Source organism: Oncorhynchus mykiss, chromosome 6 (genome assembly GCF_057628025.1).
Source record: "Oncorhynchus mykiss isolate SJ-2025 chromosome 6, ASM5762802v1, whole genome shotgun sequence".
Lineage (NCBI taxonomy): Eukaryota > Metazoa > Chordata > Actinopteri > Salmoniformes > Salmonidae > Oncorhynchus > Oncorhynchus mykiss.
In genome coordinates this window covers 26,137,753-26,281,931 of record NC_143027.1, presented here as the reverse complement: position 1 = coordinate 26,281,931, position 144,179 = coordinate 26,137,753, and the positions used below count along the sequence as shown (strand labels likewise).

At 41.0% G+C, this 144,179-nt stretch overlaps 1 protein-coding gene and 1 long non-coding RNA gene across 7 annotated transcripts; one reads left to right on the top strand and one right to left on the bottom strand.

The window, feature by feature from the left end:
* Positions 1-27,566: 27,566 nt before the first annotated feature.
* pbx3b (pre-B-cell leukemia homeobox 3b) lies at positions 27,567-116,014 on the top strand. Of its 6 annotated transcripts, XM_021605862.3 has the most exons (11): positions 27,744-28,904; positions 29,628-29,701; positions 91,712-91,953; positions 96,987-97,177; positions 98,493-98,628; positions 99,574-99,603; positions 105,706-105,871; positions 106,476-106,553; positions 106,995-107,107; positions 108,582-108,671; positions 113,857-116,014. In XM_021605862.3, the coding sequence occupies exons 1-11, from the start codon at positions 28,711-28,713 to the stop codon at positions 113,947-113,949; spliced, it is 1,407 nt and encodes a 468-aa protein (XP_021461537.2). In that variant the 5' UTR covers positions 27,744-28,710; the 3' UTR covers positions 113,950-116,014. The 6 variants fall into 6 exon arrangements, with proteins under 6 accessions (XP_021461539.2, XP_021461537.2, XP_021461544.1 ...); XM_021605864.3 differs by lacking the exon at positions 99,574-99,603 and having other exon boundaries at positions 27,567-28,904; XM_021605869.3 differs by lacking the exon at positions 106,995-107,107.
* On the bottom strand, positions 92,186-92,865 carry LOC149982821 (uncharacterized). Its single transcript, XR_016496941.1, has 2 exons — positions 92,727-92,865; positions 92,186-92,358 (listed from the first exon to the last, which is right to left on the bottom strand). It is a non-coding gene; the product is annotated as an uncharacterized LOC149982821 (long non-coding RNA).
* Positions 116,015-144,179: the final 28,165 nt, after the last annotated feature.

Genomic DNA, 144,179 nt, shown 5'->3' with positions numbered 1-144,179 from the left:
TAAAAATAGAGGTCATGGTAAGGTATTCTTCATTTTGCTGAGTCCTACAGAAATGGGCCCACTTGGGATGTTGCTATATAGGACATACGCTGCTAAAACACTGGCGTACAACCCAGTGATTACTACTTGATCCGTCCTCAGTTGAAGGATCATGCTTGTGGCAATCAACTTCCCTGAAGCTTACAGTGCTCAACCCTAGGCTTAAAAGGTAATGGCCTAAAATATAGATAGAGAGGAGACAGATGTTTACGTAGTGAGCCGGCATTAAGACAACAATGTGCCCCCCTCCACTGCAGAGGAGCCCGATTAGTAACGTTGGGAGGAACGAGGGTGAAATAAGAGGGCCTCTGGCTGTGTCTGCGAATAGATCATTAGCACACCTCTTTAGCTTCCCCGTGTGACGCTTTATTGCTCTCCTCTCCTGTCAGAGAATCATTAGGCCTGATCATTAGTGACATTGGCACATGCACATCACTCAAAGCGGTGCAATATTGGCAGATGAACTGCCCCTGGACCACAAATCTGAAGGAATGTTCACGTGGCATCACAATGACAGAGGAGTGACGCTGCCTGCCTCAGACCAGACGGACAGACAGACTGTAGCTCTTATTTGACATGGTTGGGGTGTGCTGCTCCCCTCACTCAGCCAAAGGACATGTGGATTTATATTTTCTCAGAGTTTAGGTTTAATTAAATGTAAAGTAGGGAGATACATCTATGGAGAAACCGTTCATCACATTGTGTAGTTAACACCTAGGCAAATTGTTTGTTCTATGACCAGGAAGTGTAAGACAATATTGCTGCCCTACTGTACAGTCAGATCAAGCAGGTGAACTGTAGAACTTTGACCTCAATTGTGAGGCCAATGACTTGTGGTTGTTTCCATATGTACCTCAAAACGGAATACAGAATTAAATCATTATGCATGCCATATTAAGTAAAATCAAGTACAAATGAATTAAAATTGAAAATTATTAACCAAAATACATAGAATTCCTTTAGCTATCTTGCATTACATATATTGTTGGAGTTTTGAGTATTATCTGTAAATATATTTTCATTCTTTAGTGACTGGGAACAATTGTTGCCCCTTTTCTGTGATCCATAAACAATGATAATTCAATTGTCTCATGTGACTGGAACACCAAATAATGCAATTTTATCAATTACATTTTGTCTTAATTGTTGACTTCACTTAGCAGAAGTACCAACACAGCAGAGCACCATGCCATTTTTCAATTAAAAGGTCCAGATGTTTTTGGAGGCTTCAGTAGACACAGGCAGTTATGAGAAATGCGGTATCTGCATTGTAATAATCACTACAACATCAGCTCCAGGCTGCATTTACATACTCATGTTTTATTCCAGCCCTTTTTCTAATGTACCGTTTAATTATACTGAGCGCAACACAATGCCAGACTCCCATAGCCCAAAATGTATTCTTTTACAGTTGTGTGGAGAGGCTACAATCAAGTCTGCTACTGAATCCACATGACAACATACACTACCACATACATTCGATACTGTATGCATATACATGTATCCTATACAGTACATCATATATACCATGCATGACATTTACATGTCTCCTATACAGTACATCATATATACTATGCATGACATATACATGTATCCTATACAGTATTTCACATATACTATGCATGACTATTGTAATAGTGGCAGACAACTATGTGTTTTGCAACTAGCTACTACCTGATATTATAGTGGCAACACATGTTAAGTTAAAAGGAGACTGCCGTTCTGAGTGCACAATGAATACATGGAAAAAACATTTGTCATACAAATAAGCAGACATCTATCATGTAAAGGTCACAAGTTCCGTTACGATGAGAAGGTGAGGAGTGAATACCCCTGTGCAAAGCAAACAACCGGAACCAATTCAGTGTGCATTCTATTTCCCCCTCTGAAACAGCCAAGCATGAAAGGACCACTCCAATTCAGATGGAGGGTCTGTGAGAGGTATATAGAGATACAGTGTGGCACGCGTTGAGGTCTAATCCAAACACACTCCTCTACAGAAGGCAATCAAATCTGGCGTTCATGTGTAAAGACACTTATCTGCTTGGGGAGTATTTCAACATCATATTTTCCAAGGGAAGTAAGTATCAGTACTGACAGCAGTTTGCCACTGTGAATCATTCAGAGCATCTCAATAGGAATGCCACCTAGGAAAGAAGAAATAACAGTGACATTTTCTCAGAGGTCAATCCTGCAATCACAAAGACAACTAACATATTTGCTTCTTAGTATTTCATTTATCCATTTATTGAAGTCACGGTGGATGAGATCATAGGGAGATAATGATACAGATTTTAATCAGAAAATCTCATTTCGCTAACATGCTTTACCCTACTTTTCATGTTTGCTGCAGGCATGTTTTTGTCATTTGTTTGAAAACAATTTTGCTCTATCATCGCCACGCAGGTAATATATGGCACATTATACTGCTCGAAGGAAGGGAGACTTAATGCGTTTCTAAATTCAAAAACAAATAGCTCACTTTTGATATTGTTGTTCAGATGGTGAATTTTTCTGTTAGTTCATGCCATGCACCCCACACTTACCTGTATAGTCAACTTCCATAAACAGCACATCATTCATTCTCTACTGTCATTGGTCGCTTTCAGTGTAGCATGACAAAAATCCTGCTGAAGAGAGAGACTGATGTTGACAAAAGAGCTGTAACATGTTCCTGCAAGTGTGGACTTACTTTCCCAACCTCCAGTGAAATGAGTTACTGTTTTAGAGAGGGGTGATAATCACATTTTCCCACTCTTACTTTATATCTTTAGTTCATTGTCATGGCTAATGGAAACTCCCCCACAGACTGTCACTCCTTCCGTAAATTAGTGAACAAGTCCTCTTCCAAAACAATGACTAATACTGCACTTAATCTTGGAAACGCTCAACTTCCATGAAAAATCTTAGAGAAGCGGCTGGAATGACACTGATGCATCGGAGTATTGTCTGCCATTGCATTCATCATGTTCCTGACTTAATTAATCTTGATAGGCTAGATACTAAATTACTTTAGCTCACACATTGTTCATCAAAAGCGCTGAACAAATTGTTTATTGTACATTTCTGGTACCTATGGTAATTATGGATGTGTGATAAGACATGTTACATAAAAATTAGCTGACAGTTGAGATTCACTAGTAGTTTTAAATGTTACACAGACACAGCAGAGACAAGTGCTATGCATTGTAGTTGGAAGTCTACAACTCGTCGTTTCACTGACCAGTACCTCGGTAGACGCATCACAGTAATGATAACATTAATAACATGAATTACCTTTCTCTCCACATACTCCCTGATTGTAGACATCCCCCATGTGTCGTCTCCATATTCACATGCTTTATTTCAACTCTTAATTGTCAGGTGGTAGATGATTGTTCACTAAAAGGCAACCAATCAGTTTATCATGTTAATACACTTCTTCATTGAAACAACGAACAAACACTTAATCAGAATATAAATTGTGGTAACACTTTATTTCACAGTCCTGTTTCAGCTAATATTTTCCCGCTATTTATTAAGGAAGTTTGTGGTAACTATGGGTAACTTACCTGATACCAAATGGTAGGTAATGGTGCTTGTTAGAATTAATAGAGAAACAAGGGAGTAAGTATAGGTCATTACTAAATTATTACATTTCTGAATACCAGGTAAATAACAGACTGTAAAATAGAGCCTAGCGGAAACTTCATGAGGTATATGCAAATTAAGTCTCTCAATTACTTCCCTGAAAAAGCCCATGCAGAGAAAAACACCCCTGAGATGTACACATCTTTAGCTCTGACATAAGGAAACAGACATGCATAGCTCATGTTATTTATCTCCCAAATGAACTCATTTTTCATGACTAATTCATATATGTCGAGGGGACTCCTGGGCACACACTGGTTGAAATTACGTTGAACCAACGTGGAATAGACGTTGAATTGACGTCTTTTCCCAGTGGGGAAGAGGAACATTGAAGGAGGAAAGCATTGTTTGCAAATTGCATAGTCATTCATTTAGATGTATAATCGTATTCTGTAACTTATAGAGAAATAAAAAGTGATGTTCTTAGAACAGAGCACACAGTCATCACTAATAGGTAGACCGAAGCCTTTGTATTGTTTCGCTAATGCTGACACACCAAACGGATTGACAGTGCCTAAAAAATATTGGGAAGTTTGCCAACCTTTCCAGGCGCTACATCTTAAAATACATCATCATGTCACATCTTTAATGTAACATCATCTATTAGGCACACAGCAAACTAAGAAGAATATTTTAAATTATTGTTTTTTATGGCTTTGTGTTGGTGATTAATTCAATAAAAAAGGTGTTTCACAAATCATCCCTTTAATTAGTGGCGGTGCTACCTCTATCTGAGGCTGGTATGCGCGGGGGGGGGGGGGCCAGATCTCCAGCAGGCGTAGGGGAGCTGGAGGGGGGGGGGGGGGGGTCCTTCACCAGCTCTAGGCAGCCTGAGCTGCACACCCAGGTGCTGGTGTCAGCTGGAATCCAGCTGCTCACACAGATTAATTTAATTATTTTGTTATTTCTGTCCTCTCCTTATTTTCCTTAAGTCTTTGTCTACTTTCTGTCAGTCTTTCTTTTGCTCTCTCTTTCTGTCTATTGTTTGTCTACTTCGATACTTTCCCTGGGTCTTCAAAACACCTGTATCAAAATCACTGTAATGTATGGATAGTTATGGAATATTGTGCATGTTGTAGAACTGTAGTAATTACGGTGCCATAACTAGAGGTCGACCGATTATGATTTTTCAGTGCCGATACCGATACCGATTATTGGAGGACCAAAAAAATCGATACCGATTAATCGGACGATTATTTTTTTATTTTTTTGTAATAATGACAATTACAACAATACTGAATGAACACTTATTTTAACTTAATATAATACATCAATAAAATCAATTTAGCCTCAAATAAATAATGAAACATGTTCAATTTGGTTTAAATAATGCAAAAACAAAATGTTGGAGGGGAAAGTAAAAGTGCCATGTAAGAAAGCTAACGTTTCAGTTCCTTGTTCAGAACATGAGAACATATGATTGAAAGCTGGTGGTTCCTTTTAACATGAGTCTTCAATATTCCCAGGTAAGAAGTTTTAGATTGTAGTTATTATAGGAATTATAGGACTATTTCTCTCTATACCATTTGTATTTCATTAACCTTTGATTATTGGATGTTCTTATAGGCACTTTAGTACTGCCAGTGTAACAGTATAGCTTCCGTCCCTCTCCTCGCTCCTCCCTGGTCTCAAACCAGGAACACAACGACAACAGCCACCCTCGAAGCCGCGTTACCCATGCAGAGCAAGGGGAACAACCACAGGCTCAGAGCCAGTGACGTTTGAAACGCTATTAGCGCGCACTAACTAGCTAGCCATTTCACTTCGGTTACACCAGCCTCATCTCGGGAGTTGATATACTTGAAGTCATAAACAGTGCAATGCTTAACGCACAACGAAGAGCTGCTGGCAAAACGCACGAAAGTGCTGTTTGAATGAATGTTTACACGCCTGCTTCTGCCTACCACCGCTCAGTCAGATACTTAGATACTTGTATGCTTGTATGCTCAGTCAGATTATATGCAACGCAGGACACGCTAGATAATATCTAGTAATATCATCAACCATGTTAACTAGTGATTATGATTGAATGATTGTTTTTATAAGATAAGTTTAATGCTAGCTAGCAACTTACCTAGGTTTACTGCATTTGCGTAACAGGCAGTCTCCTTGTGGAGTGCACAAGGACTAGTTAACTGTAAGCTTGCAAGATTGGATCCCCCGAGCTGACAAGGTGAAAATCTGTCATTCTGCCCCTAAAGGAGGCAGTTAACCCACCGTTCCTAGGCCGCCATGGAAAATAAGAATGTGTCCCTAACTGACTTGCCTAGTTAAATAAAGATTAAATAAAGGTGTAAAAAAAAAAAAAAAAAATCTGGTGTCCAAAAATACAGATTTCCGATTGGTATGAAAACTTGAAATCGGCCCTAATTAATCGGCCATTCCGATTAATCGGTCGACCTCTAGTTATAACACAGGTATAGATCAACTGAATGTAAAGTGTAACCAAACAGTCAGCATGTCAATGCATACAGTATGTATTGTCTTTATCATAATGTATTTAAAGTGTGTATCCCTATACCTTTATACATGTTACATTTGCTAAGTATGCAGTAATACAACAATACTGTACAATGCTATACAAAATGTAAATGTTTTCATTGTTCAATCCAGATTTGAATAAATAGTTTATAGAATTAACCATGCACATTGACTGTATAGATTTCCTGTAGAATAAATCATAGCAGCAAATGACAGCCAAGATCTAATTCACCTTCCTTAAACCTTAATGGGAAACCCTTTGACGCACTTGCTTAATCCACTTCTCTTTATCTGGAAAATATTCAGAAAAATGAAAGAGATTCATTTTATAATGATACCATTTACATATGTACTGTATTGTGACAGTCCATGTAACTACTGAAAGAGATTTTTGTTAAACTACTAGCTCTAGGTCATGTGAGTTGTGTTATCAGTCCTCGGCCATTTCCATGTAGATTCATCCTCAATCACGGTTAATGTTAACTTCATGTACACATAAGAGGGCTGATAAAGAATCATTAGTCTCCTTAATGAAATCATGGGTTCTATCCCTCCATCCTTTTCTATTGAAAACTGCTCTTCGCTTCAAAGTTGTTCTGCTTTATTAAAGCTCATTACCATTTCACTTTTAATAAACGCTCTTTAGAGTCATTACCTGCAGTAGAGTTAAAGGCTCAGCTATTAAAAGGTTACTTTAGTGTGAATAATGGCCTCCTGATATACTCAAGTTAATTACTATTGGAAACGGGTACTATTCTAATTTAATGCTGAAAGCCTAGTGAAGGATATGCCAGAGTAACAAAATTGTAAAAAAAAAAGTATTCATGGTCAACAGACCTATGCTATCTCTTTTCACAAGGATAATGTCCTCCTCTAACACTAAAGAAACTAATCCTGAAGGAATTCAGTTACCCCCCCCCCCCCCCCAATATAAAAAATGGGAAACGAGGAACATTATTTTTAAAGAAAGAATGGAATTGAGTCTCAGATGTTCTGTCTGAATCAGTCGAAGCCTACTTCATAAACGACACTCCCCATAAACGAGAAAGAGAAAAAATGGTACAAATGTCCCTCATTCTTTTACTTCCTATCTATAAAAACCTCAAAGTCAATTATGTAGATATAATTTAAATTCAATAGCATTCATCATTATATCCTTTCTGAAGAAGATTATTTAAAGCTATGAATGAGTGCCGTCAGCCTGTTCAACAAAGTCGTGGGCAACTTTAAATAGTAATGGTCAAATTGGGCAGCAGGTAGCCTAGCGGTGAGAGCGTTGGGCTAGTAACCAAAAGGTTTCTGGTTTGAATACCGGAGGTAAAAAAATCTGTTAATGTGCCCTTGAGCAAGGCACTTAAGCCTAATTTGCTTCAGGGGCGCCATACTACTATGGCTGACCCTGTAAAACAACACATTTCACTAAACCTATCTGGTGCATGTGACAATTAAATGTATTTTTATTGATTTTCTACAGAGCTTCAATAATTCCTAGTACAATAATTCCTAGTTCCAGTACAGTTACGACCTGTGCCCCAGGTCTCTATACCACATATGCAGCACATGCATTAGTATGTGGAGCACTGATATTACAGGGGGCACCCATCAAACTGTTATCAGCCTGCTTGATTCAACTCTCCAAAGTACAGTGCCTTGCGAAAGTATTCGGCCCCCTTGAACTTTGCAACCTTTTGCCACATTTCAGGCTTCAAACATAAAGATATAAAACTGTATTTTTTGTGAAGAATCAACAACAAGTGGGACACAATCATGAAGTGGAACGACATTTATTGGATGTTTCAAACTTTTTTAACAAATCAAAAACTGAAAAATTGGACGTGCAAAATTATTCAGCCCCCTTAAGTTAATACTTTGTAGCGCCACCTTTTGCTGCGATTACAGCTGTAAGTCGCTTGGGGTATGTCTCTATCAGTTTTGCACATCGAGAGACTGAAATTTTTTCCCATTCCTCCTTGCAAAACAGCTCGAGCTCAGTGAGGTTGGATGGAGAGCATTTGTGAACAGCAGTTTTCAGTTCTTTCCACAGATTCTCGATTGGATTCAGGTCTGGACTTTGACTTGGCCATTCTAACACCTGGATATGTTTATTTTTGAACCATTCCATTGTAGATTTTGCTTTATGTTTTGGATCATTGTCTTGTTGGAAGACAAATCTCCGTCCCAGTCTCAGGTCTTTTGTAGACTCCATCAGGTTTTCTTCCAGAATGGTCCTGTATTTGGCTCCATCCATCTTCCCATCAATTTTAACCATCTTCCCTGTCCCTGCTGAAGAAAAGCAGGCCCAAACCATGATGATGCCACCACCATGTTTGACAGTGGGGATGGTGTGTTCAACTGTGTTGCTTTTACGCCAAACATAACGTTTTGCATTGTTGCCAAAAAGTTCAATTTTGGTTTCATCTGACCAGAGCACCTTCTTCCACATGTTTGGTGTGTCTCCCAGGTGGCTTGTGGCAAACTTTAAACAACACTTTTTATGGATATCTTTAAGAAATGGCTTTCTTCTTGCCACTCTTCCATAAAGGCCAGATTTGTGCAATATACGACTGATTGTTGTCCTATGGACAGAGTCTCCCACCTCAGCTGTAGATCTCTGCAGTTCATCCAGAGTGATCATGGGCCTCTTGGCTGCATCTCTGATCAGTCTTCTCCTTGTATGAGCTGAAAGTTTAGAGGGACGGCCAGGTCTTGGTAGATTTGCAGTGGTCTGATACTCCTTCCATTTCAATATTATCGCTTGCACAGTGCTCCTTGGGATGTTTAAAGCTTGGGAAATCTTTTTGTATCCAAATCCGGCTTTAAACTTCTTCACAACAGTATCTCTTGTTCCTTGTTCTTCATGATGCTCTCTGCGCTTTTAACGGACCTCTGAGACTATCACAGTGCAGGTGCATTTATATGGAGACTGGATTACACACAGGTGGATTGTATTTATCATCATTAGTCATTTAGGTCAACATTGGATCATTCAGAGATCCTCACTGAACTTCTGGAGAGAGTTTGCTGCACTGAAAGTAAAGGGGCTGAATAATTTTGCACGCCCAATTTTTCAGTTTTTGATTTGTTAAAAAAGTTTGAAATATCCAATAAATGTCGTTCCACTTCATGATTGTGTCCCACTTGTTGTTGATTCTTCACAAAAAAATACAGTTTTATATCTTTATGTTTGAAGCCTGAAATGTGGCAAAAGGTCGCAAAGTTCAAGGGGGCCGAATACTTTCGCAAGGCACTGTATTTATCTGGTCAATATGTCAGTGTATTATGTCTGTTTGTAACAGTGAAAATGTGAACGTATTATAAATTGTATTTTTATTTTCAAGGACTCTTGGAAGATTAGTCCAAATGATGACTAAAAAGAGATAATAATAATAACTTATTATTATTATTATTTTCTTAATAAAATAAAATAAATCCAATGACCATTACTGTAATCACCATACTACTGTATTATCCTTCTGTTGAACTCTATGTTATCTTCTTCTCACAGACTTTAAGAGCACTTAAAGCTGGCCTCTTCATCTCCGGCACTATTTCAAGAGGTAAAAGCCTAATTCCAAGAATGACTGTATAAAAGGCCAGCACAAGGGCTTTTACATCACATTGGTATTCAAGGTTTGCTTGACAACAAATCAAATGTTCGTGTTTTTTAACAAGAAGCTGCAGAACACTTTACATGTTCTTATGGAATGTGTTATGGATTACTTTGACTTTAGGGACAGAGAGGCTAAAAACACCCACTAGAACCGATGGTAAAACCAGCAAGTGATATACAGTAGTGGTGGCTAAGAGTCACTTCCTGGTTTTACTGAGGAGTGGGTTTGACAGGAAGGGGAGAAGCCATTTAAGGAATTTGATTAAGCTGGCCCAGGGTGCCTGGGTTTGGCGGAACCGGGCTGCGTTCCGGGTGTGAGCCAGGCGCCCCGTTCTGGCTGACGTTGAATTTGGCTTAAAACAAAAGTGACGTTAAGCACGTGGAGTAATGCGTAGGATTCTATGTTTTTATATCCAAAAATGATTGCTTTGATAAAACCTAGTTTGAAAATGTGAACACATACAGTGCCTTGCGAAAGTATTCGGCCCCCTTGAACTTTGCGACCTTTTGCCACATTTCAGGCTTCAAACATAAAGATATAAAACTGTATTTTTTTGTGAAGAATCAACAACAAGTGGGACACAATCATGAAGTGGAACGACATTTATTGGATATTTCAAACTTTTTTAACAAATCAAAAACTGAAAAATTGGGCGTGCAAAATTATTCAGCCCCTTTACTTTCAGTGCAGCAAACTCTCTCCAGAAGTTCAGTGAGGATCTCTGAATGATCCAATGTTGACCTAAATGACTAATGATGATAAATACAATCCACCTGTGTGTAATCCAGTCTCCATATCAATGCACCTGCACTGTGATAGTCTCAGAGGTCCGTCAAAAGCGCAGAGAGCATCATGAAGAACAAGGAACACACCAGGCAGGTCCGAGATACTGTTGTGAAGAAGTTAAAGCCGGATTTGGATACAAAAAGATTTCCCAAGCTTTAAACATCCCAAGGAGCACTGTGCAAGCGATAATATTGAAATGGAAGGAGTATCAGACCACTGCAAATCTACCAAGACCTGGCCGTCCCTCTAAACTTTCAGTTCATACAAGGAGAAGACTGAACAGAGATGCAGCCAAGAGGCCCATGATCACTCTGGATGAACTGCAGAGATCTACAGCTGAGGTGGGAGACTCTGTCCATAGGACAACAATCAGTCGTATATTGCACAAATCTGGCCTTTATGGAAGAGTGGCAAGAAGAAAGACATTTCTTAAAGATATCCATAAAAAGTGTAGTTTAAAGTTTGCCACAAGCCACCTGGGAGACACACCAAACATGTGGAAGAAGGTGCTCTGGTCAGATGAAACCAAAATTGAACTTTTTGGCAACAATGCAAAACGTTATGTTTGGCGTAAAAGCAACACAGCTCATCACCCTGAACACACCATCCCCACTGTCAAACATGGTGGTGGCAGCATCATGGTTTGGGCCTGCTTTTCTTCAGCAGGGACAGGGAAGATGGTTAAAATTGATGGGAAGATGGATGGAGCCAAATACAGGACCATTCTGGAAGAAAACCTGATGGAGTCTACAAAAGACCTGAGACTGGGACGGAGATTTGTCTTCCAACAAGACAATGATCCAAAACATAAAGCAAAATCTACAATGGAATGGTTCAAAAATAAACATATCCAGGTGTTAGAATGGCCAAGTCAAAGTCCAGACCTGAATCCAATCGAGAATCTGTGGAAAGAACTGAAAACTGCTGTTCACAAATGCTCTCCATCCAACCTCACTGAGCTCGAGCTGTTTTGCAAGACATACCCCAAGCGACTTACAGCTGTAATCGCAGCAAAAGGTGGCGCTACAAAGTATTAACTTAAGGGGGCTGAATAATTTTGCACGCCCAATTTTTCAGTTTTTGATTTGTTAAAAAAGTTTGAAATATCCAATAAATGTCGTTCCACTTCATGATTGTGTCCCACTTGTTGTTGATTCTTCACAAAAAAATACAGTTTTATATCTTTATGTTTGAAGCCTGAAATGTGGCAAAAGGTCGCAAAGTTCAAGGGGCGAATACTTTCGCAAGGCACTGTATTTTACGGAAAGAGATGTATGCATCATGCTGCCTTGTTGACAAAATGACAGAGCGGTTCAGATTACTGTTCGATTTGAGCAGGGCGTGCCTCCCTCGCCGGCTTTGCCCGGGCCAGTTTATTCGAATCCCCTCATTTTCACTGCCATATTGTGGTCAGAAATGTTTGGTAACTAGGAAACTGTTCGTAGTTTAAGAGCCTAGTTTTCTCACTCTAGTGAGAACTTACTCAGTCTTGTAAGAGATATTAAAACCAGGTCTGCCCAGAGTTGCCACAGGCCAGATCAGCAAATAGATGCCTAACTCGCTCCATTGTGAAGGAAGAACACCAATGTCTGCAACTTCCAACCACACCACCACATCTTATCCCTAGTCCAACTTTACTCCCTCCACCCCTCCGTTTCCTCCAGATACTGACAGCTGGGCTTAGTTACAGCATTTAAAGATGCTCTCACTGGCAGACCACAAAGCTTTCAAATAATCAATTTTCTCTCAATCACATAATACAGGAAGAAAAATAATAATAGCATGATGATATCACCACCTAACAAATTACACATATTCCATAAGCTAAAGGGAAAATTACCTTAATGTTCAAGATATAGTGAAAAGAATCAATCTAAACTTCCATTTTTATTTGTCTACTTAAAAAATGTACTGTAATTGCCTTATTAATTAATCTAGGCAGAATGCACTATGTGAACTTTTTTTCTAGCAATCTGTTTCGCTCGCTCTCAAGGTTGTGTGACTTTAACTCTACGCCTAAGTAAGACTTATGGGTGTCATTATGAACCCTTTCATAAATCCCCTGGCCCTTTTTGCTGGACACTAATAAGTACAGGTCAGGAGATCATGTGATCACTTTTTCACACAAGATTGCATTAAAACAAAGTCAACGATTAACCAGGTGACAGAGCATGCAGGAGGAATAGGGAGAGGCAAGTTGAAAATGTAGTCATGATGAAAATCTGAATTAATTTTGCCAACAGTAGACAGGTCGTTGATGTTTTGGATAAATCGTGTGATCATTGCCAGTCTCCATGATAGACAGATTATTTGCTGAACAATGTGTCTTTGAAGCCCACAGGTCAGCCACTGTCAGCCGAGCAGATACTGCACATTATATATGAAAGAATGGGCAACCGACTTCCATCAAAGACATGATGAAGAGACGTTATGCAGACATTTTTCTTGATCAAGAAAATGCAACCGCTATTGAGCAATGGCATTGTTTTACAATAAATTCTTTCATTTTTTCAAACAAACTATTGCATGGGCTGAATGGCTTTAGAGTAGCACTACTATTGTTCACGTTTCACATTAATGAGTAGCCAACAGAGAAACCAGTCACAATGATGATACTAACAGACATGCTCAACAAAGGAGTTTGAAGTATAGAAACAACAGAAAGCATTTTCAATTGTTTGATTCTGTTGATGAGAACAAAAAATAAGGGGATTGCTGTTAACATGTATGATACTGTAAGTGTACCTGAATGCACAGACACCTCATTCAGACAAGCTGTTTCTTTTTCAGTCACTGTTACCTTTCTATCGCCTGCCTTTCTGCTTTTTATGTCTTTGAGCTTTTAGACGAGGACACAAAAGAAAGACTTGAAACCAAACGTGACTATCACACAGTGCTGTCCAACATTAATCAACTATTTTTCATCAATTGTGAAATATAAAGTGTGCTTTTGTGGCATCTGTGGCATTTCTCATGAAAGATGACTGGTGATATGGGTCAAATGAAGTGAATCTGTCTACTGCTTAACAGTGCCAGTCCAGCGAGAGAAACAGTCTTACAATAACAACCAAATCCAAATCCAAGACCTAGAGTATACAGTATAGTAAAAGTCCTGAAGAATACATTAGAAGTGATGATTCGGCACATAGCATAATAAAGACATCAGGGAAAAATAGGTCATCTAATTTGTCTTTATACGCTGAAGTATTAAAAAAAGACAAATTACTATTAACAAAAATACAGTTTTCTTGTATTCCTCTGTTCTTCTGAACCTATTTTTTTGAAAAAAATGAAATATGAAAAATATGATTACAAAATTTTGCCAATCCGGCCAAGAAGATCTGTAAAGAGCACCACAGTATGGGTCATAATAACCATAAAACCTAGCGTTCAAATAAGGAAATGGTTCCAATCGTTTTTCCATCATTTTTCCCACAGGGGATTTTAGAAACACTTAAAATAAGGGCTGTGTTTTGTGTAGGCTTACCCTGGCGTGACGTTTTGATAACTGTGTAAATCTCATGTATTCACCCCCCAAAACTAAAATGCTAATTAACTGCTAATGTGGCTATCATTAAGAACTACAAATGCCATGATGATCTGGACGAGACTGCCGAATCAAAGCAAAGGTAAGAATGTATACTATCTAATGTAAGCAAAATGTTGTAATTAATAAATTGCCTACATTTCTTTAAATTGACAATTCTGTGAACTGTCTTGTGCAAGTTTTAAGTTGACACAATACCTGTTAGCAAAGGTGTCAGCTAGAGATGACGTGCAGGAGTTGCAGGGATTTGTAGTCTTGCATGATATCTACTTTGAGGTTAATTAGCATTTTGGAATCTGAGAGTAAATAGAGCCGAATATATTGATAAAAGTCACCTTGTCCGAGGGAGATTAACATGCTTATCCAAACGTCAAGCCAGGGTAAGCCTACACGAGACACAGACCTTATTTTAAGTGTTTCTAATATTCCCTATGGGAAAAGTTAATGGTAGAAAAATGATTGGAACCATTTCCCTGTTTGACCGCTAGGTTTTATGGGTATTATGACACCTCCACTTTGGGGCTTTATGTCCACTGGACAGGAAAGTTGTCTCTATCCCACCCAAACAAGTGCTTGCATTACACTGATGAATGGAGCACCCTGCCAGATTACTTGATTTGATAAGCAGTACAAATCATCGGTAACATAATACATCACAAATTGAAATTTATGGTACAATTTATCAAATGACCATCGCAGTGGGCTGAGTTATGGTGTCATATCTGGCATGATGTCAATACTCAAGTAGAGTTGAGGGCAGCCTGGCTACAGTGATTTAGACACACTGTGCTATGACCTTTGCACAATGTTTAATTCATGTAGCAGGAAAAAAAATGCTGTAGCATTTTAAATCAAATCAAATCGTATTTGTCAAACATCCCGAATACAACAGGTGTAGGTAGACCTTACAGTGAAATGCTTACTTACAAACCCTAACCAGCAATGCAATTACTTTTTTTTGTACTAAAATAAATACCTAAAAAAAATAAGAATAAGAAATAAAAGTAACAAATAATTAAAGAGCAGCAGTAAAATAACAATAGCAAGGCTATATACAGGGGGTACCAGTAACAGAGTAAATGTGCGGGGGCAGCGGTTAGTTGAGGTAATATGTACATGTAGGTAGAGTTATTAAAATGACAATGCATAGATAATAACAAAGAGCCGCAGCAGCGTAAAAGAGGCAGTGATACCACCAGTCAGGATGCTCTCAATGGTGCACCTGTTGATTCTTTTGAGGATCTCAGGGCCCATGCCAAATCTTTTCAGTCTCCTGAGGAGGAATAGATTTTGTTGTGCCCTCTTTATGACTGTGTTGGTGTGCTTGGACCAGTTTGTTGGTGATGTGGACACCAAGGAACTTGAAGCTCTCAACCTGTTCCAGTACAGCCCCGTTGATGAGAATGGGGGCATGCTCGGTCCTCCTTTTTCTGTAGTCCACAATCATCTCCTTTGTCTTGATCACGTTGTGGGAGAGATTGTTGTCCTTGCTTCACATCACATGTTGTTACCTACCCTTACCACCTGGGGGCGACTCGTCAGGAAGTCAGGGATCCAGTTGCGGAGGGAGGTGTTTAGTCCCAGGGTCCTTAGCTTAGTGATGAGCTTTGAGGGCAGTATGGTGTTGAATGCTGAGCTGTAGTCAATGAATAGCATTCTCACATAGGTGTTCCTTTTGTCCAGGTGGGAAAGGGTAGTGTGGAGTGCAATAGAGATTGCATCATCTGTGGATCTGTTTGGGCGGTACGCAAATTGGAGTGGGTCTAGGGTTTCTGGGATAATGGGATAATGGTGTTGATGTGAGCCATGACCAGCCTTTCAAAGCACTTCATGGCTATAGACGTGAGTGCTACTGGTCGGTAGTCATTTAGGCAGGTTACCTTAGTGTTCTTGGGCACAGGGACTATGGTGGTCTGCTTGAAACATGTTGGTATTACAGACTCAGACAGGGAGAGGTTGAAAATGTCAGTGAAGACACTTGCCAGTTGGTCAGTGCATGCTCGGAGTACACGCCCTGGTAATCCGTCTGGCCCTGCATCCTTGTGAATGTTGACCTGTTTAAAGGTCTTACTCACATCAGCTGCGGAGAGCGTGATCACACTTTTGACATGAATTGTGGGTGTATCATTCAGGTAACACAATTGCATTATTTCTCATAGTCCAAAAAATCCAAATGTTCTAATCTTTTAGATATCTGTCTGATGATATTTGAATAAGATGATGGATATTCAAAGTTTACGTTCCAAGCTGTTAACAGAGTATATTGAATAATACACTGTTATTTTTTTTCTTTATTTAACTAGGCAAGTCAGTTAAGAACAAATTCTTATTTTCAGTGACGGCCTAGGAACAGTAGGTTAACTGCCTGTTCAGGGGCAGAACGACAGACTTACCAGCTCGGGAGTTTTGAACTTACAGCCTTCCTGTTGCTAGTCCAACACGCTAACCACTAGGCTACCTAGGCTACCACTAGGCTAACCACTAGGCCACCCTGCCGCCCCAGAATGTTTCACATAATTATAGGCTACAGCACATCACTGACAAGGCAAACAACTTTTATTCTTGATGGGAAGATACTTTACTCCAAATCAAAAATGTATCATATCACCCTAACACACATACCAAACAATTAAAACAACTGAATAACTAGAAATCACGCCCTTCTCACGATTATCATTATTGCTAGTTAGCATCCTCACAGCTTCTTCCATGATAAATACACAACAATGATCTCACAAAACTTGCTTCTGAATCATATCTGGCATATTGATTACTCATTGATTTATAATGCATTGTTTGATGGGAAAATACTGTCATGTTAGGATAATTCTATGCATAATTACTTCATCAACAATGCAGTGCAATTTCCTCCAATATTTCATGATCGGTTTTACGATGCCAGACATTTTTTATTTGCTCTCCAGTGCAGCCTTGAAATAAAGGCCTGAGTCCAATGTAGTCATAAGATAATCAAGGAAACTGCAGTAAACAGTCAGCGAATGGCAATTAAAGGGAAAGACCTTAAAATGGTTCCTCAAGTCAAACCTTGATCCTGTATTGGACGGGAAATATTGCCTGTGTCCATCCCACCACTGGCCAGTCTTAAAGCTTACTGCGACGACTACATGGACTCCTCACTCTCAGGGTTTATGGTCTGTGTAATAATTTTAAGCAAAGAAACCAGTGCATTCAGTGGAGACGGCGTAACAGCTGGAGTCTAGGGAGGACAAGTAGAGTATGATTGATCATTGGGAGCAGTATAGCTGTGTACCTCTCACCTTCCCCTCGTGCTTATTGCCTGGTTCTGATCTCTCACATCTGTCTTGACTTCCAAAAGAAACAGTCCCCCAGGATACCTCTCACAGTTACATTCCTAACTCTGTTTTTTATGGGTGAGAGGAACTTTGGGGTTGGAGACAAGACATTCAAACCATAGTTTTGTGACTTCCAGTATTTTAAATTGTACATGTTGTTGTATTGTTTAGCGTTAGTTTTAGGGTTACAGTAGGTTAAGGTAAGGATTAGGGTCAGGTTCAGGGTTAGGGTTAGGGTTAGCGATATGGTAACCGGTTCGCAAGAGTTTGCCCAAAAACGGGAAACATCAAATTGTACCTCAAGCTGAATGTTCAAATTCTCAAGCTTCATTTTGTATTGACTACAATTCTCCTTTTTGCTTCAATTGTAAAACCTGTCATAAAACCCAGCAACCATGTCAAATCACAAAAACCATTCCGCCCTCATCTTATTATTTAAAAATTATAGTGGTTGCCAATATACAGTAGAGGAGTCTTCGGAGGAGCGGTGTAAACAGCCATGGTCTACAAAGCAGGAATGACCAAAGATAAAGAAATGAGGGGTGAAATGCACATGCTCGAACCCAAATCTATTGGGTAGTTACTCATTTCTAATGACCCATTAAATCAGGACACATCTTGAGACCTCTTTTTCAAACAGACTGCAAACTAGATGGTGTTTAGAAAAGGGTCTGCAAATTCCCTCTCAAAAATTACTGCTGTCTTATGAACATGTCGTATAAATGTCGGTATGCTAATTGTGCATTTATAACATTCTTAATGGTTTGTTAATTTACCTCCTACACTAAGATTGCACTTGAAATGAGTTAATGACTACAGTTGGAGTTAACAACAGACAATGGCAGATGCAGTATTTTAAACATGTTTATCTATCTTTGCAAAGAGCATACATGGACTTGTAGATAATCAACATTAAAGTAGGCACCATGGAATATTTTCTTTGCAGTTTAACCCTTTACATGAATAAGACCATTTCATAGATTCATTTTGGATTTCAATACACAATCCCATATTAATGTTTAATTTCATAAAAATGTACAGGTAACTGCCAAAATAAAGGAAACATCAACATAAAGTGTCCAGAACTGCATGGCCAGGCACGACTCCAACACCATCATTAAGTTTGCAGACAACACAACAGTGGTAGGCCTGATCACCGACAACGACGAGACAGCATATAGGGAGGAGGTCAGAAACCTGGACGGGTGGTGCCAGAATAAGAACCTATCCCTCAACGTAACCAAGACTAAGGAGATGATTGTGGACTACCTGAAAAGGAGGACCTAGGACGCCCACATTCTCATCGACGGGGCTGTAGTGGAGCAGGTTGAGAGCTTCAAGTTCCTTGGTGTCCACATCAACAACAAATTAGAATGGTCCAAACACACCAAGACAGTTGTGAAGAGGGCACACCAAAGCCTATTCCCCCTCAGGAAACTAAAAAGATTTGGCATGGATCCTGAGATCCTCAAAAGGTTCTACAGCTGCAACATCGAGAGCATCCTGACTGGTTGCATCACTGCCTGGTACGGCAATTGCTCGGCCTCTGACAGCAAGGCACTACAGAGGGTAGTGCGTACGGCCCAGTACATAAGTGGGGTTAAGCTGCCTGCCATCCAGGACCTCTACACCAGGCGGTGTCAGAGGGAGGCCCTAAAAATGGTCAAAGACCCCAGCCACCCCAGTCATAGACTGTTCTCTCTACTACCACATGGCAAGCGGTACCGGAGTGCTACGTCCTGTAGCACAAACTAAAAAAAAAGTTCTGGGAAACTGTAAAGTCCATGGAGAATAAGAACACCTCCTCCCAGCTGCCCACTGCACTGAGGCTAGGAAACACTGTCACCACATACAAATCCACTATAATTGAGAATTTCAATAAGCATTTCTACGGCTGGCCATGCTTTCCACCTGGCTATCTCTACCCCGATCAACATTCCTGCACCCCCCACAGCAACTCGCCCAAGCCTCCCCATTTCTCCTTCACCCAAATCCAGATAGCTGATGTTCTGAAAGAGATGCAAAATCTGGACACCTGCAAATCAGCCGGACTGGACAATCTGGACCCTCTCTTTCTAAAATGATCTGCCGAAATTGTTGCAACCTCTATTACTAAGCTGTTCAACCTCTCCTTCGTATCGTCTGAGATTCCAAAAGATTGGAAAGCTGCCGCGGTCATCCCCCTCTTCAAAGGGGGAGACACTCTAGACCCAGTCTGCTATAGACCTATTTCTATCCTACCCTGCCTTTCTAAGGTTTTCGATAGCCAAGTTAACTAACAGATTACCGACCATTTTGAATCCCACTGTACCTTCTCCGCTATGAAATCTGGTTTCAGAGCTGGTCATGGGTGCACCTCAGCCACGCTCAAGGTCCTAAACGATATCATAACCGCCATCGATAAGAGACATTACTGTGCAGCCGTATTCACCGACCTGGCCAAGGCTTTTGACTCTGTCAATTACTGAATTCTTATCGGCAGAATCAAAAGCCTTGTTTTCTTAAATGATTGCCTCGCCTGTTTCACCAACTACTCTGATAGAGTTCAGTTTGTCAAATCTGAGGGCCTGTTGTCCGGACCTCTGGCAGTCTCTTTGGGGGTGCCACAGGGTTCAATTCTTGGGCCGACTCTCTTCTCTGTATACATCAATGATGCCGCTCTTGCTGCTGGTGATTCTCTGATCCACCTCTACGCAGACGACACCATTCTGTATACCTCTAGCCCTTCTTTGGACACTGTGTTAACTAACCTCCAGACGAGCTTCAATGCCATGCAACTCTACTTCCGTGGCCTCCAACTGCTCTTAAATGCAAGTAAAACTAAATGCATGCTATTCAACCGATCGCTGCCCGCACCTCCTCACCCGTCCAGCATCACTACTCTGGACGGTTCTGACTTGGAATATGTGGACAACTACAAATGCTTAGGTGTCTGGTTAGACTGTAAACTCTCCTTCCAGACTCACATTAAGCATCTCCAATCCAAAATTAAATCTAGAATTGGCTTCCTATTTCGCAACAAAGCATCCTTTACTCATGCTGCCAAACATACCCTCGTAAAACTGACCATCCTACCGATCCTCGACTTTGGCGATGACATTTACAAAATAGCCTACAACACTCTACTCAAAAAATTGGATGCAGTCTATCACAGTGCCATCCGTTTTGTCACCAAATCCCCATATACTACCCACCACTGCGACCTGTATACTCTCGTTGGCTGGCCCTCACTTCATACTCTCCTCCAAACCCACTGGCTCCAGGTCATCTACAAGTTTATCTCAGTTCACTGGTCACCATAGCAGCACCCACCTGTAGCACTCGCTCCAGCAGGTATATCTCTCTGGTCACCCCCAATTCTTCCTTTGGACGCCTTTCTTTCCAGTTCTCTGCTGCCAATGACTGGAACGAACTGCAAAAATCACTGAAGCTGGAGACTCATATCTCCCTCACTAGCTTTAAGAACCAGCTGTCAGAGCAGCTCACAGATCACTGCACCTGAACATAGCCCATCTGTAAATATCCCATCCAACTACCTCATCCCCATACTGTGTTTATTTATTTATCTTGCTCCTTTGCACCCCAGTATACCTACTTGCACATTCATCTTCTGCACATCTACCATTTTTCAAACAAGAAATAAGACAAATAAACGGAAAACTTGAGCGTGCATAACTGTTCACCCCCCCAAAGTCAATACTTTGTAGAGCCACCTTATTCATCAATTACAGCTGCAAGTCGCTTTGGGTATGTCTCTATAAACTTGGCACATCTAGCCAGTGGGATTTTTGCCCATTCTTCAATGCAAAACTGCTCCTGCTCCTTCAAGTTCTTTAAGTCATACCACAGATTCTCAATTGGATTGAGATCTGGGATTTGACTAGGCCATTACAAGACATTTAAATGTTTCCCCTTAAACCACTCGAGTGTTGCTTTAGCAGTGTGCTTAGGGTCATTTTCCTGCTGGAAGGTGAACCTCCATCCCAGTCTCAAATCTCTGGAAGACTGAAACAGGTTTCCCTCAAGAATTTCCCTGTATTTAGCGCCGTCCATCATTTCTTCAATTCTGTACAGTTTCCCAGTCCCTGCCGATGAAAAACATGATGATGTTCTCGGGGTGATGGGAAGTGTTGGGTTTGCGCAAGACATAGCATTTTCCTTGATGGCTAAAAAGCTACATTTTATTCTCATCTGACCAGAGTACCTTCTTCCATATGTTTGGGGAGTCTCCCTCATGCCTTTTGGTGAACACCAAACGTGTTTGTTTATTTTTTTCTTTATGCAATGGCTTTTTTTCTGACCACTCTTCTGTAAAGCCCAGCTCTGTGGCGTGTACAGCTTAAGTGGTCCTATGGACAGATACTCCAATCTCCGCTGTGGAGCTTTGCAGCTCCTTCAGGGTTTTCTTTGTTCTCTTTGTTGCCTCTCTGATTAATACCCTCCTTGCCTGGTCCATGAGTTTTGGTGGGCGGCCCTCTCTTGGCAGGTTTGTTGTGGTGCCATATTCTTTCTGTTTTTTAATAATGGATTTGATGGTGCTCTGTGGGATGTTCAAAGTTTTGCATATTTTTTTTATAACCCAACCCTGATCTGTACTTCTCCACAACTTTGTCCCCAACCTGGTTGGAGAGCTCCTTGGTCTTCATAGTGCCGCTTGCTTGGTGGTGCCTCTTGCTTAGTGGTGTTGCAGACTCCGGGGCCTTTCAGAACAGGTGTATATACAGAGATCATGCGAGAGATCATTTGACACTTAGATTTCACACCGCTGGACTTTATTTAACCAATTGTGTGACTTCTGAAAGTTGCATTGGTTGCATCGGATCTTATTTAGGGGCTTCATAGCAATGTGGGTGAACACATATATGCACACACCACTTTTTTAAATTTTTTAAATTTTTTGTGTTATTTTTTACATTTCACTTCATTTCATGAAATCAAATAAAAAATACATTTAAATTACAGGTTGTAATGCAACAAAATAGGAAAAACACCAAGGGGGATGAATACTTTTGCAAGGCACTGTAGTGTGTTTACACAGACAGTGGTGCAACAGCGCCTCTTCAGCCACCCGAGCCACGGCCTCTAGAAAGCGGAGACAGTACAGGTGCATCAAAGCTGGGACCAAGAGACTGATAAACAGCTTCTATCTCCAGGCCATCAGACTGTTAAACAGTCACCACTAGCCAGGCTCCACCCAGTACACTGCCCTGAACTTTAGCTAATGTTACTAGCAGGCTACAACCCTGTACTTATAGACTGCTGCCCTATGTACATAGAATCATTGAACACTGGTCACTTTAATAATGTTTACATACTTCTTTGCCCACTTTATTTGTTTACTGAACAAAAGTATCAACACAACATGTAAAGTGTTGGTCCCATTGTTCATGAGCAGAAATTAAAGATCCCAGAAATGTTCTTCTACAATTTTGTGCACAAATTTGTTTACATCCCTGTTAATTAGCATTTCTCATTTGCCGAGCAGTATTTCTGTTTGTAATAAAGACCCTTTGTGGGGAAAAACTTATTCTGATTGGCTGGGCTTAGCTCTCCAGTGGGATAAGTACCATAAAAATAAATGAACAACGTACACAAACCAAAGAAAATACTGTTCGTAATTTCTCTGGTCATTTGGTCATTTACTCAAATCTCCCTCAGCAAGGGGATCACAGAGCCACCACTCAGACCAGGATCCACCTCACAGTCTCCTTACGACCATCGGTAAAAGAGGTGGCCACATCACCACTAGTTCTAGTTCCTTTTGAATCTAAAAAGATTGAGTCATAATAACAAATTATGCATTGTTAATTCCTATCATTTTGACATATTAAGCACAAACATTTGAATATTCAATTAATTTGGAAATGTTGTTTAATTCATTAGTTTTGTGTTCAACAAGATTTACAGAATTGTCATGTTTTTAAAAAAACTCTTTAGTATTCCCTGACCCCTTGCAGACACCAGGCTTCTAAAATCATACACCCATAACATCCTCGCTTAAACGTTATCCTCCCATCACAACAAAGCAAGCCATTATATCAGTGCATGCTAATCTCCTAATTAACAAGCTAATTAGGCAATTACAGCTTTGCAGAAGGATGCCTAAATGAAATATGTCAACACAGTCACTGCTTTCTATGGCACCTGTGGGTCTTTTCAGATGTCACATTGAAAAGCATAATATACATTTGAACAGATGAAGCATAATATCAATTTGAACAGATGACGAAGTGTTGTATATGCACACTCATGTGTAGTTCAAACAGACTAGCATTCTCTGTGTAAAAGTCCTCATTTCATTACTAGTGATGAGTTCATTTGGCTCAGTAACTGAAAGTCCTTAAACATTTTTTACCACACATCCTTTCCAACTATACCATGCCCATTCCCAACAAAATCCACAGAAAGTAAATCATAGATCATCAGAATATTTCATTCTGCAATGTGATGGGTAGATTTCTTGCCCTGGACTCAAGTGGTGTAGCTGTAACAGCAATCATTTATTTCAAATGTTAATATGTTCTTTATAGAAGTGGGGCTTATTTCAATGAATCCAGATCAACCAAAAGCAGGTATACAGTATAATGAACTTTCAGTTATGACTAACTCCTCTTTAAACCAACTGAGGTGGAATTACAAATGCATTAAAAGGTGCTTTTTTGTATCCCTCAGAAGCAGTGGTTTCCTACTGCAGATGATTAGGGAAGTTAATAGAAGAAGAAGAAATGATTCATTTTAGATTAGTAATATGGTTTCAGAATTGAATTCATAGTTTTATGACAATAATGCGCTCCTGGTTATGTAAACTGTGCGGTGAACGTACAATGCTACTGTGCCGTTTTGCAGGGGGCTGTCATAGTACGGAAATGAATTATGTTGACATATGGCTGAGAACAATGGTGAAAAGTCATGCTATGCAATGCAATGAAGAATCATGCACTGCAACAGAGGAGAGGAGCTCGAGCTGTACCTTTGAGCCCTCCTTGACAGGTATGCAGTCTGACTTGACAGCTCAGTATTTCAATGATAAATGCAGTAGTCCTGGGACTCCCTATTCACTAAACTCAAGAGTGTGTTGAGCTGATACTTCAAGGTCAAGTGAATAAGAAAGAGCGGAACCACACAGTTCGCTAAAAAAGAGAATCTCATTGGCTTTTTGACTTAGTAGAAGCTGCTTGCCGTGATCTCAACCCTCAGACTTTTTAGGCTCTTGACTGAGTCTAGAACCAAATCTCTCTTAAATGTATTTCATGAATTCTTTCAAAAGAGAAATGTAAAAAAATATATATGTACCTGCACGGTGTTCAATGAAGTGATGCAGAAATAGTTGGTGTTCCATTCTGATAACACTAAACTACTTTTATCCATGTCTAATGATGGTCGTTTGATCCAAGAACATTTTGTAACTTATCTTAAGAGTTTTGAATGCACTGGGAATGCTCTTGAGTCAAAAGGTGTGCCCTTCAGTTGTCATTAAAGAGTCTGTCAGTTTAGTTACTGTTTTACCTCAAAACAGTAAATCAGTAAATCAATTTCTTAACTAATGAAACCATGCAATATTGTCTTTTAGGCTAACAGGGATTTTGGCATGGATGCCTTTCTGTCTAATGAGGTCATTTCTGGTGAATATCTGTCCATTTATGGGACCCCTTTTGGCTCAAGAGCACCTCCAGAGGCAAAATTTCTGTATGGCCTCTAATTCAGTCTTACAATTAATTAAGATAATATAACATGTTATGTGATGGTTCGTATGGTGCCACCAGGACAGAGTTTGTGTGAACTTCACTATCACCAACATGTTGAGCACTCTGTCTAGTTTACACCAAGGTAGGGTGTGGTCCTTTGTAGTTCAGAATGGGGCTTGTAACGCCAGGGTAGTGGGTTCGATTCCCGGGACCACCCATACGTAAAATCTATGCATACATAAGTCGCTTTGGATAAAAGTGTCAGCTAATGGCATACAGTGCATTGGTCAAATATTCTGACCCCTTGACTTTTGTTACATTACAGCCTTATTCTAAAATGGATGAGATTGTTTTTTCCCCTCATCAATCTACACTCAATACCCCATAATGACAAAGCTAAAACAGGTTTTTATAAATGTTTGCAAATGTATAAAAAATGAAATACTGAAATGTCACATTTACTGTATTGGTATTGTTTTTTTTATTAGGATCCCCATTAGCTGTTGCAAAAGCAGCAGCTACTCTTCCTGGGGTCCACACAAAACATGAAACATAATACAGAATGACATAATACAGAACATCAATAGACAAGAACAGCTCAAGGACAGAACTACATACATTTTTTAAAAAGGCGCACGTAGCCTACATATCAATGCATACACACAAACTATCTAGGTCAAATAGGGGAGAGGCGTTGTGTCGTGAGGTGTTGCTTTATCTGTTTTTTGAAACCAGGTTTGCTATTTATTTGAGCAATATGAGATGGAAGGAAGTTCTATGCAATAAGGGCTCTATATAATACTGTATGCTTTCTTGAATTTGTTCTGGATTTGTGGACTGTGAAAAGACCCCTGGTGGCACGTCTGGAGGGATAAGTGTGTGTGTCAGAGCTGTGTGTAAGTTGACTCTGCAAACAATTTGGGATTTGAGACATTAAAGTTTCTTATAAAAAGAAGTGATGCAGTTAGTCTCTCCTCAACTCTTAGCCAAGAGAGACTGGCATGCATAGTATTTATATCAGCCCTCTGATGACCCTTTACTCAGTGCTTTGTTGAAACACCTTTGGTAGCGATTACAGCCTCAAGTCTTCTTGGTTATGACTCTACAAGCTTGGCACACCTGTATTTGGGGAGTTTCTCCCATTCTTCTCTGCAGATCCCCTCTGTCAAGTTGGATGGGGAGCGTAGCTGCAGAGCTATTTTCAGGTCTCTCCAGAGAACGTTTGATTGGGTTCAAGTTCGGGCTCTGGCTGGTCCACTCAAGGACATTCAACGCCTTGTCCCAAAGCCACTCCTGCGTTGTCTTGGCTTTGTGCTTAGGGTCGGTGTCCTGTTGGAAGGTGAACCTTCGTCCCAGCGCTCTGGAACAGGTTTTCATCAAAGATCACTCTGTACTTTGCTCTGTTCATCTTTCCCTCGATCCTGGCTAGTCTCCCAGTCCCTACTGCTGAAAAACATCCCCACACCATGATTCTGCCACCACAATGCTTCACCGTAGGGATGGTGACAGGTTTCCTCCAGACCTGACGCTTGGCATTCAGGCCAAAGAGTTCCATCTTGGTTTCATCAGACCAGAGAATCTTGAACATAGGCCACTGTGTTATTGGGGACTTTCAATGCTGCAGACATTTTTTGGTACCCTTCCTCAGATCTGTGCCTCGACACAATCTTGTCTCGGAGCTCTACGAAAAATTCCTTTGACCTCATGGCTTGGTTTTTGCTCTGACCTGCACTGTCAACTGTGGGACCTTATATAGACAGGTGTGTGCCTTTCCAAATCATGTCCAATCAATTGATTTTACCGCAGGTAGACTCCAATAAAGTTGATCAATGGAAATAGTACGCGCCTGAGCTCAATTTGGAGTCTCATAGCAAAGGGTCTGAATACTTATTTTTTTATACATTTGCAAAAATTTCTAAAAACCTGTTTTCACTTTGTCGTTATGGGGTATTGTGTGCAGATTGATGAGGAAAGAAATTATGTATTCCATTTAAGAATTAGGCTGTAACGTAACAAACTGTGGAAAAGGTCAAGGGGTCTGAATATTTTCCATATGAACTGTATATTATATACTCATCCCACACTTGCTATTCTGGGGTGTTTACATGATTTCAACGAAACAGTCTTATATGAATGGTGTGTAGGTATATGACGCTTAAATGTTGTAGCCATGCATCCAGCTCAACAACTTGTCTGCTGCCATAGCAACTGCAGGGGAGCGCTGAGCAGTGCTGCCTGCCTGTGCAATGCATGTCACCCATAGCAACGACCAATCAGAAGTTTCTATCCTTTTGTTCAAGCACAGTGAAGATAGAGGATATGATGGGTGGGCTTTCAGGACCATGCATCTGCCAGCAATAGGAGACTCTGGTCGTCAGTCGCATTCTAACACAACATTGATTGGTCGAAGTGGTTTATTTCAAATATTATAAACATTTTTACTGCTTGCCTACCCTATGAGCCTCGGCTTGGTAGAGATGACCATACCATAGCCCTGAAAAGGAAAAAGTCTGTGCAATTCATTATCAGTTCTGTATTAAACTATATAAAGATCTGATAAGGCCTATGCATTTAATGGAATTACAGTATTTTGGTGCACGTGCACTTGTGAGGCATACGACAAGTGGAACTACACCGTTATTTCGTCATTATAATCACCATCTCAAGCAATGCACTAGAATTTTAGCTTTCGGGGTTCCAGAGAAGTGACAAGAATATAGACCCCTCCTCTGATGGGCGGAGCGTGCATTTGTATTTCGATGTTGTCTTTTTTTTCTCCAGCTCTTGTTCTGACACGTTTGCACTGAGTGAGTGGCATTGGCACACTTTCAATCGCTCACTACCTCTGCCATCAAACAACATAAAGCACACAGAGGCAGAGGCTCGCGCTCATAAATTTCAGCAGGCAGATATTTTTGCGCATCGCTTTACAGCTTGTAGCCTAATTAATTTCTCGCTGTTCTTTTTTTCTATAATTTTTCCACTAATGCAAAACATTTAAAAAAATAATTGCAATAAATTTACAGGTAGCAGGTAGGCCTACTAATTTACTGCCTAAGTGTTCTATTTTTTATATTTTCATTCACATATTTATTGTTAATTTTCACTGGATATTTTGTTTCCTGCTGACAATAATGGGGATTTGAACATTTTCAAGAGGAATTGTACGAGGAAACATAATCAAAAGAAGACGACTAATAAATGACAGATCAGCAAGGAGCAATCATACACAACTCGTCAACTCAAAAGAGAAAGACGAATTGGCAAGAGGACTCCTGCAGGATACGAGGGACAGCGGCTGTCATTTTGACAAATAAGTTTGAACAATTATAGCTTATGTATTTTCGGACAAAAACATTTATAGATACTCACACTTCGGACCGTGCATAAAGAAGGAAGATTGCAAGAAAGTGATTACTTGGACACGCGATATTGATACCATTACTGGTACTCAGCTAACGTTAGCCCATTTATTTTTTCTTATAGGCTACGCGTAAACGCAATATCACCAATATACAGCTCTCTAACGCAACACATGTTGTAGTTGTTTTTTTGTATGTGAGTTTTTCAAGCCAAGTTTCCATTTGTGTGGCTTCGTGATTCTGTTTCGGCTGACTATGGACGAACAAGCCCGGATCATGCAGGCTCTCGGCGGTGTCAGCTTGGCTGGCCACTCGATACAAGGAGGCATGGCACTGCCGCCTCCACATGGACACGATGGGATAGATGATGGGAGAAAACAAGATATCGGTGACATTCTGCATCAAATAATGACCATTACTGACCAAAGTCTGGACGAGGCGCAAGCAAAGTTGGTTCATTTATATGTTTTCTTTACAAAACACTTTACGCACCATTACTCACTATAGCTAATTACCATTAACATCCATGTAATAAAAGGCTGGCTATAAAATGCTGATCCATATGGAAATCCCATGGTCAAAGTTATTTGCAGGGGCACATGTAGATTAAAAAGGTAACACCTGTCATCCAGTAATTGTAATAGTTTTGAAACTTGCTTCTGGCTGGGGGGAGGCAAAACAAACTTGTATGTGCAAAGTGCAGGCTTTACATTGCATTTACATATAATGTTGCGAATTGGTAGGTTGGGGCTCCTGTAAACATTGATGCGTATTTGTAAAGTACTGTTTTACAGTAACTCCTGATATTTAAAAATAACGTTGGCCATGTCCAAATTTAATTCCATGTTAAGTTATTTACCAATAACAACAATTTTGAATGTAGGCCTACACTCTTAGTTTCAATTATGCATTTTCTACTAATAAACTTTTTTTTAAACAAACTTTGAAGTCTTACAAAATAGCATTTCAACAAACAATGCATCCATCGTCATTCCTGTTGACAAATCACTGTTTATGCTACAACTTTGCGATGCATGTCAACATGTGCAAAATGAGCAAGATCTCGAAGTTATTGTAAAGAACAAAGACACATTATTATCTCAAAAGTTTTAACAACTGAGGTGTTATAGTGACTATATTTCAATGTTGGTTCTTGTCTCAAACTGAAACAGGAAACATGGACTGAACTGCCACAGAATGAAACCTGCACTCTTCAGCGTCCTCTGCGAGATCAAAGAGAAAACAGGTAAGACTTCACATTAATTCAAGTGGAAGATGTAACAACAGGAGGACTGTATCAATAGGCAACATTGCTGAGCCCCAACGCATTTGCACACCGCCATCTTTACTCTCCCCGTTCGCAGCTTTATCCGAAGTTATCAAGCGGGAGACAGAATCAGCTCCCGTCCGTTATGACATTTTAAATGGGAAAATTCAGGTTATGGTTAACGTTACAGCCTTTGAGAAGCATCTGCAGATCTCCGCAAAAAGGTATCGGTGCTCTCATGTAGAAATTGATATAGGGTTGTTGTCCGATGGTTACATAGGGATGGAATGGACAATGAGGTGCGTAACATTATTCTATATTTTATTATAAATAAAGGAAATTCACTTGCTTTGGTTTTATTAGGCTACACCACACCATGTACATTATATGAGCCGTTTCAGTGCCATGCATCTCGTTTTTTATTAAAATGGAAAGTATAGCCAACTGTGATGGTAATTATTAATCCTATATTTAGTCAGTTAGATTGTAATCTCGTGCTTAATGAGGTTTGCTGTCCAAAGGATGGATCACTATTGGCATTATTGGCACGAGTCTAACCATTGTTGCCTTCTGTAACGCACATAAAGCATTCAGACGATCAATAGAGCCAGCCGTGTCTAACGTGACAAGCTAAGTGCAATGATACTGTGGAAAGTATATATAAGAGCATTGTGTAGCCTAATAGAAAACATAATATTCAAATATCTGCCCAGCATGTGGGGACACAGATTTTAGAACCAGTCTCTTGCCCACATTAATTTCCTAATACAAATGGGTAGCCTACGAAGGAGTAACTGTATGAGGGTTAATATATTGTTAGAAAATAAGACATGATTTAAGATTGGTATATTATTTTAAACAGGAAATTGGTTTGGTCGTCCTTAGTAGCATTCTACAAGGTGATGAGTTAAACTCAAAAAGTTAAATAGGCTTCCCCCAAACAACACTATTGTGTGTGTGTGTACAGGCTGTATGAGTGAGTTTGTGCATGCCAGTCTGCGAGCGCATGAGTGAACAATTGTGGGCCCATGCTACTTTAAGATAACCCTTTTCAAATTCTAACCATGATAAATCCACAAGCTACTAAGGTTAGCATACTAATTGTGCAACCTGTCTTATGAATCGTTCTTGTGCGTCGCAATGCCATGCAATCCTGACATCACAGCAAATCAAACACCATACATCGATAGAACACTATTTTATTATAATGCACATTTTCACTTCTGTTTTTTTGCCCAACGTCTTTCTAGTGGGCCTGAGGGTTTTGCCGAAAGGAGATTGCTCATAAGAAGACACGAACCACATGCTACAGTCAGTGATGTGACGGTGTGCAACTTGAATACGCTTTTGTTAGGGTAGGTAGCCTAGACCAGTCGTTGCAAGGCCAGACGCATATCATATGGTCCTAATAAATATAATATCACTTTTGGATATGACAACAAATACTATGATTTTACGCCCACGCTATTGGAGAAGGTGTTTTTTTGTGGATAGGATACTTCTGAAAATGTTGATGAGCCAAAAGGAGGTTAGTGCTAGTCAACTTCTCACATATGAACCTATTACAAAGATGTGTTTGTACCGCAATGCAATATACAAAATTAACATTTTCACTATTGTAAGTGTCTATATTTGTAATATTTAATTGAACCTTTATTTAACTATGCAAGTAAGTTAAGAACACATTCTTATTTACAATGACGGCCTATATGAAAACATATTAAAAATATTGCTGTTGAGTCATTGCTAAAGGGTGTGTGGCTGATTTTCTGGGGGATACTTTATACAGTGTAAAAGGCAGAGGCTCTTTATTTTTATCCACAATATTTACTCAATATTTGTTGTTCCAAGTCACTCACACATAGATACCATAGACTGTATGATCCTGTGTCTGGTTCCACATACAGAGAGACAGGGAGAGCGCTCAGTATCTGGATCTTATCCTTGTCCCAGTTCTTCTGTAGTTGACATCACAGGGGCCAACAGAGACATTTATATTGCCCTTTAAATATTTGACATGACTTGAAGTGTAGGTAGGCCATCAGTAAAATGTCACAGGAACACAATACTTTATTTTATGCATTTAACATTTAAATAATTTCAAGTTATTGAAATGTTTTATTCTATATCAAGCTGTTGCAGAAGCATTATAAGCTGTCCACTTTACTCTCGCTAGTGAATAGTGATCTTCGATACCAATGGTGAATCATATTATGTCAAGTTCCAGTCGTTTATGACTACAAAAGACAGTATTACAACAGTGGTGCAAGCCTTTGGCATTTTCCCCTACATGTTGGTCAAGGCCACGTTTGGTATTTTGATAAGACAGTTGTAAAATGCCGGTAAACTCTTAAACTCAGTTGAAAGTTGCCTATCATACAGAAATCCCTTAAATGACATTCATTTGCTACTGCTTTTAAATAGTGACGAGGTGTCAGATTCATGGCCTCTGTGTGGCTTGTAAGCAGAAGTGACTTGGGTGAGATCATAAAACTTAATGAACTTCTCGGCCACAGGAGGTGTCTGCAGGGGCAGGAGAAGGGCCCTCGTGGCTGCCTAGCCTACTTGAGGTATTCTTTATGCCTGTCGAGAAGAAAGTGGGAAAGTGAGAGAGTGATTGTGTATGAGGGGGAACATGATCACTGGATGTTTTAGCTCTATGTAACGATGTGTGAGCAACTGTGAGTATACTGTATGTTTTATACTGTATGAGTGTGCATCATAGATTAATCCATGCATTAGTATCAACACACACGATATGCATGTATCCCTACACGCTTTCAGATCTAAACCCCACCTGTAGGACTTATCTCTGTGGGCACATGTTGGATTACTTTTGACATTTTTACATTTTATATGACATTAAATATCTAATTAATTATGCATGAGAAATAGAGTCTCTAAGTATGCTAATTATTTAAATGAGCTTGTTTACTATTCCAGTTGTTGTAATCTTCTTTAATCCCTTTGATGGTCTTTGTTTCAATGTCATTTTCCACAAGAACTAAACCAGTAAATAATATACTGTACTTCTGTGCTACTTTGTTTGAGCACTCAATTTGGAAAAGCCTGTGTGTAGCAATGCTTCTGGTTGTACATTTTCTCTATCCCAGTCCCTCTGATCAGTATGTGTTTTGTGTGCTGTGTGAAGTATGGGGTAGCTGTAAAGTCTTTGTTTTTACTATTGAGAATTTAAATCCAGTTTTAGTTTGGAATTGAGATGTGTGTGTGTGTGTGTGTGTTTGGACATATGGACATTATTGATCTCATTTTAATCAGATAATCCAGTGCTTTAGTTAGTTATACTGTATGAATAGATACATAATATCATTGTATCAGTAGTTTCATAATACAATTAAATGCAATTAGTACAATGTACATGTAAGGAGAGAGAAATCTTTGAAAATATAAAATGCTTATTATTATTCTTGGATCACATTGTACCAGCTGTAAATAGAAACAGGCTAAATCAAACCTGAAGTGTTTGTATTGTAGCCATGTAAACAATGACAGCAAACATACTTGGATTTACAACTGTTTGAAGAGGTAATTGATGATGTGTGTGTCTGTCTGTGTGTGTATGTGCATATATCTCTGTGTGTGAGAGAGTGTGTCTGTGTGCGTGTGTGTGTATCTGTGTGAGTGTGTGTGTGGTTATTCTGCGGTTTGGAGTCACATCCTTCCCCCTCTTAGCCATTGACAGAGCTCAGCTGGTCTGGTGGCCTTCTTAACCAAACTGTTTTTCTCTCCCACTGTGGGTCATTCACATGCCCCCGTGGCATCATATAGAGGGATTGTTTGCTCCTTTCATGTCTGTTCACTGGCACATAATCTCAATGTCATTTAGCCACCCAATGATCCCATCCGGGGAAAACCATATCCAACCATGAATTTGACAGAAGTGCAGCAAACAAATATGGCTGTAACTACTTAATGTTTACAGGATATGCTTCAATACTGTGCAGAACATTCATTTTTTTTACATTCACATGTATGTTAGAAGTAAGAAGGCCATTTTAACTCACCTAGAATCTCAGAAACTCACTAGGGAACTTGGGGCGGGGGGGGGGTGGGGGGGGTGCTCAGTAGCCCGTGTTGTGTGGTTGGGAAAGAAAGTACGATGCACTTGACTGGTGAACAGACTATTTGTAGTGTTCAGAGGAATTTTGGCACTCTTCTTACTCTTATTGTAGACCCAGAGCAGATTTCCTCATCGCTAATGCCCTAGAAATATTAATTCACTTTGATATGCTAATTAGGGGGCATTATGCAAGAAATTAGATTAAGTGGCAGCATGAAGTCATTTGCCTGTCAGTAAATTGAGTGTTTTTAGCAGGAGGGGTTTGTTTTTTCACTTTCTCTTGTTTTTGCATTTCAATGAGCTGAATGTGAGATATTGCTGAAACTGTTACAATTCTTTACCTTTTTATTGTCCATTGTTTATTTTCTCTCTCACTCATCATGTTTGATACCAGCAATCTGCAAATGATGACACGTGTTTGTTCTTCGACACATTCCTTTTGTCCACACCTCTTCTGAATTGTGCCCAGCATGTCAGAGGTAGATAAAGAAAAGTAAACTCTAAAAAGATACATTTGCAGATTTTTTTTTTTACTGTAGCTTGAGAAAGATACAGTGCATTGGGCATGAGATCTCAGTGCTAATCAGATGGGTTTTGCAGTAGTTTCTCTGTGCTGGGTTTGTTTTCTCTCCTCTCCTCTCTCTCTTGCCCTGGAAGCGAGGCTCGCATCAGCAGCGGGAGCAGCAAGAATAACAAAGGTGAAAGATTACCTCCATATGGTATTTCTGACCAGGAAAAGGAAAGGTTCTGCAAAAGCACTCCTCTTTGATGTGAGGTTTAATCAATAGAAAGAGATTACAGAAAACTATTACAGGCTAAATCACAGCGCGCCACAGAGGCTTAGTCCTCTCCACAGCTCTCTCAGCTGCACTGCACTCCTCCTGGCTGTGTATTGACTTGCTGTTTTCCTGACCTTTGACTCATCAAGTTCAGAAATGGGAGGTCTGGTCTGGAGAGGTAGGAGATTGCAGGAGGCTCAGGCTGATAAATGCCCAGATCCAGTGTGTAGAGCAGTGGATTAGAAAGACTAGTTACAGTATCTGACTAGGGGGGTAGGGTTAGCCGACATGTTAGCCTCCTCATACTGCTGATACCACTGCTGAACATGCCACAGTATTTGTCTGTTAGTTCATCTATGTGCATGCTGTGGTTATGAACAGTGGACTGGCTGAGTAACTTTCAGATTGAGGTTGTAATTAACCACGTGCAAGGCTGACTAAAAGCATTACCTTGAGTAAATATAGTTAGGATTGAGGGTGTAAACGTTTGTCAAACCTTTAGGGAACATTCATTTTAAAGCTCCCTGACAAAGAGTTAATGAGACCCCTAAATCTAGTTTATTGTTAATTTGACATGCCATTATGATTATTATGAATATTATGATTATAGTTATATTAAATTGAGAAAACAATGAAGTTAACAGTGTTACAATCCTTACCATGGCCCAAGATCAAAAGTCAATATTTGTGAAGACTGCCTTGTTCTTTACCCTTTGCTTTTTATAGTGTTGATTTGTGCAAAATATCACAGTCAATGTATGCCGTTGAACAGAAATCCATTCAACAGACAGACAATTGACTTTTGGATGCTTTTTGTTCGAGAGTGCCTCAGTGATGCGGCTGCAGCGACTAGATAGCGCTCGGCAGAATGGCTCGCTCACAGCTGGGTTCCTGGCCGTCTCAATGGCAGGGCTACTTGTGCTTCCTCTGCAGCGGGTAGGGGATTGGGAAGATGGGGAGGTTATCTAAGCAGCTCCCAAATCCCCTGCTTTCTCCTAACAGCAGAGAAAAAAAGCATATGATAAAGAGAGAAAATAGAAAAAGTGGGGTGCGTATCAGTATCCATGGGGAAGGAAATCTGGAATGTCATATGTTCACATTCTCCCAGTATTTGTCGTATTTTGTTTTCCCGACTGCAACAGTATAACAGCACCTGAATCTGATTCTGATCTGAATGAGGTGCTTTGATACGATAACCTGCTGGTGCTGATGACCCTCCGTATGTACTCACACAGACCCCATCTTATGCTTGCCTCTCTCGCTACCTCTTCTATAGCTGGAAGCGTTTTCTGTGGGCTCCTGTGCGAACAGCAGCCCATAATTGTATTTTTGCCCATACATTATACCAATTAGTCTTTATGGCAACTGGCATAAAAATGTGCATCCTCCAACAATATTTTAGTAGGTTAATTGCAACATTTCTCAATTCTACAGTTGGTGAAATAGTTATCTTCAGGCGGTGGCAGCCAGGAGAGGCTGCTCGGGATGCAAAAGGGAAAGCTTGATTGAAACGTTTGACATCGGTAAAGCTTGGAGCAGCATTGCCCTTGCTTGCTTTCTGTGCACTCCATTATCCTCAGTGTTCTGGTCCCTCTCTCAGCTAACCAAACAGAGTATCCCACCTGAACCAACATGCTGCTGAAGCGTGATGAATAATAGAAAAGAAAATTAGAATAAATCTCTCAGATCCTCCTCAGCATTGTTCGGCCTCATCCATCAGGAAGAAAGGCTCCTCCCACATTGACCCAGTCTGGGTATCAATGACATTGTCTTATATTTGCTAATCTCATTTAATAAATGTGGTCCCTGCACCCCCACCCCCAACTCTGGAGATGAGCTCATGTTTCATTTAATTACTTTCTACCTCAGATCGTTCGGTTTGCTCCATTCTTTGTTATTCAAGAAAATACAGTGAATATGAACATGTAGAATATTACCTCATAGACAGAATTCTGTTATTGGAATTTCATTGGACTTTATTAATTCAGTTGGCTTCAAAACTTTTTTTGTTGTCAATGGGAATAAGTTTGTCTGTCGTGTTAGTTAATTCAAGATGTTCAACCCCTGTATAACTGATCATAATCTATTTTTTTAACACACTTATTTCCCTGTGATCATTGCATATAGCTAGGCCCTCCTCTCCAGTGGTCAGATGTCATAATGTTTTCCCCATGGGCCACCTGGTGCTTTATGTTCATGTTGGAGACATTTTTTGCAACATGGAGGTAGCTTGTTCCCCATCAGGGCCCTGGCATCTGTTAGCGAGGCGTCTCCTCTAATATATTACTGTAGTTGTGCGCCCTTCAGACCAGAAAGAGACCGGCTGATGAATTCAATATCACCTTTGACTTGTCAGCTATTCTTTGCAGGTTAACCAAATTGTGCTAAGTATGAAACATTACATTTACATTCAATGAAGTGAATGTTAAGCCAGCCACAGCTGTTTTCAATATTTTATGCTTTTCCCCTGACATGTATATGACATAAGTACAATTTGTGATGTGTTGTCATCAATAATTTTGTCAGAAAGCATAAAAGCTTGAAAAGCCATCCAACCACAGCAAAATATAAAATTACCATTTACCCATGCTCACCTCGCTGGACGGTTCCTGTCAGATATAGATTGAACAGCGAGTAATTCTGTTAAATCAATTAGTTTTATGTTTATTTATTGATGTTGTCATAAGTATACATTAGTATGCCAGATTTGTGTTGGTACTATTCAGTTCAAGCCCATTGAGGAATAGTCTGAATGTATCTTATGGAGCGATAAGTGATATTGATTGAGTAAGAGCTAATCACAGATCAGGTCAGGTAACAGAGACACTGGACCAATGCAATGGGCAGACTGTTACACAGTAATAAGAATGATACAACTAGAAACAGAGCAAAGGTTTGGTTACCGGATGTTTCCTATAGAGTTTCTTTATCTGAGTCCAATCCTGGTCTTAATGTTTTAACGCAGTATCATTAGATGGTGGAACAATATTTCCATAGAGTGTTATTAGTATAAAGAGTGTCAGATGGAGCGACTGGTACAAAGCAAGTCCTCTCTTGGTAATGATACTGCTATTTATAGGTCCCCATTTCATTAGCTCCAGTGTTTCAGAGAATATATTTTCTCATGGGGCAATAGATGCCTGATGTTCATCTACTCCCCATACACATTAAATGTGGACAACCAACATGCCAGAATGTTTTTTAGTAAAGAGGGGCCCCTCTGCTATTACAGGAAATATATTTAGATTTGATTTGTTTTGGTGTTGATCTATTCTATGATTGACTGACTCATCTTTAGAGGTTTGATGATACACATCATATTATCCATGTAATACAGTAACAGGGTATAGTGAATGGAACTCTTACAGGTGATCATTTTTCCTTCAGAGAAGTGTTGGCATTTTCAATTTCATCTAGATTATTAGATTTACCGATTTTATTTGAACAGTTCTAACATTTGAACATTGCAAGGCTCCAAATCATTATCCGTGTTATCACACACATACTGTACAATGTTGAATAACGTTATGTAGCTATTATAGAAAACAGAACGATGTGTTATTGTTGTCTATTTCTGCCCTCATCACATGTATTGTTTTCACAAAAGGTGTTTTCTAAAGTTCTCTCCTTATTTGTTCATCTGAAATGGAATCCCTTCTTCTATTGTTCCACAAGCCATTGTTCTACACGGTTCATACATTAGAATGATATATTGAAGGCAGAAATGGGAAAAAGACTGCAATGCAATGAAAATTTAATCAGCGTCTTCTGCTGCTTTAATAAGGCAAATAATTCTTATTGGCTGCTGTGTTAAGATTTCTAATATTTAATTCATACCAAACCTTGCATTATTCTGCCCCTGCCCTGACAAGCCCCACTCTGCTGCCTGCCAAAAGGCAACATTAAAAACTTAAAAGCAGATGTAAATGTCTGAAGGCATCTGGATGGCCAGTTTTGAAGTCATCACTAAATGGTACTACCTTGCATTATTAACTATTATTAGGGACAGAGATTGTTTATCAATTGATAGTCTTTTTTTACTTAACATTAAAATGAGAATAGAACATTTTGAAAATTTGCCAGGTCAGATGGAACATAGCATCAATCATTTCACTGAAACTCCTTGATGGCCTCGTATTTGTGTTTTTAAAGGCAACTTATTGGCTCCTGGTGTTGAACACAGAGAAACCTTATATTATTGAGTGATTCAGAATTACTATCTTTACTCCTAAAACAATATACAAGGGACTGAAAAGCCCTTCCACTTCTATCGTCATATTTTCTTATTGGTTGGTGAATGTATAAGACTACTCTAAATGTACCTTTCCTTCTCTTCCTTGAAGTTCATTTTTGTGGGCTGAAGCAACGGAAAGATGGCAAGTGGCCAAAGGCTAGGTGATGGCTCATGTTAAAGTGAAACGGCAGGTCCTGTTTTCCTCTCTTGGTGAAATGGCTTAATTGGTGTCAGAGCCCCAGGGATAAAGGCCTCTTGCTCTGAACATAGCCACACCGTCATAGTCTTCCCTCAGCCAGGACAAGCGGGTAACGTCTGGTGGTGAATGAGGACTAAGCCGTGCCATAACAATATGCAGTGATGTTTGGGATGACAGAAATTAATACGCGCTTGCTCCCAGAAAGTCATGATTAATGACGGCGAGTAGGGGAACGCTGTCCCTCCTCTTACTCCACTTTGATGGGGATTGAAAAGCGAAAGAGGCTGGTTTCTCTTCTCTTTAGAAAGTGGATGTCACCCAGAGTACATTACTGCTGTTTTTCTTTCCCCTTTTTCCTCAAAAGGAATGCGGTGGGGGATTGGATGGTCCCTCCTAATGAATTTAGGATGGCTCCGCTACCCTGATTTGGGAGTTGACCCATCCTGTCCAGTAGCAAGCTGGTGGGAGTACTCAGTCTTCCTTGGAGTTATCGCTGTTAGGAACTACGTGGGAAAGGAAAAGCACCTACTGATATAGATAATTACTAATATTACAACATAACAGTTATTGACAAATGTATGTTTCATTTGATTATCAGATTCTCTTATTAACATCTTTACTACATGTCTATAGATATTATAAACCAGTTAATGACATGCTGGCAACCTATATCCATATATCAAAATGATTTAGGGTGTCTGTGCACTTGGAAAAAGAACAGAAAACTAAAATAAGATATATTCAATGTTGTGAAAAAAGAACGATGACAATGTGCTTTTTCATAGTATCTGTGTTTTTGAAATTATCAACATAAATTTTATTTAAAGGTCCGATGCAGCCATTTTTATCTCAAATAATTTCTTGGTAACAATTGTGTATCTTACTGTGATTGTTTTCAATTAAAATGGTTTTTAAAAATTGGTTCTTAGCAAAGAACATTTTCTCAAACAAAAATGTAGCTAGTACTGTCATGGATAGGTCTGAGTGGGTAGGTAAAAACAGAAAACTAGCTGTTATTGGCAAAGAGTACGAACTAAAGGTCAACCGATTAATCGGAATGGCCAATTAATTAGGGCCGATTTCAAGTTTTCATAACAATCGGAAATCGGTATTTTTTTTTACATCTTTATTTAACTAGGCAATTCAGTTAAGAACACATTCTTATTTTCAATGACGACCTAGGAACGGTGGGATAACTGCCTTGTTCAGGGGCAGAATGACAGATTGTCAGCTCGGGGATTCAATCTTGCAACCTTACAGTTAACTAGTCCAACGCTCTAACCACCTGCCTCTCATTGCACTCCACGAGGAGCCTGCCTTTTACGCGAATGCAGTAAGAAGCCAAAGTAAGTTGCTATCTGGCATTAAACTTATCTTATAAAAAACAATCAATCATTCAATCAATCAATCAATCATAATCACTAGTTAACTACACATGGTTGATGATATTACTAGTTTATCTAGCGTGTCCTGCGTTGCATATAATCGATGTGGTGCACTTTCGCGAAAAAGGACTGTCTTTGCTCCAACGTGTACCTAACCATAAACATCAATGCCTTTCTTAAAATCAATACACAAGTATATATTTAAAAAAAATGCATATTTAATTAATATTGCCTGCTAACATGAATTTCTTTTAACTAGGTAAATTGTTGGTATATGTAGCAGTTTGGGCCGCCTGCCTCTTTGCGAACTAATTTCCCAGAATTTTACGTAATTATGACATAACATTGAAGGTTGTACAATGTAACAGCAATATTTAGACTTCGGGATACCACCCGTTAGATAAAATACGGAACAGTTCCGTATTTCACTGAAATAATAAATGTTTTGTTTTCGAAATGATAGTTTCCGTATTCGACCACATTAATGACCAAAGGCTCGTATTTCTGTGTGTTATTATGTTTTAATTAAGTCTATGATTTGATAGAGCAGTCTGACTGAGCGGTGGTAGGTAGCAGCAGGCTCATAAGCATTCATTCAAACTGCAATTTCGTGATTTGCCAGCAGCTCTTCGCTGTGCTTCAAGCATTGAGCTGTTTATGACTTCAAGCCTATCAACTCCCGAGATTAGGCTGGTGTAACCAATGTGAAATGGCTAGCTAGTTAGCAGGGTGCGCGCTAATAGCGTTTCAAACGTCACTCGCTCTGAGACTTGGAGTAGTTGTTCCCCTTGCTCTGCAAGGGCCGCGGATTTTGTAGAGCGATGGGGTAACGATGCTTCGAGAGTGGCTGTTGTCGATGTGTTCCTGGTTCGAGCCCAGGTAGGGTCAAGGAGAGGGACGGAAGCTATACTGTTACACTGGCAATACTAAAGTGCCTATAAGAACATCCAATAGTCAAAGGTATATGAAATACAAATGGTATAGAGAGAAATAGTCCTATAAATACTATATTAACTACAACCCAAAACCTCTTACCTTGGAATATTGAAGTCTCATGTTAAAAGGAACCACCAGCTTTCATATGTTCTCATGTTCTGAGCAAGGAACTGAAACGTTAGCTTTTTTACCTGGCACATATTGCATTTTACTTTCTTCTCCAACACTTTGTTTTTGCATTATTTAAAGCAAATTGAACATGTTTCATTATTTATTTGAGGCTAAATGGATTTTATTGATGTATTATATTAAGTTAAAATAAGTGTTCATTCAGTATTGTTGTAATTGTCATTATTACAAAAAACAAAATAATTGTTTGATTAATCGCTATCGGCTTTTTTTGGTCCTCCAATAATCGGTATCGGCGTTGAAAAATCATAATTGGGCGACCTCTAGTACGAACTGTCTTTCTTGTTGGTCTATTCACTTTTTTACTGCCAGAACTCCATCCTGCCAAAACAGGTTGAAATTTCAAGCGGTCCTTTCAAACAGCTCATACACTAGAATGCCATTATCAACACTTTCACAATTGGACAGTATCATTCCAACCTCATAGTGTGGAAATATATATAAAACACAGGAAATCACGTTTTTGACTGCACTGGGCCTTTAACATCTTCAACATTGAGGCTTTTCTGAAAGTGAACGATTCAAGGCCCAATGTGTGAACACAATGAACTGATGTACAGTAGCCATGATATGAGTATCTGTTGTGTCCTAGCAGGAGACATATTAATATTTAGCCATAGAGATCCCCAGACCCTTCTTTTCAGGCTTTACTTTCACTAATGTCTTTTCCACCTTCCCAGGTATTTCATTTCTACGTAATGTGGAATTAAAGCATGCATTAGGATGATACCAGGCACCTTGTAACCGATTTCTAAGGACACGTGTCTCTGCACAAATTCAAAAAGCAAGTTTTGACAACGGACATTTTGCTGACACAGAGTATTTCTCTCACTTCTGCTTCTCAAATAAACACTAGCTCTTTCAGAATGATTGATACATATTTAGGTAGCCTTTTTCCCCTCGTACTACTGTGGAAGGTAGGAGTTTATGCAAGCAGCAGAAATATCAACGTTTTAAACAGTCAATCACTAAGCCTCATAACGGTCTGTCTCTGCTCTCAGATGGGTGTGTAGGAAGACAATGTCAGCTTTTATTTTGGTTCTCAGTTATCTGAACAGTTACTGTCTCACCATTCATCATTTCAGTTGTTTCCTGTTGATGATTTGTACTGCAGTGTACTAAGACTCAAAGCCCACATCAACAAGATCTCATAAAGTCATTGAATGAGCATAGTTGCAGGGTTTGTTGACTATTTCAACTTTGGCACAGTAACTGAAAGGTAGTTGGATTGAATCCCTGAGCAGACAAGGAAAAAATATGTTGTTCTGCCCCTGAGTAAGGCAGTTAACCCACTGTTCCCCGGGCGCCGAAGATGTGGATGTCGATTAAGGCAGCCCCCCCGCACCTCTGATTCAGAGGGGTTGGGTTAAATGCGGAAGACACATTTCAGTTGAATGCATTCAAGTTGTACAACTGACTAGGTATCCCCCTTTACCTTTCAATATAGTAAGTTGCTGCACATGTCAGTCTGTATTTTGTACAGTAATGTCCTCAATTTGCTTTTGGACTTTGAAGATAATTATGTAAATTGAGAGGTCTCCCATGCAAGGGTAAACATAGCTGTGTTAGGACAGAAGGCGTGGTTCCCCTCTTTCTCTAAATACTGAAAAATAGACCCTAACATCATGTGTGTGTGCATGTGCGCAAGTCAGCCAGCCTGTCAGGTCCCGGTGTGAAGGCTTGGTTCGAGGGCGCTTGGTGCCTCTGTCTGTAAGTATGCCGAGCATTGCCTGGCCTCCCGGGTGCTGAAGGAGAGCATGGAGTGGCAGAGTTAATTTATTTAATGACTGAGCGTCTTATATCTCCCGAGCCCTGATTAGAATCCTTGCTTGATGAGAGAAGCGATAGAGTGGTGTGCACCAGCCTCATGCACGTAGACCCACAGGCTCCGATTCCTCCACCCTCTCTCCTCCCCACCCCCACTCTATCTGTCTCCGCCGCTTTCTCCAAACCTTCAGTAAAGATCAGAAACAAGGCTTAGGGAAAAACCATTCCATAGAGTGAGGTGTTTTACAATTCTTGGCTGTACACCTGTGATAATTTTGTAGTGTACCTCATCTATAATTTAGTATGGTGAGCTAAAGCGAGCGATGCTGGGAAATCCGAGTGAGGAGTAATTGTGATTAGTTGTGTGATCAAGATGAAGATCTGTATGAACGTGGGAAAGCCAAACAGTGTGTGTCACTTTGGCAGCAGTGGCTGTCAGCAGTGGGGGAGCTGCGGTTGTAAAAAACCATGCCCTCGCTCTCTGCCAGCATGTCTCTTGTGGAGCCAAAGCACTGCCCTGTAGATCTGGACTGGCTGTGGGAGGGAATGCAAAAACACTGAGGACTGTGGAAATAAGTGCTTAGAGCCCTAATTGTGAACGGGTTGAAGTAATGACATACTTCTCCGAGCTATCATGACTAAAGAGGTGAGAGAGAGGGGGAGAGAGGTGAGAGAGAGGGTTAGAGAAGTGGCGTAGAGGGAGAAAATACTCCCTGCTTCTAACATTTCCATAAGCCATCATCAGTAATGCAGCAGCAGCCTCACAAACCAGAAATGATTTCTTCAGACATTGCTGTCAAGTCTTGTTCAAATAGGAGCCTCACATTTGAATAACAGCCGACATTTTGAATTAATTAATCAGACAAGATAGTCTAGGCCTTTTCTCATTACTCTACGGGTCAGGCTGGGGAAGATATATGCGCTGGTGATGATATACTTGTCTTTAATAGTGATTTATGGAGATTTTGGATTGTACTCGATTTGTCAAAGGGCCTGGTAGCAGAAAAAAATAGGGCAGTACATATTTCATTACCTAATCTTTGATTGATTCCATGATGCTAAAATATATAATCTTGTTGTTTAGGTGCATGGAAATCCCCTGTTAAGGCTGCAGCCTGGCATCAAGAGCAGAAATACACACGCATGCACACTTGCACACACACACACACACACACACACGCCATTTTAATCTCTTCATAGACCTTTCCCATTTTACTTTTCCTATGCAATTAAGCAAGGGCTGTAAATTACAACTGTGCAGTACTTTAATTATCACAGTGTTAAAATAGAGTTCCTGTCTTTGAGAGGATTTCATTAACTTACTGACTATCCTGTGTGTGCTCATTTTTTTATTCCATAATCATAAGATTAATTTGATTTACATGACGTAGTTGTAGGTACATGTATGTAATGACACAGCCAGCCTATGACACAGGGCTATTCTGGCAAGTGAAAGATAAGCACCTATCCTAAAATAGAGACAACATATTCATGTCAGTTTCCAAAGTCAACAACGATCTTGACATTTGCTGACAGTCTTGTGTTAAACTATTTTGGCTTTCAAGTTGTAATGTAAAGTAAGTTAAATATTTAATTTAGGTGTGAATCCAATACATAATTGTTTAATAACATGCATCCTTTCTTGTTTTTTACTAGCCACAACAACTTCTCCACATATATTTTTTCTAATTCTTGAAAATTATCATTCTTTTCTATTTACATAAAGCCACCGTGTTTGACCAGGCTGTAAGCCAAGAACAGTTCACATAGTGGAATGAAATGCCTATTACTTACTACCTACTCTGTTTATTGCTCTTAGAGACTTGAGTTTGTGGTTTCAGATTGATGTACAGCAATGTTCAAGCTGGCTGTATATGTCTGGTGTGTGTGTGTGTGCATGTGTGTGCCTGCTACCTTGCTTTGGGCATGTGTTGTTAAGAGTGTGTGAGGGTGAGACTGCAGTATGTTCTGTTTATAATTCTCTACATGGGTATGACTTTACAGACGTGTAATTGAGCATGGGCCTATACTTATGAGGGTAAAGGTGTTTGTACAACCCAGAGGTGCAGAGAGACAGATGATCTTCACCTGCTAGAGCTGCTCAATACTACTATTCAACAATGACTGAGGCTATATAACACACAAACATTCTTGTGTTGATTATTGTCTCTAAGCCTTACATTGGTGGAACATGTCAATGTGTCTTTGACTCAATTTATTTAGCACAAACCTGTCATTTTTGTGGTTTTGATGGTTGGATATAAGACATACCGGGGTGTGGGTTGTGGATAAGTCATTAAAAACTGTGTCACCTCCTCACTGGCCATTTGGCTCATTTGACAGGACTTGTGAGAGCACTACAGTGTACATGTGTGTGTGTGTGTGTGTGTGTGTGTGGTGCACACGGGCATGTGTGTGTCAGAATGGTATGAGCTGTTGCCATTCTAGTGTGCAGGCAGCCCATCACAAAATGCACCACCGACCATTGTGACAAAACATTCAAATAAATTGCTGTCAGGCTGCCGAAACACCAAGTGCAGCGATTTTTATCTGACGTGTAGAAGACCCAGACATGCAGTCGTGACAAGTAATGCTGGTGCACCTGTGAGAGACTGACGATAAAAATCAGGATATGCCTGATCCTCGGCATAACAATACCTATCATTACTTGATATTATTACTCTTCCTGAAGAGAGAGCTCAAGATGGAGAGATATGTGAAATGTGGCAGCGAATTTAAATCCTGGCTAATGAATGCACTGCATTTTTTTTTTTACTGCACAATTCATTATACAGTAAAATGCAGGACTACTGATATTGAGCTGTCAATTCTTTTTGCATTATAAATATATGTAATTAGTTTCAACTCCCCTTTCTTTGAATTGCAAAATTGGGAACAATGGGTTTACTTTTTGGACAATTCTGATAGTGATTTATAAACATTATGTTTTACTCATAGGTCTCCAGTGCTTTAAATTTACGCTATAACAATTTTAGTTAACCTTAGAATGAGAAAAAGCTCTCCAGAAAACCAGAGATGGAGGACACATTGTTGAATCTGACATCCATCCTACTCAGCATTGTTATGTTCTACCTTATATGTTGTTAATGAGGAATAGGCCCTCATTATGATTTTAAGGATGAGAGAGGAAAGCTTTTAATTAATGATATGTAAATGGTTCTGAATTGATTATGTTAGAATATCAAGAGAGATGAGTAGAAGCTGTGGTGTAATATATTTTAATTAAGAATTAATTAAAAATGATGGCAATTTTAAAGAGCCTCACAGAAAATAGTGGAATTTACTCTCTGTCAGAAGTAAATTAGCCTTTGATTAAATAAACGAGCACATACTGTATTTATAGAAGAGTTATTTTTAAACTTTGCCAGGAAGAATTCAAAAAGAATTACCATCCAGTGGTGGACCAGTAACTGAGTTTGCCATGGGTTAATTGTGATTTATCCCAATTATAATTGATTCGATTTCCTTGATTTGTGTCAGTTTATAGATCAATAAAACTGTATTTCATTTCATGTATTCAGTGCCTGAAATTACATTGTGCATAATAAAAGCAATTACAGTGCATACAATGGCATCACACTAAAACATTGTATATGTATTACATACTGTATATACACATTATTATCATATATGACAAGTAAATTATAAACCACAAAAAAAATCACATTTTTTTGGGGGGGAGGGGGTCATACAATTTCTGTAAAAAGATTAGTTGTGACTAGTGTGAAAACATAGGTAACCTCTTTAATAGTCATCTGCTTTCTTTTATTCTTTGGAGAAGAGATAAACATTTGAGAACTTAGATGCACTTATCGTGTGCAGTAGTTTAACAAGGCAGCACAGGCCTTTGTTCTCTGCTAATACTAGCATGCATGCTCTTTGCGATACTCTGTGATCAATGGCAAAGAGGCTGGTATCACAGCAGTTGGAGCAGGCATAGCTTGGGGGGAGGGGAGGGGGGTCCCTGGTGGTTCATTTTGATTGGAGCACAGAGTTTTGTGTTGAAAGGCCAGGGAGAGACAGGCTGTTGGAACCAAATCCCCCATGATCAGTTAGAGCTTTGCAACAAAAACACCTTGATATTCCGAGAGAACATTTTGCTAAGGAAAAGAATGAAATTAAATGAGCTATCTGAAAACAGAAAACAGAAACAAAGAAATGGATTTAAACGACTTGTGAATGTTTGTGTGTTTACACTGTATGAATGTGTGCGCTGTGTAGTGTATTGGGTGGATTGGTTGAGTATACTTATGTAGAACTTCACCAGAATATGTTATAGTGTATAGCAGGGGTGTCAAACTCCACGGTGGGCCTAGTATCTGCAGGTTTTTGTTTTTTCCTTTCAATAAAGCCCTAGACAACCAGGTGTGGGGAGTTCCTAACTAATTAGTGATGATAATTCATCACTCAAGTACAAGGGAGGAGTGAAAACCTGCAGACACTCGGCCCACTGTGGAATGAGTTTGACACCTGTGGTGTATAGCCTCTATGGTGAGGCTATATTGCTTTTTGCAACAGTCCTGAAGTATTTATTTGTCATTCTCAGTTTTCAGTATTCAAAAGGCAAATATATGGATATTGAGGTGAAATATGCTGTTAGCTGAGTAGTGCTGTTAACAAGCATAGTGAGACAGCAGGCAACAGTACAGTATCTTTCCACAGAGAGAGAGAGCATAGGGGATATGGGTTTGTGATGGGAGGAGAGGAGGGCTGTGATGGGAGGAGAGGAGGGCTGGGATGGGAGGAGAGGAGGGCTGTGATGGGAGGAGAGGAGGGCTGTGATGGGAGGAGAGGAGGGCTGTGATGGGAGGAGAGGAGGGCTGTGATGGGAGGAGAGGAGGGCTGTGATGGGAGGAGAGGAGGGCTGTGATGGGAGGAGAGGAGGGCTGTGATGGGGTAATGAACCAGTTATGGGAGGCAGTGTGTACATGGTGGCTAAGAGGGGATGGGATGGTAAAAAGGGTATCAGTCCTACTCCACCATAACCCCCTCTACACACACACACACACACACACACACACACACACACACACACACACACACACACACACACACACACACACACACACACACACACACACACACACACACACACACACACACACACACACACACACTCAGCCAATGGCTGGCAAAGCCTCTCTCTTCTTTTTGACACCTGCAACCAGTTGCAATACATCACTGTCAGGATCGCTTTCACCACCCATCTGCATTTGCACGTTAGTTACCCATGGAGGCCCTCGTCAAAAAAGTTGAGCAGTCCTGACACAAGCTCCCTGGTGGGAACATGAAAGGTGATGCGATGTTGGGAGGTGTCATGGCGGGTGTCACTGCTGGCTGCACTCTCTCCCAACACAAACCTGATTAATACTGAAGGCAAAAATGGATTGTTAGCTCATTGGCTGTTAATGCACAAATACCACACCATTCACCTTCTATGTTTAATACTGAACGTATCGCATGAATATCTGGGCTTTGTTTCTTGATTTCCATCTTCCATATAGCTGATATAGGCAGAGATGTAACGTTGTACCCCTGCACATCGACTCGGTACTGGTACACCGTGTATATTGTCAAGTTATCGTTACTCATTGTGTATTTATTATTACTTTTGTTATACTTTTCTATTATTTCTCCATGCTCTTTGTCTCTGCATTATTGGGAGGGGCCATCAGTAAGCATTTCGCTGTCTACACCTGTTGTTTACGAAGCATGTGACAAATACAATTTGATTTGATTTGAAAAGAGATTACATCACCCTTCCATAGCATATTTCCATCGGCAGGAATCATAAATGGAGTATAATACTGAAATAGTTCATGAGTATGAGGTAGTCTAAGTTGAAGTTCAGATTCATTGGCCCTGTATTAGTGGCTCCTGTATTGTCTGCAAGGTTGTGAAATTGGCTGTGAGTCTGGTCATTGAGGAGGAAGTGACTGCATGGCGCCTCCAGTGTGAGTGAGCTCACTGTGGCGTGGTGGGGGTAGTAGTAGTCGTCTGACAGTGCCACTGTTAGCTAGCGGTCGGTGAGTGGAGCGGCGGCTCCGGCCCCGATGGAGGGGGGTCAGCGGCTGAACTCCCTGATGGGAGCCAGAACATGAAACAATGCCTGGGTAACGTCTGGTGGGTGAGCTGCACAGAATTACAAGCGAGGGAGCGGGCCTGCTGAGGCAATTACAGCCTAATGGGGTCATTTGGAAGGCAATTGCCAGGGGTTAATGTAGTATGGAGAGATGAGGTGAGATTGAAGTGAAATTTGGGGCTAGATAATGTGTTCAAATGAAAAGGGAGCGATCAGACAAGTTGTGCATTGACGAGGTGGGAGGTTGAATTGGGGAACGAGAGCATGGGCACGTGCAGCGACACAGATGGACACAGGGCTCTATCTTTCTCTCACTAATGCACACACACACATCGTATGCCCTGGAAGCACTACCTCTCTCCCTACTGGAGGTCTTCTTCTGTTTCCCCTCTGTCTCTTCTGTCTGCCCCTTTGCTCTCTCCATGGCCTCTCCTTGTTGGCTGCTCTCTGAACAAGGGCTGCTGTGTTTCACCCCTGCTGATGAGCAGTCTACAAGGAAGTGTTATTTTACAGATGCTCACGCTGGACAATGTTTGTGTTTCAGCACTTGTGATATAATTCTGTGTATCATATGTGAGAATACCAGTTAAGATGATCATAGTGATGATCATAGTTGGATGAAAACTGTGTAATACAGCATAGGGAAGTCCTCAGTTAGAGACATGTCAAGCCCTCCTAGTATCAGTTGTGATAGAGTGGTAAGCATGTTGGAAGAAGTAGGAGAGGCACCGCAATGGATCGGGATAAAGAGGATCATTATGCGCTCTTACGTTATCCAGTTCATTACCTTAATTGCCAAACATAATCCTGTTTTGGAAGGGTGCACTGGAGCTTTGGGAACAGATCTTAGCCCAGGCTTCATCCCCTGATCCCCTGGCCGGATTTGCAGGAGGCAGCCCAATCATGCTAACGCTAAACTTTGATCAAAGCCAAACTTCCTTAAGGTCAGCCATGTGAATTCCCCTGGAGCTACTGTGTGCGCTGAAGCGAACTGCAGTATAGGAGGTTGTAGAGCACTGTGTGCCTTGCTGCTTCTGCCTGTGACCGTGCTGGATCACCGGCCAGCAATAGCATTATCATCACCTTTCAAGTCTTCAGCGTTTTTACACGATTATGCTCAACACTGGAACTTAACATCATCCATGGGTGAAGATTCTTAGAACAGTCTCTCGCCCTCTCTCTCTTCCACTCTTTCTCTCTCTCTCTCTCTCTTCCTCTCTCTCTCTCTCTCTCTCTTTATTTCTCTCTCTCTCCCTCTCTCTCTTCCACTCTTTCTCTCTCTCTCTCTCTCTCTCTCTCTCTCTCTCTCTCTCTCTCTCTCTCTCTCTCGCTCTCTTTATTTCTCTCTCTCTCTCCCTCTCTCGATCCCCAGTCCCCCTTTTTTCTCTCACACTCTCCTGCCATCTCTGTGAAGTCTGCTCCTCCTCTCCCCTTCCATTCTACACAGTGTTTTGGCCTGGAGCCGGCCACTTCACTGAGGCATATTTTCCCAGACTCCCTGAAGGCTATTTTACCAGGATTCCCATTAGGTCTTAACCCATTACCAATGTTCCAAATAATTTACGGAATCATCTATTTATATGGTAATTAATTCATTTGACATGGCTTGCTCAATGCTCATGAAAGTCAGCATTTCATACCTATATCACCCATTTCTTCTGTATGTACTTCATGCTTTTCTGTTAAATTTTATAACATTTGGAAAATCAAAAGAAATCAGCCAAGACCTCAGAAAAAAATTGTAGACCTCCACAAGTCTGGTTAGAAACGCCTGAAGGTACCACGTTCATCTGTACAAACAATAGTACACAAGTATAAACACCATGTAACCACGTAGCCGTTATACCGCTCAGGAAGGAGATGCGTTCTGTCTCCTAGAGATGAACGTACTTTGGTGCGAAAAGTGCAAATCAATCCCAGAACAACAGCAAAGGACCTTGTGAAGATGCTGGAGGAAACAGGTACAAAAGTATCTATTCCCACAGTGAAACGAGTCCTATATTGACAGCAAGGGGGAAGCCACTGCTCCAAAACCGCCATAAAAAAGCCAGACCAATGGTTTGCAACTGCACATGGGGACAAAGATTGTACTTTTTGGAGAGATGTCCTCTGGTGTGATGAAACAAAAATAGAACTGTTTGGCCATAATGACCATCGTTATGTTTGGAGGAAAAAGGGGGGGGGGGGGCTTGCAGCATCATGTTGTGTGGGGTGCTTTGCTGCAGTAGGGACTGCTGCACTTCACAAAATAGATGGCATCTTGAGAAAGGACAATTATGTGGATATATTGAAGCAACATCTCAAGACATCAGTCAGGAAGTTAAAGCTTGGTCACAAATGGTTCTTCCAAATGGACAATGACCCTAAGCATACTTCCAAGGTTGTGGCAAAATGGCTTAAGGACAACAAAGTCAAGGTATTGGAGTGGCCATCACAAAGGCCTGACCTCAATCCCATAGAAAATGTATGGGCAGAACTGAATAAGCGTGTGCGAGCAAGGAGGCCTACAAACCTGACTGTTACACCAACTCTGTCAGGAGGAATGGGCCAAAATTCACCCAACTTATTGTGGGAAGCTTGTGGAAGGCTACCCAAAACATTTGCCCCAAGTTAAACAATTTAAAGGCAATACTACCAAATCCTAATTGAGTGTATTTAAACTTCTGACCCACTGGGAATGTGATGAAAGAAATAAAAGTTGAAAGAAATAAATCTCTCTACTATTATTCTGACATTTCACATTCTTAAAATAAAGTAGTTATCCTAACTGACCTAAGACAGAGCATTATTACTAGTATTTAATGTCAGGAATTGTGAAAACCGGAGTTTAACTGTATTTGGCTAAGGTGTATGTAAACTTCCGACTTCAACTGTATGGAATCATTTAGTATCCAAAAGGTGTTAAACAAATCAAAATCAAAAATATTCTTTAAAGTAGGCACCCTTTGGCATTCTTTCAACCAGCTTCATGAGGTAGTCACCTGGAATGCATTTCAATTAACAGGTGTGCCTTGTTAAAAGTTAATTTCTGGAATTTCTTTCCTTAATGTGTTTGAGCCAATCTGTTGTGTTGTGACAAGGTAGGGTTGGTATACAGAAGATAGCCTTTTTGGTGAAATACCAAGTCCATATTATGGCAAGAACAGCCCAAATAAGCAATGAGAAACCACAGTCCATCATTACTTTAAGACATGAAGGTCAATCAGTCAATCCGGAATATTTCAAGAACTTTGAAGTGCAGTTGCAAAAACCATCAAGCGCTATGATGAAACTGGCTCTCATGAGGACTGCCACAGGAAAGGAAGACCCAGTTACCTCTGCTGCAGAAGAAAAGTTAATTGGCGTTAGCATCCTCAGAAATTGGCTATTAATTGCACCTCAGATTGCTGCCCAAATAAGTGCTTCACGGAGTTTGAGTAACAGACACATCTCAACATCAACTGTTCAGAGGAGACTGTGTGAATCAGGCTTTCATGGTTGAATTGTGCAAAGAAACCACTCTTAAAGGACACCACTAAGAATAAGAGACTTGCTTGGGCTAAGAAACACGAGCAATGGACATTAGACCAGTGGAAATCTGTCCTTTGGTCTGATGACTTTAAATTTGCGTTTTTTGGTATCCAACCGCCATGTCTTTGTGAGACGCAAAGTAGTTGAACAGATGATCTCCGCATGTGCAGTTCCCACCGTGAAACATGGAGGTGGAGGTGTAATGGTGTGGAGGTGCTTTGCTGGTGACGCTGTCTGGGATTTATTTAGAATTCAAGGCACACTTAACCAGCATGGCTACCATTTACATTCTGTAATGATACGCCATCCCATCTGGTTTGCGCTTAGTGGGACTATCATTTGTTTTTCAACAGGAAAATGACTCAGAACACACCTCCAGGCTGTGTAAGGGCTATTTGACCAATAAGAATAGTGATGACATGCTGCATCAGATGAGCTGGCCTCTACAATCACCCGACTTCATCCCACCAAACCGCAGAGTGAAACAAAAGCAGCCAATAAGTGCTCAGCATATGTGGGAACTCCTTCAAGACTGTTGGAAAAGCATTCCTCATGAAGCTGGTTGAGAGAATGCCAACAGTGTGCAAAGCTGTCATCAAGGAAAGGGTGGCTACTTTGAAGAATATAAAATATATTTTGATTTGTTTAACACTTTTTTGGTTACTACATGATTCCATATGTGTTATTTCATTGTTTTGATCTCTTCACTATTATTCTACAATGAAGAAAATAGTAAATATAAAGAAAAATCCTTTAATGAGTAAGTGTGTCCAAACTTTTGTCTGGTACTGTACATTTACATTATGTATGACAGAAGATTCAGTCATTCATAATTTGCACTCAAATGCCTGCAGCAGCCTGCAGCCTTTATTTGTTTAGTTGTTACTGGAATACATTAGGCTCTCTTGTCTGGTCTGTTCACAGTGTAGCCTCTCATCCATAGCACAGCCCCATGTTGAGGAGGGATTGTGTCAGCGCCATTGGGAGTACTAGTATGATGCAGCTATGTTGTCATTTCATAGTGACAAATACTTACTGGCAGACAATCAGGATGGGGGAGAGGATGGAATGGTGCCACTGACAAAGTGCCCTGACCTCTAGGGCCCCTGGTCTCCAGAGAACCAGGCACAGATTCACCTCAGGTCAGCAGTGGTGTGAACATGGTGCTCCCTCATGGAAAGCAGCTCATCCCATCGCAGGCAGACTCTGCTGGTGGAGAAGGTAGCCATCAAACCATTTGCCTATAGAGTAGGACAGAAATTGGGTATAGATTTTGTTTGAGATTTTCAATTGGTAAACGTGTAACCGTTCTGTACCTTTACCTTGTTGCATTTATGATTGTTGCATTTTAAAATACCATCACTGGTCCCCATGAAACCTTTGTACCTAGTTTGTGAACAGGCCATGAAGTAAAGCCTTTACAACTGCTACAGAAAAGGAGATGTAGAAAGCCCATGTCAACAAAGCATCCCATCAAAGCCAGGCTCTTTCCTGTTGTAATGTAGGGGAAAATCAATGCTGCAATCTTTTTATTTTTGCCTTCTCCAATCCGTAATTGAAATGGAAAATCAAATGATAATTGTTTTATCAATATTCCCTTCCTGCCCTACAAGGGTCATCGCAGAATGATCATGAGTCGGGGATATGACGAGGACAAAATGTGAAATTGAATAGCTAGGAGGCAATAAATCAGCTTTGACAACTAAGAGTGACCAGCATGTATCTGGAGCAGGCAGCTCTCCCCTCAGAATTTGTCCTAATGCTGTCCACGCTAAATTGGGAATATTCATCTCATTATGGCTGCAGTCAATATTGTTATCAAATAGTACTCTTAGAATTCATGCTGGAAGTCAAGGTCAGGTTTGGTATTATTGTTGTCATTTTGACTCTGGTATCAATACTAGAATAGAGGACAAAGCAATATGGCATACGCTGAGATGAGGGAGAAAAACTGAAGATGAAAAACAATTCCTACAATGTAAAGCATACAACATAAGTGCATTCTAGTCATAATACAAGTATGTATTACCTTCAGCTAGTTAGTTAATTAGCATTTTGGTTCAAATCTAGGACTATTTGTTTTTTAAATTATTAAATAAAATGTTAGTTTTTTTTCATGCTCCACGTACACAAATAATGTATCTCTTGTCTCATAGAATGAACATGTTTTATTACCTTTTTCCATGAACGTTTCTTTAGACAGGTGGTTTAGAGGACTATGGGTAGCTTGTGGCAAACGACAGCACATTTTTCCTCCTCTCTATTATATGTCCTTAAATGAACACGTAGTGCCAGCTTTATAAGTCTTGTAAAAACTGCAGATAAAACTGTTGCAGAAAATCGAAATGCTAAATCATGTGAAGTCCCTTTCCATTGGGCTCATCCTCTTGCAAGGCATTGACAAACATATGAAATTGATTTGGTTGAAGGGTGTTAAAGAGGCGACAGGAGAATGTCACAAACAATGAATGGTCGCAGCTTGGAGGAAAATCAATGGAGGAGGTTGAAGCCGGTCTTGAGAGCAACTTGGCAGGCGCACACTGTTCCAAGAACAGATCTGTCTTCTGGCCTTGGTCGCATGATCAAAGGGAACACTTGATAGGTTTAATGAAGGGAGATACTATTCAATTGACAACAGAAATATAGATATTGCAGCACAGTGCATTTCTACTTCTGTGCAAGCCCCAGCAATGCAGTAGGCCGGATTGATAATACGTCTTAATTGGCTGCTTAGGGGAAGTTAAGAGACAGCTTTTGCTCCGCGTACACATACAGTACTGTAGCTTGTCAGTGCAGGGGCTCACAAGGCAACAGCCATCACTGCAATATTGAGGTATTATACTTTTCTATATAGTTTTTATCTATCAAATGATTTATTTTACTGATACATTGTGACAAGTTTTTATGGTGGGGTGGGTAACATGGATACTTCCCCACTTGTGCCAGTTGTAATCTATTAACCATATGGTGCCATGGTGCTTTATAGCGCTTATGTTGCAGTATTACGCTCTTGTGATGCATATTGACTTGATCTTTATGGGTTTTATTATCCCAGATTCAAATCAGGACAAAAAAAAGATCCTCAGTACCTGTACATTCCCATTAGTCAGGTTAATCTCTTGACAGTGTTGATGGTAACCTGTGCAATTAAAAAAATGGTATTGGCTGAATATCATTCAAGTGGACGTTGTGACCCCGTCCCCGTCACCACACACACACACACACACTTAGATGGAATTGCAGTTGTAAGCCTGATGCCATATGCTACTTTCCTCTTTAGCTGGGATTATGCCATCATTATTGCTGATAAAAGCTGTTTACTGCCTTGGCTCTAAATCGATGCTCGGGGCGCTCTGAAACTGGCATTCCCTCTCCAGAATAGTTCATTTCATGCCAGCTGCTCAGGATTCAACCCTTTTGTTCAAGATTTCGCAGGTTTTAACAATGTTTATTTTCTGATTTGATTTTTTTTCTTCTAACAATAGACTTGCTTTCTCTTCCAATTGGACAGATGTTTTGACAATATTCCCTTTCCATTTCTGTTTAAGCTATATTTCAGGGGGCAATACTGTATGTTTAGTTCTGGCAGTTTGCCATCAAGCAGACTGAATTTGTTTTCAATATTAAAAAAAATACTTTTTTGTTTTTAGACCAAAATGTCTGGCATTTACATTTCAGAGATCACCAAAGATTACCCAGAAGCGCTGCACAGCCCTGTATTATCAATCAGTGTCATATCAGTCAATGCAGGTTGACAACTGTGTTAAGATAACAGCCAGTTCCCAGGACTATCAGGCCCCAATGACCTTGTGTGTCTCAAATTAATAATGAAATACCAACATGAAATCACAACCCACTGGTTCCCAGGCAGTGATGCATGCCCTATACCTGACCAGCTAAAGCCCCTCCACTCTCTTTCAGACAAGAAAAACAGGCAACTCAAACAGAATTGCAATGATTGATTTCTAAAACAGGATCACATGCTTTGATCTAGTGCAAATAATGGCTTATTCCTCTCCACAGTTTAGAAGGAAGAAGTAAATAGCTTTTCCTATTGCATCCATTAGATGTTGAGCTAGAGACAGTGTAGCCAACAGTCCCTGTTGCCTGTTGCAAATTCACAACACATACAGCACATATAGTATGAGGCAATTATGCTTGTCATCTGTCGTCTTGTTGACAGGAGTGTTGGGATGTATAAATCGTCTGCACAAACATCTCCTCTACTACTCTACGTTTTGGCTCCATGTCCCTTAAATAATGTATCTCACTCGCTCTGCCTGGCTCTGGCTCCTGGGGTACCCAGGGAAATCACGTTGATCAATATTGACTATTTGAGAGGAATTGCGGCAAACATTAAAGGAGAGTAGGATTTACAGTAGCCTTCTACTAGGCTCTAATCTAACCATCATTTAAATACATTGAGCGAATGCTTAGAATTCTAATTCAAATGTGATATAACACAAGTCCTTAGGAAGGTTTATTTTAACATCTCAGTCCTTTGTTTTCCTTCTTATGAACTTATAACAATTGTAGTGTGTTATAACGAGGCTTTTGGAGCAAAGTGTTTGTTTGTGTTTGTATACATGCATAGGCATGTGTTCACAGGGCATAAATCAGGACATGCAATCCAGTATTTCTTTATTGGTCAAGGGCCATTGAGCAAAATGGCTTAATGCTCTCTTAACCATTTCAGCGCTGGCAGCAACTAGAGGAACTGCTGCTTATTGCTGGCCAGCTGGCACTTGAACCAAGGAACAGTACACACACTGTGACTCTCAGTGTGTTCATCTACAGTATGCAATCTCAACAGCATTGCAACTCTCCTTTGGGCTAGTCGTACTGCATCCTCCCCTCCATAGGCCTCTGTGTTAGCTAGCTAACTCTGGTTAATAGATTTGTCAGGAATGTGTGAAACCCATATTGCTGTGAAGTAATGCCATTAAGTATCTCTACATTTGACAATGCTTTCTTATTTAACATCAGATAATGTCTTCTGGCTGTTATTATGTATGTGTTTTTGAATCATAGGGTTAAATGTCTTGCTATGGTTTCCTGGCTCACTGAAGATCCCCTAATGTTGAGGATATTCTTTTCATAGCTCTTGGGTATTGTGTAGCACTTTCTCACTCATGCATGAATGTCTGCACACCAAATCACGCTTTAACCTCATCCAGGAAACCCCATCCCAAGGGTCCTGCAAGCTCCAGCAAGATCTGTGTGAGTGAGTCATTGCCAGGATTAAGGTATGCTGCACTCATAGAAAAAGGGTTCCAAAAGGGTTGTTCAGCTGTCCCCATAGGAGAACCCTTTTTGGTTTCAGGTAGAACCATTTTTGGTTCCAGGTAGGACCCTTTTGAGTTTCATGTAGAAATCTCTGTGGAAACCAAAAAGTGTTCTTCAAAGTGCTCTCCTATGGGGACAGCCGAAGAACCCTTTTAGGTTCTGGATAGCACCTTTTTTTCTAAGAGTGTAGTCATAACCATGCTCACTATGACATAGGACATAACTTTGCCCTATTGTATTCTTGCTCAACATTGAAGGCCAGGGCACTAGTTTTCATACTGGCATACTGGCACACGAGAGCTTGAGCTGCAGTTGGGAAAGTCAGAATCAGGGGACACAGGACTGATGTTGAGAGTTTTGGAGAGGGCCTGTAGGTTGGGTATGGAGTAAGAGGGACATACATCTGCTTTCATAAGACTCCATTATAGACGTTGAGAATTGGAGCTGGGGTTGGGGCTGGGTGGCAGGACTTTGATAGTGAGGGGATTACAGCGTGCACTCAGCCTGCTCCCTATGGCAGGTGGTGACAGGGCATGTGTGGTCCCCGACACAGGTGTGTGCAATTAGCCTGACAGCTAATCCTGGACAGCCATGAAATAGGACCTCTTCTAGAATGCTTGTGTGTGTATGCATGTGCACATGCAATAAACATCTGGCTTTTGATAAACTATACAAATTATAGATAATATTACACAATATGAGCTAGTATTCATACCCTGTTTCCTTCCACTATGTTGGAAAATGCGTATGCCATTTATTCAGCTCGTAGTAATGGGGAATGGACTTGGAAGGGAAGAGAAGGTAATGTATTGGAAAATATTGCATTACTTGTCATAGGTCAGGTTTAAAATGCAGCTTGATACAGTTATTACCTGTAATCCGGGCATAAACACAAATCCTCAAGCACCAGCCCAATTAATAATTTGCATAATTAACATGCATTTTTAACAGAGGCTGGCCCTGTGGTTGCCAAGGCAGGACTGTGGGTAATTAGGGCTAACGAAGCAGTGCCTTGGGCCCTTACCCGCGGACGTACTGCACTCATTCTCAGTACAGGGATTGACAACTGCAAGAAAAGCTCTTCCAGTTTAGAGCGAAACAGCATTTGACAGAATTAATAGTTGACAAACTGCTCCTAAAGCCCTGGCATTGTTTCTGTCAGTTGTTTGGTTTGATGTCACTGTTAGACATTATAAATCAATAGTGTCAGGATTTGGTAATGTTTATAGCAAGACAAGGTTTATTATTTAATGTGACTGTCATGGACAAATAGTATTTATCATAGCTGTCTATAAACTACTGGAGACAGACTGTTGGTTTACCCAAACCCACTCCACTCTTGCAGGGGTAATTCCAATGTCCACTTACATATTTAAAGTAATTTATTTTCTCAGCCCTGGGCCTACGTTAACTGTGTGCTTTCTCATTCTCCTGTGGGACTCTGTCTCTTTGTTAATTACCAGGGTGCTGCTGCCACATTATCACATACCAAAAGATGATCAAAGCTATGATCAAAGCTAGTTGAGACCCTGTCAAATATATTTCAGACGTTCACTATCTATATTTTTTTGAGACGGCCTGTTGTGAAGATGGAGAAATACTGGTGTAATCCTCCTCCTTTAACAGTAAATATGCTTTTATGTTTTTCTGGATAACATTGTCTGTCTGAGTGATCTGAGAAAGGGAGTGCAAACTTCTCAAGGAAATGCCAAACTGACTAAGGTCAGGGAGTGGTCATCGTCATGTCAGAACAAAGCGTAGCCTACCAGGTCAGACGCTGAGGAACATCTACTCCCCTTCCGACATACTGTAGCACATCAGCCACTCTGGGCTGAGCCCAAAGAAAGGGCCTTAACCTTTGTTTCCGAGCTGCACTAATCAAAGCAATTAGAGCCATCACTTTTAATAAGATGATAAATTACTCATCTCAGACTACAACTTTGTCAATGCAGTACATAAATTGTTGCTGTATTCGGTGATTGATGTCTTGTACTCTATTAGCCATGCTATCTAATTTGTATTCATTATTACAGGAAAATAAACTCACAACACGATCATTATTTACAAGTTAATGGCGAGCTAATTACAGAAAAATAGCTTACGGTTGTGAGTATGACTAAATAAAAGCAGGGCATTCTACTGGAGAATTGTAAAACTTGGACACTGTCTTGTTGGCCTAGCGTTATATCCTAATTTGACTTTGGTGCAGGTCATGTTGGTGTTTGTGTTACTATCTCTGGTAAACACATACTATATCAAATAAAATCTAAGTTTATTTGTCACATGCACAGGATACAGAAGGTGTACAGTGAAATCCTTTCAGTAGAGTGAATTGGTTACTTGCATAATGGAGTCTTTTGTTTAGACATGTAGCTAGCAATTAATCATAATCCCTACTCATAATGTTACTACCCTGCATGAATCTACATGTAGCTAAAGCTAACCAAGTAGGTTCAATGTTAGCTAGCTAGCTAATATTAGGTTATAACTAGCAATGCAAATGGCTCCAAGATTCAAATAATATTACTACACAGATCATACATGTAACATTATCTAGCGAGCCAGCCAGCTAATGTTAGCTAGTTAGCTAACAGTATGCTTTAACTTGCAATGAAACAGCATTATGACAAAATTAGAAACATATCACAGATGCCATGGTTGCCCTTAGTTTGAAGATATAATCCGGAGACAGGTGTTTTATACAACAGCCTGTGTTCTCTTTGCAGTCAAACACTTGAATTTTCTCCATTTCCTTAGCTATCGTACTCTGCTTCCACTGGGCATTCCACTGATTTTAAAACTCGCCCTTCCAGAAAGTAGAGAGCCTTAGCAACACTTTTGCCGTTCTTCATGATATCTTTCAAAAATGGCGTGATAGAAAGCACTATCAACACATACTGAGCAGCTCTCATTACAGACAGAAGCATGCTACATGGCAGACCAATTCAAACTCATCTCCTGGCATGTCCAACCCATCCATTATCTCAGCCAATCATGGCTAGCGGGAAGGTTCCTGACTTTTCCGTGGCTAAACCAACTAGGCTCGTAATTTAACAATTGTATTTGTATTTACGGATGGAATAAAAGTTTGTGATTAAAGCACATGAAAATTCACATTTCAGAAGGCATTTCTTCCAAAAAACGCATTTTGATTTAAAAAACAAACATTTTTACGTTCAAATGCCTCTCCTGTGAAAGGACATACGCTTCACTGAATCAAGTCACAAATAGTTTCTATAGTTTTCTTGATTACACAGCCCTGATCATCTTCAATTTCTCTCCCTCTTGTTTCATGCTTATGACTCTCATGATAACAAAGAATTTTATCTTTGTATTGAAGATGCATCTACTGTGTCTTATGAGCCTGGGAAGTTAAAAAAAGATTTTAACAAGAAAGGGAGAGCTGAGGATTGGGTATTGATCAGCAGTGCCATTGACTATCAGTTTCACTTTCAGCATGGAGGTCATCAGTTAGCCCAGTGCGCTAATTCATCCCTGGATTGCAGTGCATCCGTTAGAATGCTAATTCTCTACTATGATCTGACAGCTGGGCCAGAGGAAGGATCAGAAAGGAGGTGTAAGGAGGTGTAGGATTTTGGTGTGGTTCTGGTGTAAGAGGAGGACTGTGGTATATGGGATGTGTCTAGGTAAGGGGTGCACAACTGTCCCCTCCTGTCTTTGCCCCATAGCACTAATGATGTAAATGAAATATGACATTTGGTGTCTACATTTAACTTGCATTTGCAGTCCACTTGAGAGGGCCAGTATGCATGACCTACCTTGATTAAACCCAGGGCTGCCTTGGACTGTACCCTTTAAACTGCAAGAAAAAGTGAGAGTGCAGAGGAGAAAGCTGAGCCTGTATAATTGGGCCAAGTAGAGCGGTGGGAGGCAGCCAGTCTCCGCTTTGCCTTTTGTATATTCATGACCCCCCCGACTTGATTGATGGAAGGATAGCATTTGGTGACACTGTCATTTGCAAGTTGAAAGGTAGTGCAGTGGCTGAAGTGGTGCTGTGGCTGTGCCTTAGAGGGGGCAGTAAGAGGAGCCTCATTCCTATGCTGAATATATCCAGCCCCTTCTCATTTTCTTTGTCTCCGTTAGAAGAACATCTGCTGACAACACAGAGTTTAAAATGAACCAAGTTGAGAATGAAAAGGGGGTGAAAAGAAACATCCATCTGTGTGTTTGCATGTGAAAAGCACAGGCATGGGCCACATTACTTGGGCCACCTTTGTAGCAGGTTAGTGTTTTTTGTCATTAATCGATTTCTGGAGGGAGCTCTGCAGTGGTCACTAGCTGGCACTGCCACAAAGTCATAAAATCTGATTTTAAACCTAACCCTAACCTTAACCCTAACCGTAACCACACTGCTAACCCTAATGCATAACCCTAACCTTAAATTAAGACCAAAAAACAAATGCTTTGTTTTCATTCTTTTTTACAACATAGCCCATTTTTAAGGGGAAATCGCTCAGTTCTGCCTCCAGGACAAGACTCAAGACAATTAAGGTCAACCTGCACGTTTGTAATCAGCTCCAAGTTGTGTGATTGATCTGTATATTATGTCTGATCATGTTATTATATATTTATTTTATTATTTAATTGATAGCTTTCAAACATTTTATGGTGTTTGCATTTCCCCCGTTGTTATTTGTTCAAATCAAATCAAATGTATTTGTCACATACACATGGTTAGCAGATGTTAATGCGAGTGTAGCGAAATGCTTGTGCTTCTAGTTCCGACAATGCAGTAATAACCAACGAGTAATCTAACCTAACAATTCCAAAACTACTACCTTATACACACAAGTGTAAAGGGATAAAGTATATGTACATAAAGATATATGAATGAGTGATGGTACAGAACGGCATAGGCAAGATGCAGTAGATGGTATCGAGTGCAGTATATACAAATGAGATGAGTAATGTAGGGTATGTAAACAAAGTGGCATAGTTTAAAGTGGCTAGTGATACATGTATTACATAAAGATGCAGTAGATGGTATAGAGTACAGTATATACATATGAGATGAGTAATGTAGGGTATGTAAACAAAGTGGCATAGTTTAAAGTGGCTAGTGATACATGTATTACATAAAGATGCAGTGGATGTTATATGGTACAGTATATACATACATATGAGATGAGTAATGTAGGGTATGTAAACAAAGTGGCATAGTTTAAAGTGGCTAGTGATACATGTATTACATAAAGATGCAGTGGATGTTATATGGTACAGTATATACATATACATATGAGATGAGTAATGTAGGGTATGTAAACATTATATTAAGTAGCATTGTTTGAAGTGGCTAGTGATATATTTTCCATCAATTTCCATTGTCCATCAATTCCCATTGTTTTATTTGCTTCTCTGCTGATCATTGTCCATTTTCTTGTGCAGAAATACAAAAAAATGGTATATTACATTTACAATATATGATGATTTTATTAAGAAGGTAATGTAGATATTAATCCCCACTCACCATGTGTTCATACGTATGGATTGGTAGAAACACTTTGTGACAATCACATCATCAAGTTTGTTGCTGCAGTTGGAAGGAGAAGATCTAAAACCTGCGACAGAAATCTCACTCTGTTCCTTTGTAAACACTTCTGCTGTCCCTCCAAAAAGACAGCCCACACTTATCAGAGCCACAATTTATAGCTGGCAATGTGAAATGTTCGCCTGCTGCAACTCCCATCTTTGTATTTACATCAATTAACACATAAACTCTAATTACCCAGATCACGGCAGTTGGGAGTCCATAAATGCAAAGCGGCATGGAGAACCTAGCCAGCTGACAAAGAAGGAAGGTGACGATAAATAGGGAACTATCAATTAAGTAGAGGCAGTGACAGTGATGCATGTGCGTGCTGGGAGGTGTCATGCATGGGGTGGAGGTAGGAGTGAGGAGTGTTTCGTGCGGGGGCAGAGGGGTCTACAGATAGCTAGCTATAGACAGAGGCTGTGGGGTTCCTCCAGCTCACACATTGACATACTCTGTGGTGGTGATGACACACTGGCTGCATATCCCTTTGCTGCTTTAACAGCACGTTACCCCAGACACTTTTTTTAAGGTGTTGTTTTAGGTGATCGTGTCTGTGTGTGTAAGGATTAGCACCCGATTCACTTTTTGTTACGATTATCTTGGATTTATTTTATTTGTTCAAAATGTACAGTAATAGCCTTACGGGGAAGTTTTCATAGTGGCTTGACAGACAACCTGACAGTTTATCTTTCTATATAATAACTGTGCTTTGCAGACTAAATCATAGAGAGGAAAAAATAGTGGCTTCTTATAATGATTTTGAATGGATCACAGACCAAGCTTGAACCGCAGGTTAATCCCAATAAATTGAACTTGATCAAAGACCACAGCAGTAAAAAAGTATGGCTCTGTACATTAATCTAGCAAACACATGAAACAGGCCCGGGTCCGCTCTATAAATTAAACACTGGCTGCAATAATGCTGATCTTATAAAATTCTGCAAGTGTTGGCTCCAGTCAGCTCTGTTAGGACGTCTTATTATCCACGTTTCTCAATCTCAAATGCTGTTCTATCTGCTCTCTTTTCTCTACAATACTCGGGTTTAGCAGGATAGCATGGAAAGGATGGCTAAATGATGGATCTGCTAAGGAGTTGTTTACAAGAGTGTGTAAAGCATTAAAGAGCTGCCAGAAGGCCATTAACATAAATGTTTAAATCAGACAAACAAACTTATATACCCAAATGAAAATGTTCCCTGCATTAATCTGGCACAGACGGCACCAGCCTAACAATTAGTGCCCCCTCTGCCACCCCTCCCACACTCACCCCACCCAGTGCTCATTCAGTAGTACCAGTAGTGTTTATGTAAAACAGGAATGGGCTACTTTGATGGGGGTGGGGGCCATAGAAAATATGTACTCATCATGAGGGGCTGCAGTGGCTCGCGGAACTGCGTACCTACATCCATACCCACATAGCCCTAACCTTTTGGGGGCCCTAAGTGAAATGTGGTCCCCCCCACCTTGTGATCAAAACATTTTAGCGTTAATTTCCTGCAATTCTACATATTTTGTGGTAGGTTGAGGAGAAATGTTTGCAGATTTTAAAAAGATATCTGAGTGAGACTGACTAACAAAATCAATGGGGCCCCCCGGTCAATGATTAGATAGCTGGCTAGACTAATTTACCTACAGTATCTGAAACATTTCAGCTGACATGGGCTAATTGAGTGACTGTCAGTGACTTGACAAAACAAGAGAAGAACTGCTGATGCAATACCAAATTTCAAAATTGCACCTCGTGTTTTATTTTTTTTTAACCTTTATTTAACTAGGCAAGTCAGTTAAGAACAAATTCTTATTTTCAATGACGGCCTAGGGACAGTGGGTTAACTGCCTGTTCAGGGGCAGAACGACAGATTTGTACCTTGTCAGCTCGGGGATTTGAACTTGCAACCTTCCGGTTACTAGTCCAACGCTCTAACTACTACTAACTCACAACAGGAAGTTGACTGAGTCCTGCCAGAAAAAAAACAACAACAAAAGGAGGTGGTCTCCTGATGTAGAAACTACCTGGGACAGCAGATTTGGAGTGCCATGTCACTGCTGAAGCAGCATCTTTGCCAGACACCACTCCAGGAATCTGAAAATAATTGTCAGACTTGTATATTATGACTGAGTTTGTCGAGTTGCTGTGAGGTTGTGCAGAGCTGCTGTAAAGGACTAGAGAGTTTATCTTTATATCTCTCTCTCAACACACAGAAGGCTCACCACATAGCTAGTTGGGCCAAACTGGAACGACTGATTTAAGTGCTAGTAAAAGTGTCTGATTTTAAATACTGTTTGCATGCCACCCCCTGGAAGACATTTCATATTCAGCAGATTTACATTATGGCCATTATTATGATTTTATGAACCATGAGCATTTAAAACTATTGCTTTAAAAGTGCATGGGGATATCTCAGGCTCCGCACAGACCGGTGTAAATCTTTGTCTATGTCTGTGTAGCTCTGACCAAAGCCAAACAGACACCCCACTGAAGAGGAGCTCATGACTAAAAGCCATCTTAGTAAAAGAGTGAGAGAGGTTGTTGCTGCATGACCCCCCATCTCTTTCTCCTAGCGGACTCCCTGAAACCTCCGGGAAAAAATGAAACTGATTTAATTCTCCCCATGTGCCACACAAAGATAAATTCTGCCAGTTTTCAGGGAATAACCTTGAACATGACAGAATGGTGTAAATTCTCCCAGTGTTTCATGCATCTCTCTTTTTTTGATAGCCGTGAATAAACCATCCTCATGCTGTTGACCTGGAGGGAGAGGATGAGGAGCAGAGTTTGAAGCTAAATTAGCCCTTTCAAATGCTCATGTTTATTCTCACACATTGACTTTATTTCTCTCCTCTTGGTTCCTCTAGTCTGTGCTTTCTGCCGACGTAGCTTTCCTGTGTTTAGTACCATCATGCATCATCTCTGACCACGACTCACTAGTTAACCAAAACCTTGTTACACCATCGTTTACGGTTGTGTTGAAGTAACACTTTCTGGAACATATATTTGTTGGATGTTTTAGATGTTTGGATGCACCATTGGAAATAAATGAATTGAAACAGAGACAAATAAAGCATTTGGATTGATTCCTCCATTACCTGGATAGGCTGTTGACTTTGGGGAGAGTTATCGCTGTTTTCTTAAGTGTGGCGTGGATATTTGCTGGAGGGCTGAGTGATCGAGTCAGAAGCCTGGAGCATCCTAGTGTGTTTATACATTGCTTGTATGGCAGCTTTCATAAGACATTTACCCCATGATTTGCGATGAGCTTATGTGTGAATAATTAATGGCAATTAATCCTTAATTACAGTAATTAGGCAAGTCACAGGAAATTAAGCTGCAGCTGGAGAAGCCTGTGCCTTGGAAAAGGGTGGACTGGGGCTGAGCGAACGTGCCATTTAGTGACAGTGGAGCTGTGGCACATTGAGCTTGCACCAGTGTGCCTGTTTGGCAGCAGGGGCAGGGCGTGTGGAGACACAGATGCTCCTAGGCAGTGGGCCTCTGTCACCGTGCAGCCAGTCCTGCTCTGCAAGCACAAGTAAAGGGCTCATTGGCTGTGTGTGTCTATGTGTGTGTGTATGTCCACCACCACACTCACCCCATAAAACCCACCTACCTACAAAACACCCTGGAACACCACATAGCATTTTCAGTTTTTACAAAATGACATCATATTTGGAGGGAGAGATGCTGAGAGCTGCTCCAATCAGGATCAGACAGTCATTAGATTAATTTACTCCCTTGTATCTTATTTTTTTTTTATAAAAACTGAATTTATAACTTGGTGGAGCACCTGAGCTATAAAACTTGAATGCCAAATTTGCTATTTGGATCCAGTCTAATCTCAGTTGATGTGGCTTGAAGGACCAAGGGTTCTGAAATAATTCACCAATATTTGCTGCAAAACCATTAACACTCCAGGGAAGGAAACAACTAAACAAGACCGGTTTCTGGTTGCTGATTTAATTGTTTGGTAAGCATTGGAGATAGTAGGTGATTTTATTATTGGCAAAGACTGAGTAGGGGAGTGGAGGAGCGTCTCTCCGTTTTGTTCAGAACCCATTTGTGCTGTTCCGTGCTTGCCTTGATGAATTTCCGCTTCTTTCTGCTCCTGTTGCTTCCAATTACACTCTTATTCAGAATCCTAATTGATATGCCAGTCCCACTAGATGGACCATGGCTTTTTTACACTCCATTTTTCCATTGGCTACTTTGTTTAACTTCCTCCTATGACCAAAATTGGGTTTATGAATTTCTCAGTTAGTGAATAATAAAGCTAGAACTGTAGTGTATATGTAAATGTGATTCTTTTTTACAAGCTGTTTTACCAACCTCAGTATTATTACATGCGTTGTACAGTTGTCTTTTCATATAATGTTTGTTACAATCGATTGTGCATTGTTTCTCCCTTATCTCCTCCCTATATGTCTACTCCCTGAAGTAGCCTAGACAATGTTACTGTTCTCGTTTTTTGTGCATAGAAGGACTGATTTACTAATAGGGAGTTTAAGTGGCATGGGGAGGCATCCAACTGTGATATTACGTTAACCCATATTACTTGGCTGTGTCTGTCAGTGACTGCCTTCAAAAATGCTATTTGAAATAATAAGGATGTATAGGGCGCTAAGAGATGCTCTCCTTGATCCTGACTTACAGCCACACATCCTCCTCTCTCCTTAAGGCTCATTGGTATCATTTTAAAGCACCTTTAAGACTAATGTAATGTATGCTTAGGTTCTCTTATACTCAGCATATGTATAAGGAAATATTTATCTTCTTTCAAAACTAGATATACCCCATTATGTCCTAGTCATCTGATATAATGATAAGACCAACATGTTATCTTACTATACAACAAGGCTAGTTATGCCTAACTCTACAACGGACATCTTTTCTGCTGTTACACAAAAACCCTGTCTCTTTTTTGTTGTGTTGTGATGGACCAGAGGGAGGATGGGTAGCAGTACCTTAGCACCAACAGCCTCCTGCAGCCTAGGGAGATAGCCAGCCTACCCCCAGAACGACAAGGTCAGCATGTTCTACAGAACATGCCCAGGGTCCTTTCTATAAATCAAATAAATTAGGCTGGGTTAGCCGTAAACTCACAGCGTGTCGCCCGTAAGCTACAGGGTAACTGCACAGGAGCAATGCTTCCAAATCTCCTCCTGAGCAGGTCAGGCTATGCAGGGGTCCTGAGAAAAGCTTTGTGAATCAGAGATGGCCCTCACGGCCTTAACTGCATTTCTCCGTGCTGGCATGTTTTCACCCATAAGCTTTGCCACAGAGACAATCATGAGCAATGTAAAGGCCCTAAAACAAGCAAGCTAAATAGCGTACCTAAATTGCTTACCACAATATACAGTGGGGCAAAAAAGTATTTAGTCAGCCACCAATTGTGCAAGTTCTCCCACTTAAAAAGATGAGAGAGGCCTGTAATGTTCATCATAGGTACACTTCAACTATGACAGACAAAATGAGAAAAAAAAATCAGAAAATCACATTGTAGGATTTTTAATGAATTTATTTGCAAATTATGGTGGAAAATAAGTATTTGGTCAATAACAAAAATGTATCTCAATACTTTGTTATATACCCTTTGTTGGCAATGACAGAGGTCACACGTTTTCTGTAGGTCTTCACAAGGTTTTCACACACTGTTGCTGGTATTTTGGCCCATTCCTCCATACAGATCTCCTCTCGAGCAGTGATGTTTTGGGGCTGTTGCTGGGCAACACGGACTTTCAACTCCCTCCAAAGATTTTCTATGGGGGTGAGATCTGGAGACTGGCTAGGCCACTCTAGGACCTTGAAATGCTTCATACGAAGCCACTCCTTCGTTGCCCGGGCGGTGTGTTTGGGATCATTGTCATGCTGAAAGACCCAGCCACGTTTCATCTTCAATGCCCTTGCTGATGGTAGGCTTTGTTACTTTGGTCCCAGCTCTCTGCAGGCCATTCCCTTGGTCCCCCCGTGTGGTTCTGGGATTTTTGCTCACCATTCTTGTGATCATTTTGACCCCACGGGGTGAGATCTTGCTTGGAGTCCCAGATCGAGGGAGATTATCAGTGGTCTTGTATGTCTTCCATTTCCTAATAATTGCTCCCACAGTTGATTTCTTCAAACCAAGCTGCTTCCCTATTGCAGATTCAGTCTTCCCAGCCTGGTGCAGGTCTACAATTTTGTTTCTGGTGTCCTTTGACAGCTCTTTGGTCTTGGCAATAGTGGAGTTTGGAGTGTGACTGTTTGAGGTTGTGGACAGGTGTCTTTTATACTGAAAACAAGTTCAAACAGGTGCCATTAATACAGGTAACGAGTGGATGAAAGAGGAGCCTCTTAAAGAAGACGTTACAGGTCTGTGAGAGCCAGTAATCTTGCTTGTTTGTAGGTGACCAAATACTTATTTTCCACCATAATTTGCATATAAATTCCTTAAAAATCCTACAATGTGATTTTCTGGATTTTTTTTCTAATTTTGTCTGTCATAGTTGAAGTCTACCTATGATGAAAATTACAGGCCTCTCTCATCTTTTTAAGTGGGAGAACTTGCACAATTGGTGGCTGACTAAATACTTTTTTGCCCCACTATATGTAAAATGTGCTTGGTACAATTAGTCTGTACACAGTATCTTTGCAACATTGGCATGTATGCACAGGCATAACCAAATTTGTTGAGTCTATCGCTTTAAGAGGGTGTGTGCGTGCGTGCATGCCCGCAGGCTTGTGTGTGTGTGTGGTTAGGGACATTCTTGTATCTACAGTGGTGTTTACTCACATTGCCAATCAAATATGAATTCAGTAACAGTGAGAGGTTACAGCGATATGGTGCTCAGGCTTTCCAAGAGCCGTCTATGAATGAACAGTCAACACAGTGAGAGCTTCAAAGAATCTCTCTGAAGCGCTTGAGCCTCTCATGGAGAAAAAAGCTTATTATGGTTGAAATGTTTTTCTAGGAGGCCCAGATATTCTTTGTGAACGTTATTACCCAGAAATATAGGGTATTTCTATGTGTTTATATCAAGAAGCACCTACAAAGAACCAGTTAGCAGCCTAGTGAGTTTGAGTTGTGCAGTTCAAAAATAAGAACTCCATTGAAAAATATTGCAATATTTCATTGTTGTTGTCATCACTTTTCAAAACTATGTCATTTCAATTACTAAAGTATTATCTCCAAAGGTATGCTTCTTAAATACAACAGATAAAAAGCTACACACGTGTTACAGAATAATATTGTGTGGATCTAATTCATTTCCTCTACAATCTGTGTGATCATGTGTGTTAGCACGCTGAAGTTATGGTTGTAATGATAATGAGTGTTGTTGAATGGTAGCCTGTAAGAGGCCTACTTCCTGCCCTGCCGGTAGAGCCGTGCAGATGACACCTCTGCTGATCTGCTAATGGACCAGGATCTGTAAGGCTATCCCCTGGCCTCGCTCTGACCCCTTTGTGCAACTGAATTCCTCAGATGTTTGCAGGATCAAGTCACTTAATCTGTAGCACAGGCCAGGGCCAGAAACAGAGGACAAGGGAGAGAAAGAGAAAGAGAGAGGGCAAGAGAGAGTGAGAGAAAGGGGGAGGCAGGAGCAGACGAGCATGGCACTCTGCTGAAGGTCGGAAGGAGCAGCCCAATGTGCAGACTAGAGAACTGCAAATGTCTGGCTCTCAGCTATCTTTCCTAACCAGTTTTAAGCTGCTACATTTTTTCATGGACATAAGAATATACTGCATCTCAATACTGGTAATTGCATAAATGAAAACAATGTATACCTCATTACAAACAGGCTTGAATACAATATTCCTCCAACATTGTTCTGTGAGATGGTACTCGGTTTGTGAGAACAATGTATACCTCATTACAAACAGGCTTGAATACAATATTCCTCCAACATTGTTCTGTGAGATGGTACTCGGTTTGTGAAAACAATGTATACCTCATTACAAAGAGGCTTGAATACAATATTCCTCCAACATTGTTCTGTGCGATGGTACTCGGTTTGTGAAAACAATGTATACCTCATTACAAACAGGCTTGAATACAACATTCCTCCAACATTGTTCTGTGAGATGGTACTCGGTTTGTGTCCCTGACTGCATCCCTGTCGCTCACCAATCATGAGAGACTTCCCATCAAGCCCCAACTGCTCCCACATGAAAGCAGCAATTCATAATTCCAGGTCTGTGTCACACACAAAAAGCAGGCTGTCTGTGCCTAATGGTTTGGCGGGCCTGATGTGAAAAGAATATAGCTTAAATAGGATGAAACCTGGAGAACTATTTGACAATCAGACATTGATGTATTCTGAAGGCGGAGAGGCTAGGGTGGGCCAGTGTAATGTATGTGCTGAGGCTCCTAAACATAAGCTGGAATTTGCTTCAGTACTTTTTTGTTCTCAATCACCTTGATGAAACAATCCTGAAGGAGACTCTTGAATGGCTGCTTGAATGAGACCCCTGACAAGCTGATTTTCCACCCTTGGCGCCAGACTGCTTTCTCTAGTTAATATTCCTAGATAAAGTGTTGCACAGAAGTAAACCAGAAGAACCTCCACTCCTGACACAAGTGACAGCATTTGCATCAATTATGTAGTCTGTGGCGGCAGAGAGGAAAGAGAGAGGAAAGGAGAAGAGAGATAGGAAAAGGGTCTGTGACAGAATGAAGAGGCAAAATGAGCATTTCTACTAAAAAAGCATTCCTAAAAAATAGCATTCAAGATCATTTACATGAAAACAGCAGAGGCATTACAATTGGTAAAGGAGCGAGTGAGTCTATGCAGCATTTACTGTAGACACTAAACCCCAGGCAAAAGAGAGGGGAGCGGGTGTTTCTTTGTCTGCTTTTCATTGACTGTAAGTTGAATATCTTGTGGCAGAAGCAGGGCAACGGAGAGAGAGAAATAAAATCCCTGCTCTGAGTGAACCTCCAGCCCTCTGATTGCTTTGTCAAACAGAGCAGGCCTCAGCTGCTCCATAGACTCACCAAAGAGACCGTCTCTCACAGCCCAGCGTAAGAAGCCAAATAAACTGCATTAATGAGGAGTGCACTAGGAAAGCTGCACTTTGTTCACAGGCTTACTGTAAGTGATTGGGCACTCTGTGCATTACAGCAACAGTAGAGTAACGTTGCCTTCTCCAATAGATGTCTTATGTTATAAATGTGATAGAGTTTCAATTATATTACCATGTGTTTACACAATGCTCTTCCTTCATCGGATTGTGTGAGCAGTAGCTCTAGTCCAGCATCATCAGAGGTGTTGTGGTTGCCTAAGAGACGGTGCCAGTGGAACCTGGGTCCTGCCACCTGTGTGGGGGGAGATGCCCAACTGCTGTACTGAGCCAGTGGCAGTGGCGTGACCAAGCTGCACTGGCAGAACTGTGGCCACACTCCCTGGCAGAGGTGCTAATTTTTAACCATGTCCCAGATTTAATATACCCCAGTGCAGCACTTCTTTACTGTGTGTCCAACCTCATCTCATGTGCCACTGAAAAACACACTCAAAGCTGTTGGGCCATGGTCAACACACACACACACACACACACACACACACACACACACACACACACACACACACACACACACACACACACACACACACACACACAAACACACACACACACACACACACTCATAAATGCAGTGTACACAAACTCACACACACACAATCACACACACAGCACCTGTCACTGCCTTTTATTCAACGTCAACCTTCAACTGTCTCACATATCCGTAGTGACACTGGCAAAGTGCTTGACTGCTTTTTGCCAACAGACTGCAACACTTTAACTGTAGTTAGTCATGCATCATTATGGCAGATTCAAAGCAGTGTTTCTGGGAATGCCTGCAGATGGTGGAGGCAGAGCCATTTGGAAGGGAAGGAACTGTGACAATGATGCTTATTGCATGAGGAAGTGTGTATGGAAATGAGAGTGAGTATGAGTAACAGTTACTGAAAGGAAAAGCTTGTGATAGACAAAACAAACAAATAACAACTAAAGATGACCATAGGTCAGAAGAAAACAGTATTGTGCTACTGTTGAGTATTGTGCTACAGTGGAGAGTTACAGAGTTACATTGGAGAGTTACAGAGGAGAGTTACAGAGTTACAGTGGAGAGTTACAGTGGGTATAGTATGTGCTATTGCAGTATGCTTGTGGAATGAATCTTACAGTATTTATCCAGAACTATCTGTTTTTGAGAAATGATACTGTACATGAAATCTGCATGCAGGTCTTTGTTAGGAGGAGGCTTGTATGTGGGTATTGATCAGGCATTGTTTCCTAGAATCAATGATGTTGGTTGTGTAACATAGGACCACCCTGCTGTCTATATAAAGCCTTAACCCTCTTGCATCCAGGCTTTGTACTTCTACATAAACTCATCTCTCGAAAATTGCCACACCATAACTGTCACTTGTCAGTTACTCTTTTTGTTAAATTTATAAGAAACCTGTTACATTTTCAACTGAATATCCCTGTTAAAAAAAAAAAATGCTTTTAACCACTTTCAATAGAAGCTGATTCAAGGTTCATAAAAGGGACTGGTTTCTTTATTCTTAAAGGGAATAATGAACCCATTAACAAAATACTCACTCATGGAGAAAAAAAAAATCTTATCTTTATTCCACATGATCATACAGTGACATATTCCTTTTGACATCATTGAAAGCAATTTCTCTCCCATATTAATTCTGCTCAGCGACATTAGCACATCTATAGACTCCCAGTCCTTTATTACAAAGTAGGTGGCCTGGAGGAAAATACATGTATTCGTTCCCTATGGCATAAAATATGGATTAGTTCCCTATGGCATAAAATATGGATTAGTTCCCTATGGCATAAAATATGGATTAGTTCCCTATGGCATAAAATATGGATTAGTTCCCTATGGCATAAAATATGGATTAGTTCCCTATGGCATAAAATATGGATTAGTTCCCTATGGCATAAAATATGGATTAGTTCCCTATGGCATAAAATATGGATTAGTTCCCTATGGCATAAAATATGGATTAGTTCCCTATGGCATAAAATATGGATTAGTTCCCTATGGCATAAAATATGGATTAGTTCCCTATGGCATAAAATATGGATTAGTTCCCTATGGCATAAAATATGGATTAGTTCCCTATGGCATAAAATATGGATTAGTTCCCTATGGCATAAAATATGGATTAGTTCCCTATGGCATAAAATATGGATTAGTTCCCTATGGCATAAAATATGGATTAGTTCCCTATGGCATAAAATATGGATTAGTTCCCTATGGCATAAAATATGGATTAGTTCCCTATGGCATAAAATATGGATTAGTTCCCTATGGCATAAAATATGGATTAGTTCCCTATGGCATAAAATATGGATTCGTTCCCTATGGCATAAAATATGGATTAGTTCCCTATGGCATAAAATATGGATTAGTTCCCTATGGCATAAAATATGGATTAGTTCCCTATGGCATAAAATATATCTATGTATATTTTGACATGGCCTATTAATTAATGAGACACATTATTTATCTTATTATTAGTATTATTTTGTGCTACAATTTGCCATTTACCTTGAAACATATAATAATTATTATTTTATTACATTGTTGTTTCTCAATGGGCCACTAGGCTATAAATAGGAGCTAAGTGAAAATGTCAAATCAAATTTTATTGGTCACATACACGTGTTTAGCAGATGTTATTGCGGGTGTAGCGAAATGCCTGTGTTTCTAGCTCCAACATTGCAGTAATATCTAGCAAGTAATATCTAACAATTTCATAACATATAGCCAATACACAACATATACCCAATGGGCAGGTCACTCTGAGGAAGATGTCAGCTTGACCTCAACATGTCAGTCACCTATTCACATCCTGTACAAGGATGAGCTAAAATAAATCAATCTCTGCTTTTTTTGTTGAGTGGTCCAACTGCTTTTTGCCTTGAATTAGTCCTTTTGGAAGTTTTTCTTGGTAAGCCCTTCTAATGATTTTTGTCATTGTTGTTGAGCATCCCTCATTTCCTCAGTGTGCTCGAAGGACAGCCTGGTAGAGAGGGACACAGGAAATCAAAGTAATGGAGTTCATAGGACGACTGTACTGGGCATCTATTAGCCCACTGCACTTCTGCTCTAACCTACAGTTTTTCCACACATTCCTTATTGTTTCCTTTCTTTTCCCTACTTTGACACAAATGCTATTGGTTTGCAATTTTAGCAAAGAACATGCTAGCTACTAATGTCATGTACATGGCAGTCTAGTCACTGATGTGACATTTGTGGTATTTTCTACTATGCCCCTTTTTGTTATGAACCCCCCTTATAGACAGCGTCTGTTTCAAAAATGTCTTTATAGAATTCCGATCTGAGTTGTAGTCAACATGGCAGATGCCATGTCTCCAATAAGAGCTTTTAGTAGGAAATACTTTGCATTTGTTAGAGTGAGCTTGTTGCCAAGGATCTGACTGAATCTGAAGATTTCTGTGCTTGTTTCCTGAAAACAAGTTGTACAGTTGACTTACGAGATACTCAAAAGTCAATCAACTATCAGGGAGAGTCACAGAACAATGACAATTACTGTCTGTCTTTTCTTAACCGTTCTGATCTTTAGTGATCACAGATTGTCCATCAAGCTAGACAAATAATTACCCTAAATGTCTTGTGAACAGACTGGGAGCAGATGCTCAAATAGCACCACTGTTTCTACCAAGGTGAATGTGTTTGCAATTTCCTCCTGGATCCCTGCTTAGTGAGATGGCCAGATGATAAATAATGAAAAACTCAAATGAATGTAGTACCACTGGTCCAGATGAATGGGCTTGGTGCCCCCACATCCCAACTGGCCCCCACCTCCTCCCTGTTCAGCCTTATTACAGCCCTATTACCACAAGGCCTCTCTACCAATCTGGCTATGTTGGGCCCCCACTGTGGAGCAGCATGGCACTGGGAGTTGTGGAACAGTCCCCCCATAGCCCCAGGCTGCCTCTACCTTTGGTATGCTGCTCAAGGTTAAAAGGATCCCAGTTGGGTGTTTAACACTGCACACGGCTTGGACCCGGGACAACACTAATACTAGCTATCTTGAACAAGAAGAGCAATGCTGCCGGGTGCTGGACCTTGAGGAATATCTCCCTCCTATTTCTGGGTGAACTGTTTGTCTTTGGGTCTGAATTAGATGGTTTTTATGGTGGTTTTCAACCATCAATATGGGAGCTAGAAAAGAGCAAACAACATAATTACTGCAATTTCCAGCGCAAACAGGGAGGTTACAGCTACTGCTCTAGAGTCACTACCATTGGAATCTATAATAGTTACCCTGTAACATCCTACTAAGTCAATGTACCCTGTTTGTAAGACAACAACTCCTGGACTGAGATGCATGATTTATAGGCTTCTCCTGATTGTCATACACTTGCTGCTTTTGCTGGTTTTCAGTTTAATAGCTGACAGAGCACTTCTGACTTTGAGTAACAGAGCTCAGAGAAACTGCGTGCTGGGCTCTATAGTGACTCTACCTCTGACCCAAAGCGAGGGAGGCTAGATTTATGAAATCCACATGTTTAATACATTTCATTTTGTCCAGGGGATTTGTATCGCTTACCGCAGGATTGTAGGCTTGCAACATTTGGTGTATAGTACCGGTGGTGGTATTGTCTGAGGGGAAAAAAATGCCTAATATTTGTTCCTGTAGATTTGTCTTACGGCATCTCCCACTCCATACATTTCCATAGAGATAGATCTACTAGTGTATGTTGCATTGTTGTGCAGACGTGTGCAGTACATGCAGTCATGATACTTCATACATAATCCCCCCTAAAAACCTGCAAAAGAAATGGAAATGGGTAAACACATACAGCGATTGAATATCAGGTGGGTTTTTAAAGGACTGAGGTTGGCCTCAATGTCATATACGACCTGTGTGTATTCATACATAAAGTCAGAAATATGAAACATACAGTCCTGTAGCCTGTTTGCAGCGGAACTCTTCCCATTGGTAAACATATACTCTGTGGTTTGCAGCTATGGAGACAAGGGAAAGAACACCAAATGGACTGGACCTAAGAATATTTGCTTTTCTGAAGTGTTGGCATAATGTAAAAAATAGAAAGCCATGGTTTGTTCTCACCTGTAATTAGGTAACAGTTTTTATAGTTAGTGTTTCCCTTTGTAATTGTGTTTCGATTTAGGTGAGTCTGTGTCATACCCCTCCTATTTGAAGAGCAAACAGGAAGGGAACTATACCTTGTACTACCTGTACTGCCTCATGCTGCTGGGCCTTATGAGAGAATAAATGAAAAGGGGTAGGGAGAGAGGGATGGAGAGAAAGTTCACGGCCTGGGTCAGTAACTAGGCAGCGTCACTGCCCAACACAACCAGCTGTGGACTGACAGTCCTCTCTGTGGAAGTGGATGCTTTGTTTACTCCTAGGATGCAGGCTAGTGTACTGTTGACAGATACAGTACCAGACAAAAGTTTGGACACAACTATTCATTCAAGGGTTTTTCTTTTTTTTTTACTATTTTCTACATTGTAGAATAATAGTTAAGACATCAAAACTATGAAATAACATATATGGAATCATGCAGTAACCAAAACACTTCACCTAGAATTATTTTCCAACAGTCTTGAAGGAGGGGCACATATGCTGAGCACTTGTTGGCTGCTTTTCCTTCACTCTGCAGTCCAACTCATCCCAAACCATCTCAATTTGGTTGAGGTCAGGTGATTGTGGAGGCCAGGTCATCAGATGCAGCACTCCATCACTCTCCTTATTGGTCGAATAGCCCTTACACAGCCTGGATGTGTGTTGGGTCATTGTCCTGTTGAAAAACAAATGATAGTCCCCGAAAATAAATTCAGAAATTAACTTTTAAGAAGTTAATTGAAATGTATTCCAGGTGACTACCTCATGAAGCTGGTTGAGAGAATGCCTAGCTGTCATCAAGGCAAAGGTTGTCTACTTTGAAGAATCTAAAATATATTTACATTTGTTTTACACATTTTTGGTTACTACATGATTCCATATGTGTTATTTCATAGTTTTGATGTCTTCAATATTATTATATAATGTAGAAAATAGTACAAAAAAAAAAAAAAAAAAACTTGAATGAGTAGGTGTGTCCAAACTTTTGACTGGTACTGTATGTGTAGCTAGTGGCGAGTGATAGTCAGAATGTATGAGGGCTCATAATGCTGCTGTCATCCAGTGGTGCCATGTTGAAATTAAGCAGTTCACCTGTTTTCGTTCAGGAGAGTCGCAGCAGACAGCTCGGGCTTCCTGTATTTATTGACTTGTTTTACTAGCCTTAAATAGGGCGCTTTTATACGGGCCTGCTGAGTCTTAAGACTCTCTAGACGTTTACATTATTCCTGGCTGAGTTACACACACATATACAAGGGCACGTCCGCAGGCCAGAGCAGGTGTGCGCACTTCACACATGTATGGGAGCCCGCCACATATTCTCAGAAGCACTTTATCATATCGCCATGCACTGTGCAGTGTGTTACAGGCTACACATTAACCATACAGAAATGCTACATAGCTACATATTCTACACTACTATAGTAGTTTGGAGTTTTTTTAGATGATTTTATATTCATTTTAATCAATGATTTGGCCCATGCATTAAATATGCACAAATAAGGAAATATTTGAAGCCCTTTACATTCTTTTCTTTAGGATTGTATATTGTAGTTGAATATATATTATTTGCACATGCGTCTGAGTAATAGAAGTAAAGATTTGGAATAGCTCTAAACATCATCTCTCCCTGGCTAATCTGCAGAACTAAGATGTCCAGTATGTTGGGCAATTAATGATAATGAATATGAACTCCAGTCACAGTGGAAGTGATGATCCCTATCCCAGCCTAAACCCTCAGACAGTATTTACATAATTTTTTATTTCTGAATAAACCCCTTTTATTTCCCGCTGTGAGGATATTGAAACCTTTTGTAGTGGGGTAATATTTGATATGTGTATGTTATACTGTATATACCTCACATGCGACCCGTAATAAGACTATATGCCTATTAAATTAATTATTTGACTCCATAAAGATAATTTAGCAATATGGAGAGACTATAGTTGAGTTACAGGAATTGGAAGGTCGAGAAAGGTCTAAGAATTGTCTATATCAAAGGCAGATATTGAATTACATTGTAAAATGGATGGAATCACATACAAGCCATTAAGCTTAAGTTACATGGCAATACTAGCATCACAAGGCATTCACAATCTAGGCATGAAGATCACTGAGTTACAAAGCAAAGCATAAAAAACATTACAGGCCTACAAGAGAAAAATGTTCATACAACCTTTCTGCAGGGTGGATAACAAGAGGAAGAACAAAGGCATTTCATTCCATTTATAATATCTGAATATGTGACTCTTTAAAACCGAAACTAACCACCATTGACCAATCAAACTAAACCAAGTTACAGTAACCTAATCAGTCAATCTCCACAAGATGTCACAGCTTCTAAAGGCTTGTGTGGGGGGAGTGAGCACAGTGCAGATAAGGCAGAATTCCTAAAGACACTAAAACCCCTTTGCATAGAGTGGTTTAGAATTACCCTGTTACCACAGAGATCATACATCCATGTCGATAGCGTCAGAGTTCTCCTCAGGGGACAAGTTTCAGATATGCGGTGCTTTCGGAAAGTATTCAGACCCCTTTACTTTTTCCACATTTTGTTATGTTACTGTCTCATTCTAAAATGTATTAAATAAAACATTTTCCTCATCAATCAATCAATCAGATGTATTTATATAGCCCTTCTTACATCAGTTGATGTCACAAAATGCTGTACAGAAACCCAGCCTAAAACTCCAAACAGCAAGCAATGCAGATGTAGAAGCACAGTGGCTAGGAAAAACTCCCTAGAAAGGCAGGAACCTAGGAAGAAACCTAGAGAGGAAACTGGCTCTGAGGGGTGGCCAGTCCTCTTCTGGCTGTCCCGGGTGGAGATTATAACAGTACATGGACAAGATGTTCAAACGTTCATAGATGACCAGCAGGGTCAAATAATAATAATCACAGTGGTTGTAGAGGGTGCAACATGTCAGCACCTCCGGAGTAAATGTCAGTTGGCTTTTCATAGCCGATCATTCAGAGTTAGAGACAGCAGGTGCGGTAGAGAGAGAGAGTCGAAAACAGCAGGTCCGGGGCAAAGTAGCACGTCCGGTAAACAGGTCAGGGTAGGCAGAACAGTTGAAAGCAGCAGCAGGTGGACTGGGGTGGACTGGGGACAGCAGGTGGACTGGGGACAGCAAGGAGTCATCAGGCCAGGTAGTCTTGAGGCATGGTCCTAGGGCTCAGGTCCTCTGAGAGAAGAGAGAAAAGAGAGAAAGAGAGAGAGAGTTAGAGGGAGCATACTTAAATTCACACAGGACACCGGATAAGATAGGAGAAATATAACAGACTGATCCTAGCCCCCGACAAACTATTGCAGCATAAATACTGGAGGCTGAGACAGGAAGGGTGTGTTAAAAATAAAAACAGAAATACCTTACTTACATAAGTATTCAGACTGCTATGAGACTCAAAATTGAGCTCAGGTGCATCCTGTTTCTATTGATCATCCTTGAAATGTTTCTAAAACTTGATTGGAGTCCACCTGTGGTAAATATAATTGATTGGACATGATTTAGAAAGGCACACCCCTTACTATATAAGGTCCCACAGTTGACAGTGCATGCCAGAGCAAAAACCAAGCCAAAGGTTGAAGGAAATGTCCGTAGAGCTCAGAGACAGGATTGTGTCGAGCCATAGATCTGTGGAAGGTTACCAAAACATTTCTGCAGCATTACACCTCCCCAAGAACACAGTGGCCTCCATCATTTTTAAGTGGAAGAAGAACCCAATTGTCACTCTGACAGAGCTCAAGAGTTGCTCTGTGGAGATGGGAGAAACTTACAGAAGGACAACCATCTCTACAGCACTCCACCAATCAGGCCTTTATGGTAGAGTGGCCAGACAGAAGCCACTCCCCAATAAAAGGCACGACAGCCCGCTTGGAGTTTGACAAAAGGCACCTAAAGACTCTCAAACCATGTGAAACAAGATTCTCTGATAAAACCAAGATTGAACTCTTTGGCCTGAATGCCAAGCGTCACATCTGTAGGAAATATGGCACCATCCTTTCAGTGAAGTATGGTGGTGGCAGCGTCATGCTGTGGGTATGTTTTTCAGTGGCAGGGACTGGGAGACTAGTCAGGATCCAGGGAAAGATGAACGGTGCTTAGTACAGAGAGATCCTTGATGAAAACCTGCTCCATAGCGCTCAGGTCCTTAGACTGGGGCAAAGGTTCACCTTCCGAAAGGACAACGACCCAAAGCACATAGCCAAGACAACGCAGGAGTGGCTTCGGGACAAGTCTCTGAATGTCCTTGAGTGGCCCAGCCAGAGCCCAGACTTGAACCCGATCAAACATCTCTGGAGAGATCTGAAAATAGCTGTGCAGCAACGCTCCCCATCCAACCTGACAGAGCTTGAGAGGATCTGCAGAGAACAATGGGAGAAACTCCCAAATACAGGTGTGCCAAGCTTGTAGTGTCATACCCAAGAAGACTCAAGGCTGTAATCACTGCCAAAGGTGCTTCAACAAAGTACTGAGTAAAGGGTTGGAATACTTATGTAAATGTGATATTTCCCTTTTAAAAACATTTATTTTATAAACTAGCAAAGAAATCTAAAAACCTGTTTTGGCTTTGTCATAATGGGGTATTGTGTGTCGATTGATGAGGGGAAAAAACTATGAAATCTATTTTAGAATAAGGTTGTTTAAGTCAAGGAGCCTGAATACTTTCTGAATGCACTTTATATCAAACATGGATACATTAGCATCACTAACACACATTACAATAGCCGATCCTCTGGATACTGTTGAGAGAGAAATATATTTTGTCTCCTTGACGGGGGAAGGGCTGACTGGTCCTTGGACATTGTCTTGTGTTTTGTCTAGTCATTTTGCCATGCAGCCGGTGACAGAGAGCACATACATTAGGGCCGAGCCTACACTTTCACACAGATGCCATCTTAACCAAAGCTTATAGGTGCCCATTTGTCGAATATCACTAATTAGCCACCACAGGCAAGACAACAACACACTCCAAAATAGAAGGTGTGGAGCCGTTTGCCTGAGAAAGAGGATGTCTGTGGATTTAATGCCAATTAATCCTAATTAATGTAAAAGCAGTGCTTTTCAAAGGGGTATGGGATTTCACAAACACATTATGAAAGTCGATACCATATATTAACACTTGGGGTTTCTCTGTGCCCAGTTTCTTTGTTCTTGTGTGTGCATGGCAATATACTGTATTTGACCTGGAACCTCATGGTCTGCTTGATGTCTATAGGGATTTTGTACATAGAAAGCGGTGACATGGGGCAATACAGTCTGAAAAGGTCAGCTGGTTGCTTCAAGGAAATTGAGATTAAATGTATGTTTCCACACATCTGTTTTAAAATTCTAGGTTGTCTGGAGGTATTCAACGTTAGCCATTTTAAAAAGGCTCATAGCTACAACCCTTTGCCACTCCATCACTGCATTCAACTCAGAGGTCGAGGTGAGTAATGGGCTATATTTTCCACACAAGTGGGCAACAAAAAACACAAAAACAAAATCATTAATTGCCCACATACAGTAACCAAATGCCATCAAGGGCCCATGCTCTCATTAACCTGGCACCTAATTATCTGCCTCCAGTCTGAGTCGTGACAAGCCCCGGCGTCTGAACCCAACGCTTGTTGTGTCAGCAGTGGGATGCAGCGCTACTGCAGCCCAGCCAGCCAGCCATCAAGCCAGGGCTCCATTAGGTGTGTACCAGACAAAAGCCCCGTGCCGCAAAGGTTCCCCATGCACGCGTCGCTGCAATGTTCCTTCCGTTAATGCCTTCCCTTCCAATTAAATCTGCAACTGTTAATTACTGTAATTATGGGAGCGAGCCCCTCACTCTGTCCCCCCCACCTCCCTCTCTCCCGGTACGTCGAGACAAAATGGCACGGTAGCTGTTGTGCTGCTTCAGTTGTGCGTCTTCTCTGCTCCGGTGAAGCCCTTTGTAGGGAATTGAGTGGGGATAGGGACTTGATTCACTTGATGGGGGTGACGTGGTGGAGACTGCACAGTTCATCATGGATAACTGGGGAAGGAAGTCACAGCCCATGGTCATGTCTCCAGACGAACTAATTAAATGGTGTGTAAAATACACTCCTAGAATAATTGGAAACAAATCATATTTTTTACCTTTTCCATTGGATATTAGACGAGAAGTAGCATCATCATAACACAAACTTTTTTCCCTATAGCAATTATTTGTTGAAATTATTATTTCAAACGGTTATTTTATTGTGAATCGCTATTATAATAGTCTGTATTATAATAGTCTGTATTAAACCACAGCACTGTCACAGTTCTTGCGATGGATATGATGTGATGCGTTGGGTAAAAGTGGAGCTAATTAAAGAGTAGGTTGGCAGCCTTCCTGGTAGTCTCTGTTCTAATGTCCATCCTCTCTGTCCTGCATCTGTCACATGGTGTTGTTGGCACTGTACATTGATCTGACTAGCTCCTCCTCACTGTCACACTACAGACCACCACAACCTGCAGCATCAGGCACAACAATATGCCAGCAGCCATGATGCTCCTTTCCAGGTACATGAGACTTGGGCTGAACATTCTGTCCCTCCAAATCACAGCCACTATTTACCTTAGGTTATAAACACTGTAAAAAAACGAATGTATATGTGTTCTCATTGGTGAGCATCTCAACATGTCTCACCGCTCAGCAGTATGATGGCTGTCAAAGACACCCATTTCCAACAGTACAGCCTCTGCCTCCACCTGCAATTGGGGCTATATATGTTAGCTCGTCTGGGAAGAGAATGTTAATCTATAATTTGAAGTCATATTCTTCTCTATAAAATGCACTCTTCAGAGGGAAACAGCTCCCTCTTTTTCAGGCAGTGCAGTCTCTCCCGTGGATTCACTGAAACAAATCTAAATGATGGACTGTCATCTCTCGTGTAGAAATGCCATTGCAAAGAATATTGTGTCTGGCACTGGATCATGGTCTGCTGTATGTTCCCAATGCTGCTTTATGGTTCATGAGCACACACACACACACACACACACACACACACACACACACACACACACACACACACACACAAACGCCTCAAGCCAAAACCATTTATTTTGAGGAATACAGTAAAAACATGGGATTAATGACAGAAGTAGTATTATTTGTTTCACCCTTAGCCTTTAGAGTAATGTATGCATGGCTTCATGTACATTATATTTAGATGAAGTGGTATCTATATGTGCCTGGTTGTCTGTGTGTACAGGACCTGCTGTGTGACCTGGTTTCGTGCAATCTCCATCTTCTAATTAGGGAGCTGCAGAGAAGGCTGCAAAGGAAGGAGCGATTAGTTGCCTTTGGGTATTTCATAACTGGCTTTCAGTGCCACATTTGCATTATGTGCTTGGGGTCTGAATAAAGAATTAGGGTACATTTGCAGTAAATTGAGGCTAGTAGCTAAAAAACAAAAGTACATCAGATATGAAATGAAATAAGAGAGGAAAAAGCAGCAAATGCTGTTAGTTATCTTGAAATGCTATAATACTACTTTACTGTAAATCTCATTTTCTTTGTTACTAAATAATTACACGAAGGTAGCATTTTAAAAAATATATATATTTTTGTATTCTAGGTTTATGTGAGTATTGATGGTAAATGCTTTAACAGGCAGTTACTGATTGGTGCTGATTCTGGGCTGCTAGTGCAGCCCTGTGCTTGAGCCCCATGCTGTATGTGTTCTGTAGGGTCAGTCAGTGTGATGATCTGTAGAGGAGGTCCTGTCCACTCATTTGGCCAGTCTCCCTGACCACTGCGTGCGGCCGCCACAGCCAGGCCTGGTCAGCCATCACTGCGCCACTTGGCCACCTGCCCACTCAAAGTCTGAGAGGGCAACATCCAGAGTGGACACACACACACGCACACACACACACACACACACACACACACACACACACACACACACACACACACACACACACACACACACACACACACACACACACACACACACACACACACACACACACACACACACACACACACACACACACACACACACACACACACACAGCAAGTGACAGTAGGCCTTGTTTACCCAGTGTCCCTCCCTCAGTTGTCTCCCATCCTCTCCCCGTGGTCTGTCATGCCATGTGTCACTTTCCACAAATGTTAGTGCCACAATGGGACAGTGATTAATTTTGGTGTGTTCGGCAAAATGTCTACAAGATGTTTGTTTGGGTTATCTTTTCCCACCGACTAACCCATCCCCTCTCCCATCTCTCTGATTCGGTGAAGCCCGACCCCCCCATTCCCTTGTCAAGGACTTTGGGAAAGGACAGCATCATCATCGAAGGACAAAGGCTACCTGAACTGACAAGGATCTTCTTATTTGACCGGAGCCACTTTTTGTCACGTTTTCTTCCCCGCCCCCTGTGCTGTCCGTTTAGAGTGTGCTGGTGGTGTATGATGGGAGAAGTCTTGACCCAGCACCGGGGGGCTGTAACACTTCACTGTCAATGGGCCTTATCACTCACCGCACTGGGAGGAAATACATCATCATGCTAGACAGGGATTCCCCAGTTTAGGGTCCCTTCCCTGCCCTCTATTACTCTGTATTTAATCTATCTGCATGCTCACTTGTTCATCCCCACAGTATCTCTGCCTGCCTCAACTCTAAAGTCAAACCCTCTGCGATCTACAGTGGATACAACAAGAACTCACATGCTTTGAAGTCTCTTTTAAAGAGATGGAATAGTAATGTAAGGTGTGTATCTTTTCCTATTGATGCAGTTTGAAAGAGGGAGCGTGAGCGCGCATTGACAGATGTGCAGGGAACTGTCAAATTCACCGTTTCTGTCTGTGGGGAAATATAATGATTTAGCCCCTGAATTAGACAGGATCCTTTTCAGCTTTTTAATCGTAAGAAAGAAAGTGAAACCAAATGTGGCTAATGCATGCTAGCTTTCCCTCAGTCTGGTATCAGGTATGGTAATTACCCTACCATTAACATTGGGAATAGCTAATGTGTATTAATGTGTTAATTACTGTACATGCTTGAGAGAGCCCGAAGGCATTCTCCCAGATTCTCTGTGCCATGTGGATGTAGGCCAAGCTTAAAAAAGACTTTAAGGACATCAATGAAATATAATCTTTATGTTTTATTGGCCAGAACAAAAGATTTCCAATGGTAATTTGATGCACTTCTCTGCTTCTAAAGCGAGAGCCACTAATCTGGAGGCTTTGAAAACGAGATGATATTAAGTCAAAAGAGACATGGAAACAAGTCTGTAGTGACACAGTGTTCTTTGTGTTCTGTTGTCTCTTGTGTGTTGCTTTGGCATTGTGTTCTAATCACATGGTGGGTTAAGATTCAGGGATCCTCACTAATACTCACCCAGAGAGGGGCCACCTCGGTGGGATCTGTTCAGCAGGCTGAGAGGAGAGCCACGGCCTGCCTGTCTCTGTATTGCTTGGGATTCTATCCTGCTCTAAGAGAGATGACCTTTGCAAATATTGACAGAAAATAAATTTGGTTTCGATTAGTTAGCTTTAGGAGACCTTTGTGGATCAATGCAATTAGATGCACAGTGTGTCGATATTCGCTGGGACTTTTCGCTGGACGCATTGAGTAGGAAAGGAACTGCATGGGGTCAGGGTTAGGTGTATCGAACAGGATATTTTGAAAGCAGTGGAAGTAACAGAGATACAATGTGTTCTTTAAAATACAACAAGGCACACAGTTCACAATCAATTTGCAACACACTATTGTGCAGTTTGTATTTGTTCATGTTTTTATCCCTCTATATAACCACATGCGGTAGAGAGAAAATAATTAGGTATATAATTAAATATGTGGAACAAATATTCAAACAAAGTAAATGTAAAAAGGGAAAATCATCTCACTAAATTAAAATATCTCTCTCTTTTCCTCTGTGATGTACTGAGGTGTTATGGTCTTCTCTCTGTGACAGTGTAGTACTGCAGTATGATCTGGTGGATAACCCTCCTCCAGCCCCTGATCCTGCTCCTCTCCTCAGCAGCTCACATTAACCCAGCAGGGCTCTGCCTTTATGACTCTCCTGCTCACACTTCAGTGATGAGAGTAAACAAACGCTGGGCCAAAGGTCAGCTAAGCCCCCGGAATAAAAGAAGGCACAGGGGGAAAGAGGTGGGAGGAAAGGAGAGTGGCCAGAGGCATTGCTCAAATCACTGTCAGAACATCAAGCAGGGGTGATAAACGAGACAATGGCACTAAACCGGAAATGATTCTAAACAGTGGAGGGGAGAGAAAGGCCTGCTTTGTCTTCCTCTGTCAGTTGTGTTATTTCATCGGATCAGATATGACATTGAAACATGTAAACATAATAAGTAAAACCACATCTAACTGATATGAATGTATTAATCACAATGTTGACTTCCTTTCAACCCTAGAGTAGAAATTAGGTAAACAACATGAACACAGATTTCAATGAGAGAAAAACAAAAATCCAAGGAGAGAGAAATCCAGTAGAAGATGGAAATTCACAGCACTTGGTCTTTTGGCTGGGAGCTGCTCCCTGCTGTATGTTGAGGCAGGTGGAGGGGGGGAAGTGTTTCCAAACCCGTTTGTTATGGATGGGCCTTGATAGCTGCTCTGGCACAAACACACGCTAGTGGGCTGCTGGAGGGGCGGAACAATCTCAGACCAGTGGAGTAATCATTTTTATCCCGCTGATTTCCCAAATAGAAATGGACATGTATGATAAAAATGTCATGGCCACTCCACACGTTAGCTTCCTAATAGGATTGCACGTCACTTCCTAATGTCTCGCACTGTTTGCCCATGCTCTGAATGGACACATTATTGCTCACAGGAACTTTACTGTAATATATGCTGAGACAAGTAGCTCTTTATGGCCTGTGATTATTTGGTTTGAATGAAACCCTGTAAATTCCCCCAGCTGTGCTTCCCCTGGATAAAGAGTGAGTGGAGTAAAAGTGACAACATGGGTTTGGTGTGGAAATGTGCACTGCTGCTCTCAGAGTTCTAGTTAATGTACCTGACATGAAAAACATGCCTAACTACTTACTATCACCTCCATCACAAAGGAAAGTGCGGACTTGAGCTTGTGTCTGCAGCAAAGGGTAGGCAAAGGTACTGCACTGAGCAAACTTGCTCAATCAACCTCCAGATATTACCACCACCAAAGGTACTATACTAATACTGTAGCTCAGCATCTTTACAGATATGATGGTGATGGGTTAAAGATATGATGGTGATGGGTTAAAGATATGATAGTGATGGGGTTAAAGATATGATGGTGATAGGGTTAAAGATATGATGGTGATAAAGATATGATGGTGATGGGGTTAAAGATATGATGGTGATGGGGTTAAAGATATGATGGTGATGGGGTTAAAGATATGATGGTGATGGGTTAAAGATATGATGGTGATGGGGTTAAAGATATGATGGTGATGGGGTTAAAGATATGATGGTGATGGGTTAAAGATATGATGGTGATGGGGTTAAAGATATGATGGTGATGGGGTTAAAGTTATGATGGTGATGGGGTTAAAGTTATGATGGTGATGGGGTAAAAGATATGATGGTGATGGGTTAAAGATATGATGGTGATGGGTTAAAGATATGATGGTGATGGGTTAAATATTTGATGGTGATGGGTTAAAGATATGATGGTGATGGGGTTAAAGATATGATGGTGATGGGTTAAAGATATGATGGGGATGGGTTAAAGATATGATGGTGATGGGTTAAAGATATGATGGTGATGGGTTAAAGATATGATGGTGATGGGGTTAAAGATATGATGGGGATGGGTTAAAGATATGATGGTGATGGGGTTAAAGATATGATGGTGATGGGGTTAAAGATATGATGGTGATGGGGTTAAAGAAATGATGGTGATGGGGTTAAAGATATGATGGTGATGGGTTAAAGATATGATGGTGATGGGTTAAAGATATGATGGTGATGGGGTTAAAGATATGATGGTGATGGGTTAAAGATATGATGGGGATGGGTTAAAGATATGATGGTGATGGGGTTAAAGATATGATGGTGATGGGGTTAAAGATATGATGGTGATGGGGTTAAAGATATGATGGTGATGGGGTTAAAGATATGATGGTGATGCATTAAAGATATGATGGTGATGGGTTAAAGATATGATGGTGATGGGGTTAAAGATATGATGGTGATGGGGTTAAAGATATGTTGGTGATGGGTTAAAGATATGATGGTGATGGGATAAAGTTAGTGGATTAATGGCGTATTGTTCACATGGGGGATTTGGCTTGGCATGCCTGATGCTACAACTCTTCCAGCATCAATGTCTCCAACACAAATGTCCACATGCATCCTTTAACACCATTACAACTACAAGACAAACATCCAGCCAATAGATGCACAGATAGACACAAATTTGTCTTGCAGTAGCATCTCCACATCTGAGACACACACCAATGTCGATGGGGATTGTTAATGGGGTATGTAATGAGAGAGGTGATAGTATGTTACTTTAAATATCCATATAGTATGGTGTGCTGGGTCACAGTCAGTGCCTGGTAGAGCCCCTCTCTGATTGCTAGGCTACTGCCTCACACAATAGAACGACTAATCTTCTTATTTAAAATTCAAGGGCTCACCATATCTTAATGAAGCCTTAAGAAACTGTTAAATCCCTACATCTCTGGCAGATTATTGAATAGAGATAACCCTGGTAATCATAACATCTAAGTGGGCACTCAGTGTTTACTGCAGATTGGGTGCCCTTTTTATTAATTTATTGGACTGAATAATGGAGATTTATTTGGCTGGTAATTCTGACTGGCTGCAGTCTTTTTTTCATTGTAGCCGTCATGACAACATTCTCCATGCATGCAGGTGTACTCCTATGCTGACTGATGGCTAATTAGGATTGAAATATATAGGAAAGAATGAAAAGAGAAAAGGAAAGGAAACAGCAGGTCCCGATAACAATAGCGAAAGTCAGCGCTCAATGATTTGTTTGTGTGTGTGTATGTGCGTGCGGGGGCGCGTGTTTGTGCGTGCGTGGTTGCTTGCGAGCCCTGAGGTATCTTAGAGTTGCACAGTAATCAAGTGCACAATTAGAAGAGAAAAAGGGAAAATATTGTCTATGAGTAGTTGTAAATGAAGTAGAATAATGCTAAATATGGTAACGTTAAGAATGTGGAAGAACCCTGGCTCTGTTGTTAATCACAGAAAACCAACAGACAGTTGTGATTTCAGGCTTTGCATCATGCAGAAAAGGCAGACACATGCTTGAGGTTTATTCCTCTGTTTAGCATCCTTTCGGAGAATAGAAGTGCCACCTCGCAGTTGAGCATTTGTCAGTTTATGGATGTTGCTGTCATGTAAGCCTCCCTGTACACACAGTGTGCAGTGCAGTGTGTAGATAAAATAAGGCAGGCCCGGGCTTTAGGCGACAGGAACACAGCACGTACACAGGAGGTACCCAATCCATTCCCACAGGGGATTACCCGCACTGCACTTTGGCTATATGACAGACATCCAGGGAAAGGTACCTATAGAAAATAATTTTGGCTTTAGCGGCTCACTGCTCAGGATACTGTACAAGACAATACTTGTGAGGCTGGCACTGCATAATCTGGGCTGTTGTATGTTTTTTTACCCTCATGGAAATCAGCCAGTCAGCCATGGAGGAGTCAGTTTAAGAGTGTGTCTAGGTGTGGTTCTTGGTGAGTCCATCAAACCCACCCCCTGGTATAGAATGAACACTAAACATATTACAAATTATTATTCAGTTACCATGGAGGTTCTGCCCTATCAAACAAAAGAACAGTATCAAAACTACTTTGTGTCTGTGTCATGTCTGGAGGTCTGGACGTCCTCATGTCTAACTGTCACTCTCTCTCTCTCTGATGTCTCTCAGGCCTCAGCATCCGTGGTGCCCAGGAGGAGGACCCTCCCGACCCCCAGCTCATGCGTCTGGACAACATGCTGCTGGCGGAGGGCGTGTCAGGACCAGAGAAAGGGGGTGGATCCGCCGCTGCCGCCGCTGCAGCCGCAGCTTCGGGAGGGGCCTCAGACAACTCCATCGAACACTCAGACTACAGAGCCAAACTCACCCAGATCAGACAGATCTACCACACAGAGCTGGAGAAATACGAACAGGTTGGTGTGAGTCACACCTTTAACCAGATTCACATCACACCTTTAACCTTTCTGATCTCCCCATCCCGGATCCGGGTTCGTGAATACAGACTCAAGCTCATTACCATAACGCAACGTTAACTATTCATGAAAATCGCAAATGAAATGAAATAAATATGCTAGCTCTCAAGCTTAGCCTTTTGTTAACAACACTGTCATCTCAGATTTTCAAAATATGCTTCTCAACCATTGCAAAACAAGCATTTGTGTAACAGTATTGATGGCTAACGTAGCATTTAGCATTAGCATTCAGCTGGCAACATTTACACAAAAAAACAGAAAAGCATTCAAAAAAATCATTTACCTTTGAAGAACTTCAGATGTTTTCAATGAGGAGACTCTCAGATAGCAAATGTTCAGTTTTTCCTGAAAGATTATTTGTTTAGGACAAATCGCTCCGTTTTCTGCGTCACGTTTAGCTATGAAAAAAACCCTGTATCCAGGATTGTGTAAATCTATCAGCAAGCTCATTAGCATAACACAACGTTAACTATTTATGAAAATCGCAAATGAAATGAAATAAATATGCCATCTCTCAAGCTTAGCCTTTTGTAAACAACACTGTCATCTCAGATTTTCAAAATATGCTTCTCAACCATAGGAAAACAATCATTTGTGTAAAAGTAGCTAGCTAGAGTTAGCATTTCGCGTTAGCATTTAGCGTTAGCATTAGCGTTAGCATCCAGCACGCAACATTAACAAAAACATAAAAGCCTTCAAATAAAATCATTTACCTTTGAAGAACTTCTGATGTTTTCAATGAGGATACTCTCAGTTAGATAGCAGATGCTCAGTTTTTCCAAAAAGATTCCTTGTGTATTAGAAATAGCTCCGTTTTATACATCACATTTGGCTACCAAAAAAAATCCATAAATTCAGTCCTCAAAACGCAAACTTTTTTCCAAATTAACTCCATAATATCGACTGAAAACATGGCAAACGTTGTTTAGAATCAATCCTCAAGGTGTTTTTCACATATCTCTTCATTGATACATCGTTCTTGGACACATGCTTTCTCTCCTGAATCCCAGGAGAAAATGCCTGCACCTGAAGATTACGCACAAATTTAGACAAAGGACACCGGGCGGACCTCTGGAAAATGTAGTCTCTTATGGCCAATCTTCCAATGATATGCCTACAAATACGTCACAATGCTGCTAAGACCTTGGGCGAACGACAGAAAGTGTAGGCTCATTCCTTGCGCAATCACAGCCATATAAGGAGAGAATGGAAAACAGAGCTTCAGAAATTCTGCTAATTCCTGGGTGATGCATCATCTTGGTTTCGCCTGTAGAATGAGTTCTGGGGCACTTACAGACAAAATCTTTGCAGATTCTGAAACTTCAGAGTGTTTTCTTTCCAAAACTGTCAAGAATATGCATAGTCGAGCATCTTTTCGTGACAAAATATCGCGCTTAAAACGGGAACGTTTTTTATCCAAAAATGAAATAGCGCCCCTAGAGCTCTAAGAGGTTAACCAGCTTCACATCACACCTTTAACCAGCTTCACATCACACCTTTAACCAGCTTCACATCACACCTTTAACCAGCTTCACATCACACCTTTAACCAGCTTCACATCACACCTTTAACAAGCTTCACATCACACCTTTAACCAGCTTCACATCACACCTTTAACCAGCTTCACATCACACCTTTAACCAGCTTCACATCACACCTTTAACCAGCTTCACATCACACCTTTAACCAGCTTCACATCACACCTTTAACCAGCTTCACATCACACCTTTAACCAGATTCACATCACACCTTTAACCAGCTTCACATCACACCTTTAACCAGCTTCACATCACACCTTTAACCAGCTTCACATCACACCTTTAAGCTTCATAGACGTATTATTAGAGTTCAAAACCAGGAACAACATATTTGTTGTAATATTGGAAACGTACATATTTTGTGGTTCGTTAACTAAGTCTAAGTTAACTAAGTTTCAGGAGTAGTGTAGGCTAAGTTAACTAAGTCTCGGGAGTTATGTGGACTAAGTCAAAGTTAACTACGTCTGGGAAGTAGTGTCATCTAAGTCTTAAGTTAACTAAGTCTGGGGAGTTATGTAGTCTAAAAAGTCTGGGGTGTAGTGTCATCTAAGTCTACGTTAACTAACTCTGGGGTGTAGTCTTAGTAAGTTAACTAAGTCTGGGGAGTAGTGTCTAAGTAAAAAAAAATATATATATAATTTATTATATATATTTTTTAACCTCTTTTTCATGGTATCCAATTGGTAGTTAATAGTCTTGTCCCATCACTGCAACTCCTGTACGGACTCGGGAGAGGCGAAGGTCAAGAACAGTGTGTCCTCCGAAACACAACCCAACTGAGAGGCACTGCTTCTCGACATAATGCTCGCTTAACCTGGAAGCCAGCCGCACCAATGTGTTGGAGGAAACACTGTACACCTGGTGACCGTGTCAGCGTGCATTGCGCCCGTCCTGCCACAGGAGTAAATAGAGCACGATGGTACAAGAACATCACTGCCAGCCAAACCCTCCCCTAACCCAGACGACGCTGGGCCAATTGTGCACCCATGGGTTTCCCGGTCGCGGCCGGCTACGACAGAGCCTGGACTCAAACCAGGATCTCTAGTGGCACAGCTAGCACTGCAACTCAGACCACTGCGTTACTCGGGAGGCCCAGTGTAGTCTAAGTTAACTATGTCTAGGGATTAGTGTCATCTACAGTGGGGCAAAAAAGTATTTAGTCAGCCACCAATTGTGTAAGTTCTCCCACTTAAAAAGATGAGAGAGGCCTGTAATTTTCATTATAGGTACACTTCAACTATGACAGACAAAATGAGAAAAAAAATCCAGAAAATCACATTGTAGGATTTTTTATGAATTTGTTTGCAAATGATGGTGGAAAATAAGTATTTGGTCACCTACAAAAGTTTATCTCAATACTTTGTTATATACCCTTTGTTGGCAATGACAGAGGTCAAACGTTTTCTGTAAGTCTTCACAAGGTTTTCACACACTGTTGCTGGTATTTTGGCCCATTCCTCCATGCAGATCTCCTCTAGTGCAGTGATGTTTTGGGGCTGTTGCTGGGCAACACAGACTTTCAACTCCCTCCAAAGATTTTCTGTGGGGTTGAGATCTGGAGACCTTGAAATGCTTCTTACGAAGCCACTCCTTCGTTGCCCAGGCGGTGTGTTTGGGATCATTGTCAAGACCCAGCCACATTTCATCTTCAATGCCCTTGCTGAAGGAAGAAGGTTTTCACTTGTAATCTCACAATACATGGCCCCATTCATTCTTTCCTTTACACGGATCAGTCGTCCTGGTCCCTTTGCAGAAAAACAGCCCAAAGCATGATGTTTCCACCCCCATGCTTCACAGTAGATATGGTGTTCTTTGGATGCAACTCAGCATTCTTTGTCCTCCAAACACGACGAGTTGAGTTTTTACCAAAAAGTTATATTTTGGTTTAATCTGACCATATGACATTCTCCCAATCTTCTTCTGGATCATCCAAATGCTCTCTAGCAAACTTCAGACGGGCCTGAACATGTACTGGCTTAAGCAGGGGGACACGTCTGGCACTGCAGGATTTGAGTCCCTGGTGGCGTAGTGTGTTACTGATGGTAGGCTTTATTACTTTGGTCCCAGCTCTCTGCAGGTCATTCACTAGGTCCCCCCGTGTGGTTCTGGGATTTTTGCTCACCGTTCTTGTGATAATTTTGACCCCATGGGGTGAGATCTTGCGTGGAGCCCCAGATCGAGGGAGATTATCAGTGGTCTTGTATGTCTTCCATTTCCTAGTAATTGCTCCCACAGTTGATTTCTTCAAACCAAGCTGCTTATCTATTGCAGATTCAGTCTGGTGCAGGTCTACAATTTTGTTTCTGGTGTCCTTTGACAGCTCTTTGGTCTTGGCCATAGAATAGTTTGTAGTGTGACTGTTTGAGGTTGTGGACAGGTGTATTTTATACTGATAACAAGTTAAAACAGGTTCCATTAATACAGGTAACGAGTGGAGGACAGAGGAGCCTCTTAAAGAAGAAGTTACAGGTCTGTGAGAGCCAGAAATCTTGCTTGTTTGTAGGTGACCAAATACTTATTTTCCACCATAATTTGCAAATAAATTAATAAAAAATCCTACAATGTGATTTTCTGGATTTTTTTCCTCATTTTGTCTGTCAAAGTTGAAGTGTACCTACGATGAAAATTACAGGCCTCTCTCATCTTTTTAAATAGGAGAACTTGCACAATTGGTGGCTGACTAAATACTTTTTTTGCCCCACTGTAAGTCTAAGGTAACTCGGTTAACTAAGTCTGGGGAGTTATGTAGTCTAAGTAATGTAGTCGTCTCAGTAAAATGAGAATATGATCAACTCATTCAGGTTCCATGTTGAGCTTCAGCAATAAAACAGACACATTATAAGAGAAAATGAAAGTTGGAACACTGATGCCTCAGCAGTGCAGCAAGGTGAATTAGACTAATTTACTCCCGGCACTCTGAGAGGAGAGGAGTGAGAGAGGAGAGGAGAGGAGAGGAGAGGAGGAGAGGAGAGGAGAGGAGGGAGGGGAGAAGAGGACACACAACACTTTGCCTGGAGTGAATGCATCTTTCTTAGGGGTGTTTCCAGGTTTTAATTATCTAAATGTAAATACTTAACGAATTTTACTCAGAGTAATGAGCTAAAGTGTGCACTACGTAAATGAGTTATTCTAATTAATCATGTATGAACTACTGGTTTAACGAAAAGCTGTTTAAATTCTCTCTGTGCTGGGCCAAAGCCAAATTGCAAATCGGCATTTGCATTTATAGATGACTTCACCAACTAAGTAATTGAAGTGCTCAGCAGTCGTATAAATACTGGGCTGTGTTTTTCAAAAGCACGATCAGTGAAGATACTTTTAACTAAGGGAGAAGGCTAATAAACACATTCAGCTACTGAAAGTTGTTCCTAACCAAAGGATACTAGCCAGGAGGGTACTAACAGGGCAGGGTTGGGCTCTGTGATTTCTCTTCAGGCGTGTAACGAGTTCACCACCCATGTGATGAACCTGCTGAGGGAGCAGTCCCGCACGCGACCCATCTCTCCCAAAGAGATAGAACGCATGGTTGGCATCATCCACCGCAAGTTCAGCTCCATCCAGATGCAGCTCAAGCAGAGCACCTGTGAGGCCGTCATGATCCTGCGCTCTAGATTCCTTGATGCCAGGTCAGTGTGTATGTATGACGTGCATGTGTGTTACTGTGTGTCTCTGTGTTCCAAAATCTTTCTTAGACCGTGACCCACAAAAGCAATGTTTTCTAGACCCACAAAATCAATGTTTCTAGACCCACAAAATCAATGTTTCTAGACCCACAAAAACAATGTTTCTAGACCCACAAAACCAATGTTTCTATCCTGGAGCATACAGTAGGAAGGCACTCAGAGACAGAACTATATGGAGACATACTGTATGATCGTAATAACAACACTTCCTATAAAATGTACTTCTATATCTGCGAAAAACGAATCAACAACATAAAGCTCCAAACAGTACCCTGCAAATATTCATAGATGATCTTGCCATAAAGCGCACGTGTTACGTGTTACAGCCACCTTTCAAGATAATCATCCGCTATCACCTGAAAGCATGTTAGATTAAATGAAGTGGGAACAAAGTCATATGTAATCAGCAGGTGTTCTGGATTACTGTAATCACAAACCGTTTGTGGAGTGGAGCTCTAAGGAGAGTGGGAGGAAGCAGAAACCAAGCAGAAGCACATTTGCTGCCCATTGCTTGTGTGAAGTGCAGTAAACAAGGCAAAATAAGCAGCAAATGCTAAATAACATGATAAGTAGTTCCCTGGGGGGTAGAAAGGGACCCAGATCTAGTTAGAGTTGGTTTGTTCCCACTGGAGTTCCCTGTTGTTGAGTGGAGCTCTAAGGAGAGTGGGAGGAAGCAGAAACCAAGCAGATGCACAGTTGCTGCCCATTTGCTTGTGTGACGTGTATTAAACAAGGTAAAATAAGCAGCAAATACTCAATAACATGATAAGTAGTGCCCTGGGGGGGGTAAAGAAGACCCAGATCTAGTTAGAGGGGATTTGTTCCCACTGGAGTTCCCTGGGGCTGTGGCATTCTAGGAACAATGCTTAGCTGGGCATGTCTTGATTTCTATAATGTTACGAGATGCAACTGGGCCTAGTACTCCATCACCAAGCCTGTCCATCTGCTGTGCTAAACACTACACATTACATGCTTGGCCTGGAGATCAGAGACCAACAGACCAAATTAAGCAATGTATGTGTTTGTGTGTTTCTGTGTGTGTTTGTGGGTTTAGCGGTTGGAGGATGGCTTGGTGTGTGTTGATGAGGATGGTGCTGAAAGGAGGACACAATATTCCGCTCCTGAGACCCCCATTCCTCATTATTTTCACCATTTATGTGAGATTGATTGTGCTATTTGTCCGATCCAAATGGATGAGTTAATGCTGGTTTCGCTAATGAGCTTCCTTGGCCTTTCTCTCATTTTGTTCACTATTCAGGCGGAAAAGGAGAAACTTCAGCAAGCAGGCGACGGAAATCTTGAACGAGTATTTCTACTCGCACCTCAGCAACCCATATCCCAGTGAAGAAGCCAAAGAGGAGTTGGCCAAAAAGTGCAGCATTACAGTATCCCAGGTGGGTGCAGCTTCCTTATCTCAGACGCAGTGGCTGGTGGGTATTCAGGGGAGAAAAGGCAGTATACGAGGCCCCTGGCTGCAACTCAAGACCATTCTGGAAGGACGGCTAGGCCACACTATCAGAGAACAATGTCCTTATCTTACCTTGACATTGAGCCTAATGACACCCCAGCTAGGGCAGGTTCAGCCTATCACAGCAGTGGCCACGGGGAGGGGAGGTCAGCGTCCTAATATTGGCCGCAATCAGAGGCCTACAGTGGGTAAGCCCTCCATATATGTCCTCTCTGGGCCTGTTAGTCCTCCATATATGTCCTCTCTGGGCCTGTTAGTCCTCCATAGATGTCCTCTCTGGGCCTGTTAGTCCTACATAGATGTCCACTCTGGGCCTGTTAGTCCTCCATAGATGTCCACTCTGGGTCTCCTGCCATTTTCTTTGTCATTCTCTCTGTCTGCTCAATCAGTCCAGGTGGCTGGATGTCAACCTGTATAGGTTATCCAGTTAATCCATATGATGTTTAAGGTACATGTGAAGTCACAGTGCTCAGGCTTAGACTTGTACATGCAGACGACACTGCTTCACCCAATAAACATTTTGTTTTTTACAAACAATTTATGTGACTTTCCCACTTGACCTTTTATCTAATAGATGGGTTAACCTGAAGGCAATATAATCTCTCACACCCAACCCCCACACCCAAACCAATTCAGCATTGTTCTCCTCCTTCACTCTGTTCTGCTACTATTGTTAAACTTTGGATAATTTAGATTTGTGTATTCTAGTTCAGATGTTAATCCATGGTTGTTCCAATTTGAGAATTACCTATACAATAAACACTGATTTGCAATGTTCTCTCTTGTCTGTGGGGAGGGGGTGTGGAGGGGTATATTGAGTGTAGTCATGCAGAGTCAGATACTGTAAAAGCCCATTCTTTTTTGCCTTCAGGGGGTGGGAAGCACCATCACAGTATCACAGGTATGTCATGACTTCTCCTGATCCACTGTTGTTGTTTTCATTCTTTTGTATATTTTCTTGGTTTCTGTATGTGCACCTTCACAGTCTACCACTGCACACAGATCCCCTTCCTCACACAAATGGACTGATATCCTGGCATTCAAAATCAGTCTGATGCTATTTTAATGTAGGCGTACCATGCTTACAGCTTTACTGTAAATTTGGCACCAAGCAAGTTCCACTGTGATAAATAGAATGTGTGTTATTTTGCTGTTGAATATCACACAATATTGGGTGAGCAAATCATATGCCAAGACTAGGTATCATACAACATTTTCATTGTTTTTTCAGCGCACTTTTGATCATTCTTTATGATTGCTAAATACCATTTAAAGACAACAACCATACCACCACATTATATGTTGGTTTTGATGTCTCATGTCATATAATTTTACTTTTTTGTTATTTATATTACACAAATAATTTGTTTTCTACACAGTATGCATTTTTTGTTAGTTGTAGATCGTCTGCTAGTTATGTCCTTCTTGGTTTTAGAACATGCAGCGTGTGTCTAATGTTCTGCTTTCTGCCAGTGTGGTTCATGTTAGTTGAAGGAGTGGGCATTGACCCTCACAAGTGGAACAGTTCTCTGTTCTGAGTGCTTGACTTAACAGGGCACTGTAGGAGTTCCCAGGAGAACAAATCAGTCCAGAAATAAGAGGCCTTTTAAGAATTCACTTGAACTCATCTCAAGCCCCATTAGCAGGGTTCTCCTTGACAACCCTAGTCCACTGCAGCCACTCCTATTGACTACTTTGTAGTGCTTTGGCTCAGTCTTAGTGAGTTAGACTATGTCAAGTCCTCTCTGAGTTTGTTGTCTTACCCAAGCATAGGAGAGCCTGGTGAAGTCAGAAGAGTTACTCCAGAGAATGGGCAATAATGGCGTGTTTGGGTATTTCCAGATACTCTCAAAATCAATGGTGAGGTTTGTTCACTAAGGAAGGCATTATGTACAGTATTACAGTACCTTTGTATACTTCCTTATAGAACTTTATTTCATATACACTACAGTGACTGTAGTATAAATATGTGAATCAATAAGCATTAGATATCAGTCTGATGGTTATCACAGATGTCTAGGTGGAATCTACTGCTTTGATTTATGGATTGACTAAGTAGGTTTAGGTGGACATTACACAATGCCAATATTGTTCTTTGACTAGAGGGAACTGAGTGTGTGTTTCATTGCATGAGCATATACTGAACAAAACTATAAATGCAACATGTACAGTGTTGGTCCCATGTTTCATGAGCTGAAATAATAGATCCCAGAAATGTTCCATACTCACAAAAAGGTTATTGCTCAAAAATGTTGTGCTCAAATGTGTTTACATCCCTGTTAGTGAGCCTTTCTACTTTGTCCAGATAATCTACCTGACAGGTGTAGCATATCAAGAAGCTGATTAAACAGAGTGATCATTATACAGATGCATCTTGACAGTACGTGTTCCATTTGTATTTTTGTTCAGTATAATTTGAGCCAGTTTGCTACAGCAGGAAAATAATCCTGCATCAACAGGAAATGTGAATTATTATTTGTATTATAATTCATGGACATTTTTTGTAGTGGTTGATAAATTTTTCCTTAGGGAAAATCAAGTCTGACATTTTAAAGTGGATATTACAAACTTTAGAAGCATTTTAAAACCTTGAATACTCGACAAGTTTGCATGTCCTGATCTGCAGGAAAATCCTCAGCACCAAAATAGTGTTAAAGTTAAGATCCTACATCTGTAATTCTGTTGTTCAAGATATTACCTCAGTTCATGAAGCAATGGCCCTCTAAATTCAGGATGCAGTCTTACTCTATTATTTCACTCTGTCAGTATGCATGTGTGACAATAAAGGTGTGGGATTGGACGGCAGTGGTTTCTGTCAGTGTTTATGGATGTGTCAGGGGCCATAATTGATATAATCTCCAGACAATGCTGCTGTGAGGGGGCACTCTGCTCCCAGGGCACAGACAGGGACAGGCAGCCCTCTAAACGGACAAAAGAGAGAGAGAAAGCTCAGAACACAGGGCCGATTCAGCACCACAATCTGTGTTTACCAATTTCAGAGCTCACAGTCTTCACACTTATCAATATTTCAGGTCATTATATATTTAGGCGAGGGATGCCTTGGGTTAAGGTGTTAAGTATTCATGTTCTCTGTTCTATTATTGATAATATTAGCAGCAAGATGGCCACTGAAACTACCTTCGTCTGTGTAATTAAGACCCATGTTTTAGGTTTCGTTAAAGAGTCTCCCGAAGAAGACCTTATGAATCCAGTGGTATTGAGATCTTGGAAAGATCATCTATTCCCTTTCAATGACAAGAGCAGTGTATTGACCCGGAGTGGGGTAGAAATGTTAGTGAATTATTAACTACTGTTACATGCCCCCTCTAGTGGGTCACTGAGAACAAACCCGGTGTCGTGTTCTTGCAAGGAGTCTGCATGACCATTATACAATCGCTCCTTTTGATGCAGCTGCTGAGGTCAGGTAATTCAGTCTTTCAACTTGGCTCCCACTACACAGGGAAGTCAATTGAATGCACAGTCTGTCACAAGATAAAAGGGAATTAGTTCTGTGGATTGGGTTGTGGTCCCTACCGTACGGTGCCTGCATTTACACAATGTTTAGCTCAACTGTGAATCACCAAAGCCAGAGTTGAGTGGGCAGGAGAAAAATGTGTGTGACCAGGGGAAGTGGTCCCTTAATACCCAGGGTAGAGGATGCTAACACTGCTGAGGCTGTGCAATCTAACAACACCGTACAGTGGTTAAACACAGTCATAACAACTTGTCCTGAATAATAGAATAACACTGACCAGGTCTTCACAAACTGATATATTCAATAGAATTTCCCCATGATCTGTCAAAAGCAATTCTGTTTTTGAATTGATTGTAATACTTTTATATTTCAAGCATTCATGTAACACAATGTTGAATACTGGAGAGTTCATTATTTCTATCAATAATCAGAAGCAAATATATTTGAGAACTTTTTTTTCCAGTAGAACTATAGTCCCAGTAGAACTATAGTCCCAGTAGAACTATAACCCCAGTAGAACTATAACTCCAGTAGAACTATAGCCCCAGTAGAACTATAGCCCCAGTAGAACTACAGCCCCAGTAGAACTACAGCCCCAGTAGAACTATAGCCCCAGTAGAACTATAACCCCAGTAGAACTATAGCCCCAGTAGAACTATAGCCCCAGTAGAACTACAGCCCCAGTAGAACTACAGCCCCAGTAGAACTATAGCCCAGTAGAACTATAACCCCAGTATAACTATAACCCCAGTAGAACTACAGCCCCCAGTAGAACTACAGCCCAAGTAGAACTACAGCCCCAGTAGAACTATAGCCCCAGTAGAACTATAGCCCCAGTAGAACTACAGCCCCAGCAGAACTATAGCCCCAGTAGAACTACAGCCCCAGTAGAACTATAGCCCCAGTAGAACTACAGCCCCAGTAGAACTACAGCCCCAGTAGAACTACAGCCCCAGTAGAACTATAGCCCCAGTAGAACTACAGCCCCAGTAGAACTATAGCCCCAGTAGAACTACAGCCCCAGTAGAACTATAGCAAAACCAAAACCAGCGATAGTCACCATGGTGATTACCATTATAACCATTTTTCAAAGGCCTCTCATATATTGCTAATCCAAGCTCATTGTCATTATCATTGTGTTTATTATGCACTATAATGCCATGTAGATGGGATTCACAAAAGTGTCTGGCTGTGGTGTGGCTAGGTAGTTTTCATTATGTTGTGGCCCTTGTGTTAAAACAGCGCTGCTGATAAGTGACTTCTTTATTTTTTTTTTTTTTTTTTTTTTTTTTTTTTTTTTTTTACCTTTATTTAACCAGGCAAGTCAGTTAAGAACAAATTCTTATTTTCAATGACGGCCTGGGAACAGTGGGTTAACTGCCTGTTCAGGGGCAGAACGACAGATTTGTACCTTGTCAGCTCGGGGGTTTGAACTCGCAACCTTCCGGTTACTAGTCCAACGCTCTAACCACTAGGCTACCCTGCCGCCCCATTATGATGCGCTGTGAGGCCCATAGATGCCATTGAAGCAGACAGGTACGGCCTCGGTCCTCCATGTCATTTCATAAAGAATCGATTAAAGGTTGCTACAGCCATTACCCAGCAGCACACACACACACATAGGCAGACAGACAGGCAGCTCAACTCAGTCGTAACTATTAGATGAAACAGGCCAGAGGCTTTAGAGAGCTGTCTGGAGGCTTCTTTTTACCTATGCTTTGTTTTAGCTCTCTTAAATGTTAGCCCAAGTACTGTACCGCAGAATCATTACTGATATTAAAGGCATTATAGTTCTACATTTTCTGAAATATAACAATGCCATTGTATTTGTCTTAAAGTGATTTCTCAAAGCATGGTAATGTTTTTATTTCCTGTTAAATATATACAGTAATATATATATATATAAATAAAAACATATATATAAATGCATAAAAGTGCATAAAAACCTCTCTCTGAGTGGTATCATTATTGGGATATTACTGTATGTATATATATATATATACACACACATATATATGTATATATATATATTTATATATATATTTATATATATATATATATTCACAGTAATATCCCAATAATGATACCACTCAGAGAGGGGTTTTTATGCTCTGCAGTGCTGTGATCTGGCTCAAAGGTTGAGACTGCCTGCATCCTCACTGCCCTTAACAGCCACTGTAAGCAGGTTAAGTAAAAAGGATGATGGCTAGGGCTTTCATTGCTTCCAATTAAACCTTGCTTGTTAGTTTAACCTCTAGGTAAACACATTAAACAATTGATGTCAAGAAAACCCTGCCAACAGTGGCTTCGCCTGAATGGTCATTCATTTTAATTGCCTAGATATTAAAGATTTAGAAGCACAGAGACATGCAGGATAGAAACGATCTGATGTCATGCAAATCCAGTTGGTTTGCGCATGCTGCAGCATTGGCGGGTTGCTGGAGATATTAAAATGTAAGCGCAGGGGTGGAAATGAAATAAAGCTTCATTAGGGGCAGATGCTCTTTGGCTGGTCCGGCAGAAGGCTGCAGGAGCTGAGGGGAGCCATAGCACGGCGACAGGCCACTCTAATTTATAGGCCTATTAAAACACAACCCTAATCTCTTTATTATTCCACTCTTATTGCAGAGCCAGCCCTCACAACCTGGAACGTTTATTCATTTATTTTCTTTCTTTCTACCATGAGGTTGGAACGATTTATTTCTGCCACTGTGCTGTAATACTGTAGTATTAGTCATAATGATATAATACAAATATAAGCATTTAGAAATAGTAATATAGGAACTGCACTTTTTAATTATAGAAGCTACACTTTTTACAGATTTTAATGTTAGCATGTATTATTATATATTATGTATATGTTAGCATGTTGTTAAAGTGATAGCTAAACTGTGATGATAGAGTTTCAATGAATAGAGACACAGCAAACATTTTGCCCTGAGATTGTATTTCATATGGACACAAAAGTTCCTCATGAACGTTGTGTTGTAGGCCTCACTGTAACTCGTTGACCTCATCATAGCACCACAATGCCTGCGTCCTGTATTATGCAGCCTGGCTGACTGAATGTGCAGTGGCCAGACATGGGTTTGATGCTCTGCACTGGTGGACTAAGAAATCATCTTCATTAATATTCATCTGTGTATCTGTTAAGCAACTTCTACCACCAGTGCAGTAGCAAGCAAGTCTACACATAACATGTCAGAACTTATTTCCTTAGGCCTGGCAATGTAATACAATCTGAGAAATGTTCAGTGTGTGTTGTGGGAGAGAAGCAGCCCCTTGTGTGTTGGTTTTGTCAAGAGACAAACAGAGAGCATGTCATGCTCCTTTCTATGATAACGCACAAGTGATTCCTGATTATTGCTTAATTAGCCTGCATACCCAGTGGACATTACTGCAGGGGCTGGGAATTGAGTACTTGATGGACCCAAACGTGACATCTTGAAACAATCACACTGCTCAGTGCACAGTGCCTTGGCTGCTTGACGTCTGACACCTCGGCTCTCCCTCTGCTCTCTCCCCCAGGTATCCAACTGGTTCGGCAACAAGAGAATCCGGTACAAGAAGAACATAGGCAAGTTCCAGGAAGAAGCTAACCTGTACGCTGCTAAGACTGCAGTAACAGCAGCGCATGCAGTGGCCGCCGCAGTGCAGAACAGCCAGACCAACTCCCCTACCACACCCAACTCCGGTAGGCACCCCTGTGCAGGCCCTAACTCTGCCATCCACCCCCAGCCCTCAGACCCCAGCCCCCCATGCTCAACCCCCACTCACGCACCATTCACACAGGCAGGAGTGACAGGCACTGCTCCCAGCCTTGGGATCACAGAGTCTCCTGTCTTTGATACAGTCGATGCCAAATAAGACAAGCAAACTCATGCATAAAGAGTGCATTCTTGGTTTGTGAACCCGAGAACAGATGTGTATCTGACAAAAAGACAATTCAAAATGATGTCACTGAGGTTTTGTTTTCCCTTGACTTTTCCTCAGCCCCCCCTCTAATTTGTCAAACTGTAGCTCCACTGTATGGTAGTGCATTTTATTCTAAGAGAGATTGAAAATAATAGCTGGGAGCAGTTAGAGTAGACTGTATAGGTTACACCAATGTGAAATAACAACAGCAATGCACACAATTGTTAATGAATAATGGGACTCACAAATGACAGTACAAAGACATCCAACACAATGTATGGTCCAGGAGAATGACTGTGATTTTGGACTTGGCTGACCTGACAAGGGGATGTGATCTGGTAAGCGATAGCTATTTGAAGTGGTCCCCTTTTTCTTGCACCCAGGATTCCAGATGAAAGATGAAGAATTTCAGCTGGACTCTGCAGAGAGCAAAAACACTCTTTTAACCAACATGTTTACTGGTACTGCTCTTTTCATAAGCTTATTTTTGTCCTTGTCATTGGTATATGATATTTCCCCACTAACAGTAGATAGGAAGTTAGGGATGTGGAACAAATGGGAGCTTAAAGCGATCAGCCACATGTTGGATCACTGTTTGTTTCATGTGATTTTTATTCCATTTGTTTTGCCTCCTTTTTTTGTGGACAATCTGAATACCCTCCTCAGAATTATGACATGACCACTATCCTCTACTTTATCATGTGTTTCCTTGCTTCCCTTCCTTTTGTAGTTGCTTGCTTTTTGGGAATCTAGTAACTGAGTGTAGTAGTGGTTGTTGTGTATGTACAGTAGAGTGTGTTTGTGTCTCTCTGTGTGCTTGTGTGTGTGTGTTTAGTTAGTATGTACTCTTTCCTCGTAGCCCTCTATATAGTTATTCAGCTACTTACATCTTCCCTTTCCAGGTTCTTCAGGTTCTTTTAACCTCCCAAACTCTGGGGACATGTTCTTGAGCATGCAGTCTCTGAATGGGGATTCTTACCAAGGGGCACAAGTCGGAGCCAATGTGCAGTCACAGGTAGGAGCCACAAACAGGGACAGGTCTTATGTGCAAATGCACAGAGCCGTCCCGGTTTTGCCTGTGTGCTGAGCCGTCCACAGTGCAGTCTTGAAGTACAGTAACTAAGACATGCTTCCCACATTGGGCCAGCTCAGATTCCCTGTGTCACAGTTTCTACTGTAAAAGTGACAATGTGGGCTCCATTGTCTATTTTCAGAACATTGAAAGTGTTTACTGACTGTAATTCGCTTTGGATGGAATATTCTGGCTTACCTAAAAATATCCCACCCCATTGCTATCAACAATTATTTCTAAAATGCTCCAGAAAATGTATTTATTTAATCTCTGTAACTGACTAGATTGAAGATTCCCATTTTGTGAATGCATTTGGCTTTGACTTGAGCTCATGGGTTGGTGTTGGGTTCTATTGTATTGTATTCTCCCTACAGTCCTGTCTTGTATTCTTTCCTGTCTTTGTCTCATTTTGGTTGTGTTGCATTTTGTTGCTGTTGTTGTCATCCATTATGTTATTTCTTCAGGTTCAGAGACAGACATAGAGAAACATTGCCAGAAGATACTGACCCTACCGTTACACTTGTTTACACTGAGCTGCATTGGGGTCGGAACACAATCATGGTTACATAAAGACACCATGGAGCCGTCGTGAGATATGAGTTGGAAAACGTACCTCAATGCAGGGATGGGATATGCCACTGTACTAAAAGTGTTACCTTTATCCACACTGCTCCATATAGAAGATTGGAATAGTACTAGTTTTCCCAGAAACCTGCCCTTTTTGTTCTCATTCTAGCTAGCATTAGCCACATCAGCCATTATTGAATGGCATGTGACGTTGAACAACAAAGGAGCTGATTGGCTGACACTGCCATTCCAAAATGCTAGCCAACATTGAGGATGAAAAGGGCAGTTTTCCCCGAAAAGTAGAAGCATTTCATTCTTGTCGGTGTATCAGTATGGATAAAGATCAAATTTGGAGTACAGTGGCATATCCCATCCCTGCATTGAGGTACGTTTTCCGACCAGTATCTTGCGCCGGCTCCCTGGTGTCTTAATGTAACCATGATTGTGTTCTGACCCCAATGCAGCTCAGTGTAAACAAGTGTAACGGTAGGGTCAGTATCTTCTGGCAAAGAGAAACATATCCATAAACATGTCAGATGTCCCCATCAGAACTAGAGATGAATGGTTTTGGACATAGTTGCAGGAAGTAGGGGTGCTGAGGGTGCCCCCCCCCTCCCAACAACAGCACCACCAACCCATCTTCCAGCTGCCATGGTTTCATAAAGTGCACACACCAATCATAACATCATGGAGAGATTAGTCTGGTTAACGTGTTGTCTGTGTCTCGTAGTCCCTTCCCACATGGAGTAAGTTTTGTATGTTTTGAAACATGGCATTGAGCATGTGTGTTAATGTAAAACCCCATGCCATAGTGAGTTGACAGCCATGCCCACCCTCTCTCTCCCATCAGGTGGATACCCTGCGCCATGTTATCAGTCAGACGGCAGGATACAGTGAAGCTCTAGGGGGGAACACTATGTACAGTCCACACGGCTTGGATGTAAGTGTCTCTGCTTCCTCTTTCTGTAGACAGTGGTTATACCTTGAGCAGACCTTGTCCAAACTGGATCCATTCTACTGCAAACATTAGTCACAGTATGTTAGTAGTAAGCTCGGATACAGTTCACCTTGACTTGCTTCCAACTGTGTGATAAAAGTAAATGCTTAGACAAATAAATCATTTATTTTCTTTCTTGACCCGTTATACATTTCCTTTTCTCAGAACAAAGTTTTGAATGTTACTAGAAAAGGTTTTATGGAAATCTAGGCTGTCAGGAACATAGTAAGAATAGATGGCTAATCTGAGCTCAGTAAGCCAGGGAAGTGAGAAACTCCATTCAGCACTGCCATAGCAAATGATTGAGCTTCTTAAAGGATGAAGCGAACATGTGACACAGGAGATCAGAGATTGTAGGTATGTTGGTACATTTTCATTGCAGGAGGATAAAAGCATAGTTTAATAAAGTACACATAGATCATAGTGCAGGTGGAATAAAATCCCCCTGTTTTTGCTTTTATTAACATCTTGTAATACCTTATGTGACTGAAACCAAAATGAAATGAGTAGGCTTTTAGTTGTTTATCTATGTTTGGTTTAGCTTTTTTGAAATGCTTCAGAGACATTGCCATATCCTTATCATGATGATAAAATATGAAAGTGAGATCGCCTGCAGCTTTTTACAGACGTGAATTCCATCTTCCTTGATGAGGCCTGATATGGTGCTTTTTTTATAATACAGTGCATAATCTGAAGCCATCAGAGTAAAGATTCATTTATTTGATGAGAGAGAGCAAGAAAAGAGAGAAGCAGAGGGAGGATGAGAAATGGCTTCTGACATATTTCCCTTAGCAATATCAGAGAGAAAATATTACCATTTGTTGTCTTTATGTTGCCATGGTTGGTACAGTGAAGGCTCAGTTATCTTCAGCTTCCCATCATGACAGCTATTGTTATTGAGAGGCATTTGAATATAATGAGTTTATATGTACAGTCTAAAATAATCATATAATAATCATAATCATATAAAATTATATAAAATACATTTTCAGTAATACAAAGAGATAAACCGAATACTTTCGACATTATGAACCTTGGTCAACTGTTTCAATTATAATTTTTTTCTTCAAACTTGACAATCACTCCAGTCCCAATTAATTGTATAAAAGTTGGATACATGCAGTTGAAGTCAGAAGTTTACATACACTTACGTTGGAGTCATTAAAACTCGTTTTTCAACCACTCCACAAATTTCTTGTTAACAAACTATAGTTTTGGCAAGTTGGTTAGGACATCTACTTTGTGCATGGCACAAGTACATTTTCCAAGAATTGTTTACAGACAGATTATTGCACTTATAATTCACTGCATCACAATTCCAGTGGGTCAGAAGTTTACACTAAGTTGACTGTGCCTTTAAACAGCTTGGAAAATTTCAGAAAATGGCATGGCTTTAGAAGCTTCTGATAGGCTAATTGACATCATTTGAGTCACTTGGAGGTGTACCTGTGGATGAATTTCAAGGTCTACCTTCACACTCAGTGCCTCTTTGCTTGACATCATGGGAAAATCAAAAGAAATCAGTCAAGACCTCAGAAAAAAATTGAAGACCTCCACAAGTCTGGTTCATCCTTGGGAGCAATTTCCAAACGCCTGATGGTACCACGTTCATCTGTACAAACAATAGTACACAAGCATAAACACCATGGGACCATGCAGCCGTCATACCGCTCAGGAAAGAGACGTTCTGTCTTCTAGAGTTGAACATATTTTGGTGCGAGAAGTGCAAATAAATACCAGAACAACAGCAAAGGACCCTGTGAAGATGCTGGAGGAAACAGGTACAAAAGTATATATATCCACAGTAAAACGAGTCCTATATCGACAGCAAGGAAGAAGCCACTGCTTCAAAACCACTATAAAAAAGCCAGACTACGGTTTGCAACTGCACATGGGGACAAAGATCGTACTGTTTGGAGAAATGTCCTTTGGTCTTATGAAACAAAAATAGAACTGTTTGGCCATAATGACCATCGTTATGTTTGGAGGGAAAAGGGGGAGGCTTGCAAGCCGAAGAACACCATCCCAACCGTGAGGCACGGGGGTGGCAGCATCATGTTGTGGGGGTGCTTTGCTGCAGGAGGGACTGGTGCACTTCACAAAATAGATGGCATCATGAGGTAGGAAAATTATGTGGATATATTGAAGCAACATCTCAAGACATCAGTCAGGAAGTTAAAGCTTGGTTTTCTTCCAAATGAACAATGACCCCAAGCATACTTCCAAAGTTGTTGCAAAATGGCTTAAGGACAACGTAGTCAAGGTATTGGAGTGGCCATCAGAAAGCCCTGACTTCAATCCCATAGAAAATGTGTGGGCAGAACTAAAAAAGCGTGTGCAAGCAAGGAGGCCTACAAACCTGACTCAGTTACACCAGCTCTGTCTAGAGGAAAGGGCCAAAAGTCACCCAACTTATTGTGGAAAGCTTATGGAAGGCTACCCGAAATGTTTGACCCAAGTTAAAGTTAACAATTTAAAGGACAATGCTACCAAATACTAATTGAGTGTATGTAAACTTCTGACCCACTGGGAATGTGATGAAAGAATTAAAAGCTGAAATGAATCATTCTCTCTGCTATTATTCTGACATTTCACATTCTTAAAATGAAGTGGTGATCCTAACTGACCTAAAACAGGGCATGTTTACTAGGATTAAAGGTCAGGAATTGTGAAAACTGAGTTTAAATGTATTTGGCTAAGGTGTATGTAAACTTCCGACTTCAACTGTATTTGGAAGAACATTAAAGGAGCACACTGTTTTTTTTGTGGTGTTTACAATGTAAGCAAGCACTCTCCTGCTAAACTATAACACAGGCCTTCATTAGTGTTCTCAGACACAGCTTGCTGTCATTTTGGTTTTGTTGAGCACCTTTTAGCCTGCAGGCCTTTAGAAGAAGTGTCAACCTCTAGCAGGCTCAACTGAAGTGTTTCACACTCTCCCACAAGGTTTCTCACTTTCCTTCACTGTTTAAGCCAGAGCTCACTTAATCACCACATGAGAATATGCTCTGAAATCCAACATTAATGACAACAAGGGCACCTGCAAAAATAGGAAAAATATCCAGGCAACAAAAAAACATGCTTTGAATAATTAATTTCAAGAGATGGAGAGGCCTTCTCATCCAGCAATACTCTTATTTCAATGTAGTACTGACATTGTGACAACACAGACCAGCTATAGCTATTTATTGACCTATTCCAGGCGATCTAAATCATCAAAATACTAATTCCACCAATGAGCCACATGAGTACTAGAGCTCCCAGTTTACGGTAATGCAGACAAATTGTTTTGATAATGAAGTGCATCATAGGTAAATGAGCATACGCTAACCTTTTGTTTTGTTGACGTGACGGAGGTGATCCAGCAAAGGCTAGTCCCTGCCGCGAGCCAAGCCAAGTAAGGCTGGCTCAGACTGGCTCTCTTGGAAATGGCCTGCCCTGTCACTTCCACTCACTTCCACCTCACCCCGCCCCAGCCTTCCCTCTTCCTGACTGACAGAAGAATATGTAGCGACAAGCTGCTGAAATCTGATTGGACATTGATTTCAGAGTTCGCCCCCATTGGCTGAGACATGAGGCCAATTTGTTTCAATGAGTCTCATTGCTAATCCTAATATAACGCAGAGAATGCCCATTTGCTTGGCAGTTATACTATATCAAAGGAGACTATGGATGGGAGATTAAGTCAATGAATTCTAATGCATCTTTTTGCGCAATATTCCAAATACCTGTATGGCAATAATCCTTTTTTAAAATTATTTTTATGAACATTTATGTCCGCTTGTTCTCATAATGTATTTTTGGTCTTGTGTCTTTTGCTCCTCTGTGCTGTGTGCACCTTCCGATTTACATCTGAGATCTGTATCTAATGACGAGATGCTCATGTTTCCACCCTAACAATGGGAGTTGTTGTGCCAAAGGCGGGAAGGCAGGTGACAAGCTTACGTCCAAAATAAGCCCATAGAAACGCATTGGGCTTATTTTGGACAGATTTTAGTGAGAGTGAAACCTCTTGCTTCGCCTCTTCCTCTCTGTTTACACACACACACCAAGCCACTCCCCCTGCCACTCACAACAACAAAGATGAGAGAGCACTTCTTCCTCTCTGACAAGCGGTTTCAACTCGCCATTTGCAGACAGAATATGGACACAGAAACACATTGAGACATTTTACTGTAATAGAAAAGTTAACCTTTCTAACGATAGACTTTGTGTCTCAACTCCTCAAATTGTGAGCAGAGCAGATGCTACTAAAACAGGAGTATCAATTAACATGATTGTGGAAAATGTATGCTCAGTTTGTCCCGCTAGCAGCAGTTATACTAGCTGTCTAGTTTGTGTTTTATAGATATGCAATTGACATAAAACACAATTATATAAAGAATTGGCAACTCGTTCTCATTCTGAGAAATAAGGTAGGCCGCTTGATTTCAACATCTGAACAAAGTGGACAGGCTAGCATGCTAACAACAATTCAACTGTTCAAACTCGTTAACTAGCAAATAGATACAATTGTGCTCAACTTTAAATATCAAGATTATCTGGCTGAAATGTAGGCTTGTGCTTGACTGATTGTTTATGAGACCTGTGTTTATTTTCTATCATGCCTGCTGCAAGAAGTTAGTCAAATCAAAATCAAATGAAATTGTATGTCACAAGCACCGGATACAACTGGTGTTGACTTTACCGTGAAATGTTTGCTTACGAGGAATTCCAAACTATGTTTAAAATAATTCAAATGAAAATATATGTAACACGTAACATGTAACATGTAAAAATTGTAGCTATGATTTTTAAGCCATATCGTCCAGCCCTAAAGGTGACACCTTTTTTTTATGAATTAATTAGTAAATGAGCATACGTACACACACATACTGTGTACACAATGAGAATGACTATTATACCTTATGTTTTGGTTATCTGTATTCTACTAAATATATTTTATTGTACAAAGATATCTTATTCTCCCTCACATAAAAATGTATTGGGGAATAATAACTGGTCTTGATTACAAATAGAGGCTCCTTACAACTGCATTAGGTTGTTAACATGGACTTCTTCATTTGTAGTGAGATATTATATTACTAAGTATTTAATTGTGATCCCTTCTCTTCTGCTTCCTTCCTAGGCTAATGGGGGATGGCACGATACAACTACTCCATCTGCTGTAATCTCCCCAACAGAAGGACCTGGAAGTGTGCACTCTGATACCTCAAATTGATCTCTGTTATCGATGCATCTGATCCCCAAGCTGTAAAGCCTGAACTTTCACTGACTGACCAACCAGAGAGGATAAACAAAACTTTTTTTTCAGAACTAATTGTCTGCTGCATCTACCAGAGTCCTCAACTCCCCTCGCAATGACTTTCTACAATGTGGACACCTGATGTTTTCTTGGTAGTTCAGTGAAGTTGTCACTCAAAGTTCATCAGTCTCATGATTATAATTCACCATTGCTATAGTTATGTTTGTCATTTGAAGGGGTAAGCACGTAGTGTACAAATCAAACAAGACCCAGCTCTTTATTGTGCAACATTCATTTCAATTGACAATTGATTTAAGAAATTATCTTTCCCAAGCTGAAATTATTCCCAGTGCTGAGTGGATGACATTATGTGTTGTCATAGTTATTCTAAAACGTTTTGGTTTTGAAATGCAATATATATACAGTACGAGTCAAATGTTTGGACACACCCACTCATTCCAGGGCTTTTCTTCCTTTTTACTATTTTCTACATTGTAGAATAATAGTGAAGACATGAAAACTATGAAATAACACATATGGAATCATGTAGTAACAAAAAAGCGTTAAACAAATATATATTTTTAATTTGAGATTCTTCAAAGTAGCCACCCTTTGCCTTGATGACAGCTTTACCCACTCTTGGCATTCTCTCAACCAGCTTCATGAGGTAGTCACCTGGAATGCATTTCAATTAACAGGTGTACCTTGATTTGTGGAATTTATTTCCTTCTTAATGCGTTTGAGCCAATCAGTTGTGTTGTGTCCAAACTTTTGACTGGTACTGTATATATTTCCTTGTTTCTTGGTCTCTTTCCGTATATTGACTAACAACGTAGCGGTTCTATCACTGAATGCCAGGAGTGATGTTTGTCTGTAATGTTGTACAGCAACTAAATAAAGCTCCCATTGTAAACTCTATGGCAGCTTGGGAGAGTTACTTTCAATATTAGTTTTGCTTTACAACCACCAGTTTGAAATGCGTTAGAAGTAATTGACAGTAGAAGTTAATTGACAATGCTAATGGGATAACTCTGTATTTTACAAACTTGCAACATATTTGACAGTTATCAACAACAAAAGCATAAAAAGACTGGGGTGATTGTCAAACATAGAAAAGCATGAAAGTCATGTGATATTTAAATATGTTTTTGTTCTTGCTATGGGTTGACATAGTCATGGGTCTAACCGTAAATCCAACCAGTTATAGCACTTCCTTTTGGCATGTGACAAGATACCAGTCACACAAAATATGTTGTATATAATATAGCTTAAGAGTATTTATACATCCCACGAAATCAATACACAGCTTTATTACCTCATTCAAAATCATAGAAACCAATAGATTTTCAACATTTCTATAGCTTAGAGTGCTCACTTACTACCTCTAAACAATATCACGACCATAGTTTTTTACTTTTTATTTAACATTTTTATTTAGTTGTTTTGATTTTATCTTGTAATTAACTCTTTGTTTTTGTTCATGTAATCTAATGTATATTTTAATCTTTTAAGAAAACAAAGTTGCTTTGTTGCAACTGTAAAAAACAAAAACAAGAACATTGATGATGTTAACAATAATATTAATACTAAGAATAGTGAAAAAATTCAGTAACATAAAAATAAGAGGGAGGTGCAAAATTGTTGGTTGGTGGATTTTGAGGGAGGGTTGGGAGAATGTTGGTCATAAATTAACACCAAACAGTAAAACTGTTGTAAATACTGAAGAACATTTTGAATGTTTGTCATCTTGTTACTAATTCACGCAAAAAAACATAAAAACTGTAATGCATAGAGGTTTCAGTATTCTGAACTGTACATTTCAAGCTCTGTTTGACAGGGTTCAAACTTTCTTTGTCTTTTTTGTATTGTATGTGATTCTGAAACAGAAAAGTCATGACAAATGATTTGTGGCAGTGATTCTAATGTATTACAAATGTTTAGTGTTTCTTTCTAACCAGACCACACCCTGGACTGAAAAGTCTTCCTTGTGGTAGTTGTGTAATTTCAAACATGAATAAACTTTTTGCTTTCAAGACAGAAATTCCTCTTATTATTATTATTATTCATTTGTTTGTTTATACATTACTACTAACAGTCTTTCCCCATGTACACTGAGTATAACAAACATTAGGAACACCTTCCTAATATTGTTGCACCCCCAACTCCCACCATCTGAATGGCACACATACTGTACACAATCCAGGTCTCAGTTGTCTCAAGGCTTACAAATCCTTATTTATTCTGTCTCATCATCACTGATTGAGGTGGATTTAACAAGTGACATCATCAGTAAGGGATCATAGTATTCACCTGTATTCACCTGGTCAGTGTATGTCATGGAAAAATCTGGTTTTCTTGATGTTTTGTACTCTTAAGGGAGATCATTTCAGTTTCTTTGACTTTGACATTGTCATGACCAGAATGCATTACATAAACTAATACAGTGAAAAGTAATAACATGACTGTATATGGCTCATTATACCCCTACAGTCATTGCCTAAATTATGACCAGTCTAGATACTTCATTCTATTGTGGCAAACTAAATAAATATCAACCAACCAATCATTTTTAACGGAATCCATCTTTATAAAAATTATCTCACGAAGAATTACTATGCTGAAATATCACACTAGACCATGGTAGGATTTCTGAGTGAATTCAGCCCTTCCCTTAAAGAAAGCATGGTTCATCCACAGGACCAGGCCTGCGTCAAAGACTTTAAGACTTCAGGGCTCATTTCAGGCATTTGCTTTGATAGAAATATGAGGAACAGCTTGCCGTTACATGTGGTAGGCTGACATGTGACAAGATCATATTAATAGTGCTAATTGTTGCCTGAGCCCTCTGGCAAATGCAACTAAATTAATTACCTCAAGTAATTAGGCTGTTTGGAGATCTGGGATTATCCCAAATCCTGGATTATCCTAAATAAACAACATGTAAACCATTGGACAATGAAGTAAGCTTTTCATGAAGGTCTGCATGGAAATGCATTTAGATGCAATGAGTTGGGTATTGTAGAGCCTGCCAATTATGAAGATTGGTGTGAAGATTAGAGTGAATAAATAGACAAAATCACCTGTCTAATAGAACATCAGAAAATTGATGATCAGAGACAGAATTGAGTGTACAAAATCCAATGACCCAATGTGGTTTTCCTACAGGAACTTGTCTCAAAAGACTGCTACCCAATATCATATAGTACACCTCTTATTTCATAGGACTGTTTAAGTGGCCTCTCATTTGAAACTGTGGCTGGAAGGGGAAGACTTCATTGAACCTGGTTCTGAGGTTACTGCTTAGCCAGCATGCTTTCTGCAATTAACTGAAATGTCAGGCACTTCTAATTCCAGTTATTCTTTCTGTCTGTGGTAGAAAGGCTGTCTCAATGGGTCCTTGGTTACCAATGTAAAATGGAAATTGACACCCATGTATTCCTATTTTCGTAGCAGACTCCTTGAAAATTAACCATGCATTCACTGTGACTGAAAAGGGAAGCATGCAGCTTGTTTATGTTTATAGTATGAACCCCTTAAGCAATTGGTTCCATTTTAGTAACACTAGCTAAGAGCTAACTGTTGTATGCTACTCCTTTAACGCCCAAGGACCTTACATGTTATGTTCAGAGGTAAACTGTCTCTGGCAGCCAAACCAGCCAAATACTCAATTGCAAACATAGCCCTTTACTTTAATTTCACATCAAAATAATTTTACAAATTACAAATTTACACTTACTGTACATGGTTTTAACACAGTTGCAGCCAACAGTATTTCTCATTTACAACAGTTTTTTCGTGTCCTTCTTCTCTTACACACAGGTGGAGACACTAGATTGCTAATTAGAACAGGTGGTTGCCTCTCTCTTCCGTAAACAAGCGGAAACATAGAAATATGGCCGGGGGGGGGGGGGGGGGGGGGGGGGGGGGGGTAGTAGTAGTTGTATTCTTTCTCGATTATATGAAAGTAAAGTCCAAAGGTTTCCAAACCCGCATCACGAGTGCCGGGACTGTTGTACACAGTTCCGCTCCGTCATCAATGCTTCAACTGAGAACCAAAGAGGGAGCCCTTTGATTTCTTGTTAATCTCAGTTTCAGTGGTAATGGATGGATTAAATATCACAAATGTAAAACATATTTAATTTAGGCTAGCACCTGACAAGCTAGCTACTGTAGCCACACTTGCACTGTACATTAGGCAGTATGACCCAAGCGTGACAATATATAATTTGCTACTGGTGTATTGATATTACAGTGCCTTGCGAAAGTATTCAGCCCCCTTGAACTTTGCGACCTTTTGCCACATTTCAGGCTTCAAACATAAAGATATAAAACTGTATTTTTTTGCGAAGAATCAACAACAAGGGGACACAATCATGAAGTGGAACGACATTTATTGGATATTTCAAACTTTTTTAACAAATCAAAAACTGAAAAATTGTGCGTGCAAAATTATTCAGCCCCCTTAAGTTAATACTTTGTAGCGCCACCTTTTGCTGCGATTACAGCTGTAAGTCGCTTGGGGTATGTCTCTATCAGTTTTGCACATCGAGAGACTGACATTTTTTCCCATTCCTCCTTGCAAAACAGCTCGAGCTCAGTGAGGTTGGATGGAGAGCATTTGTGAACAGCAGTTTTCAGTTCTTTCCACAGATTCTCGATTGGATTCAGGTCTGGACTTTGACTTGGCCATTCTAACACCTGGATATGTTTATTTTTGAACCATTCCATTGTAGATTTTGCTTTATGTTTTGGATCATTGTCTTGTTGGAAGACAAATCTCCGTCCCAGTCTCAAGTATTTTGCAGACTCCATCAGGTTTTCTTCCAGAATGGTCCTGTATTTGGCTCCATCCATCTTCCCATCAATTTTAACCATCTTCCCTGTCCCTGCTGAAGAAAAGCAGGCCCAAACCATGATGCTGCCACCACCATGTTTGACAGTGGGGATAGTGTGTTCAGTGTGATGAGCTGTGTTGCTTTTACGCCAAACATAACGTTTTGCATTGTTGCCAAAAAGTTCAATTTTGGTTTCATCTAACCAGAGCACCTTCTTCCACATGTTTGGTGTGTCTCCCAGGTGGCTTGTGGCAAACTTTAAACAACACTTTTTATGGATATCTTTAAGAAATGGCTTTCTTCTTGCCACTCTTCCATAAAGGCCAGATTTGTGCAATATACGACTGATTGTTGTCCTATGGACAGAGTATCCCACCTCAGCTGTAGATCTCTGCAGTTCATCCAGAGTGATCATGGGCCTCTTGGCTGCATCTCTGATCAGTCTTCTCTTTGTATGAGCTGAAAGTTTAGAGGGACGGCCAGGTCTTGGTAGATTTGCAGTGGTCTGATACTCCTTCCATTTCAATATTATCGCTTGCACAGTGCTCCTTGGGATGTTTAAAGCTTGGGAAATCTTTTTGTATCCAAATCCGGCTTTAAACTTCTTCACAACAGTATCTCAGACCTGCCTGGTGTGTTCCTTGTTCTTCATGATGCTCTCTGCACTTTTAACGGACCTCTGAGACTATCACAGTGCAGGTGCATTTATACGGAGACTTGATTACAGACAGGTGGATTGTATTTATCATCATTAGTCATTTAGGTCAACATTGGATCATTCAGAGATCCTCACTGAACTTCTGGAGAGAGTTTGCTGCACTGAAAGTAAAGGGGCTGAATAATTTTGCACGCCCAATTTTTCAGTTTTTGATTTGTTAAAAAAGTTTGAAATATCCAATAAATGTCGTTCCACTTCATGATTGTGTCCCACTTGTTGTTGATTCTTCACAAAAAAATACATTTTTATATCTTTATGTTTGAAGCCTGAAATGTGGCAAAAGGTCGCAAAGTTCAAGGGGGCCGAATACTTTCGCAAGGCACTGTATATAGCTCAATAGTAATGTTACAAAACTCTGAATGAGTACTGCACATACCGTAGGAACCCTATGTGGCATGTAACATAAATAAATAACACACATTTAAGTCTGTCTTTATTGTTCAAATATTATTCATTGGGCTTTTGTATTAAAATAATCAAAATGACCAAAACACCTTTAGAAATAATATTTGTCACAGAAATGCCTACTAGAGTTTTCTCTAAGGTTCATTAAAGACAACATTTTCCAAGTAAAATTTACAATGAAAATCATGCATCATTAAATATGGAAATCCTGAATTATACTAGCAATCGGCAAGATCTGAGATGGTGCCTATTAAATTAAAGAAAGATATCCTTTATTTTATTAAGGTAGAGTTCATATTCAGTTAAATGTAAATGTGAAATGCAATATTCTACTCTTTTTGATTTATTGCTGCTAGTACATTGTTCAAAGACCCATGTTACATTTCAATAGGGGACAATATTTATACGTTAAAATGTAAACTACTCTTGTATGCCTGGCTCTACTCACCAAATGAAATTGGTATGATTTAAAACATAAATTAATAAACACATTTGAAAGTGTGCAGAGAAAGGCAATCTTCCTATTTTTCATTAGGATCCTTTAATATTTCATTGAAGTACCACACTCCCATTACAACACAGGGCCTGCCTCTCCCTGCTTGGTGGGTGATTTATAGACAAATGCATTGCTTTTCCACCACACATTTTATTAACAATGTGCACAGACATCTCCATTGCAGGAAAATAGCGATGAAGCTGAAAAAGTATTGCTGTTTTCTGTTTGGTTCTATGTATATGTAAATGACCTAGGTTGAGTATGTTAGCATTGTGTAGGCTTATTCTGTTGTTTAAAATTGCCACCTGTCACCAAATAATCTACAGTAGGCTTACCCACCACCCTTACTAGTAGGTAAAGACTTCTGAAAGAATTGTCATAATACTATTTGAAAAGCATGCATTTTGCAATATTCTTGCATTTTGATAATGGGATAGTTATACAGAAGGCAGTTAATATTTATAGAGCAAATGTTGCCAGTCTGGATGTAGTCATCACTCATTACACAAAACTGCAGTTTGCCTTCAGTGGATATGGTTTTATTATAATACACTCCTCTTACTTTATCAGAACTTGTTTTGTCATACATAGCGCCCAAGCTATAGACTAGTTTGATTTATTGAGTGTGAGCATAATGGGGCATGGACTCGCTATACTGAGTAGATCTGGAGTGCTGATTTCTATAAAGAGATGAGTCCTGAGTGGCCTTTGAGCTTTAAACAGTTCAGTTAATTAACATTTGATCCCACCTATCCTTGCATCTATGATGTTCATTCTCAATTCCATTTCAAAGCCTACTGAACCCATTCAACCATCTTGCCCTCCTAGAGCTAGTACAACATATGCTGTTATATGAGGATTGCAACAAGGTTTCAAGTGGCCTCCTCCCGAAACTGATGGTGGCTTATCTTACCTTGTTGGGTAATGGCAGACCTGTGAAGGCTTGTGACAGGAGACAGATGTTCTCTTTACCTCTCAGCAGAGGCATGTCAGTAAGCATGGGATGCCTTTGTGCTGGTAAAGTACACTGACATCAAGTCCCAAAAATAGAAGAGGGAAAAAGGCACATTCTCTCTTTCTCTCTCTCTTTCTCCCCCCCACCACCACCATTACGAGCAGGTCATGGACTGTTCTCTTTAAATGCTCTGTGTACCTAGAGCACAGTCAGATCAGTAGGTTATATTCTGTAATGGGAAGTCATTAGCTTTGGGTCTGTGTGCTGTGTGTTCTCAATCCCTTGCTGTTACATTCATATTTTATATCTCATGTTTCACACAGTATTAACAGCTGCAGCTTGTTTTCACCATCTGTAGACAATTACTTTGAGTTTACTTGGCTTTGTTATAATAGCATGTTTTCATCTAGCATCTCTCTCAAAAGGCACCATACCGCAATCTCTGACAGGTGCTGAGGAATTTGCTCAGGAGACACAGTGAGTTGAATTATTATTGCATTATTTAGTCTTGAAATAAACAAACAAGTTCCTTACAAACATTGTGTGCTACCAAGTCTGCATTGTGTAGCTATTACATTTCACGTGTTCAATTGTTCTGTGCAGCCAATTATTATTCATATCAACTAGCAAGTACCCCCATTGCCCCTTAACTCCAACAGGCCACCGTTAATATGTAATACTTCCCCGACCGTACGCTCTCATTTGCTCCTCACTATCTCTTTGTTCTGTGACCTTTCTACATTCACCTTGCCTTGTTTCACCTATTTTCTATCACCAGAATAGCTCAGATTCCTCAGTCTAGTTTCAGTATAATAACTTGACACTTCACATTGCATTAGTCTTAGTCCCGACAACAAGGTTATGTGACCTATAGTGTCAGAGAGCATACTCCATACTTGCCTGGAGTAGCTATTTATCAAGACAGCTTTGGGCCACCTATGATTCATAGCAGAACAAATACAAATATGAGGCTGTGGCTAGTGGCGATGGCTAGAGGCAATGTTTGTGTGACAACAACACCTTTAGTGACCACCATAAAGGCTATACAGTAGCTCTCTCTAGAAAGGATAACCATGGCACAGGACTTGTGAAAATGCATATTTTTATTTTATTTACCCTTTATTTTATCAAGGATTGATACCCTAGACCAAGGTCTCTTTTACAGATGAAGCCCTGAATTCCAGAAATAAATTCAGGAAGTCAGTTTGATTGTTTTTATTATCAATAAATACCTTCTACTCCTCAGTGTCTTCACGAGTCATAAACAATTGATGGTGTTTTTTCAAATTCTGAATGGTTATTTATTTCCGGTATTTACTTCCTGATTTGACTGCCTTCAATTCGATTTGACCCCATCCTTGAAGTCCAGGAGTTTTTTTGTGACCTGACCAGGTAAAGCTCAGGTGCCTAAATACATACATTATTCCCAATAGAATGATGTATCAGGAAAGATGTTATGCTATCACAAAGGCAGATCCACAGTATCAACTTTGACAATGAGCGTAGAAGCTAGCCAAGCATTGTACTGGCCAGGGTGGGGTGGATAAGGGGAGACCCAGGGCCGGACAGAAGGAGGTTGTGTTGTGAACCCTGAGGAGGTTGTTAGGAGACACCTGGCATGACCACTGGCATGATGTCATACTTCACATGTCATCACTCATCCCGCTGGCACTAACAATGACGAGCATAGATACTGACCATTCATACTATCATGACAAACAAACGTGTTAATGTGAAATTCAGAAATGTTCCAAATGCATACAAATATTGTTTCTCTCAAATTTTGTGCACAAATTGGTTTACATCCTTGTTAGTAAGCATTCCTTCTTTGCCAAGATAAGCCCTCCACCTGACAGGTGTGGCATATCAAGAGCAGCATGATCATTATACAGATGCACCTTGTGCTGGGGGCAACAAAAAGCCACTTAAAATGTGCAGTTTTGTCACACAACACAATACCACAGATTTCTCATGTTTTGAGGGAGCGTGCAATTGGCATGCTAAAATGGCCCCGGAGGCAATTGCAGCAACCAATTGTGCTATTATGTGTTTTTTTTCATGTTATTTGTAACCTATTTTGTACATAATGTTTCTGCAACCGTATCTTATGACAGAAAAGAGCTTCTGGATATCAGGACAGCGATCACTCACCTCGGATTAGACTAAGATTTTAGTCAGCTGTATAAGGAAATAAGCAAAAAGGAAACCACTCACCCAGAGGCGTCGCTCCTAGTGGCCGGAGACTTTATTAATGCAGGGAAACTTAAAAAAGTTCTATCAAATCTCTATCAACATGTTAAATGTGCAACCAGAGGGGAAACAATTCTAGATCACCAGTACTCCACACACAGAGATGCATACAAAGCTCTCCCTCGCCCTCCATTTGATAAATCCGACCACAACTATATCCTCCTGATTCCTGCTTACAAGCAAAAATTGAAGCAGGAAGCACCAGTGACTAGGCCTATAAAAAAGTGGTCAGATGAAGCAGATGCTAAACTACAGGACTGTTTTGCTATCACAGACTGAAAAATGTTCCGGAATTCTTCTGATGACATTGAGGAATACACCACATTAGTCACTGGCTTTATCAATAAGTGCATCAAGGACGTCGTCCCCACAGTGACTGTACGTACATACCCCAACCAGAAGCCATGGATTACAGGCAACATTTTCACTGAGCTAAAGGGTAGAGCTGCCGCTTTCAAGGTGCGGGACTCTAACCCGGAAGCTTACAAGAAATCCTCCTATGCCCTGCGACGAACCATCAAACAGGCAAAGCATCACTACAGGGCTAAGATTTAATCATACTACACCGGCTCCGACGCTCGTCGGATGTGGCAGGGCTTGCAAACTACTAAAGGGAAGCACAGCCGCGAGCTTCCCAGTGACACGAGCCTACCAGACGAGCTAAAACACTTCTATGGTCACTTCAAGGCAAGCACCACTGCAGGGCTAAGATTTAATCCAAGATTTAATACATGAGACCATTAGCTGTTCCGGACGACTGTGTGATCATGCTTTCCGCAGCCGGCTTGAGTAAGACCTTGAAGCAGGTCAACATACACAAGGCTGCGGGGCCAGATGGATTACCAGGACGTGTGCTCCGAGCATGTGCTGATCAACTGGCAGGTGTCTTCACTGACATTTTCAACATGTCCTGATTGAGTCTATAATACCAACATGTTTCAAGCATGGCCGGGTGGTGCCAGAATAACAACAACCTATCCCTCAACGTAACCAAGACTAAGGAGATGATTGTGGACTACAGGAAAATGAGCACCGAGCACGCCCCCATTCTCATCGACAGGGCTGTAGTGGAGCAGGTTAAGAGCTTCAAGTTCCTTGGTGTCCACATCAACAACAAACTAGATTGGTCCAAACACACCAAGACAGTCGTGAAGAGGGCACGACAAAGCCTATTCCCCCTCAGGAAACTAAAAAGATTTGGCATGGGTCCTGAAATCCTCAAAAGGTTCTACAGCTGCTACATCGAGAGCATCCTGACCGGTTGCATCACTGCCTGGTACGGCAATTGCTTGGCCTCCGACCGCAGGCACTACAGAGGGTAGTGCGTACGGCCCAGTACATCACTGGGGCTAAGCTGCCTGCCATCCAGGACCTCTACACCAGGCGATGTCGGAGGAAGGCCCTAAAAATTGTCAATGACCCCTGCCACCCCAGTCATAGACTGTTCTCTCTACTACCTCATGGCAAGCGGTACCGAGTGCCAAGTCTAGGAAAAAAAGGCTTCTCAACAGTTTTTACCCCCAAGCCATAAGACTCCTGAACAGTTAATCAAATGGTTACCCAGACTATTTGCATTGTGACCCCTCCAACCCCTCTTTTTACGCTGCTGCTACTCTCTGTTTATCTTATATGCATAGTCACTTTAACTATACATTCATGTACATACTACCTCAGTTGGCCCGACCAACCAGTGCTCCCGCACACATTGGCTAACCAGGCTATCTGCATTGTGTCCCAACACTCGCCAACCCCTCTTTTATGCTACTGCTACGCTCTGTTCATCATACAGTATATCCATAGTCACTTTAACCATACCTACATGTACATACTACCTCAATAAACCTGACTAACCGGTGTCTGTATATAGCCTTGCTACTGTTATTTTCAAATGTCTTTTTACTGTTGTATTGTTTCTTTACTTACCTACACACACACACATACCTTTTTTTCTCTCTCTCTATTGGTTAGAGCCTGTAAGAAAGCATTTCACTGTAAGGTCTACTACACCTGTTGTATTTGGCGCACTTGACAACTAAACTTTATTTTGATTTGATTTGACTGGAGGAATGTCCACCAGAGCATTTGCCAGAGAATTTTTCAGAATTTGGCAGTATGTCCAACCGGCCTCACAACTGCAATTTGGCAGTACGTCCAACCAGCCTCAAAACCGAGAACCACGTGTATGGTGTTGTATGGGTGAGCAGTTTGATGATGTCAAGGTTGTGAACAGAGTGCCCCATGGTCTTAGTGGGGTTATGGTATGGGCAGGCATAATCTACAGACAACGAACACAATTGCCTTTTTATTCATGGCAATTTGAATGCACGGAGATACTGTTAACGAGATCCCGAGGCACATTGTCATGTCATTTGTCCGCCGCCATCACCTCAAAGTTTCAGCACGATAATGCACGGCATGTCGCAAGGATCTGAATACAATTCCTGGAAGCTGAAAATGTCCCAGTTCTTCCATGGTCTGCATACTCACAAGACCTGTCACCCATTGAGCACGCTTGGGATGCTCTGGAATGATGTGTATGACAGCGTGTTCCAGTTCCCGCCAATATCCAACAACTTCGCACAGCCATTGAAGAGGAGAGGGACAACATTCCACAGGCCACAATCAACAGCCTGATCAACTCTATGTGAATGAGATGTGTCGCACTGGCTGCATGAAGCAAATGGTGGTCACACCAGATACTGACTGGTTTTCTGATACACGCCCTTACCTTTTTTTTAAGTATCTGTGACCAACAGATGAATATCTGTATTCCCAGTCATGTGAAATCCATAGATTAGGGCCTAATGAATTTACTTCAATTGACTGATTTCCTTATATGAACAGTAACTAATTGTTGCATGTTGCGTTTATATTTTTATTCGGTATATTATGCTTTTTTCTTTGTGTTCACTGTTTCATTTGTCAAAGTACCAAAGTGAGCACTTTTCATATGGTGTATGAAAAGTAATACTGGAAGTTCCTGCAAGTATTATTGCAAAAATAAATATATAATTTTCTATTGTATTCAATTTCTCAGATTTTTCATTGCATGTAGGCACTTTTCTTTTCTGTGCCAACTATGTTTCTGTGTGTGCGTGCATGTGTGTGTGTGTCCACTGGGTCTCAGGCCCTTTGTCTGCTTCCTGGTGGTGTCTGGGAGCTCAGGTCTTCAAGGCACCAGGATCATTTTCCCTCTGTAGCTGTTGTCACTAGTATGGACCCAACTAATTCATCTTGCTAATGGCAGGCGGCTCAGTTGAGCGCTATTATTGTTTTTATTATTTCAATTGTTTTATGCTGGCTGCAGTTCCTCTTTTTCCTTGATGTAATACAATTAGCAAAAGTACACTTAAGAGAAACAGCTCTTTCTATCCTCAGCTCCCTCAGCCATGTTTCTTTGTATTTATTTTATACAAAAGTACAGAAGAAATTAGTCAAATACAGGAGTGAAGATACTACTGTTCAGTCACAGAATAAGAAAATGACGAAGGCATCTAATCATTTAAAAATGAATGCGATTTTCTTTTTCAAAACACAAAAAATTATTTGGTTAATTGTCTTGATATGAATGTATATTTTTTTTAACTGGGGAACCAAGTGAACTTAAAATAAATATAGTCGGTTATAGAATCACTGATGCATGACTCTCAGGAGACCGGTCGACATGAAGTGACACCAGCCTGATTTCAGTCATGACTGGAGGAAGGTCATCGCCACACAAATGAAGAAAATGTGAAGTAATTGGGGGTCTAAAAAGTCCTCAGACAGAACTCTCTGGGCGCAATTAAGCCCAGCATCGGTAACCAGATCTCCTCATCGACATTCTCAATAAAAGGATATTTACAGAATCTACAAAATACTCAGGCCCCACAGCCTTACAGACGTCGGAGGCGTTTTACTACATGAAGAATCAAAAGAATTTGCACTTTGTGGTTTTAAGATGTGGTTCAAATGCTATTGTTTGTTGTGTGCAAAAATTGACCTGGACTTAAAATCGAAGGTCTCATCCACATGTATGGATATGAGGAGAATACATTTAGGAAGTGATGCAACTAGAAATGACAGCATGGCCTGTCCAGAATCTGTATCTCGTATCTTCATGGCATGAATATCAAAACCTGGTACAGTGTCCGGCCACACCACAGGAATTCATTACCATCTTTGCTAGTCTGACACAAATGAAGTCCTGGCACTTGCAGTCTACCCTCTCAGACCACCATACTTCATCATAAGCCATCTTTAATTTGTTTGGTTGTCAGAGACTGCTGTTGTCAAGTCTGTAGCGAGGGGCAGCCTGTTCGTTTACAGCTCTCTTTGTCACAGTATGTCAGGGCAGCAGGGGCTGGTTGGAAGTGGGTGGATGGTTACTCACACACTGATCCTTCGCTTGACTTTTTCAACCTCAAAACGCCTCCAGGACAGTTCTCTAATTAGCACCTACAGCTATGAATTAAATATACAATCCCACTAGTAGTACTGTCTGTCACCCTTGACCTTTGCAGTCCCTGTGGGAAACATGACCAAAGAGGGAGGTAGGCATACAGACTGAGGCACATCAAACCAAATTAGCACAGACAGGTTTTTAACAAATGAGAATTCACAGCTCAGAGAGGAGCTGGGGCAATGGAGGGTTTTGCATTCCAACTCCATTTCCAAATGGTATCTAGCTAGGGGTATGGAACACATTTGAGCTTTTCCTCTCTCTCCCTCTAGAGAAATCAGCCTGTCTCTGAGTCTTCTCAGAGCAGCCGCTTTTCACATCTACGCATCTCTGTTCACTCTCCATCCTCCTATTGATTTCTTATGAGAAAATAACCAGCATGTCTGAATGAGAGTCAGGAAGTTGTTTGAAAATGGGATTGTTCAGCTTATCTGTATTTAGTGTGCAACTTCAAACCCGTAAAACACACACACGCAAAGGAATGTTCACGTATTTTCAGTGTATTAGCTGTGTAAGCGAGGAATTTTCTTTTTGCAATAAAGGTAATGATCAGACGCCCCATCTCTCTTCAGATTGCCTAAATCACCTTAAAATCTAACACAGAGAAGCTGAGCAATATGGATGGCAGCATTTGTCGTAGCACCAGACCCTCATTAACAGAAAGAGCCAACTGCTCGTGGCCTTATATCCCCAGGCAAGCACAATGAATGGAAATGGGATGAGATCGTGGGGAATACAAGTCCTTCTCCATCCCCACCACAGAGGGAGCTGGTACAGGGACAGAGTGGCTCTAGAGCTATCCAAATAACATATATATTATATTATTATTAAATTAAGACCTTCACAATTAAAATCTGGTAATGTTAAACAAATGTTTTACAATTAATGTATTGTAGCTGAAATTAACACACTATTTATTCAGGTTAATGGAGTGAAGGTAATATCCTGCATTGATTAATGATATCACACATTCATTATTAGTACGTTTTCAGAAGACTGAACTGTTGAATTTATAAACACAAATTGGTCCTCTGATCAGTTTAACACGACTCAGGGTAAGACCCAGATGCAGAAATGTTGATTCTCAGCAGACAAAGGGCTGTGATAGAGAGGTTTGATCCTAGACACATGAAAAGTGGAATCTATACGGAGGGTGCTGGGCAACAGAAGACGAACAGCAGAGGGGCTAAGAACCTTAGAGATGGGGAAAGATGGGGATCTGCCTCTCTCCACCAGGAGGGGCAGATCCCGAGTGGACAGCCATACCCTCTGCCCGAGACGATAGCGGGGAGCAGGGGTCTGGTGGAGGTCCGCCTGTCTCTGATACCTGGAGGTGGTCTTAAGAAGAGCGGACCGGGCTCTCTTCCAGGTATGGCGACAGCGGAGGACGAACATCTGATATCCCATGGAACACTTGAAAGGAGAGACTAGCAGCCGAGCAGGGAAGGGTGGTCCATCCACACAAGTTTCTGGCTCCAGTTGGTGGGGTTGGCAGAGAAGAGGCAACGAAGAGCCGTCTCCAGGTCCTGATTGGCTCGCTCTGACTGGCTGTTGGACTGGGGGAAAAAACGGAGGACAGGCTGGCTGAAGAGCTGGGCCATTTCCTTGGCTGAGGGTCACTTCGGAAGGGGAATGAAATGGCCTGCTTTGGAACTCCACCACCATAAGGATAGTGATGTTGCCATCTGATGGAGGGAAACCAGTGACGAAGTCCAGGGATATATGGGACCAGGGGCGGTGAGGAACAGGGAGTGGATGTAGGAGGCCAGCTGGAGCTTGCTGCTGGGTCTTATTCTGAGCACGCACAGTGCAGGTAGCGTCTAACGTGGAGACATCAGGAACCATGGTGGTCCACCAAAAACATTGTTGTACAAAGGCCAGGGTCCGATGGGAGCCAGGATGGCAGGCAAGTCTGGAGGAAGGAGCCCATTCCAGGACCGGGGAGAGGCAGAGTCCGGGACAATAATCCAGTCAGCTCTGAAAAAGATTGGTAAAAAGACCAATTCGTGAAAAAAGATCAGAATTGGGCTGCCTGTGTAAACTCACACAGTCAGAGGCAGACTGGCCGTCTGGCTTTTGGGCAAATGCCAGATGGGCTGGTAAATTTTAGCCTAGTGAAGGGAGATACATAGTCAGTTGTATAACTGAATGCCTTCAACTGAAATGTGTCTTCTGCATTTAACCCAACCCATCTGAATCAGAGAGGTGTGCAGGGCTGCCTTAATTGACATCCATGTTGTCAGTGCCCGGGAACAGTGGGTTAACTGCCTTGCTCAGGGGCAGAATTACAGATTTTTACCTTGTCAGGTTGGGGATTCAATCCAGCAACCTTCCAGTTACTGGCCCAACGCTCTAACTACCAGGCTACCAGGGGCCTGTCTACATTTTTTTTTTTCACGAATTGATCATTATCTGGAAAAAACTAGGGCTTCAATTAACAAAATGAGGGCCTCTAGAAAAAATGGGTTGTGTGTTAGAAATGCCAGGGACGATTTATGGTCCCAGTCCGCCCCTGCCTGCAGTTGTATCCCGCCACCCCTCCATGTTTGTTAATCACCCTCACTAGGACACACAAACTCCCCTAGGCTCTTTACTAAAAAGCAATAAACACTGTATCACACTGACTTACCAACTGGCAAATTCCTGCAACAGAGGAACAAGAAAAAGTCAGACAGCAAAGTGTAGTGGATTCTCTTCACATGGGGCACCGTTTATGTATTATTCACTATTTACATGAAGGTTATTGTAGGGTCGTTTCACCAATTAGGTGCCTTTTGAGTAGTGTAACTTGTTAAAAAAAATTGGTGTTCAACTTAATAATTAAAAAAATTCCCATCTATTAAGTGTCAAATAAAGTAACAGCGTTGACTATAACAGGGTTGACGACTTCCTCTTAAATTGGTCGGATGAGCTATGGGAGGATGGGCTTACTGTAATGGCTGGAAGGGAATAAATGGAACGGTATCAAACACATCAAGCATATGGAAACCACATGTTTGAGCCTATCCTCTTATAGCTCCTCCTACCAGCCTCCTCTGTTGACTATACAGATAACATGCAGCAAAAATTACTGTGTAATAAAGCAAACCAAAAGGACCTTCAAATGGACATTGTGACAGGTAAGAGCAATCTTGGCCTCCGTTAGCTACAAATGACTCTTTTGAAGCAGCACATTTCAGCAGAGGTGTCACAACAATACATGTTTGTGTTGTAAAACTACCAACTCGCAAAGTGCCATTCTAATTCATGTCTGTCATGGGCATGTTGTGAACAGAATGCCACGGAGCCTTCATAACAAGTGAGTACAGCTCTGATTTGCGGCCATGAGATTGCGAGAGTGAAAGGGATGTGTGAACGTGTTAACATGTCATAGCCATCAAAATCTAGTAAACTTTGTCCACCATCTCAAAAGTGATGATCTAGCTTTGCTGCTCATCAGCATTGTTACAAAGATTGCATTGTACAGGTGTCCCGCATGTTACACTTCAAAGTTGGGCATGTGTGGAAAAGTGCATGTGTCAGGAATTTAGCTTGTTTGTTTATCTTAATGGTACATGGTAATAACAATACATTTGAGGCATAAACAGAAAGGTAACTCATAATTGTCTAATATTTGATCTGTCATTCTCACTTTTATGCAAGCTTTGTGGCTTCTCTCCCACTGCAAATTAGTGGTGTAAAATCTTATTGAGGCAATGAAGGTCAGATAACTTAATGTAGTCAGCGGGAATTTAAAAGGCATGTTAAATTTACCTGAAAAGATTTTCCGAGCAATGAAATAAGTTGTGGCTGTGGTGTTTTGAGGCTCTTTTTGAAAAATGTGTTTAACACTTAAACATGACGAGAAAGAAATGAACGGGTGGAGAGTGCAAGAGAGGAAAATAAGTGAAATGTAACTCATACTGTAGGTAGCGATATTTTGATAAAGTAATCATGGTTCCAGGAACAAGCTCGAGACCTTGATATCAGCCTTTGGTGATTCTGCGGAGCACTTCCGAACATGGCAGCATCAGATTTACAAATTGAAAATCATTAATATTTCTAACCAGGATGTGATAAACCTGAAATCACTCTCGATGAACCTGGACACATTTTCATAAATCAAAAAGATTACTTGTGGATTTTTAAAAATCTGACATCAAAGTGTCAGGTTTACTAATGGTTTTTGTAGATCCCTTACCATGATATATCATTAATCCTAGATACATTTGAAATATGTCAGCAGTGCAACATGTGATCTCTCTAATATCAGTGAATATCCTGTTTAATGTCAACACCAGGAAACAGGGAAGGCACAAAGGACTAAGTTGTTGTGTCTTACACTGATGAGAATAGTTAAATGATGATTATGATGATGGTGAAGATGACGAAGACAATTATGATGAGGATTATGATCATTATTATGATGATGAAGATGGTTCAAATTGCCCATAATCCCACTTTACAGCTGATGTAATACAGAATTGCATAGTACATTAGCGGTTCATGTTTTTAACAATCAAATACACCATGCTTTGCTAAACAACCTTCAAAGTGAGTGCAATTTGAAATAGATTTTTAAAAAACATAGATTCCATTGTAATGTATGTTCTTCTCATTCATCCTAAATCCTGATCATGTCCATATATAATGCTTACAGGCTTTATTCTGAGAATGGTGTTGCTGAGTATCAGAACCTCTATTGTGGAGAGGGGGATATTGACAGTGGTGTGAGCAGGGGTGCCTCTGTAATCTAAATGTCATTCAATGAAAGGCATCTCCCAGAAACCCCGCAGATGTCGTACATATGAGTCCAAAAGATTAAATTACTCTTTCTCTTTTTATCTCCCTCACCCCTCATTCCCTCCCTCTTTCCTATGCACCAGTTGCTTATCTGCTGTGATTATAGTCATTACGTACCAGCCGTGTCTATGGCAAGATTTCATCTGAACCAGCCAAGCTCAGCCACCTGCCTCTGCAACCACCTCCTCAAGTTAGACCCAGAAAAGCCGTACAGACTTGTGGTTAGGACCTTATTTCAACCAGAAGCCGACTCGTAAAGGGGTTCAAACTCAATAAGTACAAGTATAACAGTAACTTTACAAATATGTAACACAACTCTTGCTTCACATAATTACATTAGCACTTTCATCAACACCTATTAAATGTGATGTCCTATCCAGTATAATGATAGTGTAACGGTTTTCCTGAGGTGAAGGAGAGGCGGACCAAAACGCAGCGTGGTTGTTATTCATTGTACTTTAATAAAGAAACTGTACATGAATAAACTAACAAAACAACAAATGTGCAAAAACCTAAAACAGTCCTATCTAGTGCAAACACAGAGACAGGAACAATCACCCACCAACACACAGTGAAACCCAGGCTACCTAAGTATGATTCTCAATCAGAGACAACTAATGACACCTGCCTCTGATTGAGAACCATACTAGGCCGAAACATAGAAATACCCAAATCATAGAAAAACAAACATAGACTGCCCACCCCAACTCATGCCCTGACCATCCTAAATAATGACAAAACAAACCAAATAAAGGTCAGAACGTGACAGATAGTGAGGCTCATATTATCTTATGGTGACTATGTTAGAAGTGATGTACATTATTTGTATGATTGCCTCTGGATGGAGGGCTGCATCAGACAACACAACTGCTCTTTTCATTTTCTAGCACATCTCTTACCTACATGTCAGATGTACCTCTTCTCCCAGTGGGAGAGGTAGAGTTTAAATGTGATGGAGCAAAACTCATTATTTGACAATGACATCAAAGGAGATGGCTGCTTTTGTGTTTGATGTGAAACATGTTTGAAGTGCTCTCCTCAAGATAGTGTAGTGGTGGGGCGAGTTCATTGTTGCTCAGCTCTGTGGATGATTATCTTCTATCACTACCTATCGCTGAAATGCCTGTCAGATAGTAGAGTGAATAATGATCTACAGTATTCACCTGCATGCTGTATGCTCAGCTTAGGTCTGAACCAAAACTAGTATGCCACTGGGGTATATTTATATGATTGTGGGTTAAGTCATTAACATCAGTGTTCATGTTTCTCCTCTTAGTAAAACATTTTTCTTAGGTATTCATTGAATGAAAGTTACATGAAAGCACCACTAAACAAAGGTTGTAGTTACCAATGCTAAACAGTGCAAGCCAAGAGGTAACTCTTCCAATACTCTCCCTGCATATTCCACATCTTACAGTACCCTTCAAAACAAACTTCACTCACTGGTCATGTTTCATGTTTTAGCGCCTAATATGTACCCATCTGTCCTTAATGGTTACATTACTTTTGCCAAATAGAAGAGTTAACAGTTCCACCAATACGTTTAGCAAGCTATATATTTAGGTAGGCCTTTAAAATCCCCCACCACTAACTATTATTGTACATGGGTTGGCAGTCTATAGTCGGGCCTGTAAAATCTTTCAGGAAGGGTCATTAAGGATATTTCATTATCTCCATATTGCCAAGGTCAGGTTGTCCATATATCCACTTTACGGCTGCTAGGGGAATATGCTGCGACTGTAGTATAATAGACAAGAAAATGTCCACACCAGGAATGATGGGAAATCAATATTGGGCCCAGCTCATCAATACAAACCTCATTTTCACAAGCAGGAAGAAGGTCCTCAAGAAAAAAATGGAGGAAAATAGATTAAATCAGAAAAGGAAAATAAACTCTAACAACACTTCAGTGTTCATAATATGTTATTTATTGCATAGTATGCAGTGAGACTCCTTCGTGAAGGTTGTTCAAACCAGTTTGCTAGATTTTGTTTTAATCTACCACCACTGGATCAAGCAGTCCATAAATGTCCTAGTACAGTCATGTAACTATGTTAAAGCAGAGAGAAACAGTGTTCAGTGTTCATAATATGTTATTTATTGCATAGTATGCAGTGAGACTCCTTCGTGAAGGTTGTTCAACCCAGTTTGCTAGATTTTGTTTTAATCTACCACCACTGGATCAAGCAGTCCATAAATGTCCTAGTACAGTCATGTAACTATGTTAAAGCAGAGAGAAACATGGGCTGTGACAATAATTTCCCCAATTTATATTACAGCTGTGAGCCATGCTTTGTTCTGTTACAGAGAATGTTGATTCTCCTGCTCATTTGAAGGTAATTGTGAAGTTTTAGCAACCACAACAATGACTCAAATGCAGGTATGATAAATTACAGTACTTCTTCCTTTGCTCATGTGTTATAATGCATGGGTGAATTTGATATTACCTCTTGTTAGCACATCTCATCTAATAATTGACATGTAAACTTTACATTCATGTTAACTTGACATAGCTGTAGGAAATCGTCCTCACACGGGGCACCATTTATGTATAGGTGTTGTCCTATTTGTAAAGATACTCCGCAAGTATGAATTATGAGTGATACCAGTTAAGCATTAGGGGGCGCTATTAAAAATGCTGGATGAAAAACGTTCCCATTTTAAACAAGATATTTTGTCACGAAAAGATGCTCGACTATGCATTTAATTGACAGCTTTGGATAGAAAACACTCTGACATTTCCAAAACTGCAAAGATATTGTGAGTGCAACAGAACTGATGTTACAGGCGAAACCCAGATAAAAATCCAACCAGGAAGTGCCGCATTTTTTTAAACCGCCTCATGCCAATGACTCCTTATATGGCTGTGAATGAGCTACGAATGAGTTTACGTTTTCCACGTATTCCCCAAGGCGTCTACAGCATCGTGACGTCTTTTTACGCATTTCCATTGAAGAATAGCTGTAAGGGACCATATATAGCAAGTGGTCACATGGTTTCTCCCGCAGAAAAAATCTTGCGTAAAATACTGAGGTAGCCATTTTTCCAATTGCTTCTTATGAGAAACCAATTGCCTCGACGGATATATTATCGAATATATATGTTAAAAACACCTTGAGGATGGATCCTAAACAAAATTTGCCGTGTTTCTGTCGATATTATGGAGCTAATTTTGAAAAAAGTTTGCCGTTGTAGTGGTAACATTTTCCGGTCGATTTCTCAGCCAATCATGATGAACAAAAAGGGGAGCAATTTCGCCTACAAAAATAATATTTTTGGAAAAAAGGAACATTTGCTATCTAACTGGGAGTCTCCTGAGTGAAAGCATCCGAAGTTCTTCAAAGGTAAATGATTTAATTTGGTTGCTTTTCTTATTTTCGTGAAAATGTTGCCTGCTGCCAACAGAGCCTAGCATAGCATTATGCCATGATAAACTTACACAAATGCTTGTCTAGCGTTGGCTGTAACGCATATTTTGAAAATCTGAGATGACAGTGTTGTTAACAAAAGGTTAAGCTTGTGTTTGAATATATTTCATTCATTTAATTTGCGATTTTCATGAATAGGAAAAGTTTCTAGGGGTATTTATGTCCACTGCGTTATGCTAATTCGTTTAAGGCTATGATTACGATCCCGGGTCCGGGATTGCTATTAAGAGGTATCAGTTTTACTGTGGCAGTGTAAAAAGACACATCGCTACATAACATCTGTACCTGTGTATAGGATATAACTCTACAGTATTATACTGTTAAGAATAAATGTAATGGCCTTTCATCTGTCATATCTAGCCTTTTATAAAAACATTTGTTGGGAGGGATCAAACTTTTGTGAAATACATATTTTTATGAGTGTGTTGTTGTTCTATACAGAATGTTTGAGGCAATACAGTAAGGGGGAAATAGCCTGTGGTTGTTTAAGCAGCCAGTGATACCTTAGGGCGCTGTTTGTTAATGCAGCGTAGCTTCCTCCAAATGAAAATCATACGACAAAACTGATGCTGAAAAAAAGGCCTCTCTATAAACAAAGTTCTGCAGCACATATTAAATTAAGGGAGTACAGGAGTCCAAAAGATGCCTAGGTTTCTTTTAGGCCAGCAAGTGAGACTTACCTTACATATTGTTGTTATGCCTGAATTGAGCTCAAAATATACTATTTTTTAAGCAGGTTTGTCATTGAACCCAAGTCTGTTTTTACAGGTCTTTTTTGCTTCATCTGCTCTGCATGATTGTTTGATCGACTGCCTTGGAACCAACACAAACAAAAACAGTGAGAAAGCATGGAAACATTTTCTTAGTCCATGTTAAAATTACACATGGTCTACTTTGTATTTTTATTTCACCTTTATTTAACCAGGTAGGCCAGTTGAGAAAAAGTTATCATTTTACAACTGTGCCCTGGCCAAGATAAATCAAAGCAGTGCGACAAAAACAACAACACAGAGTTACACATAAACAAACGTATAGTCATTAAGACAATAGAAAAATCTATGTACACTGTGTGCAAATGTAGAAGAATAGGGAGGTAAGGCAATAAATAGGCCATATAGGTGAAAAAAATTATAAATTTAGCATTAACACTGGAGTGATAGATGTGCAGATGATGATGTGCAAGTGGAGATACTGGGGTGCAAAAGAGCAAGAGGATAAATAACAATATGGGGACGAGGTAGTTGGGTGTGCTATTTACAGATTGGCTGTGTACAGCTGCTTTGACAGCTGATGCTTACAGTTAGAGAGGGAGATATGAGACTACAGCTTCAGTGATTTTTGCAATTCGTTCCAGTCATTGGCAGCAGAGACCTGGAAGGAAATGCGGCCAAAGTAAGTGTTGGCTTTGGGGATGACCAGTGAAATATACCTGCTGGAGTGCGTGCTACGCGTGTGTGTTGCTATGGTGACCAGTGAGCTGAGATAAGGCGCGGCTTTACCTAGCAAAGACTTATAGATGACCTGGAGCCAGTGGGTTTGGCGACGAATATGTAGTGAGGGCCAGCCAACGAAAGCATACAGGTCGCAGTGGTGGGTAGTATATGGGACTTTGGTGACAAAACGGATGGCATTGTGACAGACTACATCCAATTTGTAGAGTGTTGGAGGCTATTTTATAAATGGCATCGCCGAAGTCAAGGATAGGTAGGATAATGAGTTTTACGAGGGTATGTTTGGCAGCATGGGTCAAGGAGGCTTTGTTGCAAAATAGGAAGCAGATTCTAGATTTAATTATGGATTGGAGATGCTTTTTTTGTTGTTTAATTTTTACCCCTTTTTCTCCCCATTTCGTGGTATCCAATTGTTGTAGTAGCTACTATCTTGTCTCATTGCTACAACACCCGTACGGGCTCGGGAGAGACGAAGGCTGAATGTCATGCGTCCTCCGATACACAACCCAACCAGCCGTACTGCTTCTTAACACAGCGCGTATCCAACCCGGAAGCCAGCCGCACCAATGTGTCGGAGGCTACACCGTGCACCTGGCAACCTTGGCTAGTGCGCACTGCGCCCGGCCCGCCACAGGAGTCGCTGGTGCGCGATGAGACAAGGAGATCCCTACCGACCAATCCCTCCCTAACCCGGACGACGCTAGGCCAATTGTGCGTCGCCCCACGAACCTCCCGGTCGAGGCCGGTTACGACAGAGCCTGGGCGCAAACCCAGGGACTCTGATGGCACAGCTGGTGCTGCAGTACAGCGCCCTTAACCACTCCGGGAGGCCCGGATTGGAGATGCTTACTGTGAGTCTGGAATGAGAGTTTACAGTTTAACCAGACACCTAGGTATTTGTAGTTGTCCACATATCCTAGGTCAGAACCGTCCCGGAGTAGTGATAATAGTTGGGTGGGCGGGTGCGGGCAGCAATCGGTTGAAGAGCATGCATTTAGTTTTACTAGCATTTAAAAGCAGTTGGAGGCCACGGAAGGAGTGTTGTATGGCATTGAATCTCGTTTGGAGGTGTCCACACAGTGTCCAAAGAAGGGCCCGATGTATACAGATTGGTGTCGTCTGTGTTGAGGTGGATCAGAGAATCACCAGCAGCAAGAGCGACATCATTGATATATACAGAGAAAAGATTTGGCCCGAGAATTGAACCATGTGGCATCCCCATAGAGACTGCCAGAGTTCAGGACAACAGGCCCTCCGGTTTGACACACTGAACTCAATCTGAGAAGAAGTTGGTGAACCAGACGAGGCAGTCATTTGAGAAGCCGATAAGAATGCGGTGATTGACAGAGTGGAAAGACTTGGCCAGGTCGATGAAGACGGTTGCACAGTACTGTCTTTTATCGATGGTGGTTATGATATCGTTTAGGACCTTGAGCATGGCTGAGGTGCACCCATGACCAGCTTGCATAGTGGAGAAGATACGGTGGGATTCAAAATGGTCGGTGATCTGTTTGTTAACTTGAATTTCGAAGATTTTAGGAAGGCAGAGCAGGATGGATATAGGTCAAATCAAATCAAATTGTATTTGTCACGTGCGCAGAATACAACATTTCACCTTAAAGTGAAATGCTTACTTACAGGCTCTAACCAAAAGTGCAAAAAAGGTGTTAGGTGAACAATAGGTAAGTAAAGAAATAAAACAACAGTAAAAAGACAGGCTATATACAGTAGTGAGGCTATAAAAGTAGTATACAGACACAGGCTATATACAGACACCGGTTAGTCAGGGTGATTGAGGTAGTATGTACATGTAGATATGGTTAAAGTAACTAAGCATATATGATGAACAGAGAGTAGCAGTAGTGTAAAAGAGGGGTTGGTGGGACACAATGCAGATAGCTTGTTCAGGAGTCTTATGGCTTGGGGGTAAAAACTGTTGAGAAGCCCTTTTGTCCTAGACTTGGCACTCCGGTACCACTTGCCATACGGTAGTAGAGAGAACAGTCTATGACTGGGGTGGCTGAGGTCTTTGACAATTAGGGCTTTCCTCTGACACTGCCTGGTGTAGAGCTCCTGGATGGCAGGCAGCTTAGGCCCAGTGATTTTCTGGGCCGTACGCACTACCCTCTGTAGTGCCTTGTGGTTGGAGGCCGAGCAATTGCCGTACCAGTAAGTGATGCAACCGGTCAGGATGCTCTCGATGTTGCAGCTGTAGAACCTTTTGAGGATCTCAGGACCCATGCCAAATCTTTTTAGTTTCCTGAGGGGGAATAAGCTTTGTTGTGCCCTCTTCACGACTCTCTGGGTGTGTTTGGACCATTCTAGTTTGTTTTTGATGTGGACACCAAGGAACTTGAAGCTCTCAACCTGCTCCACTATAGCCCCGTCGATGAGAATGGGGGCGTGCTCGGTGCTCCTTTTCCTGTAGTCCACAATCATCTCCTTTGTCTTGGTTACATTGAGGGATATGTTGTTATTCTGGCACCACCCATCCATGTCTCTGACCTCCTCCCTATAGGCTGTCTCATTGTTGTCGGTGATCAGGCCTACCACTGTTGTGTTGTCTGCAAACTTAATGATGGTGTTGGAGTCGTGCCTGGTCATGCAGTTCTGGACACTTTATGTTGATGTTTCCTTTATTTTGGCAGTGCAGTCATGGGTGAACAGGGAGTACAGGACGGGAATGAGCACTCACCCCTGTGGAGCTCCAGTGTTGAGGATCAGCGTGGCAGATGTGTTGCTACCTACCCTCACCACCTGGGGGCCGCCCGTCAGGAAATCCAGGATCCAGTTGCAGAGGGAGGTGTTTAGTCCCAGGATCCTTAGCTTAGTGATGAGCTTTGAGGGTACTATGGTGTTGAGAGCTGTAGTCAATGAATAGCATTCTCACATAAGTGTTCCTTTTGTCCAGGTGGGAAAGAGCAGTTTGGACTGCAATAGAGAATGCATCGTCTGTGGATCTGTTTGGTCAGTATGCAAGTTGGAGTGGGTCTAGGGTTTCTGGGAAAATGGTGTTCATGTGAGCCATTACCAACCTTTCAAAGCACTTCATGGCAACGGACGTGAATTCTACGTGTCTGCAGCTTTACACTTTAGCTCAGTGAAAATGTTGCCTGTAATCCATGGCTTCTGGTTGGGGTATGTATGTACAGTCACTGTGGGGACAACGTCCTCAATGCACATATTGATAATGCCAGTGACTGATGTGGTGTACTCCTCAATGCCATCGGAAGAATCCCGGAAGATGTTCCAGTCTGTGATAGCTAAACAGTCCTGTAGTTTAGCATCACTTTTTATAGGCCGAGTCACTGGTGCTTCCTGCTTTAATTTTTGCTTGTAAGCAGGAGGATAGCGTTGTGGTCGGATTCATCAAATGGAGGGTGAGGGAGAGCTTTGTACGTGTCTCTGTGTGTGGAGTACAGGTGATCTAGAATTTTTTTCCCTTTGGTTGCACATGTGACATGTTGATAGATAGGTCTATAACAGTTTGGGTCTAGAGTGTCTCCCCCTTTGAAGAGGGGGATGACCGCAGCAGCTTTCCATTCTTTGGGGATCTCAGATGATACAAACGAGAGGTTGAACAGGCTAGTAATAGGGGTTGCAACAATTTTTAGAAAAAGAGGGTCCAGATTGTCTAGCCCAGCTGATTTGTAGGGAACCAGATTTTGCATTTCTCTTTCAGGACATCAGCTGTCTGGATTTGGGTGAAGGAGAAGCGAGGGGGCTTGAGCAAGTAGCTACAGGGGGTGCTAAGCTGTTGGCCGGGGTAGGGGTAGCCAGGTGGAAAGCTTGGCCAGCCGTACAACAAACGCTTATTGAAATTTTCGATTATCGTACATTTATCGGTGTTTACAGTGTTTCCTAGCCTCAGTGCAGTGGGCAGCTGGGAGGATGTGCTCTTATTTTCCATGGACTTTACAGTGTCCCAAAACTTTTTGGAATTAGTGCTACAGAATGCAAATTTCTTTCCTGAGAAGTTACATATCGTTACATAAGTTACATATGCTACTCGATGCAAATGCAGAACGCCACAGGATGTTTTTGTGCTGGTCAAGGGCAGTCAAGTCTGGGGTGAACCAAGGGCTATATCTGTTCTTAGTTCTACATTTTTTTAATGGGGTATGCTTATTTAAGATGGTGAGGAAAGAACTTTTAAAGAGCAACCAGGCATCCTCTATCAACGGGATGAGGTCAATATCCTTCCTGGAGGGTCGATTAGAAAGGCCTTCTCGCTGAAGTGTTTTAGGGAGCGTTTGACAGTGATGAGGGGTGGTCGTTTGACCGCGGACCCATTATGCACGCAGTCAATGAGGCAGTGATTGCTGAGATCCTGGTTGAAGACAGCGGAGGCGTTTTTAGTGGGCAAGTTGGTCAGGATGATATCTAAGAGGGTGCCCATGGTTACGGATTTAGGGTTGTACCTGGTAGGTTCCTTGATAATTTGTGTGAGATTGAGGGCATCTAGCTTAGATTGTAGGACAGCCGGGGTGTTAAGCATGTAACAGTTTAGGTCACCTAACAGTACAAACTCTCAAGATAGATGGGGGCAATCAATTCACATATGGTGTCCAGTGCACAGCTGGGGGCTGAAGGGGGTCTATAACAAGCGGCAACAGTGAGAGACTTGTTTCTAGAAAGGTGGATATTTAAAAGTAGAAGCTCAGATTGTTTGGGCACAGACCTGAATAGTATGACAGAACTCTGCAGGCTATCTCTGCAGTAGATTGCAACTCCGCCCCCTTTGGCAGTTCTATCTTGTCGGAAAATGTTATAGTTAGGGATGAACATTTCAGGATTTTTGGTGGCCTTCCTAAGCCAGGATTCAGACACGGCTAGGACATTAGGGTTGGTGGAGTGTGCTAAAGCAGTGAATAAAACAAATTTAGGGAGGAAGCTTCTAATGTTGACATGCATGAAACCAAGGCTTTTACAGTTACAGAAGTCAACAAATGAGAGCGCCTGGGGAATGGGAGTGGTTCTGGGGGCTGCAGGGCCTGGGTTAACCTTTACATCACCAGAGGAACAGAGGAGGAGTAGGATAAGGGTACACCTAAAGGCTATAAGAACTGGTCGTCTAGTGCCTTCGGAACAGAGAGTAAAAGGAGCAGATTTCTGGGTGCAGAAGAATAGATTCAAGGCATAATGTACAGACAAAGGTATGGTAGGATGTGAGTACAGTGGAGGTAAACCTAGGCATTGAGTGACAATGAGAGAGGTTTTGTCTCTAGAGACACCAGTTAAGCCAGGTGAGGTCACCGCATGTGTGGGGCTGGAACAAAAGGGCTATCTAACGCATATAGGGCAGGGCTGGGGGCTCTACAGTGAAATAAGGCTATAATTACTAACCAAAACAACAATAGGCAATCCATATTGACATTCGGGAGAGGCATGTGTAGCCCAGTGATCATAGGGTCCAGTGAGTAGCAATAGATGAGTCGGAGCCAATTCAGCAGTCGCTACTACGCTAGGCGAGCTGGAGACACGGCGATTCAGACAGCTAGTGTGCAAGCAGATGGGTCTCAGGCAACGTCGCAACGGAGGAGCCTGTTGAAGAGAAAAAGCAGTCCTATATGCTCTGGGTTTATATTGCGCTGTGTAGACTGGCAGGAATTGACCTTGCTGAAGCTGGCTGATGTCCGGGCTGAGGCTTGTAGGCTAGCTTCGGATGGGGGTTCCAGTTCTAAAGCATAAAAATAGCAGATCCGTACTACATTGGGTGAGGCGGGTTGCCGGAGAGTATATTCAGTCTATAGATGGAAAGTGAGATTAAAATATAAAATATATACAAAATATATATGAAGAGAACGATTTATACACGAGACAAGACAAAAACACACGTCCGACTGTTACGCCATTTTGAAACTACTGTATGTTAATTGCTTATTGACCCATTATGGCATAATGAGATCTTGGTTGCAAGGGCAGCAGTGATCTATGAGGGCAAAAATGGGCCTGTGCTGTACTGATGACCTCATTTTAATTTTTGTCTGGGCACTCGTTGGGGGAAATGGCACTTTTCATGTGTCAGTGCTTTGTAATAACCCCTCGGTTACTCTATCTCTGCCTCATCTCACCCCCAAGCCAAACAAACCCCACACACAGCTTTGGGAGAGCACAACTGGACCCTCCAAATTATTATCATTCATTGTGGTCACAGCAAGGTGTGAACCTAATTTGATACATGTAGTGAGGGAGGATTTGGCTTGTTCTAAAAGTCACCTTCATCTTCTCCGTACAACAATCTTGGTTGACTTGTTGCATGCACTGAAGAAAATAAAGCAGAGGCGGATTCCTGTCTGCAGAGATAACCTTGAGGATGTATGGCATTTAGCATTCCACTCAACTCCTGGCCATGCATCCTAAAGCACAGATTTGATCCCTACCTATACACACTGAAACATTAATACCGTTTCATATTAAACGAAACTGCTGCCTATTTTTTTTT

What these genes read in the sequence shown, in the direction of transcription:
- pbx3b (XM_021605862.3), top strand. Translation starts at nt 28,711, where the DNA reads ATGGACGAACAAGCCCGGATCATGCAGGCTCTCGGCGGTGTCAGCTTG. An exon ending in GCAGCATTACAGTATCCCAG is followed by an intron (nt 98,629 to 99,573) that starts GTGGGTGCAGCT and finishes TTTTGCCTTCAG; the next exon opens with GGGGTGGGAAGCACCATCAC. An exon ending in TTTAACCAACATGTTTACTG is followed by an intron (nt 106,554 to 106,994) that starts GTACTGCTCTTT and finishes TTCCCTTTCCAG; the next exon opens with GTTCTTCAGGTTCTTTTAAC.